This window comes from Falco punctatus, assembly GCF_963210335.1.
Source record: "Falco punctatus genome assembly, chromosome: 11".
Taxonomy (NCBI): Eukaryota; Metazoa; Chordata; class Aves; order Falconiformes; family Falconidae; genus Falco; species Falco punctatus.
This window is the reverse complement of record NC_137591.1, coordinates 25,127,207-25,271,385: the sequence shown is the minus strand read 5'-3', so window position 1 is coordinate 25,271,385 and position 144,179 is coordinate 25,127,207.

Here is a 144,179-nt window from a genome sequence, read left to right as displayed (position 1 = left end):
CACAGCAGGAAAAATGATGGAGAGGCAAAGAAAATTAACTAGCATTAAAGAGAAGTTTCAATTAAGTGAAAGTGAGGTCATTCTCCGTGATGGAAAGGAAACTACTCCTTTGCTAGCATAGTAAGCCACTCCGTGTATGTTTGAGGTTCCATGCTATTGCTTAGAAGAAGCTGCATGGGCTGCCCAAACTGTGAATGACTCAGTTGTGAACTTTGTTCATGCCAGTGAGCAGTCAATGATAGAAGTGGGACCACTGGAGTGAAAACAGCTGCTTAGATATGTCAGTAAAAATTATGCAGTAAATCCTCATCACTGTTAACGCAGTGTTATTGCAATAATTTAATATTGGACACTTCCATGGGAAGCTTTGAAACTGTATATATATATTTATAGGCTTATAATTTTATGTTTCTTATTTTAATTCCATTTTGAGATATACAACCTGAACAGAGGATTCAGCTAAACAAAAGGGTTCATTCTGACAGCTTTCTTTAAAAACATGCAGTATTGCATCCTTATATATAGCATACATAACCCTGCTCATGAGAAAGGGGGAGACGGAAAATTAGAGGTGGGAAAAGGGAAAAGAAGGAATGAGGAGAAGGAGCAAAAGAAAGATGGTGTGCCAAATTATTTTCACTGTGCATCTAAGAGGATTTTTTTGGAGATTTGCATAGTGGAAAATAAAATAAAATAAAGGCACTAAAACTTAGATTGTAATAGGTACAAATGTGTCAGTGAGAGAGAAAGAGAGAGAGGACGGTAGCAGGGAAGCTGGACTCACATATGCTTAGTTTCAAGCTCCTGTTCTTTTCGGGTCTTTCCCCCCGCTATATATTCTGTGCAAAAGCAGTCAGCAGCACAGCTTTTGCTGAGCAGCTCATAATTTAGAAGATAAACTTGGAAAACCTCCAGTATATCTGCCACTCTAATTTATACCTGTGAGGATTAAGATGTCCAGAAAAGCCATGAAAATGACTAAGTATATTCCCACTTGATCAATTACATTGTCTCCTAAGAAAATGTAAGGGTAATATCTACACATCTATATTTAATAGATGTCATATACAACCTGGGAAATATACATCAGCAAGGCGTATATTAATTTAATAAGTTAGTTAACATTTTCATTAAATGTAACTCAAAATTATTCTTTAAAATGTTATGTCAGGCAAAGCAATAAACACAAGCTAATTCACTGGTGGGTCAGGCCCTGACTTTTTGATATAGCTGAGGTTTCTGTAGACCGTGTCACTTGTCAGTTCCTTGACCTAAGGTGAGACGAGGGGAAAGACTCTAGTGAAAAGAGAGAGCTAGAGCCTTTGGTAAAGTCAGCTCCAGTAATTTCATTGACTTCACTGCAGTGGGAATAATTTATATAGGTGAAGATGTGGTCCAGAATCTCCTGCAAAGCATTTTTGTTTTCATGCAATTTTCATTTCTCATCTGCATGTCTTTTTTTTTAGTTCCCTTCTGCTTCTTGGAGGAAAGAAAGTTTTTGTGGATTTTTACATTTCTATTTTTTTAAACCATGTCTAAGAAAACTAAATGATTATGCTTCAAACTAAATGGAGATGGTGGGTGGTTTTTATTCCTTGCATTTTCTTCTTCTTCCACTCTTTAAGAAAGAGGAAGAAACTTTAAAATTGTACTATACCTGCAGCAGAAGAAGTATTAAATCCTGTTGTAGCTGTTGCTTCCTTCCATATGCCAATGAGAGCTGCATAATTCATGTGTAGCAATTTAGGCAAGAAAAAAGTAGGCTACAGAAGAAAAAGTCAAAACTTCTAAAAATGATTTTATAAGTTGGTATTATTACATTGGAGCTAAACTGCCTCCAATTCCAATTCAGCAGCCTGGAAAATGACAATAAAAGTAGTAGATTTCAGTAGTCAGATTTAACCATTTTGTTATGTTTTAAGTCAATGCTAAATATGAGCTGCTAATACTGTAATGTTTATAAATCATGGTTCCCTATGCTTTAGAGATACTAACTTGTGGTTTCAGAAAGCTTAGGTATTCAATATAACTTTCTGCGATTTAGGGCTTACTGTCTTCTCTGCCTAGAATACCAAAAGACACACAGTGCTGTAACTCTGTTAAGGATCCCTTAGTGTCAGGAAATGCTATCTGAGAAACAGAAAGGAGACATTATTATTCCAGCTCCTGCATAGTGGGAAATACTATAGCAGAAAGCCACTGAAAAGAGCTAGTCAGAGAAGTTTCTAATTTCAAATGTGTCCCCATACTCATGCCAAGACTCCAGAGTGAGATGCAGTTCCTATAAATTACTTGAAATGTGTCAGATTCAGAACTAACAAATGCAACATGTTCATTCTTTTTGTATAAATTATTCTCTGTTCATAACCTTAATACCATTAGCTCTATTTCTGACACAAACAGTGCTCAATGGTAAAACTGAGGGGACATCAAATTTGAGTGAAATGTAGTAAATTTGAAAGCCAGACACAGAATCCCCAGCCAGGAAGAGACCTCCAGAGGTTACCTCATCCAACCTCCCACTCAAAGCAGGGGTAATAGAGTACGGTTGCTCAGTGCCTTGTCTAGTCAAAATTTTAGTATCTCCAAGGGTAGAGTTGCCAAGGTCTCTGGGTGACCTGTTCCAGTTTTGAACACTCATAGATTTTAAAAAAAAAATAAAAAAATTCTTGTATTGCATTAGAATTTCCCATGTGTACCAACTTGTGTTCATTTTCTCTTGCCTTTCCACTCTGAGAAGCATCTCTGTGCACATCTGAGAAGCATCTGGCTCCATTTTCTCTGTGCCCTGCCAGTAGGTAGATGTAGAGAGCAACAGGTACCCTTGAAGTCTTCTCTTTTTAAGATGAACAAACCCAGCTGTCTCAACCTTTCATCATGTGTCCCATATTCCAGCTCCTGACCATCTTGGCATTTGCCAGATCTCAAAGCTAGGACCGTACTAAGGTGAGTACCCTGTGTTGCTTGTGTCTAATTCTCCTTTATCTGCAATTACCAACTATTAACAACTTAGCTTTTTCAAACCCCTGGATCCTGAAATGTGTAACTATGGCACTATTTTCAGCAGAGAACAGTCCTAAGTATGTCTCTAAAAGCTGTACCCAAACTTTTACATGTATTTATGTATTAATTCATTCTATGAGGCTAAATATATGTGAGAGAAGCCCTCTCCCTGGTAAAAGCATTTAAGATGTCCTGCCAAATTCCCCCTGTGGACACAGCTGAAGAGAGGCCTAATGGTATGGCTACAAGATGATCAATTCCAACATTTAAAGCACATTAATTCAATGTAAAATGAAATGGAGATTTAAATTAATTTGCTACTTCTAAGGCAGAGCGTTGCTGAAGTTTAGGTTTTTTCCAATAATCTTTCTGAAGTAGGAAAAAAAGAACACAAGACTAGCAGCTCTTCTAACACTGACTGATTCAGTAGCAATATCTGATATGAAAGAGGTGTTTCGCCATGGTCTATTGGACAGAATGAAGAACAATGTCCTCCCAGATGTCATTGTTCATTGATGTATTCAGTGATTGCTACGTTTTGATCAGGAATGTGTTCAATCATGTAGTAGGCAGAATTTAATCTTTGAATGAGCTGTTGAAATGGAGGTTTTCCATTTAGCTAGATTCAAGAGCAAGTCTCAGGTGCTTTCAGAGAATGATTAAAGTAGATACAAAAAAATCTGTTTACTGGAGAGTGATCCTTCTGCCCTTTTATGAAGTATTGGAAGAACAGTCTCTAGGAAGCAGACAAACTGAGGTGAAAATTGTATTGCCAGTCCTAGAAATTGCATACTGAAAACCCTAAACTGCTATAGGGAAAGCTGATGTTGTGGAATCACTAGTCTAATTTTTGGACACCCAGAGATGTGCATTGGTTAGGTAAATCTTCAAAAGTTTAAAGTGTTTGTCAACCAAAACCTTATGAATTACTAGTATCACATTTTGGAAGTATATGTGTGTGTTAGATAATTTTTCATGTACCTATCTGTTGCACATGCTAATTGCAGGACAGTTCTTCATTAAAGAAAACATGAAAACATCTTTTCCTTCCTCAAACTTTCCTATTGTCAAGTAAAACCTACCTGCTTTGCTTTCAGTTCCAGGGTTTTATTTGTCTTTCTGAATAGAAATGTTAAATTTTTTCTGGAGCCACTCATAAAACAAATGATACTTTGGATTTAATTATACATTTGTATATAAAATGATAAATCTATACACAGAAATTTGACATTCACTTTTTTGATACATATGCATTATATATATGTCTATGTCATCATTCAAATGCCCTAACTGGATAACTTGTGCATATACTGTTATTCATACTTGGTTTCTGTGATTACTGCTAGAAGAATTAGCTTTTACAAATGATTATGTCTGAAAACAAAAAAACCCTAGAAGTACAGCACGGATATTAAAAAAAAGGAACTAGATTTTTGATCTTCTCAAGAGATTTGGTCTGTATCCATTGTGAAGAATTAGTGAAGACTGCTGCAGCTTCTTCTTTTATCTTCTGTAGTTTTCTCATCCGTAATTAACTGAGCATTCAATTGGACACTCTGAGTGGAAATTTGGACAAAAAAGATATTAGAAATAATCATTAACTCAGACTTTTTTTCTCTCCCCCCCCCCTTTGGTTATTTTTGTCCTACATTGAAAGAAAAGGTTACGAAGCTGATAGTGCTGCGTGTAATCAACTGCACTTAACTGACATGTAGGAAGGATTATGAGAAGAAAAATAAGAATTGTATTCCTAAAATGAGCTCTAATATTTATGATTTTTCTGGTGAAACGAGAGAAAGAAAGGGAGGTGTTTATGACTCATTCACCTTGTCCGTCCCTCATTCAAGTTTCATGCTTGTGTTTCTAAAAATGGCAAAAGAAAAGTCTTCACTTGTAATTTTGTGAATATCTTATTTGAAGTAAACACTGGTATATGAGCTTTACGTGAGGTTTATAATATCTAGAAATAATGTACACCATGTACTACTGGAATCTGCACAGAGATACAGTAACTGCAGACTGTAGGCTGGGCTAATTATGCTGCTGGTGATACCTATCTATGCCACTATCTGCAATTTACCTGTTTTTCGGCCTGAAGGCTTCTTTTCCATTTGAAATAATGAAAAAAACAGCACATAACACTATACTGAAGTACTCCCGTTAACCCCTAAACAAAGCTGCTGTATTATTTCTGTAAAAAATTAATTTGAAAAGTGAAAGTAGAATTCATAAAAGTAGGGTGCACTATCCCTTACAACTTGCGTAGGGAACAGAGAGTTTCAGCCTTTAGGAGTGCTTTTCTTATTTTCACACATATTCATTTATTTAAATTAGTAGGCAAAAAAACCTTGGGACAATACTAGGGCTTTCATCTACTCAAATTTCTTCCTCTTGTGTCCCCAGAAATGTTTCTGACAAATCAGAAACACAAAGTGGCACTCTCTTCCACAGATACCCTGAGGGCATATTTGGAGGTGGCTATGCTGCCTGACTGGGAGACAGTGATAGCTGGCTCAGAAATAAGATGTTGTAGCCTTCCAGTCAAGAAAAGTTGCCACAACAATGATGATGCTGTGAATAGAATTTATGGGCTATTGCGTATTTATCCACTGTCATTGCTAAGCAGTGCAAGCAAACTAGAAAAACTCCCATCAGCCATAGCATCTGCTAAGCTTTAAAGCATAACTACAAAATTAAACCCAGTGTTTGCAAATCCAGTGCCATGCAAGAAGTGCCATCTGGCCTAGATCTGTTTGAGAGTAAATCAGTTTATTTTGTGAAACTGAGGAGAGACAGATCCAAAAAACCACAAGGCATTTGCATCGAGAAATTACAGGAGTTGACATAGACACAAGAATCAACCATTTCTGTGCGATGGGGTAGTGCAAAACAATGCACTTGATCACACTACAACTCCAGAATAATCTCAGCAAGAGGGAAGAAGAGGAATCCCTGTTGGGCTTTTCTAAACTCTTAACAAGATACAAGGATGCTTGAAAAGGAGACGGATTCTTGTAGGGCATAATAAAACAAGACATGAGTTCTAATGTATCTTAAAAACAGGATTAAACCATGTGCCAGAACAAATAAAGATAGGATATCTCTGGAAAGAAATGCCCTCATTTTACCTTCTGTAACAACTGCAAGCTGGATCGATGGCTTTGCGGTGGGAAAAGAATTTTCAGGCAGTGCAAAAGTAATCTCTGATCCAAAAGCACCTAGCAGTATCAAAAAGATGCCACAGTTGGTCAGTGATTAGTTCGTGACGATAGGAACAGCTTCTGGAATACTGAACGGGTAACCTTTATTTGACAGTTTTTGAGGGATGTCAGATATATGTCAAGAGCCTGAAAAATAATAATTATTCTAAACTACAGTTATGAAAAAAGGTCAGAAATTTAAACTGCTGGTCAACTATTTTCCTGTGTTCTGCATGCACAAGTGAGAAACCCTGGAGACGGTATTCAAAGATACAGACCCAAGGACTGACATTAAAGGAGAGAATAAATAATATACAAGTTATTAGTTGTAGAGGAATGAAGCTGGGTTAATTAACATTGATAGTATACAGCTGTGGGCTGGCTGATGTGGATAAGGTGCAGCTGTGGCTGGTTCCGGCTAAGTAGTTAAATAGCTCTAAGGACCGTATGGAAGAGGAGCACTGGATGGAGACCTGGAGGAAGCAGAGGGAGGGGAGAGAGAGTGTTCTGGAGGTAGGAGAGACAAAGAGAAGGATGCAGCAGAGGTGAGAAGCCGAGGGACTGGCTCAAAGAGTGTGAAGAAACAGCATGGCCAGTAGATAAACTGTTGAAACCTTGTGGGGGACTGGTGGCTGTGCTGGGGCAAGGCGCAGAAACTACTTATTGAAGTTAACCTGGTACGGAGTGGTAAAAGCCTTGTTGCAGCCAGCTAGTTTTGAGAGTGCTGCAACAGTTAGTCACAAAACATTTCAAACTTGCAGAGTTTTTAACTGATAGGAGAGCAATAGTTAGCAACAGCACTGATGCAAAATCGGCATTTTTCAAGTGAAGCTGTGGGGGATACCGAATGCAGCTGTGCTGAAAGGAAAGGTTGTGCCTGGCCATGCTCTTTGGAATGGCACAAGCGGAGTCATTCCGAGGGCACGGTGGCTGCACAGCCTTACCCAAAGTTAACAAGATGCGCCTTGAAGAAGCCTCTACTGAGCAAATCCAACTGACCCCACTGCGTCCTTTGGGGCCTTTGTGTTGTAGTAAGGGGAAAATGGCACGCAAACGGAAGGCATGTTCCGCTTCCACCTTCCCGAAGGAAAGCATCCAACTAGTCGCTTCTGGATATCTGAGTAGTCGTTTCAGGCACTCAAGTCTATCTTCCAGGCAAACAGACAAAACCTCTGCTAACAACATGTGGTGAGGTGGGTGCTAAATTAATTCATATTTCAAAAGGCAGCACGATCAGATTTGTGAGATAAGAGGATTTCTTTAAAGCAGGCCAGGCAGTAACCCCAGCAAAAATCATGAAGTAGAAGTGTGCCCCACAGCTGGGAGCAGAGCATTCTGGAATGAAACTGGGACTGTATTTACAAGTCAGATAAAGCACCTGAGAACAGGCATTAATCAGAGGAATTTGTGTACAGCGGTTGATAACGGGAAGAAACTCTTTCCTCAGCAGCTCTCCTTAATGTCAGGATTTTTTAAGTCATGTGAAATTGTTTCTCACAACTAGTTTCCGTGTTGCAACCGTGAGACACTGCACTACTGCATGGCTTCTCTGGCGCGCAGGTAAAGTGAATGGGAAGGCGGTCTTGGCAGCGTAGGGAATCTAGCAACTGATGGGAAGGGCAAAAATAACAGGAAGGCAGCCAGAGCTTGGAAAGTTTATCCGCTATCAAATATACAGATTGACTAGTCAGAAATCAAATGACAGATTAGTGGGGAAAGAAACTGCTGAAGAAGAGCAAGGAGATGAAAATCAGATGACTGAGAACCTGCAGTTCTTTTCTGAGATGGTTCTTCTGATTTTGGAAATTTTCTCTCTTTGTGTTTGTGAAGCACCATCTCTGTTCAGGTTAAGATTGACGCTGTCGCAAGACAGGCCTTCTTTATTCATTGTTAGTGTTGTATGCTACGAAAGAAGCCTCTCAGCAGCAGCATCAGAGACAAAGGTAGGGTCACAGCACAGTATGTGTTGATACTACGTAGTGGGATCAGGAAGCCAGTAGATTCCTGGAGAATTCCCAGGTGAATGTCACTTCTGCTCATACCTTGCGGGTCTGATGTTGATGACCAGTGAGCTCACTCCTCTGAGTCCTGCTACTTACCTATAGTAGAACATATTTATATGTAACAAAGGTAGCAATTTTTTAAATGTTAGCACCAAAGGAATTTCTTTAAGGTGGGAATTGGGATGGCACCCATTTTAGATGTCAAGAAGTTGCTAATAAAAAGTTTGTAGTACTCTGCTGTATTTATGGAGATTCTTCAGACGTGTGTGTACATTTATTCTGGGTTAAGGTTGTGAAGGATTTTGGATCTTATTTTTCAATACTATAGGTCTTGCTTATGGCAGTATTATAAAATTTAAATAAGATATTAATTGTGCTATGTTAAAAATTACAATTTGGTGTATTATAAATTAAAATTTCAAGTTGCAGTAGCAATTTTTTTTCACGTTATTTTTATAAAGCTCAGACCTAACATAATTTTAAATCAAGCAATTTAAAATCATTGATTCAAATCGCTCCCCTACTGTTTTGGTTCTTTCAGGAGAGACAGGATTAAAGAGTAGAGTTTTTTATGAGAGAAATGTTTAAAAATGTATATATGTGGCTGCTTGGTGAGGAACTCATGATTTATAGCATTAAAAAAAGAGGAAAAAAACCCCAACCTTGCAGCAGTGTTGTGGCAAAGCTTTTAAAAACAGAACAGTCAGGGCATGTAAAACTGCAGTTACTATAGTAACAGGATCTTAGTCCTTTGTAAATGAATGTGGAGAATTTGGGGGTGTACAATCTGACATAGTAGCACCGTGAAACTAGTCGCATTCATCACTCTTACCACAAATTTGTGTTACAGTAGAATGAAAAAAAAACACCCGTATGCAGTGGAGCATATAGAGGGGGAACAAAAGATTCTAGCTGGGATTACGCGTGTGTATGAGATGTACATTGTTTCAGAGAGTGTATAACACAAATAGTCAATGCCTTGGTGGGATTTCCTCAAATGAGACTCCTAGAATAACTGATGGGATCAACAGACTCATAGATAGGTTTCTTAAGAGATCCTTTATAGAAAGAAGAGGACTCAGATACTCAAGTAATACCTGCAATTAGACACATGGAAAAACACTCCTGTTCTGCAGCTTACACTTAGACGCATTTTGGATCTACATTTATCATCACTAGGTTCATTTTAAAATAAGGAATGTGCCCTTCTCTTCTGAACCATTATTAGCATAGGCTAGGTGAATAGGGGTTTGGTTTGGTTCGGTTTTTGAAAGAGTAGCATTTGTTATGTTGCTCATTTTTTCTCATATTTTCTTCCGGGAGCATAAGGGGAATAAAACTGGTGGGATTTTTATGGGCTGTCAGGTGTTCTGTTTAGAAGATGTGTTTAATGAATGTTAGATAATAACAGTAACTTGTAAACTACATAATTAAGTTAGAAGCCTGAAGGTATGATTTTATAATAAAATATTTATGATAAATGATTGTTAGTTATGAAGTCTGCTATAACTGGAGTCTGCTATAACTTTCTAAAGTAGGTTTGAGAAATGAAATCTGTTCTGCTCCAGATTTCCTTATGCTGCATGAACTTGAATTTACAACAGCTCCTCTGTGTAAAAGGGAGAAAGTAGTTACCCTAAAACACAGGGTGCTAAGAATATAAATGTATTATAGAATCTGAAGCAGTTCAATAACATATTCACATAACACGCTTAGAGTAGTTTACATGAGCTTAGGGATACCCTAAAATAAATATAGTTCAAGTTTTTTCTGTCTTGGAAGTGTTTCCTGTTAATGGAAACATAGCCGTACATACCATAACAGTACAGCACTGCGTGATGTTATGGAAGGAGGGAGAGAAAATTAAATTCACTTTCCTATTCGGTGAGTTCCGCGAGGCAGGAAGTGAGATGAAAGAGAAGAAAAATACTACTTTTTGCTTTCTTCATACTCTCTTCGTTCTTTCAAGTTACTGAGTCCTTGCATTTAACAGGAGTATACTGTAAAGGAGGATGAAGGAGATTCACATCAGGGAAAGCATGACTATGTGGATTTAAAGGGCATTATCTATTTTATAGTCAATCTGTTGAACCAAATAGAAGAGATTTGACTAAGTAGATTTTTATTTATAGTTTTACCCAATTAACAAGTAGTCTTGTGAAAGTATAACTTTCAGAAAGTTATAACATTTCCTGCTTATTTTTCCTTCTATCATTTTCACAGTATGACGGAAGTGTATAAACTTTTCACAATAAAGTACTACTTGAGAGCTCAGGGGGAGTCCCTTGTTCAGATTGGCCACTGGGAGTCTTCATAAAGAACCAGTCAGGAGATTAATATTAATTATAAGCTTAAAAACAACAGCAATATCACAGTGATATGTCTCAGAGGCAGACATGAGCTAGGCTATTGTGATGACTTGCCGTAGATGAATAATTAAATGCACAAGTGAATTATTTTGGATGTCTTGGCAATGAAGTATGGAGCCCGTTGGCTTTCCTTTCTCAACTCCAGCTCCTGGTTTTTCTCTGGCTATAGCCTGCAGCCTGCCATTGGTGTTCCAGTGCTCATTGTGGACTGTGGAACTTTGAGCTACATTAAAATTTTGACTGAGTAGATGGAATATTTTAGTTTTGCATTTACTAGAAGAAATTTGACGATTCACAAATCTTCAACAAATAGTTAATATAAAAAAGAAGAGGAAAAAAAAAAAGAATTAAAAAAATTCCTTTGCTACACATTTAGAAAAGATTGGTGAAGGTTTAAAGTAGTAATAAAAAACATTATGAGCTGTTGTATTCTGACAACATAGTCACTTAAACTTCAATATGACGGTAATGAAAAGCTTAAGATAATAAGGATGGTATCTGTCACCATAAAGCAGGAATGTGCTGACAATTTTATAGAATTCAAGTTGGCCACCTATCAGCTGATGAATGCAATGGGTATTTTAAACCAGCATTACATTTATATACATTAGTCAATTGAAGCTACTGTTACTGCTCATTAAAAATAACATAGAGACTGTGGCCTCTAAGTATTTTGGGATGGATCTTTCCAGTTCTTCCTGTTCAAGCTGTTTCCCTGTGTACAAATAAAGCACATAGAGAACAATTACAACTTACACCAAGTGGTTCCATTTTCAGGTATCTGGAAATCTCAGCTTTACTATGGAAAGAAAGATACATAAAGGTGATATAGGTGTGAGGCGTAGAAGACATAAGTAAGTATTTTTAAAATAAAATAAAATCTAAATTAAAACTCAGAATGAAAAAAAACAATATTTTTGAGAGTTTGAGGAGGAATCAGGCAATAACTGACCTAAGAGGCAGTAACTTCTGTCTTATCTTTCTAAATTCCCTAGAAATTAATTCTTTTTATGGATTTATTAATATTTCAAATAATAATGAATACAAGAATTCCAAGAACTGCAACATTTAGTCATCCTGACAAAAATAAAACAATGTCTCATAAGAAATATTAGAAAGCAGACAGGTGATAGGCTAACACATATGTAAAATCACTACTAGAAGTACTGTTGGAGATTACAGCGTCTACAGACCAGTTCATAATATCACAACAGAGCTGGCAAAAATCTTTCTGGGAATCATTTGTTCATTAAAAGATTGAATTTCAGTGCAGTACAAACTGTTTGCCATGTTGACCCAACTTCAAGGAACAAATTTAGGCAAAGGATAGTGATACATCTAGGAAATGTTGAAACGGCGTTACTCAAACTGAATTTGTTTGATTTTTTTGGGAGGGCTGTTTGTTCAAGAGCCTTGGGCACAATTCCTAGAACTACAGTAGAGATACTGGTGTTTCTTCTGCTTACACACCTTTACAGCATGTGTTAAATATGGATTCAGCTCTGCTCTCTGCCAAATTCAGAAGAGGGACAGGAACTTAGGTATATTGCTTTTCTAAGTCAAGTGATATAGAGTATTTGAAGATGGCTTCCTCTTAATCTTTCCTATTTAAAGTCTTCCACTTTGCAAAAATAATGAATTATTCATTGGACAAGAAAAATAGAGAAAGTAAGAACTCTGAACTGAAGCATCAATTATTCATACAACTTTAGATCCCATGACTTTGAGTGGAGAGGTGAATAGTAGTCAAAAGTTTTTGATAAAAATCTTCTCAAGGATTATCTTTTTCATATCATTGTCCTAATTGCATATATTATGTGTGAATATTATCTCATTATTAGTGTGAAAAAGGCAAGATCATATAGAAAAAATATACTTTGGTATATTGTCAGTTTCTCCATTCTTTCTATATATGTGTTTTCTACTCTTTCAATAATATTGAATCTTTCTGTGCTGTCTGTTCTTGTTTCCCAGATTTCTGTAGATCATTCAGTAATTGCTTTTTGTCCCCAGTTATGGACGTTTCAAGTTTAGCTGTATGCCTGATTTAAAACAAAGCTTTGAATCTGAACTAAATCAAGCTTACAAAAAGTTTCTTTAACAGAAGAGTGAAAATCACACACAGGTGATCATTTGATTTGATTCTCACAAGCTTACTGTAGTTTCACAGCCTGCCAGAGCCCCACGGAGTATATTAGCCAGGATATTACACAATATAGTCACTCTTTCCAGTGTCTCATTGTATAAATTTACCATTCCCCTATGCTGTGACTTCATTATCAAGGAAAACCTGGTATGCATGGGAGTTCCAAATGACTAATGCCTTTGTGATGTCATCATTGGAACATGCACCAACTTTTTGAATACTTTTTTTATACTTGTACAATGATGTATGACTTACAAAGGATTAAAAATGTATATAAATATATATTAGTAGTAGCACAACATCTGTAAAATGTTAATACATATTTTATAGTGCATTCACAGTACATTATGAATGATAAATAGGTGACAATAACCTTTATAAAATATTTATCATGCACTCTGGCTTTAGTTATGCTATAAGCTGCTCAAGAGCCATCAACAGAAAGTGACTATCAAGGTTACAGTAAGCTATTTATAATGAAATTTGCAAGCTTAAAATTAAGTACTGCAAATGATGACAAAAAGTTGGCAAGCTACAATTATACAATAAACTGTAGTCTGATACAGAATAGCCCCCTGAGGTATTCCATCTTTCTTTGAAACATGGCATAAGGAGCACTTCTATCAAATTTTCAGCCTTTAGAGTATGGAAAAATGAAATTATATCCATCACAAATCCCCTAAAGAGTCTTTAAAGAACTGTATGTAGTAAGTTTGAAAACATAATTTTGGAAAATCAAGAACTATTTCTGTTGTTAAATGGCTGATCGATGTCCTACATGTAATTGTGATACTGACAAAACAATTAAAAATACAGATTTTTCCAAATACAGATTAATTTATTTTCTTTATCCAAGATTGAAGAATATGTTTCAGGTATCAATTTTCTAACTCTATATAGCCTTATTCTTTTTTTGCTTCTCCAAACAAGCAATAGAAATTACAGTATAATTTGCTATTCTTAAATCTTTCAGATTTCCTTACTCCAAAGTGATAGGCTTTAAAGGAATTTCATGCATAAATATTAGAACAGCAGTGTTAAGATGAAAAGAAGTTGTAATATTAGTTCATAGTTAATTAAGAGACAAAACTAGCTTTTATTGCACATGCACACACACACATATATATGCCTTTTTTTGAACAATAACTATTAAAATATTCCTTGAGAGATAAGACTGTAGTCTACAAAAAGTCTATCTAGGCTTTAGTGAACTTTAATCTACAGATATTAGGCTAAAAATAGCCTCTGTTTACATCACAGTTAAAGAATACTTACAAAAGAATTTTACCTTGCAATAATATTTCCTACTGTATTGCTTTGGCTTCTGTACTGTAGATTCTGTGGTCTCCAGGGAACCTAAAAGTTATTTCTAAAAGAAGAAAAAAATTAGTTTCTTGATAAGACAAGTGATGGCTTGATAATATCAGAAACTGAATTTTTGCTTAAGAATTCTAGAATGGTCACTGTAGTGAAAACTTACTTATGTTATCCCACTAATGAGCTCCAAACTAAAATAGGAAGAACCACTAAGAAAGGTTGTCCACTTTTCCATGTCCATTTAACTTTTGACATGTCTACAGAGACTTTCATTATGCCTGCAAAGTAATTCAGAAATCATCAGCGGTCTCTGATGTGTATATTCTTGTCCTGAAGAAACATCAGAAGTGTCTGAAATACCATTTAAAAACATTCAAAGGAGGCAGTTGTCCTAAATCTCTCAAAAATCTGGAATGATCTGGACATATAATTTTCTTGGACTCTTGTAAAACCTTAGTGTCACTTCATATATAGTATCTTAGTATCTTAGATAAGTTTTTCTTATTTCCTGCTGTTACAGAGATAAAGTCAGCGTTACAGCACTGTTAGGATTCTCCTATTTTTGAATCTGTATTGTTCTGTAAGGCTGGATGGCTACACAGTCCTAAAGTATTTACTGTCTTGTCTTCTTTCTACAGATACAATGGAAAACTGGTAAAGTTTGTAGAAGAGCTGGGCAGCCCAGCTCTTCTACAATAGTCACATTAGGAAGTCCTTGAGCTGAAAATTGTTGGAGGTTGGAGAGTATGCATGTATCAAATGTACTTCTCCCATTCTTTTATCTTGTGTATAATTTTCCTGTAATTGTAAGGAGATGGTGTTTGAGGTTGATTGGACCTTTGTTTTGGACCAGCAGGATTATTCTTGTCTTCTTCCATCATGTTCTCCTTGCATCTACAAATACAAGTAATTTTTTAAAAAGAATATTTCTTTCTGGCTATTTAATCCACCATCCTTATAACCGACACTGTAGGGCTACAGTGGTACCTAAAGTACTAAAAGAAGGAATTCACTGTGACTTTAAGATTTCCTGTCATGATTTAATATTTCTTTTTCAGTAGCAATGTTTTTTTTCACCAAAAATTATACAGCTGGCAATAACCAAAATGACAATAAATTGTTGAGGCTCTGGATCAGGATCTGGCTTTATATCTGCTGACGTAAATTGTTACAGCTCCATAGCCTTCAACTGACATGCACCAGTGGTCCTGACAGGGAGATTCTATTTATGTTTGCTTAATGAGATGTACAATTTCACAAAAGAAGAGTCTCCTCTTCTGAGTGCCATGTTTGTTTCTAGCTTGTTGAAATGTTCATGAATGATATCAAACTAAAATTACTGTCTTAAAATGTACTCCTGTTAGTAATTGCCTGACACAGAAAAGACATCATAGAATTGCTTCCAGGTACTGTATTTCCAGGACTATTTTAATATTCATATTCATTAGTAGAGACTTTCTTTAAAATATAATATATATTTTAAAGTGCCTTGGCTTGTAGTAAATGTAGGCAAGTAGTCTGCCAGACCTGAAAGGTAAATACAGTGAGGTGAATTCACATCCTATTAAACTCACACAGACATATCCTTAGCTGGTGCAACACAATCATATCAATTTTCTGCTTATTTGTTCCAAAATGACCTTCAATAAGCACTGCTTTCCTTCCCATCTCCACAAACAGAAAGAGGTCAGTAAAAACATGGCTGTCAAATATCTGTCAGAACAGATTTATTGTATGTACTGCTTAAACCTGTTGAAGCAGATTTTTTCCCTCCTTTTCTCCTATAATCTGACCCATGGGTTAAACTCAAGTATATTTTTTTATTTATTTTTTTCTCTTCTTGACAGCCTAAATGAAACACAACAGGTGTGAGTCAAATCTTTGGAGCATGGAGTGTTTGAGTGAGTATGAAGCTTCTTACTGCTGGGAAAAATGGCTTTAAAAAAATTACCTGCCTCCAGGTATTTTCATCAGTTGACTAAAAAAAAAGAAATCCTGTTTTATCTTGTAATTCAATTCTGGTATAAAACTGATGCTTCACACAAAATCCACTGAAGTCGCAACATACACGTTGAGCTGAATTTGCCATCCAGCCCAAGTGGGGTAAACTTTGGGAGGTTTTTCTGCCCTTCCATCCCCTCCTCCCTCAAGGAGACCTGGTGCAGAACCATGTCTCTGCCAGGTTAGCACTGGAAAAATCTAAGGTCCCTACACTTGTATATAATTTTTTCTTCTATAAAACTAGGATAACACAGTGAAAGGTCAACAAAATCCTGTTGAAACAACATGGTTATGTTTACCAGTAACTGATATCTGCCATTATTTCTTGTTAAGCTATTACAATAATGAACAAGTGCTTATAAAATGCCACTTATAAAATTACTGGCGCAGGTTGCCCAGAGCAGCTGTGGATGCCCCATCCCTGGCAGTGTTCAAAGCCAGGTTGGACAGGCCTCGGAGCAACCTGGTCTAGCAGAAGGTGTCCCTGCCCTGGGCAGGGGTTTTGGAACAAGATGATCTTTAAAAGGTCCCTTCCAACCCAAACTATTCTGTGATTCTATGTTCTCAACTGCCATGCTGCTGGCAATATGTAGAGATTGTTTTGCAACGTCTGAACCTAGTCAAAGTATTCATTAATATGATGTTGAGAAGACTTGTAATTGCAAGCAGAAAAGTCTGAATTTGTGTTTGCACTTTTAATATTCTTTGGAATGGTTCTGAAATGCAAGGGCTAGATGGTGGGCTACTGTCAATGAGAACAGCTTGATTTTCTTCACTGGTTTACTGCTCTTTGTTACCAGCTAGTAACAATCTGGCTCATTCTAATTTCTCTGAGACCAATGGTTGTTTTTCTAATGGAACCATTCCCAGTAAGTATGAAGAGGGCAGTAACAGCAGATGGTCAGGTGCTGGCCACCATATGATTGGACTTCTGTGAACAGCATCACTTTTTTCAACAAGAGTTTGGAAGAAGGAAAATCTGACCATTTGTCCAGGATATTGAGTGCCTGAAAGATATATGGAAATTTAACAAACCGGTGACAATGCACTCCACAGTGCACATGCAACACATCCAGTGTGCTGTAGTGTGCATTTTGAATGAAAGGTAGCTTACAAAACATAGTTACAGAACATAAAAGAAAAGGGGAAAACAGCAACGTAGATAGGAAATCAAACACTGACCTTTTAAAATAACAAGGATTAGGAATGCTTCATCCTGTTCCCAGAATGGGCAGAGACTACAAGCAGAAGAGGATGCTTCAGCATTGTGTTTAGGTGGGCCAGCGAGTACTTAGAAGAATAATAAGCTATACCCATTTCAATGCTTTTAAAATGGACTTTGTGTTTTTAAGAAATTAATCTTTTTGTGTTTCAGAGGAGCTGGTTTATATCACATGAAAACACAATTAATCTATTACGGGGCTTACCCTCAGCTGGGCTTTCTGAAGCAGGCTTTACATACCCTCGCTATCCTGGCATGAGGTGCAGTCTAGCTGCAGGAGCTCTGCAGATGCCGATTTATCCTACTGGGAAGCAACAGGGTTAATTAGCTCATGCATTTCTCAATGCTGAAGCAGTTACACTATTTCTGTTACCTGAACTACTTCGGTTGCTGTCCTGAGTCTTGTGTGCTTCCCTGTGGTATACAGTTTAGGCATGTTGCGCTGTTACACTTTGCAGGGAATAAACTCACAAGGAGTGAATAACTAAATTTTCACACCAGGTGGAGGAGGTCTTGAGACCTGACATGACAATGCACTGCAGGACCTTGTGAGAAGACAGCAATGCAATTGGCCTGGTAACTGTGACAGCCCCTGTACTAAGGGGCTCTCCTGCCGCTGGGATTGGATTCTCTTTAGCTGTGCACGTACGCGCTGCTGTTTGCTCTCCCACCCTTCTGTCTCCCGCCCCATTTTCTCATTCCTGCTGTAGCCATGTTGCGCTGTTGTTGCCTATTAGAACAGTTAGTCCTGCTTTTTATCTAAAAGCTTCTGAGCCACTGAACCTAATGATGTAAACATCAGTGGGACTTAAAATTAAATTTGTTAATCCCATTAGGACCATAACTCAACTACTCCTTAGCCACATGTTATACATAACTTGTATAAAATAGCTTCTTAAAAATACTATCTGTCCTTATAAAAGGTACAATTAAGACAAGGATCATTACGGTGCTTTTTATAGTAATTTGGTTTAGTGTTTTACTTACCTGACAAAATTTGATGTCACATGTGGAAAATCTTAGTCTGTTTGCCTGTAATTGTATTTTGTACATTAGGAAAGATGCAGAGGAAATATTTCAAATCAACCAAACTTTACAGTTACCACCTTACCCCAAAATAATGTGATAAATAGATGTAGAAAACATATTGGCTTACATGAAGAAAACTACAAGTACAAGAGAGATTAAGATGCAAACCGACACAGCGTCTAAAGATTGCTCTGCTGCCTTCTGTTGTGAACCGCTTGTGTGCCATGCCTTTAATGCAGTGTTCCCTTGTTGATTATTCCCAGTACTACTTCAGTACAGGACCAATACTGACACCACCTTTTATTTGTTTATTATTTTTCTTCTCAGGCTAAAAATTTAATTGCAACAATCTCATTCGTAGGGATCAATGTTCACATGTTGAAGAACAAAATTTGTTTTGTATAAACTGTGGCATATTTGATAGTGTTGTCAGAATAGCATTTTATGGAGTGTCCTTCATGAAGAAACTTGCCACACTATGCAGCACATGAAAATTTAGTGGATATTTTTATAGTACATAGGACTGAAGTAAGAAAGGAGTCAGAGATTGTAAGATAGATGGAGCTGCACAAGTAAAAAGAATTACTATGAACTCTGGAAAAACAGGGTCAAGGGACAAACAAGGTCAGGTTTAGAGCAGAATTAATGGGCAAGAAAGTAGATAGATCTGAGATCTGACTTATAGTGAAAAGTATAACCAGCTGGACGAATTGAAAAATTTTGCAGTGTCTCGTGTGTCAGCAACATCCTTTTTCAAATCTAAAGGCCATTCTGAGGCTTAAGAAACTCAGGTTAAATCCTCTGCTAGGCTAAACAGTGCAGTGCAGTTCCATTGATCGAAATGGGACTATTCCAATGTACCCAGTAAATGATCTGACTTGCAGCTTTTCCTGGTAAAGGGGATCACAGACCCTTTTATTCTACTGAAAGCACCAGCAACTAGTCTCCCTCTCTTTCTTTCTTTCCCTGTCTCACACGCTCTCACATGCACAAACAATGATAGAGAAGGCTGTTCTACTGAACATTTTTCTATCATCTAATTTACTCCTAAAGATCAACTGTCAGAGACAATTGTCATAAATCTGAAGTGTGAGAAAGAACGAACTAGATAGCTTCTGGCTGAGTATGGCCTGTGGCTCCTGGAAGAATTTCTATCTGGAAACAAGGGTAGAGTCAGACGAAGGTCAGTCTAGTCCAGCGTCTTGTGGCTGTGATGGTGGCCATCAGGCTATGAAGAAGTTATGGGTAGACTAGGGGCCTGGCAAATACATAGCAGTATGCTCTCTCAGTATTCTTCTAGCTTTCAGTGATTTCTGAGTCCAACATGTCCTGAAGCAGAGATCTTTGTTTTTAATGAGACTCATGGAATTTCTTCAGTAATTTTGTTCGTTTCTTTCAACCCGCGTAGTCTTTTAGCATCTGCTGAGTTCTCTGGAAAGTAATTTGTTACTTAACTACTACGTAACTTAAGAAATATCTCACCATTCTATATTGTGCAAAGAAGTTTGGTCTGATCCTAGTCTTGCAATTTGATTTGATTTCTTCCTTTCTCTTACTCCCTTCCCCCTTTGTAATGGAAGAAGCAGTGAACAATCAATCTCTATTCACTGTCTGCTTTCCACTCACAATATTATAGACCATTCTCTATTCAGCCTTCAGTTGTTTCTTCTTCAAACAGAAAAATAGTAATCTACTCAGTTGCTCCTTTTACAAAAGCTGTTCCACACATTTGATCATTCCTGTAGCCTTTCCCTATACCTTTTCCACCTCCACAGTATGCTTTTTGAAAGGAAGCAGACTCCAGTTTATGCAATGGCATAATAACATTGTCTGTGCTAGTCTTTATTACTTTTCAATCATTTCTAACACTGTTTGCTTTCTAACGACTACTGAGCATTGAGATGATGTTTTCATAGAGATATTTATTATAATACGAAAATCTCATTCCTACATGACTGCCAGTAGAAACACCATCTTTGCATTAATAATGTTGGGATAGTTTTTCTCCCAGCTGCATCACCTTCACTTACTTGCATTTAATTTTATCCATAAGTTCCTCACTAAGCAGCTTTACTGCCCAAGGTCCTTTGCAGTTCTTCAGAAACATTGGCTTGACATCCATCCTTAATGCAGGATAACTAAATCACTGTAATAGTGCACTTGCCATCCTTTTGGGATAACAGTAGTTTAATGGCAGCTCCATTAATAGAAACAAATGCTATCTGCTGAATACTCATTCCATGGGAATTCTTTTTATTTGACTGGAAAACATTAATTTTAAATGAAATGAATGCTTACCTGGACACTATGATGTGGAAGTATGACATTTGTTCCAAAGATCATAAAGGAAACATACAGTGTCTCTATGGACCATGACCCCTCCCCAGTGATACAGTAGTCTAGTAGCTAAAGCAAGAGATGAGGAATTACAAAATCCGGATTTGAATTCTGTTGTTGTCCAAAGTTTGGATAAATAGTTCTCTTATCCTCTGCTTTCTTCCTATTTGTGGACATATGGTCATTTATCTGTGAATTAATCTGAGGTCTTTAGAAAAGCAAGCATGTATTTATATTTTTTATTTACTTCACTATATAACTAATGCATTTGTATTAGTCCATAAATAATAGAGAGATGCTGCTGGAGGAAAAAGGCAGGTTAAATTGTTAAGATAAAAATTTTGTTTTAGGGTTGTGCTCTCAACACCATTAAGACACAAAATGATGGAACAAGCAAAATGCATGGTCAGGTTCTAGATCCTGTTGAAATAATACTGAGGTATCTGAAAAGTCTCCCTGTCCAAAACTTGGATTTTTTATCCCAAGGTAAATTACAAATTGCAGTTAAAATTCTGAATTTATTTGAAACCAAATTAAAAAAAAAAATCCGTTTTTTTAAAAAAATGAAGATATTTAATTAGGATGTCACTAACTGTCCTGTTGCAGCATCACTGGAAATACTGATTTTTCTGCAATGATTTTGATGTAACTTTTTAACTTGGCTTCCTCAGCCTGTAAATTACTTTTGAACTTATTGGTGACTTTAAGCCATATTTTAAATAGATCATATTTAAAATATTAAATTCCCACAAATTTTGTGAAATAGATTGGCAAGCAACCTCTTTAAAGGAAAGTATGAAGTCTGAACTCATTGTATGTTACACATTACAGAATCCACATTAAAGAAAAATTTAGGGATGCCCAAATCTTATATACATCTTAGTTCATGTTGTTATTTTTTTTTAATTTTAATTTCATTCCCAGTATTAATTTTCCAATACTTTCTTAAAAAAACCCCAGAGAATCCAGTAAATCTGATAATTTTTCTCTCACCTTAGGATTCCTTATTTGTTAATGATATCGTCACAATGCTTTTCTTAGTTACAGTCTCACATGAAGCATAAATGTTCTGAAAAATCTTTCTCCTTGAAACTTCATTACATTGCATTTTGCAATACAAAGTATGTAAAAGATGGAATGATTAAGTAAAAATGAAGCATCTCTTCAAGGTGTTTCTGTAGTTAGTCATGAAAATTTCAAACGAACTGCTACTTTGTTGAAAAGCACTGCAATAAAGTCTCTCCACCAGAAAATTTCCGGCCACATTCTGCAATAACTTTGGCAATACTGGCCTTCTCTGCCCAAACAGTGCAACTCTGAGAAAGTGCAAATATTTCCCTTAAGTGTCATTGGTGTCTGGCTTCATAAATATGGAGTATAGAGATAGAAAACATAAATTCTTTTTTGGCTCAGGAAGAAAGAAGACTGCACAAAATTGAAGACATGGAGGATATTTTTATTAAATGCCCACCCCCAAAACCAATTTCCCTTGGAAGTATCAAGGGCTTCTATATGATACATGTTCCAATGCAATGGCTCAGACACTATGCTGTCTATGAGAAAGGAAAAAGAGTAAGCATGGAACTATGAAAGTCTTACAGAGAAGATACCATTTTGATTTTCTTATTCAAGTTTGAATAGTTACAATGTACAGAGACTATGTGACACATCAAGGTAATGTAACTAGTCAAATGACACAGGCAGAATTAGAGATCAAGTTCTCTAGATCTTTAGATATCTGGAGTATTAAAATTTTTGTCATAACCAAACCATTTCATAACCAATGGTGTAACTTTATACTGTATTTTCATATACTACGTTGACCATTTGTGTTAAGTTTTATGCTTTTACTTTTTTAGTAGCTAAAAATGAGACCAGTTCAGCCTGAGCAATTTGAATGAGGTTGCATGATAAATATGGTTCCCGGCTTTGGGATGCACAGTTGATATCAACCATCAGTGACGGGAAAATACCTTACAGATTTAACAATCAAAGCTAAACAAAGCAAGCTTTCATAAAAGGTATGTCATTTCTCTTTTTTCCAGCTCTTTGCTTTGTTTACCACCCAGTCACTAAAAGCTTGTAGTCCTGTTCATTAAGAAAAGATCATGATAATCCTCCCTAGTTTCCTCTCACCATGCACAAGTGCTGTGCTGCAGTATGAGTGGTAGAAATATTCAGCTTGCCTCACCAGGCTCTTATTTGGCTTTCAAACTCCTAATCAAAACTGGCATTTTATTGCCCCTAGTGATTATCTCTGTTAAAACCAATGCACTCCTGTCTTGTATCATTCAAATGTTTACAACACCTACCCCATCTCCTGCACTAGCACTCTATACCAGTTACTAGAAGGATCAAAAAACAGTAATGAGCTACATAGTTATATTAATTCATTATTTCAGAACCACATATACCTATAAATGTGTGCATTTTGTGAAACACATGAAAAAGAAAGAAGTTGGAGAACTTGATGGAGATACATCCCATTAAAACCAGCTTAGAGCATTTAAAAAATGAGAATTGTATACAGCCAAAGAAGTTTCTAACCTCCAGCCCCCATGGGGATCTCATCGTCCACTCTGCTTTCATTCTAGCCTAGTGGAAGTGTCTTTGTCAGCTTCAATGAAAGTTAGAACATTCCTTTACTTCTTGTTGCTAGATTTTGTTTTCTTTTAAATAAACATCAACAATAATTAAATTCCAGTAAAATTAGAGTGGCTGCTCTTAAAAGGACTTCGACAAGTGTGTTAACGTCAAGGTGGAAGATAGCCGAGAAAATACTGGAGCATTTAGATGCATTATCAAAGATTTTCACTGAACAATGTAGGCTGTCTAATTTGGATGATTTTTTTTCCCCCATATAGCAAAAGATTCCTTTCAAGGCTTTGGCAACAAAATACATCAGCTATAAACAGCTCTTCTATCTTCTCATTTCCCATTAGGTAACTTTAAGCCAGGAGCTCTGAAGTTGGCAAAACCTGATTGAAAAAATATAACCTAAGAAAATCAGAGTTACGGTCAAGCTGAAAAGGACTTATATTTTCTGAAATCATGGGCATTCACAGGAAGGACATCTAAAGGACTTTAAAACTTAGAGATTTTACAGTTTCTACATCATTTGACTAGAGAAAAAAAATGATGTGCACCACAAGAGAATTATATAATTTCCTTTAAACAAACACTTATCCATGATCAAATATGATGCATTGACATGGGTTTTCTCTCTCCAAAAACTACAGATATTTTCATGTGGTATAGGACTGCTTTGTACTTGGAAGTCTACAGATTCTGTGTAGAATGATCACCTGGATGCACTTGGGCATGCTTCTTTAAGGTTCTGAGCCTAGGCAGATGAGCCTGAGAAAGATTGAGAAAATGGTTATTGTTACTATATTATTTAGAAATCAGGAGTTGTGGATTATTATAGGTTTTCTTGTGCATGGTTAAAGAAAACATAAATTGATGTAAACAGATGTGGTAAATACACTCTTATTGTACTGTCAAGGCACAGGTGATTTATGTACCCTGACAAGTTGGATGGATGATGTGTTTTCTGATTTTTTGTGGGTGTTTTTGTATATGCTGTGAATTTGATTACTTGCCTATGTCCTTCTATAATCCAAGATGAAGTGAATCACAGGAAGAGCTGATGGTGGTTTTAAGTCACAGCCTGCTTCAGAATTCTTTCTTTTTTTCTTTTCTTATATGAGACTTTCCTTTGCACTGATTCACTGGTCCCTTCATTCCTTGAGCCTTCTGAATCCAGTGTGCAGCAATATTCTTTCAGTGTTCTCATGGCTAGATGATGTATGATCTGTTTGTGTGTCTGTCATGTTAATCATAAATAGTATGATTAAAATGGATTACTACCTCAGAATATCACACAGATTATTTTTAAAATACATGTCAGGATTTAAAGTTCTGACTGACAGCTTTGTGCACATTTGGATTGTTGTTCAGTTAATTTTGAAAGAGAAGAGCTCCATCAGTTCTAATGGAAATTACATTTCTTGTGTTTCCTGATATTGTTGTTATAGAGTTGCAGGCCTGAATTTCTGACTATTGGTGGATTAAGAAATTGGTAGGCTGTTTATCTGTTGGATCTGAACAAGAACTAGCACCACACTCAGGTGTCTTACCCCTGACTGAGAGGAATACCGCTGGGGTGAAATAATCCATCTACTCATTCAGGTTTTGGAACTTCTTTTGAAACAGCAGAAAAAGCTGCTAATTAGCACTAACAACGATGGTGCTTTTTTTGTCCTTGAATCCTCTCCTAATGAGATTTCTTTTCAACTTGCTACAGTGCAGTGCCTGCATTAAATTGCTCAGTGTATGCAGCAGCTTTGAACCTTCATTTTGAAAAAAATCTTCATTGAAGTGGCAGCCCCCCCTCCCAACCACAAAAATTGAAATTTTGAACACTAAGTGAAATATTAATAGGATTTAATGCAAATTAATTGATACAGAGAGATGAAGAGCTTAAAAAACCACTTTGGTGACTGTTTTACTAGTTTATTGGAGGGAGGAGGGGTTGCCCTATTCCTTTCAAAAGAAAATCTCTGGGATTTCTCCTTCATGTTTCACATACATGCTGTTTCCTGTAATATCAATTATACAATAGTGGGTGTATGTGCAAAACAATTATCTGCAAAGGAAAATATGTCATAAAGGAATCTGCTGATTTTTAATTTGATGACCAATATGCTGCAGTGCAAATCCAACAGTTAAAGCTGGGCTAGAAGGAAAGGCAGAAAAGCAGAAAGTGCGGCAGGTTTGCATAAAGCCTGCCAGGATTTCCACAGCTTTGCAGCAGGATGACCTGTGCGTGGAAGGGACTGTGTGGCATCTGTGTATGTTGCTTTCTTGATAAAGTTGATGATGCTGTGAATGAGGAAACCATGGAGGTTTTGTTTTGTAGTTAAGTGTCTCTGAGGTCTGCACACTTGGAGCTTTTGACTACCTAGTAGAGTCGGAAATGAAAGCAGGGCTGGAGTTTGTTAAAACCAGTATGAACATGGGAAGATTGATATGATACTTGCTTTCTAACTTCTACTTTTTGAGGCTTAGGAGCAGACCATGTCCTATGTCAGTTTTCTTCAGCATCACACAGATTTTGTCTCAGTACATAAATAGGCAAATCTCGCCATTTAGTTCTTTTAATGGAATAAAATTCTTTACATGCTTACACTGATATGTTCAAGATCTAAAAGCTGAGTGCTCTTATCCAACCATTACAGTCTTCATCAGTGATAAAATAATTATAATAGCGTTTCACCATATTGAAGTCAGAGTTATTAACTGACGGTAGAACAGAATCTGAACTAGTGAACAGAACAAAAACTTCTTTAAAAGTTAAGCTCAAAATATGCATGTACTTTAATAAATATATTAATATATGTTCAAAGATAGAAAGAAGAAATGCCTCCTTTTTCAACAAGTATCCAAAAACATTGTGAAAATTTATATATACCATTATGGAAGTAGCACTGTGTTAGAACTATGAACAAATTAAGAAAACTCTTGATTAATTCATACTTTAAATAATCTTCTTATGGGTTTGGTGAAATTTCCATGTTTGGGTCTTTAAGCCTCCTTTTCAATTGTTTAAAATAAAGTTTAACCATGAAAAGAGGCACAAAAGGGCAGGACATATTGACACAGAAAGATGTGGCTCACTGAGTCTCATGCATTTCCACACCTTATGTCAGCAAGCTGCTCTTGAAAACTGTTTTTTCCCCAACTGCCACCACTTCATACTCAGCTTAAAGCCTACCAGTCATACTGGCTTCTTTCCATCATGCACATGCTCACCACAAACAAATACTCTGCGGGCTAAATTATGCTCTCAGCTACACTTGCACAACTTCACTTATTAGAGATTATGTCTGTGGCGACACCTGTGCAATTCCATTAGCCTTTCAGTGCTATAGGTCACTGTCACCAGGACCAGCATCTGAAGCTAATGGGATTTCTCTGATGCACTGTAGAATGAAAGTTGCATGGCAACATTTCTGTAGCTGGTAATTATGCATTAGATGATAAGAACTCATTTCTGTTGTCAGAGTCTAGTTATTTTTGTGGTGCTCATAGCTAAAGGAAAATATTGTTTATAAATGGCCAGATTCTGAAACACTCATTCAAGCTGGGCAGTATCTTGCCTACCTTCATGAGTAAGGTACTGCTTAATGCAAATAAGGTTTTAGAATGTGGCCCAAAGCAGATGAAAGTGATAGAGAAATCAGAGAGAGCATTACATGTGTAATCTCACATGTATTCATTTTCAACTTCACTTTTTCCAACAGATTACGTTTGAAAGAATGTAAACACAAACTCAATTTAAAGACATGAAGTTAAGGTCCTGTTAAAGTAATTTATCTGTGTTGCTGTAGCATACCTCTTTTGGGCACTTCCAGCACTGGAAAGTAAAAGATCGATAACAGAATGATTTATTTTGTGGCAGGCATGAACATAGTTGAGAACAGTGTGTTGCTTGTTTTCATAACAAAGGAAACAAAAGTCAAAAGTATTACAAGGAACAACACACCTTCAGATTTAATACCTGCAGACTTTCTGTTTCAGCAGCCTAAGTGAACTTAGGTAAGATGCTACAGTGAACAGAATTATAAGAATTTTCTTCTACACTGGTAAGGGACCCTAAGAGATGCTGCTGTCAGGATACCCCTAAAAAAGTGGGCCTGTTTTGGAGTCTGGTTTCCATATACTCCTTTGCTTCACCCTAGTAACATTCTGCTTCCCCAGCCAGTGCTGCTGACCATCATGCCTTCAGGTTGTCCAGTAACAGGCCTTTCTTGTGCAGGGAGAAGGAGGAATTACAGAAGCTATGTTCTCAAATAGCAATTTCTCTGAAAGTCAGGGTGGGGAGAGGATGCTTTCTGCCGAGAAAATCAGGCCTTAACTGTAAAATTCGGAAAGCTATGAGTGATGAAAGGGAGGTCTGAAGCTTATTTTAGCGCTGCTTCCATTACGCTATGGCTGCATTTTCTGGATAAGCTTCTGGTAATGACGAGTAGACAATTTAGCATTCACTGGCAGAGCCCTAAAGGCTGTCATTGTTTTGACCCTCTTCAACGCCCTGAATCTGACATGTATGCACCAGGCAATCATTTAAAAAGCCAAGAGAGAGGTAAATCAAGCACAATTTTGAGTTATTGCACAAGGGATAATAATACATGCTATAAGTAAATGTTAAATAGAAAAGGATATGCAATTCCCAAAATAAAGCAAATCTCTTGAAGGACAGAAATTGGAGCTATCACAGTGAGATAAACATCAAAATGAAATGATGCTTTGTGAAAACAGGCTAATTTTTGTGGTGAGGCACAGTGATGGGAACTCCTGGCTGCTGGGATGAGCAAGCTTAACTACACTAGTCAGTTAAATTGCTTTATGATTAAATAATTGTACAGAGAGCCACCATCTTAATTAAATTATAGATCTTGAGAAATGTATACACTGTGAGATGTTTCAGTATACATGTACTCTATCCAAAAAAGTTGAGTTATGTATTAGGTGTCAGTGATCTGCCTAGAAATTATGATTCAAAAGATATGTATGTATCCTATATGTGGTAGTAAAATGAACAACTACTCCTTTATTAACTCTTTTACTGATAAAAAGTACACTTTGTGAAGCAAAAACAAGCCAAGACAACAAGTGGAAAAAGCTGTGAATAGACAGATTCATTTGTACCCTGACCGTTTTGGACTGAATAATCGTAGCCTGGGCTCCAGAATAGCTTTGTCTTCCCAGCTTCTTAATGTCGTAGTATTTGATATGCTTTGCAGAAAATTGACCTTCTGGCAGAATCTTTCAGGAAAACGTGTATCAGGGAAAAAGACACTAGTCTTCTGATCATTTATACTGCAATAATTTCAGTTATAAAACATGAACAAAATCTATGCTAGACAACACAGTGTGTAAAACAGAAGATTATCTCACCTGATTGACAGATTGTCCCAAACTGAGGAAATAATCCTTCAAACCCTGAGCTTAGACTCTGGAATTTTTTGCCTCTGCTGTCAGCCTTTGGGATAAATCACATCTCTTCACTGTGCCTCTCTTTTTGCCCTGAAAAGTAAAGATAATTACACTGATTCATCAATGAGAAATTCTACAAAACCATAGTTATTTTAGCCAACAGTGTTTTCATTCATTCATTGTACTGGGATTTGGTTCACATTTTTGCCAGAAGGAACAAAATATTAGCATCAGAGTTAAGCCAGAGTCAAAAAGAAACCAGTTCAACAAATACAGGCAGAATATTGCTGCAGGATAAGCTTCTGGTACTTCCTGTATTATGTGATATATCTTATTTTCCAGCTGAGAGGGTCTTATCCAAAACCATGGAAGCACAGATAATTCTTTCCTTTGTTTCCACCATGCACTGGATCCAAAGTCACATTAAATAAGTTGAAGGGAAGGTTTCTGTTAGTGATGACTACTGGGGACTGATAATGGGAAATATAGACAACTGTATGGTCCTTGTGTGACAAGGAAAAGACAGAGACCAGCAATTTATTTATGGACGCTGTTTCATTGCATATATTATTCTTTATAACATGCAGTCCTGAGGCTGCCTATGATGGACAGAGGGTATCTTTTGCATTATGCTTACACTTCATGAACTTTATATGTACACCCCGGTGATAGAGGGAAATCCCTTTAGGGATTCTAACCTACTCTTCATTGCTGCCAGTTTTTTCCTAGGCTAGGGTCACTCCACTGATCTGGTTCACAGCACATTTACAGTTATTGCAGAGAGTAAACTGCAAAGCAGAAGTAGAAGCAGAGAAGAGTTCAAAACTCTTAAAGGGCTGAAAAATGAACATTAAGGCATACCTTTGGAGGAATCACAAGTCACTGAAGGACTAACTTTACACCTATTTGCAACTTAAGTGGATAATTCTATTTGTGTAAATTAGGTAGAAAATGGTTGTCAAAAGCTGTCAGTCTGACTTATAACCTTTCATGCCAACAAATTAAAGAGCATAAAAAGGAAGTCAAATCCAACAGTATTAATAGAACACCCTGAAAAAAAAAACAAGGAAACAATTTCACCAAAAGAATTCATCAAACTATTATAAAACTAAATTAATTGATAGCCAAGGCAATTTTGTTACACTCTTTATCAATTTGTGTGCTGATTTTAAACTAAGTTAAAAAGAAAATTGAACTCCTTCAGCTCTCAATATTATCAAAATCATGTAAGGAGGGACATAGAAAACTTCCCTGCTGTCCCCCATCGTTGAGCTGTGGCATTGGGAATACAGCTGAAACCTTAAACCTCCAAGGAGAAACACCTGGAATATAAATCACACAGTTTTCTTTGCACGTGTGGGGCTCAGTAAAAGTAAGTAAGATTTTAATGCTTTCATATATATTATTTCTCATTATATATGCTTAGCTATATATTTGTTCCTCCAGTTTTCATCATTTGCCCTGTACTCACTGCTGCGATCTAGCGGTAACAGTTAAGATCAATCTCTTTATTTATCTATCTATCTATTTATTTATTTATTTATTAATGTAGCAAATGAAGGCATTTATGGCTGGCAGGAACAATATTCTATAATCCTGCTTCTTTAAACAGGTATCTTTCTCTCCCCCATTCTATCTGAAGTAGTTTAGAACAGCTTACGAACAGCTGATTCACAAAATCAGGGAGAATTAAGTGCTTAGCAAGCTTTAATCTTTGGAAAATATCCAATAAAGTGCATTTGTTTGCTAATTTGCTCATTTCTGCCAGCTTCACATGTTGTTCTTGTTATCCCTGGAGTGTGCCCAGTTGCCAGTCAGTACAAAAAAGGCTTTCTCCATTTCTGCAGATTGGTTTTGGTAACTGATACTGCCCCAACGTTTCCACTGTCTTCTGAAGGCTTGGCTAATAAGAAGGAGAGAAGTAAATGTGATCACAATGAACTTTCTTAAAAGATTTACAGTTTGTGGCAAAAAAATATGGTGACGTTGCTTTCCAGCTTCCAACAGAAAAGAAGTGGAGTAAGCACAACGTTCTGCTTGGGTAAGTGAGCATATATCAAGAAACAGAGCTCATTACTTACACTCATACAGATCATTTACATAATGTGTGATCTAACTCTACCTGAGTAAGCACATTCGCACCCCCACCCCCACCTTTACCTATAATTTTTTTTCTTCAAAAAATCAAGGACTCTGGCTGACATGACATCTTTAAGGGCATAAACGTTTTGGGGTTTTTTTTGGTTGTATCTTTTGATTGCTGTATTGCTTTGATATACATCTAAGGAAAAAAATATTGTCACTGCTTTTTAATTCAAGTAGTGGAAGAGAGGAACTGAAAAACTCTGGTTTTACTCTTGGGTTTTTCAGTACTTTGAAGATACTGGATTCTCCTCTACAATACTAGCAAGGTTAAAAAAAAAGTTTGGAAAACGTTATGATTCTCTTGGGTATGTACTATGTAGATACTGATTCAAGAATTTCTGAAGTGGAATTAGAGGACAATCTTTAAGTTCTGTATTTAAACAGAAAGAGGTAAACTATTTTAAAAGAACAGAGCAAGTTTTCAAGTAAACGATCAAAAGAAGAAAATGCACACGGCATTAATACTGGGTCTGGCGCTGTCAGATTGCTCATGCAGTGTTCATATTCTTTCATCACTTTTTCCAATTGCTTTCAAAAACCCAAGGAAAGAAAAAGGATCTCTCTGAATAATTTAAGGTACTTCTCTCTTTCCAGTCATCAGTCCTTTTGTTCTTGTGTATATCTATAACCTCACACAAGTAATTTTAATTTATCTGTTGTGATATAACCATCTAAACATCTAAAGCAGTGAGAGAGCAAAATAGAAAATAAAGATTTATAATGTTTTAAGGACAAAGGGAAAAGAAGGCAAAAAATCTTTTAATCTGACCAAAGATTTACAAAGAATTGAGTGATGCAAAGATTTCCTTTGCAAGAGATCCATTAGTTTGCCAGTCATTACCAACTAAAGGGGGCATCTAGAGAAGAATATAAAGTGAATAGCTTTTTATTTAAGACACCATGCTTACAAGGTTGTTTTTTCCCCCTCCTTTGATTTATACCAGACTTCTGAAATGCTCTGTTTCTGGAGACTCACCCAATATGATTAGCATCATCATTTGTATTACAATAGTACCTCAGAAGCCAGAAGTTAAATCAGGAGCCTTTTGTACCAGACATTGTATGAACAGTCCTTGCCTTAAAGAGCTTACCAAATAAAAAAGAAAATCCTAAAGACAGGAGAAAGGAAGTATTACTCTTCTGTAATAGGAACAGTGACAGAAAGAGTAACCTAAAATGCCCAGGGAAAAAACCCTAAATGCATGGAGAAATTGAACCAACTTCTTTTGAACACAACTCTTTGGTTTGACCAGAAGATTCTTGTTTCTCTGAGGTACTTTATCACCCAATTTACAACTTGCAGTAATTTCAAAAGAAACATTCCTCATTTTAGAACCAGACTGGCCTCCATCCCGTAGTCATCACTTTTGTAAATTCACAACAAAAAAATGTGTCAGGGAAGTGAGAAGTTATAGGCAGTATTAGTAGAAGAAAACATATTCTGAGACAGGTAATATAATAACCAAAGAAAGGCTGTCTGCATGTCTGCTGGATTCTAATTCTGAGCACAAATACAGTAAGTGAAAGGAAATCTTTTGTGGAAAATACTCTGTCCATATGGTTTGTTTTCTTAATTCCATATGAATTATATACAGCAGCACTACTTAGGTTCACAAACAGCAACTGAGGCACAAAGCAACCTACCTCTCTCCTTGCAGCCTCGACTCCAAAAGCCAGGTACTGTGAGGAGATAAGCAGAAACCCTCATGCATTGCGGCTTGGCACATGTTGAATTATACAAGAAAATAAAAGACAATGATTGTGAATTTAGTCAAGTTAGGCTGAGACTTCAGAACAGGCATGAAAAATGAAGATCAAGGGAAGTGGTGGTAAGAAAGAAAAAGAATTTTAATAAAAACAGGTCACTATGTCTAGGAGGCTGCTTAGGCTTCTTTCACAGGAAGGTCAGGAAGTTGCCTGACCTTATCTGCTTTGCTTGGAAAGTATCTTGATTTTTATTTTTTGGTATCATGAAAGTATTTTAAACACTGTTTACACATCTTTGATTTTATGTACTGCAGCTTCAGACATGGGTAGGGCCAGGAGATATATTCTGCTTTTTGCAAGGTAATTGCGATGCTTGAATGGCCAAATTGAGTTCTCATCTCTGGGGAGAAAGGATCAAAGGAAGGGATGAAGGGGCCAGTTCTGCATATATGTGTATCTTGATAGAGGAACTTATTCTTTTAAGCAAATGAAAGAGGATCTATTTTACTTTTTTTGGAAGCTTACTAATGAACTAAAGATGTATCTGGGAGGCTGTCATCAACCCCCTGAGTAGCAATGATTTGAAACAGTTTGTCATATGTACTTGATCCTGATTAAAATAAGACAAATTAACAAGTTTCACTTCTCTTGATGGAGAACAGATACCTGTCATTCAGTGGTTTTTCCATCATGGACTAATTCTTTCGGGGCGGGGGGGTTGGTGGTTGGTTTTTTTTTTTTAACTCCCAAATAGATAATTTAAAAAGTATTAATATTCAGCAGTAGGGTAAATGCAACCCATTGCTTTGGCACTGTAATGCTGCTCCCAGGCTGTGGGAAGCCACCAGCCCCAAGGGCATGGACAGGCCTCGTTGCCCTCAGCTGTCCACCTGCCGCCGAGGCCCAGTTCCACCCCAGCTCAGGCATGAGAGCTTCCTGCTCCTGCCACTCTGTCTGCCACTTCTCATCTTCTTCCATGCTGCGTATGGCGCGGCTCAGCCTGGGTGCCGACTCACGGCCATGCTTTTGCCCGCAGCTGCAGGGCCGCGGCCAGAGCCTGCTGTGCCGGGGCCTCGCTGCAGTGCTGGGCTGGGGGTCCCCAGGCTGCACCCACCGGTGAGAGCCCCTTGCCCGGCAGCGCCGCGGGCTACTGCTCCTCAGGGACATGGCCCAGAGGGTTGCACTAAGGCAGAGCTCTTATTTATTTTCTAAGAAAACCTGCCTCCTTTGCTTCAGATAAAATAGAAATGAAGAACTTCAGGGCAATATATTTCTAAAACACTTGTATGGGAAGAAAGGGAGATTCTTAGGTGATTTGTTGACCAGGTAACAACATGAAACATTTTCATTGTTGATAGCTGGAGCCCACATAGGTCCATTATTTTTTGGGTGGATTGTTCTGTTCAGATTGGGGCAAGGCGGTGTTGTGGCGAGGGCAGGGGAGAGCCAGCCCCACAGCAATGGGAGGAATGTCCCCAGCGACCTGGGCCTGAGCGGCGCTTCCTGCCGCAACCGCTAACTCACCAAGTCAGGCTCTGCTCATCTGTCAGGCTCAAATATCTATGGCAGTACTCATCTGCCTGTTTGGTATTCAATTACTGGATGTTGTGAAATGGGAAACTCTCTTTTTAAACATTGATACTATTAAATAATTGCAGCAAGGAGGCATAAATGTTTCTTTCTCAGCCACCCACAAGGTGGCTGACACTCTATGCGAAGCCTGAAAGAGACTGAATAGGAATAGACATTTAATTTTTAATTTTTTTTGAGGAACATAAAATTACATGTTTGCTAGAAGTAAAAGATTATTCTCCATACATTCCCTCTAGCAGTAGTAGATGCTAGGCAGAAAAAAAGTGACTTGCTAACGTCTGGTAGGAAATCTAGTTCTTGATCTGTGCCATGCCAGACTAGGTTTCAGCTCAAACTATTTTGCATTGCAAAATATAGATAGCCAACTCTATGAGTTATGTTAAAATAAGTGAGTCTTTCAACTGTGGCAATATGAGTTGAGTAAGTGAACCTGATGAAAATAAGATTGTTGTTATTTTATTACCCAAGTCATCTTATCTAAAGTATCTTATTTTTAGATTTTGTCACAGATGTCTCTTGGTGGATGAGAAAAGGACATTTCTGGAGTTCAGAAGATGAGAATATCCCAGGACTTTCCAAATCATTTCTTTATAAGCAAATGTTACTGCAAACAGAAAAATTCAGGACTCAGTAGCTTATCTTATAACTAGCTTTTATGATTCATTGACATTTCTAGGTTTCTTACCATCATCTAAACATGGTATCAGTAAGCATAAAATCTCTTTTGCTGTCTTGGCATCCTGGGCCCAATATTTCTAGTATAACTCTAATTTTCCTCTAAGGTTAGTAAAAGTGTTTACTGATCCTTACAATTCCATTCATGTAAAGGACAGCTGTTTTGTAAGCAATGGATTTTTGGTGAATCCTGTGGCACTCACTCAAACAAAAATACCCAAAACCAAATAAATCAGTCTTGTGATGATTTCAATGACAAGCATTGTAAGATTTCTTTTAAATGGAGAGAAGGTTGCTGCCACAAAGATTAATTTTTAGTATCTACCTCTTAGGGTTCTGTGTGTGCTAAAAAATATTTTGAATAATTGATAGAGATGTGGTTGATAGGCTTAACCTAAAGCAACAATTGTGAAGTAATGTTAATGAAATGTAATAGCTGAGGGGGAAAAAGTTATTTCTTTGTTGAAGTATATAATTTTGAATTAGCTTTTCACTGTGAATTTGCTTTTGTTAAATGCAAATCCCCCTACTTTCAGAAAAGTGTAAGCTATTGCATCTTTGCCACAGCATAAAAGCATCCCTAAGGGTACATACTGTAGAATAGCTTAAAGACAGTGAATCCATAATCTAGATGACCTCCTCTTAACTTGTTCATGTAATAATATCCCAAAAGGTTTGTCTGCCTAGCTGCAAAAGCAAGAAGATCACCTTTTCCTTGCTTTGTCTTTTTGAGGCTGAAAATGCTTAAAGCCCTTTAAGGAGATAAAAAGAAAAAAGTAGCTATTTGTTTATTTTGATGTTAAAGTGTTGCATTTTCATAACAGCTACCTTTAGGTTGACACTGCTACAAATAATCTCTTTATCTGTGTATAATCATTCCATATTTGGGACAATATTTACCAGCTTTTAGGAATGAATCACACTTAAGCAACAACAAACCTATTGCAAAAATAAATTTGTGTCTCCCACTTACCACAGACTCAGGAATCACCATCATTCTGTGGACCACAATGTGGTAACCATCAGTTTAGGCATTGTCTCAAAAAGATATTTCCATGTGTACTTTCCTGAATCCTATTCAGGAAATCATGTAAAGAATTTTTAATGGCTTTTATTTTATCACAAAATATGAAAGTCCATAGTGTTTAAAAATGGGACCAACCTTTCCCCATCTCTCTCCCCAAATTTATCTCATTTGATTTTCTTTATATGTGCATGTATAGTTTCATATTTAGAGGTACAACAGCTCTGTTGTGAGTGTTTGTGCCATTAGATTTTTCATAAATTCAAAATCTGGATCTCTGGTTATATCGCTTGATATCCCAGACATGATGCAGGTGTAGTAGCTTCCACTGCTCTTATTCAAAACATATGGAAGACAGCAGTTCTACTTGATGAGTCAAACATGGGCAGCATAGCTCTGAGGAGACAGAAGTAGCAGTAAAGTTTGTTTTAAAAAGCAAACGAACCAGCTAAGGAACCAGATGTGAACCTGGCATGTTGTTCTGTCTCTGAACTCTGCAGGTTCCCCGTTTTGCCTTACAACTCTTCTTTCTAACCTCTTGAGTCCAGGTTTTCATTTCTGGATCAATTAAACAACTTTGGGTTTTGGCAACCTGGTTTAAGTTTTATTCATAAACTAGTAAAGCGTAATGACTGTTAATCTTCAACCTTCTTTAGAAGGACTAAGTCAAATAAATAGTAAGTTTTTATTTGTTCAAAGGAGGGGGTTTGTGACATATGAAGTGAACAAATATCCTGTTTTTATATATGTAGAATAAATTTAGGATTAGTATATAATTTACCTTGCATTTTTGGGATCAATTACTGAGGCATTTGGTGCTTTAATTGCAACTACCGTCTTATTTCTGAGTAACTGTATAAAAAGCTTTTGTTTGCCTTGTAGCAATCTAATCCCAGGATGATGTGCATTAAGTTGTTTTTTTTTTTTAGCTTAGAAATAAAATTTTGAGATATAGTTCCTCTTGGGTGGCATTTATAATGCAGTCTGATCTGCCTTCTATGTGCATGTCAATGCATGTTTTATGGAGTCTTGTCTTAAAACTAGAGCCACTGCTACTGTGAAGTGGATATCACCCTCTTTAGCTATGGATAGTTAAACATATTAAAAACATTCCTTTTTTTCTGCACTAGTAATTGAGGTTTTTAGATTATTTGTATGTTATTTATAACATAAATCCCTAATATTATTAAACCCACACACTAAGATGTTAAACAAAAAGTAGCAACTTCCATAAGAAACCTGATCTTCAACCAGGAATCTCATTAGTAGTACAAAGCAGGATTACTGTTTACTCACTGATAGATGCATCTTTTTAATACACTTATTGGAAAAATTTAACTCTTCTGTAGCATCCAAGACTTGAATTGATTTTGAAGACTTTTTTCCCTAAGCATTTTCTATTACTTTGTAAGGTTTTGTAGTACTGGTAAGAAATATGAGATGTAAAACCCATAAATCACAGGTTTAGATTGAATTATGTCTGAGATTCTCAGAGCGGAAAAAGCAATTGAAAAATGAGTATGTTTTTTCTTCCCTATTTCTTTCTTTCTGTAATCTAACAGCTTACATTAGCCAGGGCTCTCTACTATGAATGCACATTTAAGAAACCTATCTATGACAGGATACTAGTCAGGCAATGGGAGAGCAAGACAAATGACTGAATTGCAATGCTGGACTTTAGGAGAGCACACTTTTGTGTTATTTGGGGATGCTCTTAGCAGGATCTCATGTGGAATAGGACCAGAGGGCTTAAGGGGGTCCACAAGAGCTCAGTAATCTTCAAGAACAGCATCCTTGGAGCACAAGAACTGTCCATTGCAATGTGCAGAAGGTCAATCAAGTGCGGCAGAGAGACAGCATGGATGAGCAGGGCACCCCTGATTCAGCTCAAATGCAAAAAGGAAGTGCACAGGAGAAGGAAGCAGGGATGGGATTCTTGGGAGGAATATGGAGACATTTCCTGAGTGTACAGAGATGGATTTGCAAAAGTCAAAGCTTATCTTGAGCTGAAACTAGCAAGGGATAGGAAGATCTGAAAAAAAGGCTCCTCTTACATATGTTGACAGCCAAGAAAAAATTGGGACCCTCAGCTTCACAGTGCAGTAAACCCAGGGAAAAAAGACATACATGGAGTGGCAAATTGAAAAAAAAAACAACCCTGGCTTAGGTAAAAAGAACAAACTTTCAGTTTTGTTGTTTTCAGAACTTAATTTTGCTGATTGTCAAACTGGAAAAGGAGTATTTAATTTCAGATTGTCACAGCCCATCAAGCTTTTTTAACTGATTCAAAACATACATTCAAGTCTATTCAAAATTACGTTATTGTTCTCTTGGTTGGCTTGCTGCACTTGTTGCCCACTTATTTGAACTCTTGACTGCCTCCTATGAATCAGTGACAATCTTTTAGCAGAATTACTTTCACCTGTGTGCATCAGCTGGTAGCAAGGAGTGCTGTCCAGTGAGTCCTACTAAAATTCTAAAATACTACTGTTTCTTTTTGCCTCAAGACATGTTTAAGCCTTCATGCAAACTGTGAATATAGCTGCACGGATTCAAGTGCCCATTGCCATTAATAGTATTCCAATGTCAACAGTGGCTCCTACTAAAAATTAATTCCTCGTCCCTCCTTTATTTTTTTCCCAAACCCAAAGAGTTCTGGAAAAATACTGTTATTCAAGAAGTTGTTGCACTGGTAAATTTATGATGATACCATGTGTCGCATTTTCAATCACTTTGTTGAACTCAGCATCTTACCAGCAATTCTGAATTTTGAGTAGTGATGTTCTCTCGATTAACAAATATCTAATGTACAAAGGAAGTTCATTCTGCTTTCTCTTTAGGGAGTCTCACAGAAGAATAAGGACTTTTGCCTCCATTTTCAGTGAAGTCAGGTTTTATTACATTCCTTTTCATCATTCAAGGAACTGCTGTGTCAAATGTTTTAAGACAACACTGTGGGAATTAATGCAGTAGGATGACCTGAGTAAAATTATAGTTTTCAGTAACTGCTTTCTGCACTGAATAAAGAAGTAAATTAATCCTCTGTGCTCTCATTTTGTAGCATAAAGTAAGGTGCATGGATTAAATTACACTTGGGTGAGCTGCTTTGTTTAATTTGTGCCCTAGAAAAAAGCAGCTTTTTTTGTTTTGATGAGCCTAACTCGGGGGAGCTGCAAGCAGCATTGGAGTTTTACCTCAGCAATGTAGTCTTGTTCCAGCAGAGTTGGTGTTTAGCTTGTGGACTTTAGTGGGAGGCATTTTTCCAGTTGATCTCTATCTTATATAAGTGATGCAAAAGGACTAAATCAGGTGTGCTTTGCAGTGTATGATACTCAGTGTTCAAATACTTCCTGGACGCAGCACAAAGCTGAAGGTTTAGTGTACTGCTCGCTGTCCCAAAAGCATGGGTATTACAAAGATGGACTATAGCTTATAGTGGCCAGATCCTACGTATCCAGTTTAACACCTTTGTCTGTTTGTGTAACACTGCAGAGTCAGGTAAAGCAAACTGGAGTTGAGCCAATGGGAAGCTTTACCCGATACAGCAGTTTCTCTGCCTTCCTATGGTAATTTAGAGCAGGCTTCAGGGACTTTTTTTAATTATGCAAAGTATCTATATGGTGTTTGGCTGTCTAGGCTGGAGGGGATTGAATTATGGCATAGGCTGCCTTTCCTACTTGCTCAAGAGTTGTAGTATGGATACAGACTCATAATGGCTGAGATTCTGACCCCACAATCATTTTTTATTTTTTTATCAAGCTAGCGTGAAATTCAAAGTTAGTCTCAAATATGTATTTACAGGGCATAAGGTTAGGGAATAGAGAGATAATTTTGCATAGTGACTTCTTCAATATAGTCTCTGAAGGAGTTAGAATGGGAGATAGGCTAAATGAGTCGAATGGTTTTATATTTGATAGGGGTAAGGTAAGTTTTTACCACTTTTTGCCCAAGATTTTAAAGATAGATAGATTATAATTTAAATGTAGTATTTTTATTTAATTTATTTAATTTAAATGTTAGTAGAAAACCTGTAAATTCCTCTACTTTAAAAAGGTGCAACTGTATGGTTGAAAAATAAAAAAAAAAGGCTTCAAATTCTTGAACAAGCCATCTTCAAATAAAAGCACTACAGAGTAGGAGGTAGGAGCTCGGTATATGGCAAATAGTAAGGAAAAAAAGTCCTCTTGAATTCCATCCACTTATCACTCCTTGCAGCTGTTGCTGTAATTTCCTACAGTGAAGTGACATTTTAAAAATGCTCTTTGTCTTCATGATTTGGAGCAAATTACAAAATGCATTAAGTACTACAGGAAAAAAAAAAAAAGGTACTTTCTGAGCACTGGATCAGCAACATCATGTCCAGTGAGATACTGCCAGTCTGGAATGTTTAAAAGCTGCTTAAAGAGGTATATTGAGGCAAAGACTACACGTAGCTTACTAGGAGACTTCCCAGCTGTTGCAGTACATCTCACTACCCCTTTTGTGTGTCCACACACATGCAAATATGAACTTGCACATTTTCAGATCTTTGCTTATGAATTCCCAGTTGTGGGTGCAGGAACCAATGGTTTGACTGTATGCTAAGTGCATCAAATCTCCTACTTCACTGCTGCAGTCTTCTAATGGGAGGTGCTATTGAGTTGGGAGAAGAGAGCTGGAAGGACTAGCTGGACCTCTCATAGAACAAGAGATGAGAGTAATATACAGCCTTTCTGAGCATGACTGCATTTTTACAACTCTTTCATTTTGTATGGTACAGATAAGTCACATGGTATTGTACAGTCAACAGATGATTTCAGATTGATTGCCAGAACTGAAGAAAATATGAATATTTAATAACTTTTCTTTGGGATCTAGACAGAAATCCTGGAGGAACCTAAATAGAGAATTGTATCCCTGTTACCAATGTTTGCAAATGCTAGAAGAGATACTTGTCTTTATTGAATGTTGCTCTATAACTCAGAGAGACCCTTCTCTTGAAGCTTGAAATGAAAAGCTTTTAAAGTTTATTATTAAATATTCAGTTATTTAAAAGAACATTTTAAATATTTTTTCCAAGGGAGTTGGGTGGATATTGGCTAACTGCCAAAACAGAAGGTACAAAATGCAGAGATGCCTGCTCTGTCTGGAAGGCTTCAAAACGTATGTAATTTTGTGTGAACTTTTTAGTTTTCCTAACTCACTAGACAACATTGCTCTCAAGAATGTCATTGTGAAAACTTTTAGAGCTGTGAGGTGAGAACATTTTAATGTGTATTGTCTTTTTATGAGATACATTTGAAGAATACAGTTAGTGAAGTAGTGCAATGTAGCTGGTAGATAGATCCATGCTGGAAAGCTGTCATGTTGAAATTCTGGAAGAGAATGAGGAAGAAGAGCATGCCCTTTAAAGAGCGATGAGCACAAATCAGATTTGAATCAACAAATATTTGACAAGGGATGAAATTTAACTTTTTATTATGAGGAAAAATAACAAAGTTGTTGTCTTAAATTTTGTTGTTTAAGTTTCAAAGTCCTAATGGTGATAGGAATGAATAAGGGAACAAACTTTTTTACATACATGTAGATTTTTTCATTTTTCATGATCTCTTCATAATCACTGTATGTGAAGATGTTCAGGCCCAAAAATATTGACATCTTTTGAGAACATGTTCCCCTCTCTGTGATTTCACCCTATTTGAATGTGAATTTATGTAAGGGTTCTAACTCCAACTGTATCTTTAGACCTTGCTCCATATAATGAAAAAATTACAGCTATCCTTTCAAGTCCATGGAACTTTCTTGTGGATCCTTAACTCCACAAAGCAAATTTGTTTGCTTCCTCAGTCCTCTCACTTGAATTATCTCCCCAGATTGCTTCTTTCCAAATTGTCCCAGATGCATTCTACATAGAAATAAATACTTATATCATCCTTAGGAAATTAATTTAAAACACTCAAAAACGATTTTCTATGGCTGCTATATATTATTCTAGCTATATTGGTTTTAATTGTACCATTAAAATAGACATGTATGAATTTTGTACTGCCTCATATAACCCAGAAATTACAAAACAAGAACACATTTTGTACTGCAGTTGGTAAATGTCTTGGCCATGCTTTTGGCTGCTTTACATTCAGTGTTCTAGTGGGAAATTCTCTGCAAATAATTTGAAATTTAGTATCCCTTTGCCATGTGTCTGGCTTGCAATTAGAGAATTTTTTGAAAAGTAAGAGCAGAGGAAGCACTGGCAAAAGTAATCCTGGTTAAGCAACTCTTTCTCAGTATAATAATCAATTTAAAAGTTCATTGTAGAAATGGAATATTGCACGAAAGCCTGATGGGTAAGATATTGAGAAGTAGTTAATGATTCAATTAAAAAAAATCCATTATTTTGTGCCTTCTGTTAGAATATAAAAAATAATGCTAAATAACAAAGGATGGCAAGTCAAAATAGAAAATAATATAATGTATTCTTATAATAGAACTGTATTATATGCTACCCAATGATTTTTTTTCAAAGTTTGTTCTGTGGATATAGTAGACAAGAAACAATAAAGAATGGAAATTTTCAAGTAGCATAAAACTGTTTATGTTATGAACCACTTAGTGATATGCTGTTATTGTACATCCTTAGTTCTGGTGTTTCATAACATTGCTATTATGTTAATGGAAGGAACATTCCCAGTATATGGAGTTAAAATATGTTTTCTTTATGATGTGTTCAGTGATACCAGATGATATTTTTTTTCTACTCTTGCTTAGCACATTTTGCTAAGTGATGGAAAAAATTAAAGCTTTTGTTGTTACTGCTTTCCATGTTAACAACCAGCTCACAGAACCACATGTCCTTACTGGAGAGTCTTCAATTCTCTTAGGTTATCTCTACTGTTTGTCTAAAGTTTTGTTGGCACTGAGGTTAGTTTCTTTTGTGGTTTGGTGGGTTCTACACCTACTGTCAATCTCTTCAGCAGAAATTTTGCTAATGTAATTGGTTTTTACTTTACTTTCATAGTTTACATATACCTAGATGCATCTTAAATCCTCATTACATACATTTCATACTCTGGAAAAAGTTAAGGTTTTTTCAAACCATTGCATTATTTGTTACTAGATAGACACTAGCACAACATTGCACACTCTGTGCTTCCAATTTCTTTGTTAATTATTGTTAAAAGAAGCTCGGAAGATAGAAAGCTTTGGGAATTTGTTTTTCTTGCTTTCATTTTATTTTTAATGCAGTTTGTGTGATCCATGTTATTTGGTTGGTTCAGAATGCATTTATGTCATTATGTTTCTTAGAGATTCACTGGTTACCATGGTGCTCTGAGGTTAATTGAGTAATCATTAGTTGCCTGTATTGTCTGGTAAAAATGAGTTAAAATTGATTGTCATCCAAATGAAACACACATTCTGTTTTTATCATATGAAAGGGTGCAGTGCGGTTCTACTAATATAGACATCTATCAAGTGGCCATCTGGTTAGCTTATAACATTTAGTGTACAGCAATATTTCTTTTCATTTTGAAAAATAAGCCACGTGTTGGAACTAACTAGAATTTGTTTGAACCTTTGATCTGTAGAGCTAACTTAGATTTATGGCTGTTTGATCTCCATTTGAAGTCACTTAGTCCTAATTATCCTGACAATCAGTTTTTACATGATCTCTGAAGATTTCAGATTTCACTAGAAATAATGCAAAACCTTAATCCCTGTAAAGCAGGTGGTAACATTTTTATTTCATTTTGTCCAACTTTACCTTCATAATGCCATTTGGTTTTCTTTTTACAACTATTTAGTGTATGTTAATTGCAATGAAAACCACAGTTAGAAAACAGTGAAACTTCATCAGAACAAGCAAATATTTATTGTATAGAAGGCTTACAGTAGTATTCCATGAGATTATAATTGCAATTTGTAAAATTTTGTAGGTCTGAGCTGCTAAATGTTATCACTTCAGGACACAATCAGAAATATTTTTTTAATTAGAATGGAACAAACAATTAGGCCATTGATCTAGCTCTGAAGGAGAATTAAAGCAAGTCACCCTGGATACTTGTATAATACCAGTTCTTAGCATAATTCTAACAAATGTGAAAATCCTTGTAATATGGAGATAGAAAAGAGGTGGAGTGTACTGTCTGTCAATCATAACCATAAAAGTAGATGCAGAAAACTCACTGCTTGGACACATAATCCTTGAAGGAGAAGCTTGTTGTTAGCTGTTAGCTCCTTCTGCTCTGTTTTCCCTGCCAGTTTTAATAGCTAAAATTTTAAGGCAGTCAGTCATATTTATATGTTCTCATTGTAGTTGATTAACTAACCAACAGCCTTATACCCTCATAGCTGTTAGTGAGAAAAAAACCTATTTTTGCAACTTAATATATGGCAAGAATGGAGAGAAGCTGTTCTTTTCCACAAAAAGAGAGCATTCCATCATATCACAAGAAGTTATTTAAACCAGAATATACTTTTATCTTCTAATGTTTTGTATTTATTGCAATACATATTTGTTAGTCATCATTTTCTGGTCTTTTGTGTAAACATACTTAAATAATATATGTATCTACACATACATGCAAATATATTATTCCATATATATATGTATACTGTCAGCTATTATTGGTGGGGTTTTTTCCTTTGATTTTTAATAATGAAGAAGATTTATTTTACTTTTAAACCACTGGATTAGGTAGATGTCCGATGGGTTGTAAGGCTAATCTAAATTCAAGGATATTCAATGAAATAAGTTTTTTGCTGTTGAAAAGTATTACTTAGGGGAGAAAATGTAAACTATGAGTAGCTCTTGATGAAGCAGGTATGGTTGTATGAGAACAGATAAAAAGGCATGGAATGGCTGCTTTAGCTTGGAATGGTAGAAATAATGCAAATCCTACTGTAGTGTGCAAGTTGTTGATTTAAGGCTGGAAGACAGCTTGATTTACTCTTGCCTGTGGGCTCGGAATAGCAGTAAGCTTATTTTGACTATAAATGGAAAAAGTATGACATAAGTCACACAGTAAAACATTTTGCTTGTATCCATTGGAACTTGTTTAGCTGCATAACTCTGGCAGTTTCTTTGAATATATCTTTCCATGTGTATGCCATCTCTGCCTGTGTTCTGTGCTGCTACATTTCATCTGCACAGTTCTCTCATTTATCTTTTTCTTGTTCCCCTGCCTAAACCAGAGCTTTCAATCTATTTTGACAGTGTGTGGATGTAAGAATTACAAGAAATGACCCACACTAGACAAGTTTATCACAGCTCTTTCTGACTGAGTCACAAGGAAGGTTCTTATTTTGATTCACCTGCTAGACTTTCTGTCTATGCATTTGTGTAAAACTCACATTGATTTCTTTGTAGCAGGGAAAGTTAGGTTTTCCAAAATGAAGTATCTGATCCTTAAAACTAAGTAAGGGAAAGAAGGAATGCATTTTCCCATTCTCTAGCTATAAGTTGGTGTACTACTTCATTCCAGAGCTCTAAGATGCTTATTACAATTTTATGCTTTAGCAAACCTTGAGTTACTTCACTATGTAAACCAACTTGTAAGATCCTGAGTGACGGGAAGATCTCAAAACTGAACAGTCAGAAACAAATCAGTTAAAGGTTGGGATAAAAGATTAAATGACCATCTTGCAGTTGTACTTAGCTAGTGACAAAATATGGGAAATTAAGGCACACTTCTTAAGATGTGGCCAGGTTAGCTAATCACAGAGCAATTCCTCCTCTCTCCCTTTTTTATGATTACAAAAGAGTAATTGTTGATACATTGGCAAAGACATCAACGAAAACGGTCACTGACCTGAAGTCTGTCTTGTTTGCTACAGCCACTAGTCAGTCATTTGTTCACTAGCTTGCTGTAATGTTACCTAAACTAGCTAAATGGTTCTGGTTGGTGCAGTTTAACTAAAATATTTTGAGTCTGCATTTTTCAGCTCCTCTAGACACAGTGTTTTTAGAAATGCACTGCTGGTTGCATCTACCTTTTATATGAAGAATCCATTAGGATTCAGTTTTCTTCACATTTATTCAGAAACTACAGCTAATATAAGAGCTTCAGAGGACAAAGTATGTCTTCATAACACATGGTGCAGAGATCTCCAAACTAGCCCAAACTGTAGGAATGCTCTTCCTGAGACCTGACCTAGTAACTGTACAGTTACAGCGTACATAACACTACGCTGTGCCACACTGATGTAGCAGATAACATGAATCTATGTCAAGTATCTTAAATGTAGCACCAAATTAAGCCATGTGGGTGTGCTCCTATTCTCTAAAGCATTAATTCATGTATAGAATTTGGCATGGCTCCCTCCTTCCTGGAAAGTGGTGGATTTCACGATGAGCAACAAAAAACTCCGTGAAGAATTTTTGTCTTCAGGGTTTAGAGACTTGAAAGCAGCTTGAGTTCACAAGACAACACACTTAAAGAAATGCGTGTTTTACACAAATGCCTCTTTATGGAGGCAGCTCTCTTGGTCCACTTTCTCTGTTTCTGTAGTTTATATTTATGCAGACAGTCTGAATTATAATACTGCAACAACTTGTTATCCAGCATGCTATGTTGGATTACTTTGTGGATCCCAAGATTAGGCCTTCAGTGCTACAAGTCTTGATCCCCTTAATTAAGATGATGGAGATGAAAAAGAGGAGAAAATTTTAGACATGTCTTTTAACATTAAAACCTCATGTTTGCTGTGCCTTTGGTATCTGGGACACATAGCAGCCCTGCAATAACTCTCAGGAGGTTATAAAAAAGATGAAGCCTGGTACTGTACAGTGGACTTATGGTAGGAGGTTCAGATACAATGGGCATTGTTTGAAAAAAAAGAGGTTCAGGCTGGATGTAAGGAAAAACTGGCTTCATGAGGAAAGTCAAGCATTTGAATAAGTTGTCAAGAGAGGTTGCACAGCTTCTATTCTTGGAGGTTTTCCAAACCCATGTGGATGAAGCCCTAAGCAACATGGTCTGACGCCACTTTGCAAGAGCAGGGACTAGCAGCCTTCTGAGGTTCCTCCCAACCTGAGCTATCCCATGACCTCACAATCACAGGATGTGCATATATTCAAAATGAATGTGTGACTGCAGCGCAAACTGGCATACCCATGGTAACTTTAAGGCGGATATTGTAGGTAGAAATAGCAGTGATGGGCTTTAATAGGCAATGAGGCAGTCTTGAAATATCTGAATATGATGAAGCCTTTTGTCAGGGCTAAAGTTTTATTCCTTCTGTGTGCTACAGTTTCATTTCCATGTCCAGAAGACAGACACTTCTCAGGTTTTGAAAGCCCTGGCTTAATTTCTTGACAGTACTTGCGTGAAAAAAAGATGTGATGTAAGTTCTTCCAGGCTACGATCAGCATAGACAAATGAGTTTTAAACCACCACTCATTTTCCTAATGTAGTCTAGTACCCTGGGACAGCATTGGTCATGGTTGCTCAATTGAAATAATTTCTGTGATTATGCATGGGTATGAAGTTAACATCACATTAAGATTAATAGTCTTTCAGGGGAATGACAATCCATTCAGACGGATGGTGCAGCATCAGTGACAATTTTATACATTTCTGCTTTTGTTGCTTACCTGGAGACATACTTTTCAAGGCTGAAGATATTGGTAAGAACAATGGCACAAAAATAATATAGAAACATAGACTCTTAAGGACTGAGCCTGTAAGCGCTTACAGCTAAGAGCAGCACTTACTGCTGGAAGTGGTCCAACTGATTTCTGTGAAATAGTAAAAATCAATGTAACTACTCCCAGCAGTAAGGACTACAGGCCAGATTTTCAGCTACCTAAAACTGAAGACACCAGCTGAGAATTTTATCCAAGCCTCAGTAATGAATGTTACTTTGCATTGTTTGGTCTTTAATCTACATTTTTGAAAGACTGATTTATTTTTTTTTCATTTTGTTAAAGCATATCTATCTTTTTTTGGGTTTTTTTTTTTGCACTTGCATTTTGGCCCATGGGTTTGCCAAGACAGGCTGGAACACATCATTGCGATGTCCTAAATATTGGGGGATTAATTAAAAACGGCTAAAATTTTAGGAGATGCTTCTGAGCATGCAGAGATGTTGTTCAAATTGTTTGTAAACTTTTATTTTTATTTTTTTTGCCTGAAGCCCATCAAAAGTCTTCTGAGAAATAACTAAGCAGCATTTCACAGCAGCTTTCCAAACAAGTTAACCTTTGAGTTGAGACCAGGCATGGAAATACCCACTCACGGAGGAGAATTTTTCTGAAAGTAATTAAACACTGGATATGCTGCAATACTGAACAGTAATCTTAACCAATGTATAAAAGCAGATATAATAGCACTCTAAATCTTTTAATCTATACCTGTCTACAAAAAGCAGAGGAATTGTTTTGCATGAGACAACTGATATGTAGACATATACAGGACCATGTTAGCACTTTCTCAATTTCAGACACTTTGACAGAAGCACAATTACAGTTATGCTTATCTCTTGAAAACCCCAAAGTTTTAGCAATTGCAATGTGTTTCTCTAACATCCAAATACTGAGGCTTTCAAGTTGGAGAGCACTTAATAAATTTGACTTCAATGAATGAGATAGTGATATATGTAGGAATATATCAGATATGAGAGAGGCCTATGGTTCTGTACAGCCAGTCCTAGACTCTGTCTGACTCCTGGAACGTACTCTCCTAGCATGATATCTATATAGTGGCTGCTGAAAGTTCGTAACATCCAAACTGAAAATGCAACAACTATAGCTGTAACATGCTTTTACAGATTTTATTTTTCATTTTTGTGCAAGGAATGGTGAAAGTGCAGACTGGAGATTTGCAACTGCACTTAGTATTAAAAAAAAATTAGTTTGTACTGAAGCGTGAGGTTATTGATCATAGAGCTAAAGGTTAAACCTGTAGTAATGACATGCTTGAATTAATGACAGATTCAAGAATGCTGATGCTAAAATAAGGACATTCCATATCTTTCCAACAAGAATTGTAATAAGGACACACAGAAGACCAGTGGCAGGATTCATATTATCTTTTGATATTTCATGTTGGACTAAGAGACATTATGCTAACTGCAAACCAAATACCAGGCTGCTGTTATATTCCAACTGGCAGGCTTAATGTGGAAGCTAATGTTATTAGCAATAATTCTGAATATCTTCAGATATGAGGACCAATGACAGCATTTAATTTGGACAGCAAGATGAGATAATTAAAAAAAAAATAAATCGAAGACTAGCGTAAAAGTTGCATTTCTAATATCTGTAAATTTTACATTCAAGTTGTAACACATGAAATCATTGTTTCTAGAGCAAAATCTAAGCAGATGAAAATTAAAGAGGAATTGTGAGGTCTTACAGTATTATCGTAAGCTGTCTTTGGTTTGGTTTTACTTAACAGCAAGAACTCTCTTGATATATGTGTGTATGAGAGTTAGTAGATACAAACATGTACTCAGTTTTAGCAGCCTGAAGCTAATTGCCTCCTACTGATACCAGCTTTTTAGAGAGGTTTTGGCACATGTTTGCGAGTTTCTGTGAATAGGGATACTTTTAAACCTGGAAGTGTAATGTTTTTCATGGACACTGGCCATAAATAGCTGTGATATTACTATTGTGCTTAGCTTGTTTCACAATGCCTTATTGAAAGGTGATAAATAATACAAATGAAGCATGAGAGGTTCTACCCTTGACTAGCATGATCATTTGTTATCTACAATGGGGTTGAAATATCAGGTTTACCTTTTACTTCAAGTAACTAATTTGTCTGCTTTTGCTGTGAGTTGACAAATACTCCTGACAGCTTGAATTCCAGCCCAAGGATATTGGGACCAAAGGAAAGAACACAGTAAGCCCTAGTTCCCTGTGATATGTCAACAACCCAAGAACAACAGATTGGCAACAGATCTTCACAAGTACTAGAGAGGTAAGTACGTTGCTAAAGGTCATATTTTTCTCTTTGTGTCAAGGGCTCCTCAAGCACATTTCCCTGTTTGAGGGATCTGGCTGCCTGGGCCCAGGGCCAAGGCTATGCAGCTGGTGGCAGGAGAGAGAACTCCTCCAGACAGCCCAGTGGGGCTGCCCCACTCACCTCGCTTGAGGGTGGTAGTATGGGCACTGGCTGGCAAGACCACTGCACTGCTCACTCTGTTATCTCTCTCATCCTGTGCCCCGACACCTGGCTGTGCCCAATAGTAAGCCAATTGCTTTGACCAAGGCAGGGCAGACTAGCACATTTCAGACACACACAGAAAACGTAAAAAGCAAGTATTCTTTAAAACATAAACATGCATATATTTCCAGAAATACCCCCTGCAATTTGAGGGGGAAAAAACCCACACAGAAACTTAATACACCGATCTCTACATCATTACTGATACCAAAAGTGATTACATGAAAGCCAGAGTAAGGACTTTAAGTTTTGTGAGAAATGTTTCCTATTGAAAGAATACAGTGGGCTGTTGAAAAAGCAAATGCAGAAATATTGTATATGGTGAACATGTTACTGGAAAGACTTTCATGTATGCTTTGTCTAGACAGACATGCATTTATTGAAGGAAAAATAATGATACACTTGTCACATTTCTCATATGGAAAATAGTGGCCTATATCATTAGTTAGAATGCAGTGTAAACTTCTAGAAGAATAGCTTTTATTTAAAAACCAAATCCTTGTAAAATTTGCATGAATTCAAGCAAGACTGAGTCACAGTTGCTGTGGGAATTCATTGCTTGCTCTACTACAGCAGAGTTGTAAGGAACTTGGGGGACTTGTGGAAATACATTTATCAGGAAAGTTTTATGATAGATCCAGCCATGACCTATCATCTGTCATGTAATCATTGGAAGAAACTAATCCAAAATGACAGGAATCTGAAATTTCCCATAGGGACTGAAATGTTGAGTGAAGGACTTCAAACAAAGAGTTTATTTAAAATGGAACATCTCAGTGCCAGTGGCTGATTTAAGTGAGTTTGGCTGGTTACTCAGATGAAGCAAAGAGTACTGGAGGAAAATTGCCATATAGAAATAATGACAAGAATAAGAAATATCTATCTTGTATGGAATTATAAACTTTACCAAGAAAAGTAAAAGGATGTCAGGAAAGTAGAGAGTTCTAAGCACGTAGTGGCTTTATGCTGCTAGCTTATATTTTATGTTTTCAACACCACCACCAAAAGTATAGACTATTGAGATGAACAGAAGTGTTTGTATTTTTGTTTAGTGTTTTCTCAAGTACTTTGCACATCTTGCAACACTATTGATTAAATTCGTCAGACAACAGATAGGTGTGAGAGGAATGTAACTGATTGGTTATTTTGTAGGAAAATGTAAAACGAAAGCAGTAAATATTGTTGAATATAGCTTAGGTAAGGTTTGAGGTAAGAAGTGAAGTTTTACTTGGATTTAAGGAATAAATGCTGTTGAAGTGGTTGATGCAGCAACAGAATTTCAGAACTCTTAAGATCTGTTAACTACAGAGAACTAACTGCTAGAGGGAAAAAGTAAACAGACCTCAAAGAAAACATGTTTTATCCATCATGAAGGTAATCTTGCACTGAGCTCCCTCCAAATTTGGTGTGTTCTGTTTACAGCCGGTGAAATAGCACTCCTGTCAAGCTAGTATTTGCTTCCCTAATAAAAAATACACCCAAATTAAGCTCATCACAAAATGACAGGTGAAAGCATTGTCTGGAGGCTTTTGAATATTAGTAGACAATTTACATATTAGTTTTCTATGCTGATGAAATTCTGACTTTGGGAGAACTTCTACCATAAAATATGAAATCACCTTGAAATGACAGTGCAGAAATTACCCTTCTATGTCAAAGACATTGATGTGAAGTAGGGCATAGGTTTAAGTCCTTTTGCTAGAGAATACTGCCTTGAGAAAACCCTCTCAACAGAAATTCAGAAGCATATTTGTGCATGTTTGCTGGACACTTGATTTAGTACACGTCGTGCAATCTATATATTTCTCATTTCATTTACGCAGCAGTTACTGGTTTTAAAGTTCTATGCTGTTGGAGCAAATTGTTTTCATTTCACAGCTAAATTTAAATCTTTTGCAAAGTAAATCAGCTCTGTTTTCATGTTTTTGAGGGGTGTAATAGTATAAAGGATTTGTGTATTTTCCTAACAGTCGTACTAATATGATGATGATCTTGCCTGAAAATCAGCATGGTGCCCAACAACAGAAGTCTTGTAGCTTTTCTCAAGACAAATAGAATCAGCTGATGGTCTAAATAAGTGATTAAGTGCCATTACTAATGAAATTAAGATTAGAAGCAAAGGAAAAACTATGCAAACCTTGTTTCGTATTCTCTGTTTTGAAAGAGTGCATGCTTTTAACACATTCTGCACATTTTGTATGATACCTCAAGCAAAGCATATAAGAAAACTTGTATACAATTTGTTCTTAGTCACTACAATGTACAGTTTCTGGAATTTTAAAACTTTGGTCTATATCTCCAGGTGTTCTGTGTAGCTTTTGTATTACAAGTTTTCGGACTAACTTGGTTTTTGACATGACAATTAGAATTCTAGTTTCATATACTTAGTGTCCTTAGTAGTTTGTAACTTCATGAAGGACTGAAATTAAACCAAAGCTTCTTCCCATCAGTATTTCTGTTGGGCTCAACATCTAAAGTCTTTTTTGGATCAGAAGAAATCTGTAAACCCTGTTTCTAAGCTTCAAACAAATGTTTCTTTCCTCTGGAAGTTCTCATTTTGTTTCCAAATACTAGATATTCCATAGGCTGTTTCAGACAGCAGAAGTAATTTCATTACCTAATTCACTTCTAGAGTCTTTATGTGTGAATCTAATGCAAATACAGTATTTTTCCCTGGGCTGCGAACTTTGGGCAATAGTGAGCGCACCTGTCATTTCTACCAACCAGCTGCCCAGCACCAACTTTTAATGATATAATCCGCACAGGTAATTTTTTGCTTCCTTTATTGCTTCTGATGCATTGCTTTTGGATTGTTGACTTTTAGACATGTTCAAAAATTCTAGAGGATTCTTTTGCATCTCTCTTATTTGATTAATTTTTTTCCTATTAGATTAATCTATATTTCAATGGCCAGTTTATTCATAGTAATAATAATGGAATTGGGAAATATTTTAATCATTTTAATACATTTAGGAGTTATTTATTAGATAACTCACTATGTGTTTCCATACATTAGAATTCAGCTTTAGGTAACAACAACAAAATAAAAATCAGTAACTCTGCTATATAACAAGTATGCTTTGTGACTGTAGTTTAGAGATTGTTTAAACCAGGAGAATAACCATTCTGACAGTACTTGACTCTAAAGAGATTTTGAAGGAGATTTTGAAGGAAAAATAAGAAAATTATAGGAACTGAATGAAATCCTGAAGGCAAACTTTGAAGATATAACCTTCTGACTAGTACAAAGAATACAACCAGCTGTGTCTAGTTTTGGGTGTTTTAGTCTTATTGCTAAGAATGTGACCATAAACCAATGTATTTTAAAGCATTTTTAAAAAGTGTTTTCATCTTTTAACATTTCTGTGTCTGCACATAGTAACAATGTCCGACAGCAACGTTTGTGCTTGATGTTCCGTTGTGCCAGATTTTTAGAATACATTTGTGAACTCATAATCTATTGCATAGAGTGCATATTTCATAAATGAGTGGGCAGCTGTGAAAATATCCATGGAGCCTAAATAGAGGCGGCCTACGTTGTACTTGGTGAAAGGGTAAATGCTGAGATTTAAATCAATTTGTGAAGTTGTTTCAGATGTAAGCAGAATCCATGGGTAAACAAGAACTTAGAGCTTTGAAAATTAGTTTGACATATTTTTTCTTATTTCTTTCCTAGCTTTACAAGAAATTTTCTTTTCTTGGAATGACTAGGGATACTGAAAAGATCCAAAACAACATTAAAAGTTCCATTCCTTGCTTTCTTTCATAACATTGTCATGCAAAGAAAATGCAGGTCACTGCACTCAGCTTGGGGAAGGTAAGAAGTCATTGTGTCCTATACACAAATATAGAAAGAACAGACTTCTCACCCCAACTAGATTTTAGTTCAGATTAATAACAGTCAAGAAATAACACTGTAAATCAAAAGCTGAATCTTTTCAGGAGAAGCCCATTTGCTTCCCCTCTGCTACGGTCTAAGGAAAATGGCTGCTATCCCTAAGCTCATAGGGAAAATTGTTAGACACATAACTTCGTACAATATGGAAAACGCAAAAATATTATAGGATGCTTTAAGCTTAGCAGTGAATGATGACCTGAATTTCTTAAGAAATACTTGAAAAGTATTAAAATAATTAATAAAATTCTCAGATAATCTCAACTGTAAGTAAAACATCTTAAATGTTTGAAAAGGTTTGTGTCATGTATTTGCTATGGTTAGTGGTTTAAAAAAGTTGCACGAAATTTTCATTCTGACAGCTAGACTTTATGGTATGTTTTAATTGGATTGAGGTGCCAAGTAATTAAAATGAGCCTTCCATAGCCTCTGGGCTGCCTGCTGCCTGCTGTACAAAAATGGCATCACCTGAAGCACCTGCTCCTGTTTCAAAATTAAGAGAAAATACTGTTTCTGAAAGAATCTGTTAACTGAGCAGAACACAAGTAACATGGAACAGGTAAAAGGTCGTGTTTAAAATGAAGAGGTTTTGCTCTCATATTTTACCCAAAACGTAGACTGTTGGACCTTAAGTACCACTAGGATAAAATTTTGGAAATAACTTGAGATTAATTGAAATAAAGTAATATCCCTAGACTAATTTGGGACTGTTTTCTCAAAAGTGATACACACATGTGAAACCAGTTTTCCTAAATCATCTAGCTCACATTCAATAATCTGGAAATCTTTTCTGGTGCTGAACTGTAAATGCTTGACAGTTAGGGGCAAATATTGCATGCCTTTTGTATTCTGACTTCTGGCAGAAATGACAGAAATTGCTTTTAGGCCTTAGTTTAGGATCCAAATCTCACAAGTGCTTGTCTCCAGTGAACCAGAGTTGTCCCTTGTTTTATATAGCTTTTTCACCTAACATTTACCTACATGATAAGCAGCTTTTCCTTCTCTGTGTTTATTTTGCTAACCTAAATAAGCAAAACCCTCTGTCTCTGTTTGTATCTATTCCTCTGATCATGTTCATCTGAATTCATAATATTTGAGTACAATGATCAAAAAGATGTGTGGTAGCTCAGATGAGGTCTCACTAGCATATTAAAAAAAGTATTTTTATTTATTCAACTCTGTATTCTTTGCCTGAAAGACTAACATGATCAGGATAGCACTTTTTTTTTAATGGACCCATTATTTTGGGACTTTCATCTTGTAGCTAATATGGCTTTGTCTTTCTTTTCCTCAGCAAATCCTACTCAAGCTGCTAACTTACTGCAGGTATTCTGGTTATTAGTCCTCAAGGCTATGCACTTGCACTTTGATTTACTTCCATTTTTAACATTACTTTCCTTGAAGTCATCCAAATTGTCTGTGATACTGTGATCCTTCTCTTCATTAATCCCTCCCTAGTCTGAGACATCAACAAATCTTAGAAGCACTTTTTTTTGTTACTTTCATAATTGAAAAAAGAAAATAGTAAATTATTACTGAGTAATTAAATTGGGAATGTCCCTCCAGTCAATCCCCTTGCCATGTCCCCTTTAGGCGATTCCTTAATTAGGTCTTCTCCACTATATGATTTATGCTGATTTGCAAAGCCAAAGTAGACTTGATCTACAACAATTCATTTGTCTTGACTGCCGGGCTGGGCATAAGTGTATTCAGCCAAACTAATATAGTATCTCTCTTTGCTAAATGATTTTCAGTTTATTTCATTATCCATTCAGTTCTATGACTAATTACCCTTCTTTTTTTTTTTCTTTTTACTTGTTATTGAGGATCTATTTGACTTAAAGATCAATTACTTCACCCATTCTTAAAATGTTATGTTTGTTGGTTTTCACCAATAAGGCATCACTGTTGACATTACAGATTTGTTAAAAAGAATTTGATACCATTCTCACATAGTGTGTGACAAAGTACGCGAAATTATTGTACTATAGTTGCCATTTTATCTGTATTTTGTTAACTTTTACTTTTTTTTTCTTTCTTTTTGTCTTATACTTAACCTCTCTATTGTAAATTGCGATCCATATTATTTGGCTTCTGGTCAAACCTAGATTACCTTTCATCTGCAGTCCATCCACACTCTTTTCTTAACAGCAATCTGCTTCTTTCTCTGTTCTCAATTTCTCTATGAAATGGAAGATGGTTTTTCTAGTTGTTTTACCTTTTTTTACAGGATATGACTCATCTAGAATTTTGTAGTTCTCACTTTATCCCTACATTTTCTGACTTTAATACAGATTTATTTTTTTTATAAGTACTTTTCCAGCATTCTTTCAAAGCTTTTATTATTTTTGTTTATACTGCTTATTTGTCATCCACTTAAGTCTCACTTTCATATTTGCTTGGTGTTCCCGGCTCTTAAATTATCCTTCCTAGATTACATGATTGATAGAATATTTTTCTATAATATATCACTAGACAGAAAAATTAATTATTTTTTTGTTTACTATTCATAGCTGTTTTCCCACAGAGGACATCTGCTACATTGCCATACAAATGACACTAAATCTTTTTTAAACCATTGATGAGGTTTCTTCCTGTGCTTTAGTCTATCATACAATGGCAAAGGTAAAATTTCTCATTTAATCTTATTACTGGTGCCAAGGGATTAATGTCAGGTGGCACTTGTGGTGACAGTGAAAAGATTAAAAAAAAATTCCATTAAACCTGTCTACTGCATTTGATATTTGAACCGTTAATAAGAGGGATTACCTTCTTTGTAGGCCATGGTAAAAATGAGCTCAGCATAATTGTCTTATGAACTAAAGGCTGCCTCCTAATACATGAAAGATTCTATTTCATAAAGATCTCTGATTAAGACATTCATTGAGACTGTAGTCATATTAGGATAATGGGAAAGATCAACATAATAGTTCCCTCATTTTCTGATGATGAATGTTACAGGTTTTCTCAAAGTATATAAACATAGTTAAAACACATTCCCTCTTAAATTTCCACATTTCCATACAGTTTGTGCTATGTTCTTTCTTCAGCTCAATTTATCAGAAGGGAGAAGTAAAAAATAGAAATAGAAACAATTAAAGGAGCCAAAATTATTTACCAGAAGGTTCCTATTATATTTTCTCTTTTTCAGCAATTTGCCAATTCATTTTCCCATAGCAAGAAACAGTAGAGGTTTAAGGGTCCTCTAGGAGCTCTCAGACATTATATGCAGGTTTACAGCTGGGAGTAATTTATTATCATTTCTATATCTGGAAAACTAAAAAAAGGTACTAGATTGCTGCAATGAAGTAGGCCCTAGATTCAGTTTAATTCTTTTCCTCATGTTCATGCTTTGAAAAGACGAGTAGAAAGACCTCCTTTTTTTAAAGGTGTAACCACAGTAGTGGCTCTGGATATAATTTAGTTTTGGAGGCTTTGAATTCTTCATAAATGCTGTGAAATCATCTTTGCACAAATAGACCCTTTTCAGTAAAGCTATCTGGGTCTTGGGTTATGTTGTTCCTTAGAACATATGTTTATTTTATAGTCTGTAAATGTTTTAAAGCAGTTTAAAAAATGTTTTTAAATGGATTACTATATACTGCATATACAATGCATCTGAGAATCCTTTGAAATGTCAAAGATTTTGAACTATGGTGTAATCAAATAGAAAACATAAAATATTACAAAATTTTAGAAAAGTTAATTGATTAAATTTCCATTTATGTCAAGGTGGCTTTTCAGTTTATTAAAAACCAGGAAAAGGTTGGACACAGAAGGGTGTAGCAAAAGTGGCATGTGTTACTGTAGATTTCTGATTTACAGATGACTAAAACTTCAGTGGGGGCTAAGCCCTTAAATATCGAGCATCTGTGCAGCATAATGGGTGGATAGAACAGTGTGCCCAACCTCCTAGTTGAGTTTGGCCTGAATAACAGAGGGATGGAATGTGGAAATTTCAACGCCAAGATCTTAAGACCTATAATGAAAATATGGAAACTATAAATTACTGTGTTTGACTTTCATACCAAGTACATTTGTATGATAAAAAATAGCATTACTCGATACAGGGACATAAATTCTTACAAAACAGAAAAAACTAAAACTTCTTTAGAACTTATAAATGTAAGGTATTTTAAAAAAAAAACCAAACCAAAACAAACAACCAACCAAAACCACAACAAACAAACAACTTTTTTAAAAGAAAGGAAAGAAACACATGGTTAACAATGACCTCAATGAATCTGGGTTTACAAAGTGCTTTTTATAAGGTCTTTACCAAATTTTCTTATGGACAATAAACTGTCATGAAATAGGAGGGAAAAACACCTTGTAAATTAATTCGTTAGGAGTGAGAAAGGAAAGAAATTGTCAGTGTTTTACAGTAGAGGGAGAATACCAGTGGGGATCTGTAATTAAGTCTATGCTGGTTATAAATTATCTGGGTGAGTAGAGCAGTAAGACAATTTGCCTATATAAGAAAGTCAAAACCGATATGGCTACAAAAAGCTGCAAAGTGAACTTGAGCACGGAGAAACTGAGCCAATAATATGGCAGGTGAAAATCACTGTCAGAGTTAATAAATGCCAAGTCCTACACATGGAAAAAAACCCAACCCATAGTATAGTTGCACTGTCCTTTTAACTACTGGCACAACAATGGGTTCTAAATTGATTATTAACACTCAGAAAAAGATATTTGATAGAAAATATCATTTCAGTCCCTAGTGGTAATGAAAAGGCAGTTGGAATATTAGAATTATTGGGAAAGGAATGGAAAGTAAAGCAAAAAACATTTTTATGGTATGATGCATGCACACTTGCTATTCTGTGCTATCCTAGCTGCATAGTTTTTAAGAGAATACAGCAGAAACAGAAAAAGTACATGACAAGAAAGAAGAATCAGAAGACTAAGATGGCCTTTCATGTAGGGAAAGGTTGAACAGAGTAGACTTTTCAGCTTAGGAAAGTGAGGAAGAGAAAGCTGAGTGACATGGCATTAGAAAAAAGAATAATTAGTAAATGCTCAGTTTCTAGAAAGAAAAGGAATTGAGGGATTTGAGGTGAAAGTCTCAGAGAATAGATGTAAAAGAAAAAAAAAGTACATAAAATGTACCTTCAGCACTGGAAGTCATTATCATAGGACGCTTTGTGTGACAAAAATACAAATACATTCAAAGCAATTGATTAATTCAAAGAAAATGTATCAGGAAATATCAAGCACAATGCGAAAAACACAGCCTGTGGTTTAGGAAAAGTTTCCACAAACTCTTGGAAACTTGTATATATGACAATAATGTTCTTTATGCACCCTATTTTCATATACTTTACCTCAGATTTTGCTACATATCCCTATCAGACTTGTTTTGTTGGATTTCCTTCAGTTGGTCCCAAACTCTAATTCACTGAGTCCTCAAGCAGAAGCCCAAGTGAGTAGATGAGTTCTCCTTTTTCTATATTCTTTTATGTTACAATTAGTCATAATCTGTCTATTCAAGAATGAAGGTATTTTATGCTAATATAGTAATGACCAGTGAAATAAAGTAAATACTATTTATGGAAGCATCTATGCTTCTAAAAACTCCTGAGAATGTTCAACAATAATGAACTGCAATTCTAAATATTTAGCAGTATATTGTGCTTCGTCCTGAATAAAAGCCAACCCATAACATATTTTATGACCTATCATTGGAAGTTTCTTGGGAGTCCTCACTTCTGTAAAAGGAAGACTTAAATTACATAAAAGTGTTAGTCCAGGGTTAACTGCCAGTCTTCCTCCTTTCTTGCTGCAATGAAAACAATATTATTTCATCACTACTTAGGAGAGACTAATGAACTGGCACAGAGGTTAGTGTTATATCTTTTTATACTTTTGTTGAAGAAAGCGTAAAATAGAAAATAGATTTCTTCATGCAGTATAACACAGCAAACTTCAGCAAGAAGTAACATTGCTTTTAAAAAAAAAAAATCTATCAGATTCTAGGCAGAGCTTCCAGATAAGCATTTCAGCTACATTTTATCTCTCTTTTACTAGAACATCTGCTTCTCAGTTCTCAGTAGGTGTTTTTGTTTACCATGCATTCTGCCCTGATTGCCTAGTCAAGAGTATGCTTCCCAATGATTTACGTGACTGACTGTAGTAATGAGGACAAATATCACAGACCTTTTACTGTTGGAGACTATTTGTTCATGTTTTTAAACAAATGTGGTTAATTTGCATTTGCTGCTTCTTATGTGGCTGTTTTCTTGAAATATGCAGTATCTGAGTTTATTGGCAGGAATAATTGAAGAAATGCCAGGGCTGGTGCGGGGGGGAGCCTGCAACAAAACAAAACAGTAAAAGAAGGGGGGGAAATGTAAAAGGAAGGCAACAGGAGCATCAACTTCTAGAATAGGGCAATTGATCCATGAGGGAGGCTGGGAAAAAGCATACAGAGCTGGAAAGCAGCATTCAGGATAGAAGAGCCAAAATGTCTTGCTATGACTCTGTTGGATAATAGCTTACATCAGTAAATGCAACTATATCAACTGGAAATACAATTCTAAAATATTTGCTGCCTCTGTGAGGAAAAATATACCATATAGCTATTATGTTCAAACCCATTTTACAATTGCAGATTTCAAGGACTTTCTGTAAAACTAACAGCTTGTGTTTTTAGAAATATGGTTAGGGGAAAAAGCATAATGAATAAATTACTGACTAATTCTGACTAGTGGAAATTTGAGGGAATTGTATTGTGTTATACCTTGCTGCATGTTTGTGTTAATTAATAGCACTATGTGAAATTGAATGCAGGCCCACATTGTATGTGCTTGGTTGAAACCAATCCGAATATTTTTTTTTAAAAAAAAAAAAGGTCATTCTCAGTTTTCCTAATTGTAAAGCTTGTCTTTGAAGAAGGATGCTGATGCTGTTTCTGTCAATTGTTTATATAAACCTATTCAGAAATTTAAAAAGCTCTTATTTAGCTTTTAATTAACAACATTAGGAAGCTGTTTCAGAATTTTATACCTCTAGTAATTAGATACTCCTTTAATTTTCAGTCTCAGTATTTCAGTGGCTCATTTCTTATAATTTTGTAATAATGTGGACGCTGGCATTTACTTTTTCTAGCTGTTCTTTCTTCTTCATGTTTACCCTTCTCTCTCACTTCTTCTATGGGAAATAATTTATTATCATGACATCAGTCTTAGTTTTGCTTGGCTCTACAAACCATACTATTTTGTTATAATTTGTGAAGTAGATAATGCAGTCCTATGCTTACAGCAACTGCTTTTCTCTATGTATTCCAACTTGAAGCCATATTTTTGAGCACAGGAGACCCAAATAATATTTCTGACATCAAGATGTGATGTTTGGACGATATCTCACCTGTGACTTATACAACAGTATTGATCTTCCTTACCTTTTATAGAAATATTTTATCTGATAAATTCAATATCCTTTTCCAAAACAGACTTACACTGATGATTCATAGTCACATATACAGAGTAATATCAGTGATTTGCTGCAGATGAGCATTGGCTTTTTGCAGAAATTTTATCAGTCCTGAAACGCATGATATTGCACTCTAGATTAATGGTATTTTCTTCCATTTTCTGTTCACTAAATCAAGTTATTCAATACCTCTTGATTCTCTGATCTTCTATATTGGTAATACTTTATCAAAACTATTCTTATTAGCACCCTTCTCTTTGAGGTATTATTAGCGTAAATATTTAACAAAATTGGGTCCCTGAATAATCTGTTTAACAACAATCCTTCCGGCTCAGTAGTCGACCTTTCATTACAACCTGTTTCCTTTTTCCATTTATCCAGAAATGTCTGTTCTGTTAGGTAACATATGTGCTTAGTTTTATGCACCAAGATACATGACTAATGTCAAATTAATCTGCGGTATGCACTTAAGAGTTTTAATAGAACTGAACATCTACTTTAGGTATGTTTCCAGTGTAAAACAATATTATCAATGAAACTGAATTTACTTCTAGTATTAGCGTTTGGTGGAATAAGAAAGTAAGCGAAATTATGACAAAAGTATGGAACTATAGGTGGTAGTGATCACATGAGTATGAATTTCATGCTCAGACAGCTGCAACTCTGAATGATCTGTGGATACTCCAGATCTAAGAAGCATGCTCCACTTGCATGCCTATGACAAGATGACCCACTTAGTGGATGAGGGAAAGGCTGTGGATGTTGACTACCTAGACTTTAGTAAAGCCTTTGACACTGTCTCCCACAGCATTCTCCTGCGGAAACGGGCTACTCATGGCTTGGATGGATGTGCTCTGCGGTGGGTTAAAAGCTGGCTGGGTGGCTGGGCTCAAAGAGTGGTGGTGGATGGAGTTACATCCTGCTGGCTAGATGTACAATGCATACTTACACCCTCAGTAAATCTGCAGATGACACTAAGTTGTCGGGGAGTGCTGATCTGCTGGAGGGCAGGAAGGCTCTGCAGAGGGGTCTGGGGACAGACATGACTGATGGGCTGAGGACAACTCTATGAGGCTGTACAAGACTCAGTGCCGGGTCCCGCACATGGGTCACAACAGCCCCACACAGCACTGCAGGCTGGGACAGAGTGGATGGAAAGCTGCTGGATGGAAAAGGACCTGAGGCTGTTAGTCAACAGCCAGCTGAATATGAGCCAGCAGTGTGCCCAGGTGGCCAAGAAGGCCAACAGCATCCTGGCTTGTATCCAAAACAGGGTGACCAGCAGGATTACGGAAGTGATTGTCCCCTCATACTTGGCACTGGCGAGGCCACACCTTGAGCACTGTTTGGTTCTGGGCCACTCACTTCAAGAGGGATATAGAGGTGTTGGAGCATGTCCAGAGACAAGCAGCAGGGCTGGGGAAGGGTCTGGAGCACAAGTCTGATGAGGAGCAGTTGAGGGAACTGGGGGTGTTTAGCCTGGAGAAAGGGAGTCTCAAGGGGGGACCTTATTGCTCCCTACAACGACCTGGAAGGAGGTTGCAGTGAGGTGTGTGTTGGCCTCTTCTCCCAAGTAATAAGCTATAAGACGAGAAGAAATGGTCTCAAGTTGTTCCAGTGGAGGTTTAGATTAAATATTAGGAAAAATTTCTTCACTGAAAAACGTGGTCAAGCACTGGGCCAGGCTGCCCAGGGGAGTGGTTGAGTCACCATCTCTGGAGGTTTTTTAAAAGACATGTAGATGTGGCACTTGGGGACATGGTTTAGTGGTCGAGTTGGCAGTGCTATATTAACAATTGGAGTTGATGATCTTAAAGGTCTTTTCCGACCTAAATTATTCCATTCTTTTTTATTTTTGTCATATTTACAGAAAATTCATTTCTGAGCTTTGTCAGCCAGGTTATTTAAAGGTCCATATCTCTACAACACTAATAAAAGTTTATTTTATTTTGCAGAGTATGGATTAGTCTGAAAGAGCAGCATTTTTTTTCATTAGCTAGAACAGGAGGAAGCAATGTATGAAATACTCACTAAGACTAGTCTTGTGAGCTTAATATTGTTTTTCACAGCTGATCTTTTCTTTGATTTTAAGTCTATTGAGCTTGATCGGTCTTACTTTCCTTCTCCATTAATGTTTGACTATGGTGTTTTGTTCTATTTCCTGTAAATAATGATAGCTAATATAAGTCACTGTAATTACTTACACAGCATAATAAAGAGGGAAGAAGACAGTCAGCAGGTAGTAAGCCTTTCATAAGATGTAGTAACAAAAGGTTATCTAATTCTAGCCAGAAGTGTGTGTATGTGGAGTCACAACAAACCTGTATTTGATTTGCTTGTATAAAGGTTAACTAAGCTTATGCTGTGCTATTGGTCACAGTAGGCATTTAGAAATACCCAAAAAAAGTGCATTCATTGCAACAGGAGATGTGGGAAAGAATGTAAAAATGAAAAGAGCACCCATAGTAAGCCAGCTTCATCTTGTCCAACATTCCACACCTGGCTGTAGCCAAAAAGGAGTTGTAAAGGGAAGAGTACAAAAAGTAAGGGACTATTATGATGCTTTCCCCATATATTCTGTCATCAGACTATAGTTTTGTGGACCGTTTTTCTTAATCCAGCAGTGATCAATTTATAGTCTTTCATTTGTTATATGGAGGCTGTAGGCTTACTTGAAACATTCTGGCAGCATGAGATGCTCTAAAGTTCTCTTACACAGTTCCCTGTGACAACTTTTCTTGAAACTCAGGAACTGACATTCCAAAACAAGCTCATCTGCAAGGTACGACAAGGCTAAAAATAACTGTAGGAGAAATGCAGTGTTGGCTCTCATAATCCTCTTTGTGTGGAGCTTCTTCAAGGTCTAATGTTGATCACCACTGAGTATTTTGTTAAGGGAATATTTTGTATAGGGAAAAAAAACCCAAGGGAAAGCATGAATGAAAATCTCACACAGTGCAGGAGAACAACTTTACAATGCTATTCATAAATTCTAGTAGTTTCATGTTGTGAAGTTGAAACTAAGTAAAGGTGGGAGCCAAGGTCTTATGGATAGCCTTGATTCAGGCTCTCAGATCTTCTAACAGCAATCCATTCCCACTATTCCTGCCAAGAGTCTAAACCAGATTAATCTCCTTTTAATGTAAATAAATGGTTTCCTTTTCAGTAACAAAGATCTACAAGGCTGAAATTCTAAAAAATACTCCTGATGTTAACTTAGGAAACTAACTTCCTAGTGATGCAGATGAAGTGTTTTGATTTTTGAAAGAGCTGGCTCCTTATTTACAGTCCCGCTTTATTTGATATTATTTCTTTAAGGCTATCTGTATCTATATATTTTTGTAATAATTATTGTAAACTAATATGTCATATTTTTAATATTTTTTTTGAATTTTTGATCCATTCTTTTTAAAGCTGTAACAGTGAGAGAGATTTTTTTTTTGTTTTGGTGCCTATTCAACTTTTCCAGAATCATTCTACAGTTTTCCTGATGTGAGGAAATGAAAAGAACAGTGGCACCAGAAATGAACTTTAGGCAGTCTCTTCAATTCATCATTACTGTCACTTCCTGTCCTTACCGAAGCTTTCCTGAGGCCAGCTTGATTCTGCTCTGAAAAAAGGGTAATTACCACTCTCTTAATCAGGCTTTTTTAAAAAATTGGGAAATCATTCTTAATTTGTCTCAGAGTATGCCTCACTTTTCTCAGGTTGGATAGGCTAGCAGTTCCCAGATTTTCAGGAGCAACTGAAGATAAAGTACTTTTTTATACATACCTAGATTTTAGGGTGTTTTCTCCCTTATCGGTATGAAAAAGCCTGTTGGTTTAACACCAGTAGCCAGAATCAAAGCTACTCCTGTTTCAAGACCATGTATTTATTTAAATGTTGATGTATTTGTGCTGCTTGCACATGTCAGTGCAATTATCATCAGAGGGCTACCAAAAAGAACATAAATATGCTTCCAATTCTTTGAGATGGAAAAAATAAAGTTTTGAGAAATTATCACAAAGTGATAGATGCTGGGACAGGACCAAGTACAGCATTCAAATGTGCTTATTTCCAGTCTTCCACTGTAGGGTTAGGGAAAAGAGTATATAAGCCCCATGCTTTTGTCTGCTAAGAATGGTTTCAGATCTGTGTTGTTGCTGTGTATTTCTTTACTTGCATTTTCTCATATATGAGCTTTAACGTCTTGATTGGCGTAAAGTGTCTAAGTTAAGAAACTTAAAAGCTAAGTAAGAAAGATTACGCTGTCTCATGAATAACAAATGAAGTGTGACAGGGAAGCACATTATCTTTTAAATTGCATGTAACTAATTTGTTAATTACAGTAAGAAATAATGTTAGTTCCTTAGTTTAAAATCCCCAAATAAATCTGGGATTTGCAGCCAAAGTTTAATATGTGACACTGGTAAATATCCCACCGAGAAGAAAAATCCGCAGGATTTGGCCCAGAATTTAAGTAGGACTTCCTTGTTTCCCAGCCTGTTTGGAATAGTTGTTAGCCATTATAGTTACGCTAACACCTAAGTCTGTCCCAGAACAGTTTAGCATTGTTCTAGGTGAGGTAAGAAGAAGAAATGGCCTTTCCACACACAGTTTGGAATCTGATACAGGTAAAAACTGACATAGGTATAATCTGAAATAGTTTTTAAATAAATAAGATGGAAATAGCAGGGAAAGAAATAATGGGATTGTCCCTGGACAGAAAAGAAGCAAAATGCTTTTGAACTTAAAATTATACTGTGCAAGGCATGTCAATCTCAGTTTTATATCAGCCTCAGAGTTGGTGAACAGAAGGGCACCTGACCTTTCTCAACTTTCTCCTAGCTTATTAAAGTGTATGGAGGGTCAGGTTTGTAGCCAGCATTACATTGTTGTAATGAATTTAACCTGATGAATACAAATAAAGATACCTAAAGACCTCCTTATGTCTCTAAAGTTCTATTTATTTCTGTATTGATACAATACTGCAGAGTCCACTGAGAAACTTTTGGCTATTTTTTTACACTGCTTTTACAGTAACTTTGTTCTTAGCCATCCTAAGTTAAGGAATACTCACTCTTATAGTGACCTGAGTCCTCAGGTAAGTCAACCCTGACTTTTCCAGGTAATTTCTAAAGGAAATACTGAGGTTTTCTTGCTTTCTGATTGTTAAAATACATTTTTCTTTGAGAGAATTCTCTGCTGGAGGTCAAACTGTGAAAGAATAATACAAACCCAGCAGCAGTATAGGTACAGTATTACATTTTGTTATGTGGTAATTTGGGAGGGGAATTGTGACCACTGTTGTTTGAGATTCCTATTGTTTTACTTTTTCAATTTTGAACCCTAATGAAACAACCTTTCTGTTGCATTTTCATACAGAATAATCAGCTCCTCTGGTCCTTTCATACTTTCCCTCCCACTGTCCTCCTTTGCCATGGGAAAAACTTCCAGAAAGTGTCTGCGAAGTCATATTTACCATTTAAAATTGTTGTGTCAAGATGTCTTAAATGCTTTGACCTTTGCTAGTAAATTGGTGCACAGTGACTACAGCTTAATACTTTAATAGCTGTCCTACTGTTCTAGACCCTGCTTTATATAGATATAAAAAAATATTATTTGTATTGTTTTTTTAATAATGAATTCAGTGGGATTAGTTATGTTGCCTAAATTTTAATCCATTATTGTTTTTCATATTAGAATATGGCTGCATATAAGTGTAGCCTACAGCTCTATTTATTAAAATACTGTAACATAATTGAAAGGGTATGATAATAATTAAATAGAAAGGGGAAATGAAATAAGTAGTCCAAAATTTTGAAATACAGAAATCTCAAATGAATGAAGTTATGTGCACATCATTACATTGTATATCTGTATAATAAGTCTACATGAAGTATAGCAAGACCTGTACCATGAAGGTACACTTGGATATGACTTTATTTTGAACAGTGTTGTGATAGGATGGATATTTACTCTTTCTGCTAGATAGTATCATATAGGTTGGAATCAGATGGTTATTGCATTCCCAAATAATGAGGGGAGAGTAGTGTTCCTTTTAATACCAGGAAAATGTGTAAATAATTTCCTTGGTAGTGGAGACAGCAAAATCTCCATGGACTGTCTCATACAGCAACATTTCCTTGGCAAGTGGTTTTTCGGGGGGGGGGGAAGGTTCAAAAAGAGTCCTGTCTGTAAGAGATGGGGACAGTTCATCTGTGAGGGTGAGCTTTCAGAAGCATCTAGTAATTATTCTTGACTCAAGAGTATTTTGAAAGTTGGAAAACTTGCTTTATATGATAGATCTGTTAACTATAAAAGGGTTTTTGTCATTGCAGGTCATTCTCAGGTAAGCTAAGACCTCTTTGAGCTTAATTTGTTTGCTTAAGCCAAGAAGCAAAATATGTACTGATACCTATAGGACTTTAAAGAATTTAATTTTGGAGTAGAGAGTGAGTAAAGTTAAGGTTGTTTCATCAAGGAGATGATAGGATGGTGCAAGGAGATGATAGGGTGATAATGGAACCAGGCAGCTCATCCTAAGAGTCCTAGAAACAGAAAATGTAGTAATGTAATAATAAAGCTGTAATGGTAGAGACCATAGGTGCAAGAATACTGTTCCAGCACCCAGTGATCTCTAGGTCAGGCACTTGCCAAATTAAGAGGGATGCTATGGCATTAGGAGTGATGCTATGGCATTAAATAACCTCATATGGATCTATATATATATCATCAGTTTGTTCATGTAAACTTTCGGGTATCTGAAAGATCCTGCTGGAAGTTGTTCCAAAACATTTTTTAAACTGTCTTAGATAGAGAATGCCCATTTATGTATCTTGAACCTGCCTTCTGCCACTTTCCTTTAATGCCTCTGTTCTCTTTGGAACATTGGAAGAAACAGTGAATGGCTGTTTTGTCTGGGTTTGACAGACTGCTATACATACTTTTTTCTCTCGATGATTTTCCAGGACCAAAAGTTATATTCACTTGAGCTGTCTCTCTTAAGGAAACTGTTCCATACATGCCTTTGACTATTCATTTCATCTTTCCCTGATTCTTTACCAGCTGTTTATCCTTCTTGAGATGGGTAGTTCTTGCTTTAGGTGAGTACAGATATTACTTTGATAAACCTATTAGCCCAGTTTGGTAGTATGAAGTTTAATAATTTTTACCCTGTTTTGATCCTTCTTGGTTAGTATTCTCACCTTTGAGACTACAGACCAATGCTTTTATGATATACCTATAAAAGAATCATGTTGAAAAAAGGAGGCTGGGCAAGAAAACCTTATTTTGACCCTTCCCTATAGATTTATTTCTTTCGCACATACGGCATGTACACACACACAAATATACACAACCAGCAATGATCATCATTATTCAGTCTTATGCCTTCATAAAGTAACAAGTCTGATGTTTTGCAATTCCAGTGTTCAGTAAACTGAAAAAAAGGGGGTTGGATTAAGAAAAAACATCAGAAAGACTAAATTTGTTCATTACAGGAGCTATTTGTCACAAAAAATCCCACACATTCTAAACATGTTTAGAATTTTTCTTAAAACAAGTTGTTTTCTGTCATGGAATGAATAAATGTAAATGTATGTTTAATTGTGCTTACTAATTATAATTGAAAAGTGAAAATAAATTCATTTGGACTGCTAGCCCCTACAAGTGAACTAATGAAAGCATGATTCTACTTCATATTAAATCATCATTAGTAAAGGAAAAGCTGTTATGAGAACATTCAGAGTACAGCTACTTTGAGATACACAGAGAACAATCTTTTAGGCAGAGGTTTCTGATGTATTGGAGACCATGACCAAGATAAATGTGACTTTTCTGCGTAAGACTGATCTAAATTTATTGCCTTTCTATTCAGGGATTATAAAAGGTGTTCTGCCTTGAAGTTTACTGATATTTCAAAATGAGAGAAATGTTCATACCATATGAATTCCAACCTCCTGTCGACAATTGAAGAGATACACGACTTCGGCCAACCAAAACCAGCTTCTTATCCAAATCCAGATCCTAGGCAAAGATGAACATATTTTCTGGAACAGACTGAATAAATGATGTCACATTTGGTTAACATGAGTAAAATAGTCTTGCTTACCTTAAATTTCCTAATGACTTGCTTTTGACTTGAGCAAAAAAAATCCCAAAATATGCTGATTCAGACTGTGAAAACTGGTGTGTTGTTACAGCTCAAATGCAGATGCTGTCACCATCTCCTCAGTAAAAGTCAGGCTTTCAAACCTTAATTTAAAATATTTAAATGGCCAATAGTTAAAAATTACCTATTTCTGAGGGATTTGGGGGGACTTTTGTATTTATTAGTTTATTAGCTTTTAAGGTGATCTGATGAACACAGTGAAGAAATTAAAGAACATGCTGAAATTAAACCTATACAGAGAACAATTACTTCTTTGTTTTGACAAGGACAAAATGAATTTTCAAACTAACCAAGACTATGTGATCTGGGACTATGGAAACAAGGGAAGGGATTTTCTTAAGCAGTAGATTTAACAAAAGGTTAGAGATGAACTACTAGTAGGAAGGAATTCTAGAGCTGAACCAGAATGACTTTTATGGTAGAACAACAAAAATTATTGCTCATTAGGAAGAAAAGAATTCCATGAAATCATCATCACTTTAATCTGTTTTCATATTTAGACTTATGTTAGTGTATTATAGTAAATTTTCATTAAAGTTTATTGTTTTGCCTTCATATATTTTCATTATTCCTGTACTTCAGTTATCATTCCTTGCTACTACTTAAGACTCTTAGCTGCTTTTATTCTGAAATTACCTTCTTAGGTTAACAATAGTGACTAAAGCAATCAAGATAAAACTTTAAAGACTTACGTGCCAGCTGGAGTTTCTGAACCCTGCAATTCAATTTAAAAATCAGATTCTGTTCATCATTCAGATCATAAATATACAACCCAATTCTAGTTATGCAAACAACACATAAGCAGTAACAATAAGAAAAAAAATCCCTTAATACAAGCGTGACTTAATATTTCCTACATAAGCTTCCCATTGTTTTCATTTAAGCCTGGTTTATGGAGATGAAGCATTTGGGATACAACAGCACAGCTCATCTAGCAGATCTGAGAATGCTGAATATATTTTTACTGCTAGCAGAACTTGAAACATTTTGCCTTACATGCTGCTAACAGTGTCTGTATCCTAGGTTTTTTGTATTTAAAGTTGAGAAACCACAAAAGGCAAAATGGGTATTTCAGGATTTGAACAGAAGAGGCCATAACATTTGGCCATAAGATTTTTTTTTTTTTTTCTTTTTTCTTTCAAAAGGCATGGATGCTGTAGAAGACACGGCATTTGTGGTGCACTCTTTGGCTGTCCTCTTCACTGGGAATGTGAGAAATGACCCCTCTGAATTTTTAGAGTAGCCTTTTGTGGATTCAGATGTGGATGCATAGAGTTTTGTTGTACAATTTACCAAATGGTATCATGGCTACAGCTGCAGATCTTGTTGGATGACTCCCTTGGAGATTAGCATTAATCACCTGAGACAGGCAGGGGAGAAGGGAAAGAAAAGGGTGTACAAAAGCTCACCAGGTTATTATTTTATTTTATTATTATTATTATTGCTTAGAGCCAAATAGGAGGCAAATCAACAAAGAAATAAAGCTAAACGGTTAAGCAAAGTAAGTATTATTTTTGGAGTAAAGGAAGGGGAAGCAGAAAAGAAGGCTGTAGGCCCTACGCCCAGCTTCTCTCTGTGGCTCTGCGTGAGCACCTCTGGCTGCAGCTGGCCTGCCTCCCTCAGGGCCCGCCTCTGACATGGCGCCGCCTCCCTCAGGGCCCGCCTCTGACATGGCGCCGCCTCCCTCAGGGCCCGCCTCTGACATGGCGCCGCCTCCCTCAGGGCCCGCCTCTGACATGGCGCAGTGGCTTTGCACAGCCCAGCTCTCCCACAGGTGAGTGAGGCCTTGCAGCCACTTTCCTGACAGTTTTTATCTGGCCGCAGGAGGTTGAGAAAATGTTTTCAACACTGTGCTGAAATGACTGGGAGGCTGCTGGTGCACTGGAAATCACCACTTGTTCATCTCAATACAATGTTAGAAGCTGAAGTGATCACTGAGAAGCAGATATGTGGTGCGTGGAATTTCAATGTTTCTCTCAAGAAATTGAAGTACCAATCTCACATATGAGGTCCCTTTATATCACTTTGGTAGGTTACATTTGGTCATGACTGAAACTGCGGTATGGACGCAGAACAGAGATAGACACGCTGTTTTTAGTTATATGAATTATTTAGCCTATCTTTTCAAGTGATGTAGAGATTCTTGTACTATGCATTTTGAAGAAAGGACTAAGTCTTCATCTGCAAAAATTTACCACCTATTTTTCTGTTTACTTGGTGAGGTTTAAGCTCCCTTTTATTGCCCATCCTGATGTGACTTGCCTTGGAAAACCTTGAGCAGAGCAGTGGCCATCAGTCCTGTCATGTTGGTAGCATTTGTCTACCAAGGCTCCCAGGCAGACCCATTTTTCTACAAAACAATCAAGAAGTGTTTTCTGGATAAAGAACACAGCTCATCTGTGTAGGAGTTGTGAGATTGTTTGGATTTGCATTTCATAGACTAATGGTACCACTTTAAAGGCTTGTGCTTTAGGAAGAAATTGCATATAAAACTACAAAAAATCCGTGTCCTTCGGAAACATCAAATGAATTAGGAAAGAGTCCAACTGTATTATCACCATTTGCTGTACAGATAGATATTCATTCCTAGTTATAAAACATTAACTTAATCCTGTGCAGATCAGATTCGGCAGTCAATTTCCATAGTACATGACTAGAAAAAATTCAGCAAAGCCATGTAAATCAGCTTTATTTTAAGGTAAGTATTTTTCTGCTACTTTAAGGTAGGAAAATTTAGTTTTATTAAATTCACTCTGGATTTTTAAGTACCAGTGTGGCTAATAGATATTCACCAGCAAGTTTGACAAGGCTTGGTATAAAATTTGTCCTTAATCTGTACCATGTAGGTACACAGTGAAGTTCCTCTGCCATAGGACCATAGGCAGCAAAGATGGTCTCTTCCCCAACCCGATACCTAGTGTTCTTTCAGTAATTTGGCACTAAATATAGTGGGGTTATAGACACTTCAAATGATCAGTCAATAGTTGCAGTGCAGAATTATTTGGAGAAGGCAGCGCAGAACCTAAACTCCATTGTTTCTATCATTTGTTTTCCTTGGTCTAGAGTGACAACTGAAGATAACACGACTTTATACTAATACAGAAAGTAATCAAATATATATTTCACAGAATAATCCATGTCATCCATGTCTGCTTTTTTTTTTTTCCCAAATGAAAAAGCAAGACTCTGTAGAGGTTTCCTTCCTGAAAAACACTGACAGATTCTATAATACAGATAAAATGTTTACACAATATGACTTGCTTATCAAAAGTAGAGACATTTATGAGAAGTCAGAATCCTAAGATCTGTGTTGCCCCTGGTTCTAAACCTTCTCAATAATTTTCTTCAACTTTTTCACTTTTAGAAGCCCACCCAATGGCTACAAGGAGCTATTTTCTTTCCTTGATTCTTAAGGAAAACGTATCATGCCTTGCGTATTTCTGTTTATTGCCATAGCAGGAATATTTCTCTTTTAGAGGAAACCCATATGTTCCTTGTTTGTTTAGCTCTTACGTAAGTATTGGAAAAATAGTTAGTGTTGTCTTCCATATTCTTACACTCTTGAATTAAGGTTTATGTTAGATTACTAAATAATAATGTGTTTAAGATAAAAATTTCCTCCATAGATTCATCCCAGAATTATTTTATGTTGAATAGTCTGTCATGCAGGCTCAGTTTTGGCTGAGATCAGGTTCCTGGGAAAACCTGGACATCAGGACATTCTTCATGTTTTGTCTATGGTTTTATTTAGCTAGTAGAATGCTTAGAGTGAAACTCCCACTGAGACCAGTATTCAGTCATGGAATAATCTACTACTCCTTTTATAAAGTGGTCAGAACCTGTCCTTTACTAGGAAGGTATGAAAAGAGACACCTTTCCTCAGCTAATCCCTGGTTGTAGAAGCCTTAGATTTATCAAGTGACTTCTGCATCACCTGGTACCATAAAAAAATAATGGGAATTATGTCTTCACTGTAAAAGGTCTATTAGATTCTTCCTGTGGATGTCATGTGGAAGCACTGTTACTTTGGAAGAAATTTCATATTTTTTTTAAATAGACTTTGAACCATATTTTCTATATGATATACAGTTTTCAATAGAATTTTATAGAAATTACTGTAGATTTACTTATCTTTAAGATCGTTCCAAAAAATTCCTCCCCAGTGCTTCCCTGGCCAATGGGAACAAAAAATATACTTGCATTCAAATGAAAAGGCTACTGCTTATTTTATTAAAAGTGTTTTAATCTATAGTCTGCTGTTCTCAAATAGCTGACAAAGGCCATTCTTTACAGGCTAAAAGGCTTTCCTTAGACTTTCTAAAGTGGCTACTGTAGTAGTAGATATTGCAGTGTGAGGATCGTTTACTGAAGAAGCCAAAAGTGAACTGGTCTATACAGGAGACAGAATTCCCATTCTGCCACACAGTTGATGTTAGAATCAATAACATTGGTTCTACAATAAAGAACAAATAGCTAGTTCATGCATTATTACTGTCAAGGTTGCCATTCTGTGGAAAACTATAGGCTTTTTAGCATTAAACTACATATATATCGGTCCTCTCTATTCAGTTTTTATCTTCATTACAAGTATCCAAACTGTTTTGCCGGTCAGCCTTTTTTCAGAAGAGTAGAGAGGCATAAAGTGCTTGCTTTACATTCTTTCATACTTCCTTCTTTCCTGCCCCTCAACCTTAGATCTGTTCCCAGGAGTAGGGAAACAAACATCCAAAATAGAAGTTAGAACTCCCCGCAACAAGGTAGGCTGAAATTCATGACTATCAGACAAGGTCTTAAAAAGGAACCCTCTAATGTGGAATGAAAAAAGTGCTTTCATACTTGCATTTCTATTCTGTGTTGTTCGTGTAACTGCACAAAGAAACAATCTCAAAAAATAATGGTCCAATGCATGGGAACAGTGCATTCCCAGTACCCATTGAATTAAAAAATGGAAAAGGTGAGAGGGCTTATTTCCATGTGATTTTCAGTACTATTCGATGAACAGGACTTTATAGTGCATAGAGAGCAACATGGTCCCCCAATTTAAATTTGACAGAAATAACTTATGAGACTTCAGTCTTCATCCATGATAACAGTAACAGAAAGAGCAGCCAGAATTACATGCATGGAAGATTTAAGTATGTTTTATATAACTTTTTATAGGGAGAAATATGAGCTCTTTCTATGATTAATATTTTTCCTAATTTTTGTAAGTTCTTTTAAAGTTTTTTTTTATATATATTGAAGGGAATTACATATTCAGGTCATGACAACCTAATTTACTCTGCACCAAAAGACTTCTGCAACTATGGGAACCCAGCTGGGCACTATGTGGGTGTAGTGATCTGTCAAATTGCTATCAAGTGTTGCTTTTATGAGACTCAACCTCATCTGGAGGTGTTTTGTTTTGCTTTTTTAAAGATGGTTGATTTTGTAGTGTAATAAATAATATATTATTATATGAATGAAAAATAATTCTTTTGAATATTACAGGATTTTTACAGTAATAATTATTGAAGGAATTGAGTCCTGAGAGCTTCTTCCCACAAAAATTGGATACTGAAGTCATTACAATGCAGCTGACTGAGGTAATGCAATTATTTTGATTTTGAAATTAGTAGTAAACAAGGAAGGTAAAGCTAAAAGGTACCAGCCAAAAAAACACTTTAATGAATAGGGCCTGAAGTTCAGCTGTGTTGCATTTTTTTTCTTCATTGCATCAGTATGTAACTGCTTTTTATTTAGCAGATAAATATGCAGGAGAATAAACACTTCGGAATGTAGCTCACAGTAGAGCATTTTTGTTCTTCCTATACTATACTGTTGTACCTTCCAATATTTGTCTCATTTCAGCAGTCATCAGAAAGTCCACACCGTCTAAAGTCAGTAGATAAAATTGTTACAACTTTTTTGTTGGTCATTAAAAGTTTCCTCTAGTACAAAAAGTATGTTGTTGGGTTTTTTTTGGAGATGTCCTTTTCTCTCTTGCTTGCATGGTAGTTAGTTATCAGAAATTGTAGCCAGAAACATTTTCACTAGCACTATACCAGCTAATACAAGTGCCACCTTGTGTCTATGGAGCAATTATTGGATGTTTTTCCCCCTTACAGGTCAGAGTTCTAGGTAGCAATGTAAATAAAAAATATCTGTTTGCATAAAGTATTCATAGCATTAGTCAGATTTTCAGTAAGTGTTTCCTAGTTAGGCAAAGGGTTTGATTGTTAGCAAATAACATGAAAAAAGTGTGGCTTTGCAACAACTATACAGAAACACAACAGTGAACCCTTTTGTTTCATTTCATAGTAGCTGCTTGGGTTGTTCCTTAAAATGCCATGTAGACAGTAGTTGCATGTTTTTTTTAGCTTAAGTAACTAAGTGTACTTAATGGATTCAAAATGATCAGTGTTCAGTGTTCTTGCTTATTGGTGATGTCAGGATTTTTAACACCTAAATAGGTAGCAGATTTTGCTTGTTTATTGAATCATAAATATACTGCTTTCAGTTATTCTCTTTGCATTGTTCTATTAATTTAGGTGCTTGCTTATTTTGATATATGTCTGTCCCTCTTCTAACCTCATATGCTATTTTTATATGAGATTGAGACCTGCAGTGTATTACTTCTTTTGACTCTCACTGTAGATATCATTTATATTACTTTGTCAACCAGAGATGGAATAATTTCACAGATGTCCTCTAAAAAGTTTTAATTGGTGGAAATGTCTGTTAAAATAAGTGATTAGCACTAGAACGTCCCCTGATAGGTGACTGTAAGACAGCAAGAGTAGCAGGAGGTATTTTTGTGACAATGCTATACTTGCTGTCAACTCTTCATACATTTATCTGCAGAATGCTTTCAGCAGGTGATGTAATTTATCTGGTGCAACCGATTATACCTTGAAAAATAATGAAAAAATAAAAATTTCACTGGTTGTCAGTGAAAGCACTTACAGCCAACTCCTGTGAGGTTTTGCATCTCCTACTGACGTAAAGGGGTATTGTAGAAGTTATTCCCTGCAGAGAGATTTGGTCATATTTTATAAATGTGCTACTGATTTGTGATTTAGGTGAAAAAACTAGTCCTTGAGGTATCTCTGTATCAGCCTTCTGCTCTGACAAACATGTATTTGCAGTCCAGTTTTCTGACTTCACAAGAGTCCCAGTGTTCATTTCTGTGTTATTGTTAATGAGCAATTATTGTTCATGAAATAAGAAATAAAATGTGAAAGAACATTACATCCCTTTATGCTGCTCAAGATGCTGATTTTGAAAAATTTGTACCCCTCAGAAAAAGAACATCAACCCTAGATTATAAGGAAAGTACAGGAGGAAAAAAACACCTTTATGCATAATTTTATATTAAAGTTCCCTATGCTTGTTTTGAATGTATTTTTGCTTTGTACTAGCTAGTTCTTTCCTTGTCTCGCTCCATCTGCCTACTGCTGTTATGGTAAATAATGTAGTCATTTGCTAGCTACACCTCAGACGAGCAGGAGCCAAATTTTTCAGGTTTGGTATTTATTTGTTTTGGAATAAGTTATACTAAGTATAGACAGAAGGAGGAGTACATTTTACCAGAGATTATAAAAGGAATGGAATATTGTACAGAAGGTATAATATAACAAATATTAAAATTTTATGTAAATAAAAATTTTGATTGTAGGAACTGTCTAAAAGTAATGTTTTAGTGAGTACTTTCTTGTCAAGATAGTGTAGCAAAAATTAAAAATTGACTGCTCAAAAAAAAAAAAATAGTGGGCTTTTTAAAAACAAAAAAAAAGTCCCCTACATAATTTACACAAATCCTTCAGATAAAAAAATCAGGAGTTTCCTTTCTGTAAGAATAGTTTTGTCAAAATGTCTTTCAGAAACCTATCCATTTTGTGATTATTTTTAAACTATTCAAATACAAATTACTTTCCTTAAATCCACCTTTAAAATTAGGTCTTGTGTTAAACTGAACTTTTACTTCATAATATCACTTCTAGAAATTTTTATGCTGTAATAAACTTCAATATGTCAACTTCCTATTTTCCTGAAATCAACTTTGAAGTGTTAGAATTTCCATAAGGACAGAAGTACTGGGGTTTTAAAAGATGTTTTCATATCCCTATGTGCATTTTTTTCATGCATGGGATATTATATGATGAAATAAAGGTTTGTGGAAAATTTGACTTTTGAGAAGTACCATTCTATAAGTAAGGTGTGAACATCAGCATTTTGACTACTCTGTATAATTCTACATTTCCTATTCAAATAGAGGTTATGCATTCCTGTAAGCCCATCTGCAGCTGCTTATGACACGTTTGACTTTTTAAACTTCAAATATAGTGTTGCTCAAAGTGTTTCATTCCAACGTTTCACTCTTAAAATTTATTAAATTTATAATACTCATATATGAGAAATCAAATGCCCAAGGTAACTTTTAAATGTATTAAGAAAACCCTTAATAAAATAAAATGTTGTAATGTAGTTCTAGAAAATTACACTACTGTCGTTGTGATAACATAACATAATAAGCCGTTGAAAACAATCTGAGTTCTGTGGCTGGGGGGTGGGGGTGGGTGCTGGAAATCTTGCAAATGTGAACTGTTTTGAAGACAGCGGTCTTTTGATAGAAAATTCTGGTGAGTACAGAATGATAAATGATTTCAGTCTGACTCCTGATATGTGCATATCTCCAGTTCTACAGAAAAATCTTGACTCTCGGAACACGCAGGAAAAACTCAGTATTTGAAGTACAGGGAAGCAAGAGGAATAGCTGAGTGTTGATTTATAATGCTTGTTATGCACTCCTGATATGCTTGTCCTAAAGCTAAAGCAAACTTGCATTGACACTAATAGTATTTGGCCAGTAATAATCTACAAGATAAAGGATGCTGAGTACAAGACATTTTTGCTTACAGTTCTTAAATTGGTTCATAGTGTTATGCACACCTCACACTTTTTACAGGACTGTTGTGTAAATAGCATAGTTAAAGCCATTAACATTTTTCAGAGATGTAACTAGCTAATTTTTCAGGAAATGCCAAATTGTCATGAACATATTTCATGACAAATGTGTCCTTTTTCTAAACTGGATCTACAGTTTACCAGAAAGTGAGATGAACTTTCCAGGAATATATTAAAAAAAAAAAAAAAAAAAAAAAGTCTCTTCGACAGGAATGAGTTTACCCATAATGTGGATTTTTACAAATTGATATCCTTGCATGCTCAGTATTCAGTGTGTTTTGACCCTTAATGAATAACAGATATAATTAATGTATTTTATTGGGGAAGAATGTAAAAGAAATTTTTCTTAGACTTGGTGCCATCCAGTTGAAGAGTTTGTGTCAGTGACATCTAGTTGTTTTGCTCTTCTTGACCTATTTTGCTTTTTTAATGAACCAATTTAATATAATCAGATGTCTTAAAATGTAATTGACAGTACTTCAAGAACACACCCTTGTTACTTTATGTCATAAACTTGGCTGGATCAAAAACTATCATTTGGGATTAGTTGACTATGAAACAACACGGAAATATGAATAGCAGAATGATTAAGGCATCTCCTGTGCCAGGCAACAATATTGTTGTTGTTGTTTTTCTGATATGTATACAGCTCCTGCAGCATTTTGTTCTGTCAAGGTTTCTGAGAAGTACAACATTTTGAAAATACTTGTACCCCAACAAATGAAAAGATTCAAGTATATTTGTTTATATAAGCTCTAGAGGCAATGTTTGTTCCAAAGCAGCCCTCCTCCTCCTTGTTCTCTTCTGTGAAAAGAGCTGTGATATCTCTAAGTTTTCTCTCTGGGAAACCATAATCATCTTTTAAAAGCCACACATGTATAGTTGATATGCTTGGATAAATAACTACGAATGTCCTTTTCAATATCAAATTGACAAAATGGTCAATTGTTTTCAATTTGAAGTAACAATAGCAGCCAAGGGAGGTGTCCAAGGGACTTTCAGAATTGCCTGTGACATGGGAGAGAACCTGAGTTAAAAACACTCTTGTGAACCAAGAGTCTGCTACCTGCTCAAATTTTTAGAAAGACTTTTGAAGCATTGCTAACATATTCAGATTTCCTTGACATACCTGCAGAGAATGACAGGTTTGATTTGTATTCTTTTGTTTTAATATTGCATGTAACTGCGCCCTGAACAATTACCTGTTAGGTGTTTAAAGTGAAAAAAAAGGCAGCTGCAGCTCTATCCCCAAGCCACTCAGCTATGGGAGGAAGGAACGTTGAGAAGGTGAACCTCAGTACATCAAAAGCACCCTCTTAGAGGAAATGAATTTGTTTAAAACAGAAACCTCTGATTTTTTTTTCCCTTGTTCTTGGAGGTACTGCTTTGGTATGGAGTCAAGTGCAACTAAACCTAACATCCATTGCACAGCATGTTGCATCATCTTGGTCTGTTATCTCTCCAGTTTTTACCTAGCAGATCACAGGAAAAGGCAATGGTTTGGAAAGGGTAGAGCTGTCGGTCAAAATCCTTTTCTTGGGTCCATTCCATGGTTAGGAACTGGGCATGGGCTGAAGTGTAGTCAATAGAAAAGGCCTTACGGTGATTTTCTTGCTCTGTATAGGCCATGTATTAAGCTCTGAGGACAGTATCCTCCTGCTGCTAGGGCAGCCCCTTGCCACAAACTTTGGAAGCCCAGAACGCACAGTAGCCTGTGAAGTGATACTGCAAAAATCAAACCAGGTTACCAAAGACCTCTGCTTGGGCTTTAACTGGAGCCTACACAAAACATTTTGGTTTTGGTAGAACAGCTTTCCCTGAAGAAGTCAACATTATTGATCCTGCACATGGTCTCAAGATCCTCATGCAATGTTACAGGCTTAAGGAAGGGTGGATGGAAAGCTGCTGGGTGGAAAAGGACCTGGGGCTGTTAGTCAACAGCCAGCTGAATATGAGCCAGCAGTGTGCCCAGGTGGCCAAGAAGGCCAACAGCATCCTGGCTTGTATCCAAAACAGGGTGACCAGCAGGATTATGGAAGTGATTGTCCCCTCATACTTGGCACTGGCGAGGCCGCACCTCGAGCACTGTGTTTGGTTCTGGGCCACTCACTTCAAGAGGGATGTAGAGGTGTTGGAGCATGTCCAGAGACAAGCAGCAGGGCTGGGGAAGGGTCTGGAGCACAAGTCTGATGAGGAGCAGTTGAAGGAACTGGGGGTGTTTAGCCTGGAGAAAGGGAGTCTCAAGAGGGGACCTTATTGCTCCCTACAACGACCTGGAAGGAGGTTGCAGTGAGGTGTGTGTTGGCCTCTTCTCCCAAGTAATAAGCTATAAGACGAGAAGAAATGGTCTCAAGTTGTTCCAGTGGAGGTTTAGATTAAATATTAGGAAAAATTTCTTCACTGAAAAGCGTGGTCAAGCACTGGGCCAGGCTGCCCAGGGGAGTGGTTGAGTCACCATCTCTGGAGGTTTTTTAAAAGACGTGTAGATGTGGCACTTGGGGACATGGTTTAGTGGTCGAGTTGGCAGTGCTATATTAACAATTGGAGTTGATGATCTTAAAGGTCTTTTCCGACCTAAGCAGTTCTATGATTATTGCAGAGTTCTGCACCCATATTATACAGGAGGTCAGATGAGGACATATTTTGGGTCTTCCCAGTCCAGAAGCTGTTTTCATGAAATCTTTTTTTTTCGGTTAGTTGGTTTTTTTGGAATGTACAGAAGAAACCTTCAGGAAACATGTGGGGAAGAATTTTGCCATAACTGTTTAGCAGCATCTCGACACAGTAGTTGCCAGCTACAAAATCTGTTATTTTCTGTTCGTCAATTACATTCTGTTCTTCTCTTCTGTCTTCTTCCTGTACACAGGTTGTTCTTCCCTTTCCTTTTGCTCACTCTTTATTTCAGCTTTTCTCCTTCCCTGCCCTTTTCATAGCAGGCTAACATTTTGTACTGCTTCTGCTTATGCCTAGTGGAGGAATTCCCAAGGTGCTTCTATGACATGAGGTAATTCTGTCAATGAGTCTCTGGATCTAAAATGATTGTGTTTACAGCACAGTAATGCTGCAGAGTATTTCTAGGCCAAAACTGTGCATACACAACCATTCTTCAACTCACCTGTGGTAGGACAGGCACTCCAAATCAACTGCTATTTCCCCAACAACAAAATAGTTAGATAAAATCAGTTCAGCAAGGCAGCTCACTGAGGACCCATGGACTCCTCAGACCTCTGAATGGTGCACACTCCAGCTCTCCAGTGTGACAGTGGACAGTGTATTGATACATCATTCTGCTTTAGTTTTTTACTAACCAGGCCAGTTCCTTTTTTCCCCCAAAGAAATTTCAAGAAAAAAAGTCTGTCAAAGAGAGATGTGCCTTTCCTCCCCCTTCATATCTACTTCTCCGGTCATGGCCACTCCCCAGTTCCATTGTGCAGTTCTGTCCCTGTGAGTGTCTACTTAAACACTAACAAACTTGTCCTCTCTTATCTTTTGGAACATCTTTAGAGTTGCTCTCTGTCAAAGCTTACCTTACTTCAATTAAAGATCATCCTTTTTCTTCCTTCCACAATGTTTTATTACCTCACTGGTTTTCAGGAGCACTTACTATGGGATCGCTACTGCTTTTAAGTGGTGCCTTTTTGATTTTGTTGTTTTCCCTCTCTGAGTGTTCTTGTGCTGTTTTTTTCATCCTTCATGCTGAAGTGCTGTGTGATGACTGTCTGAGTCAAGATACATAAAAACATATTCTTCAATGTAAAAAACACATTCTGTCCAGTGCACTCAACTGGAATTACTGGACATGTCACTTGTCTGCTAAGTAGATGCTGGTGCCAGTTTCTGTCTGGATAGTTGTATGCTTTCATAGTTGAAACAAAGTATGAATATTTCTGCCTTAATATGGCTGCTGCAACTTTCAGTAAAATATCTCAGAAAGTCACTGGAACTTCTCAATTAACTTAGCAATCGAAATTTGGTTTCAGAAAAGAGATCGTGTTTCCTTGCTCTGCTGAGGGTAATGCCAAGTATATGGTATTAAGGCAACTTTCTGGTAATTAAAGTATCTGGTAATAAAAGTAAGTATGAAAAAAAGGATTTCCATTACTGCTGTTTCTGCAGATTGAGAAAAGTCCATATCAGTACTCTTCAAAATTCTGCTTGATGAAGATGAGGCTGTGTAGTAGATAGTTACTTACTAGTTGCCATTCAGATTTGAAACCTTTATAGCTGAGGTTGTTGTCCATGGTAGTATTGTAAATAGTTTCTGTTGCTCAATTCATGGGAGACTTCTTTTTCTTTTGAAAGTAAAGGTAAATGTTTTCTCCCAACACCAAAAGGTCAGAGCTAGCTGTAAACTTACTGTCCCTGTTTGATTGGCTTGACTGTGGGCCAAATTTCTCAGTATTCTTTTTCATCAGTAATAATAGTTCCTAGCCATAAAGCACTGAGGGTTAGAATTGCTAATAATAATAATATTTAATATTAAAGATATATAGTTCATTAAAAATATACTATGAACTAAATCAGAAGTATTACTACTTCCGGGAAGTACATTATTTCTGTAAAATTTGTCCTGTGCTTCTTGGCGGTAACTGAAGTGACCCACTGAGACTATATAAATTAACGTGCCTTAGGTTAAGTTGGTCCTGATCTGTGGACAACACATACCCACAGCCTCCTGCTGTTTACTGCTTCTAACTCAGAAGCTGTTGCTCCAGCAGTTAACCCTTTGCCTCCAAAATGTGGCTGAGTCTGAAACCCAAAATGAGTTCAGGCATTCATTTCTTAAATTATTTTTAAAAGGAATAAAAATTACTGCAAATAATTTTGGATTTATAGTGAAGATGAAATTAAACTATATTGTTTTGTGTATTTAAAGAATGATAATTACTGTTCCATAAAGCCCAAAATGCTTACATAAAGTATGAAGATTTTTACTCTTGATTGAACTCTTTTTTTTTTTTTTTTTTTTTTTACCTTAAGATTGAACTCTTAAAGATTATGCTGTTCTCCTCTTCCCACAAAAATAACCCAAGCTCCCTCCAGGTTTGTATGTTTCTAGTTCTGAGGGTTGGAGTTGAGGAAAATTCTATGAAAACCAGTAGGAATCTTTATTTTTTTCTAACAGGCATTGACTGTGGCTCCTCATAGCTTAGATGAATGTTTTATTCCTGCTGTTCTTAAATAGTCGGTTTTGCTGGGCAAGACCTCAGAGCTGGTTTCTAAATTCTGCAATATGATATGAACTAGACAGGCAGTGTGTAGGCAATGAAAGAGGAATCTATTTCTGGTATTAAAAAAGTTGTCAACAGAAAAAATATATTCATGTGGACTACTAGATTGTGTTCAGTGACATAGCCATCTAGTTTGTTCGGCAATCTCACTTACGTGCAGGAGGACAGGTATCACCTTAATCAAATGCCTGCAGGATTCTATCTTCTGTAAAGGGAAAGCCTACAGAGTTTCCTCCTTCATCGGTTTTAAAGCCCAGGGAAAAAGAAAACACAAAAGAGAAAAACCCAAGAAAGCTCTTCAGCTGTATGTTTTCTAGCAGAAAAAACCTGCAGCTCTGCCAGAGGAGAAATGATTTTCACTTCAGCAGACTACAATATTCGAGTGGAGAAAGAGAAGACATCAAAGTTGCATGTAGCTGGCTGTTTCACATGCTACTTTCTCAGTACTTCTCAAATTAATAAAGTGTGGTGTGGTTTAGACAGAAGATCTGTAAAAGCAGCAAGTTTTGAGGGCTTCATGTTGTCAAATGTGCATTTCAGGTTATTAATTGGAGAAAAATATTCTTTTAGCTAACCATGTATTAATTAGTTTCTTAATCTGTAGGAATGTTGAAGTGTTTTTCTACATTCCTTGCTACCTTCCTCTGAGAACCTGGTTTAACATTGCAAAAATCAAAGTAGATTTTAGATAATCTCTTTATTTCTTAGTTGTTTTATACTAACAAAACCCCAATGCTTTAATCTGCTGGAAACTGGGGGGGTGGGGGGGTGGGAAGAGGGTTTCTTCTTTCTTCAACTCTTCAAAGCATTTGGGCAAAGACTTCTGCTGCCCTGGAGGTAGTTTCCATCAGAAGGATCAGGAGGCCACCTATGTGGCCGGAGGAATGCCCAAGGCTGGTCAATGCAGCATGTGTTACCCTCTTCCTTTCTTTCTTTCTCCCAGTAAATTTACATTTAGACACTGATGGATATAAGCCTTAGTGAGAGAGAGCATGTGGAAGAAAGGTTGTCCACTAAACCAGAAATGGAAACGGGAGAAAAAGGCAGCAGAGTCCATCTTTCCCATTCAGGGAAAGAGATTTCTGGGTCTCAGAAGAGAAGGTAGAGTTCCTTGCTAAGGTGAAAACAGGACATGCAGCTTCTGCATGAGAGTAGTAATAGCAAAGGAAAGGTGCCTTGCAGGCAGTTTTTAGTATGTAGGTCATGAACCATCTGTGTTTTAAGTAACTAATTCACCAAAATGAATTATGATCCCCCCTTCTGTTCCTCACTTTGCTGCACCAGTTATATTTCTTTGTGATCCTTTATTTTTCTTGTCTAACTGCATGAACAATAGGGGGGAAAGAAAGATCCTTCCATCTCCAATATCTGGACCCCCCCCTACTTTGAATAAAAAGAACAGATGACAGTGTTCTAGGGAATTAATCGCACCAGCAAAAGTACTGCTAGACATTTTATCTGTGTAAGCACAACCTGTAGCATCCACAGATTCAGACTTCCTCTCTTGCATTAATCTGTGGTGTCCTATGGCCTCTTGGTGTAGCTTATCTAATCTGCTTTTAAAAGCTTTTGCATTTTTGAGACACTTTTGGTCTCTTTATTCCACTGTTCATCAATATGAATTAAAAAAAACACAACACCCTAGTATTACTGATTGTGTTGATTTAAGCTGGCAACCTGGGTAGTAAGGCTCTGTTTGGTTTCTTGATAATAAACATGAAATGCAGTCCTAAATAATGCTGAAATTATTTCCTCTGACTTCTATAGAAAATGGGGACATGCAGAGAATATAAAAAAAACCCAAAAACTTTCTGGATTAGCCCCATTCTGAATTATACTTAATTACAGGGTAGTCTTCATTTATAGGTATCAATGAAATATATACCAAATACAAAATATATCCTTGTTTTCACTTTAATGATGGAGCTGAAACACAAAATAAATAATGCCTTCTTTTAACCAGAGACCATAGTTAAAAGAAATACAGCTAAATACAGAAAAAATATGGGGTCAGTGAAAGAAAAATTTAGTAGAAGAAATCATTATCAAACTTGTGAGATTGCCTGGTTGAAAAAAGAGGCAAAGTTATTAGTGAGATTAATATACTTAATATAAGTAATGCTTTTGCAATTGAAGCCTAAATTGTACTATTGATACCACACAAGCAGTATTGAAGTTGCAATACTTAAACATAAAATAAATTCTGAATTAATTTTATTTGCACTTTTAACTTACGTAAATATTAAAGAGGTGTGGAAATAACTTGGGCAGTTGTTAAACTGACATAGACCAAGTTAGTAGAATTTTCATGCAGTATTAATAGAGGCAAAAATTGTAATAGGATTCTGCTTTTTCTTGTGCAGTATTTTTTCCTCTGTAAAATGACATGACTGTTCAAAATTCTGAACTGTGCCTCTCAGAAGGAATGCTGCTGTCACTTGAGGAAAAATGTATATTGAAAAGTGACAGATGGCAGATGGTAATAATTACGGCAGCTTAAATATTTATAAATTTGTATGTTACTGTAAAAATGTATTGCTTCATCTTAGAGATTCTGTGATGTTAGAAATTATATTCCAGAATTTTTTATTTTATTTTTTTAAAAATTGCCCACGGCTGTGTGTTATAATTTATAGTACTGGATTCAGAAAAATTGTGTTTTCAATATCTTGAGTCAATTAGACTATTACAAGACTAAAATAGGTTAAAAACCTATTTGAGATTTAGGAAGGTGTGTCAAATAGCTCATCTAAAAAGGGGGGTGTGTGTAGTTTTTGTATTTCTTATTTCACAAATCTTTTTACGATAACTGTGCTTTTCAACTTTAGTATTGTCATTTGTAACTTTTCAGTGAGCAACAACTATAGTTGTCATTCCATTATTTGTTGGGTTCCTTGATTTTATTTTTTATATTCAATTGCACTTCAGTACTTTGAGTGTATAAGAAAGCAGCAGTCCTGATAAAAATACTCAGAAAGCTAACAACAGATGCCTGATACCAAGGCCATGCATGTGCGATACAATGCAGGGTGTAGTTTGCCTTGTGTTCTTGTATTTAGATACAATCTTGCCTTTAGTAAAGCCAGAGAAAATCCGGTATGCAAAAAACTGTGCAGCCTTCAGTGAAAGACCAGCAGGATGCTGACTGCTCCTACTTATCTCTCTTAAGGTACAATGAGTACTAAATAATTCAGTGTTATTTCAACAGCATTTCCAGTGTCACATGCCTCTGCAAAGTGCTGAATGTGGTAGCTTCTGAAGACAATTTGGTCAGTGTCATTGAGATGCCACAATTCCAAGTATAGGGTGAAGATTTAAAGGGGTTTTTTTACATTCATTTGAATGATATGGAGTGGCTTGCATTGAAAGTTTATTTAGGTAAATCCTCCATTAATATGAATAGGGACATATCTGTTTAAATTTGGTAGAGACTTGCACAAATAAATCATTTGGGAACCCACTGGTAATAGAAAAATTGGTTCAAACCCATTGGTTACATTTTCTTCTCACAAGTAAACTTCAAAATCCTGAATTCAAAACACTAGACCTTTTTTACTGTCTCCTTCAATTCTGATGTTGGGTTATTAATTTTAGGTAGCTGAAATAACCATATGATTCTGTGTACTCTGTCAGACACAAGAATCAATTAAAGATTGAATCTTAGCAAAAGAGAAGACCAAACTAGGTATATTATTTCTGTTTAAAATTTTATGAAGTTGTTTAAAATGTGAAAGAGAGGAGGTAATGGAAAATGAAAATGTGTAAATAGTTTGTGAAGAGCATACTGTTACGGGGCCTCTAGATTAAAAAAGGTCGCGCACCAATTATTTTCAGCTCTTGTTGGAACGAACTATTTTCAGGGGTCAGTGCATTTGACAGCTTGGTTTGTACTTGGTCTTTCCAAGAACCTGAGGGATAACTACTGAGGCAAATCTGCATTTAGAGTCTTACTTCAAATGCAGAATCTCTTTCATAATTTAAAGATGGTAGATAACATTTTTCAACTATTGTTCACTTGTAACAAACTTTTCCTGACCAGTATTCAAGTAAGTAAATTATTTATGTGACCTCTTTAGATGGTCTGTCTGCACACAGGTGTAGTGTCTGTAAAGTATGTGCACTAATTGCCAGGTTTATTTTTATTACATGGGCAAGGATGAATGAGCTTGGAACAGTTTCCCCACTGGGAACTGACTTTTTCTACATATCATGTAGAATAACAAATGCTCTTATAGCTCATACAAGATCAAGAAGATTAATATTGTGTGTGTTTGTCTTAAACATTATATTAGTAGGTCTCTACAGAGATTTTGTCAAAATAAGGGAATTTTATCAAAGTTTTTGTTTGAAATATGATAACTGGGTTATGGTTTGCTAGACACATTCAGAGAAATGTTTCAATCCCCAAACTTCAGTTGTTGGTCCTATAGAATCGGGTTTTTCTTCTGGACTTCTGTAGCTGAGTAGACAAGATCATTTTTATGTTGATGTGATACGTAATGCCTGCATCTGCTTTGTAATTTATTTCTAGGATTTACCTGTGTCAAAGAATAAAGCTTGAGAATTTCAATGATAATGCTTCTGTTATTGGAATTAAAAGTTTTGCCACAGCCACAAATAGGAATATACAGTCTTCCATAAATTATGGTGATAGTTATTCACCACTCGTATGCTGGTAATATGGATGGCAGCATTGTAGCACAAATAGTTTAATCTAAACCAGTTTGTCATTTACATCATGTTATACTATGGCAAAAAAGCTATTGCTTGCCTTAAGAGCTACATGCTTGTAACTCATTGTGGTCTGCTTGGGAGCACATAGGAAAAAATGAATACTAAACCAGAAATTTTCCTAAGTTGAATTTCTTTCATGGCTCTGCTAGCATGCCTTCATTGGTAGTCATAAAAGCAGATTTCCTTACCTTCTCCTACCATCTGATTCTTGGGGCTTACAAGCTGGAACACTGTTTTGTCACCTGGAGAACATTTTGAAAGACAGGTAGTATGAACCATTGGCCTCCAGGGTGCCACAAGATAGTAGGTACAGGTAAGGGTACCTTGGCTTGGTTAGAGTACTTTTTGAGTTTTTGACCCTTGGGTGCTCTCAAGTGTGGAAAGGACAGTACTGAATCATCTTGCATCTCTATATATATATTCTTATGCCTTTTATCTTCACAGAGATAATGGGTACAAAAGGCTCATGCTGTAAGTCAGCATCACTACAATCAAAAGAGCTCCTTGCTCTTCCTATGCAGACCATGATGGTCCTGCCACCTTTTTCATTACCTGTGATAAAGATCAACAGCTCGGGTTCTTAGTGTTGGTGGGTAGAAGGGGGTACATGCTGAGTGAAGTAAACCACATTGCCAAAACACGTAGATCCCGTGCTTTTGATAGTCTGGCTGAAACTGTACGCATGGCAATCTGGAAGGCCTGCAGTGCAATGGATTAGAATAACTGTTTGACCCTTCCAAAAGACACTGAAGCGAATGTGTTCCCTTGGTAGCCCTGATACTGTTGGCTATGACATGCCTCTGAATGTTTTAGAGATTCCTGACTTGTGATCTGATGCATGTCCTCACATATTTCAGTAATGCTGATGTTAAAAAGGATTACAGTCACCATCTGTACAAAGTCTATATAAATCTATAGGAGCTCAATGTGTTCAGGCTCCATAGAGAAATGACTGTCTTTTTCTGAATTGCCATCAACATCACTTCAAAGTAATTGTGTTTCTTCTCAAGAGTCCAGTGCCTGTCATGAAGGCTTTTATTATCTAGCAATTGACAGCTTACTGCTGGTCATCCAGTATCTCAGTGCGCTTGGTGTGCATACAGAATCATTGAGCATTGCAAGCTCAAGCTTGGCAATGCAAAATGTAGAAAACTGGACATATTCTGATTGAACTGAGTTTTTTGGCTGACCTGAGGCCAGTGACAAACTTCAGCAAAAGAAGGATGGTCCTAAAGGGAAAATTGGTGCCCAAAACAATAGCTTAGTGGGAGTGACTCTCCCCTACCTGGAGCTTTTTGGAGTCTCCTTGTTTCTCCTTTGTTCTTTCTTAGCTCTTGGGATTTTGAGCCTGTCAACATGCTAGCACTGAAGGGCTATAGCAGTTGGTATTGCCTGTAGGTTTGAATTTAGGAGGTGTTGGTTGGTCATGGTGCCACACATGTTAAGAAGGCTTCACTGGGTTGCAAACGGCCGGTGTGTACCCTATATGCAGCTGGTACATTGTGGGTATCCCAAAGTCTGAGAAGGATATATTGTAGCCTAGGTGGTTGTCAGGTATTACAAACCTTCCTAATAAATACAAGACCATAGCTTTTCTTGTTCTTGAGTGGAGAATGTAAATGTAAATTAAATGTGATTCAACCAGTTAATATTTATTAGCTGTGAATAATTATATCTGTCTCTAACAGTGAATGTTTGAGACAGCAGGGTTCCAGATTTGGCTAGCATACTTGCTGAAGTCAGGTATTTAAAGATACCGGAATGAATTATCTATCACCTGACAGGATTGCTCTGTTGCTTTATTACTGTCTGAAATGCAATTGGGAGCAGCAGCTAAAAAAGTCAAGGAGAGAATATAAGCTAGATATTTATTGGTATGAATCAGTATAGATTTTTTACTCCAACAAACTTGCATAGTTTTCCACAAGCTGAGTATATTAATTAATGAATATCAAGGGATACGTGGGTCTACAGTAGGCTTCTTCCTCTTTAATAGTCATCTCACTCCTTTAATAATTAAGAAGTGATAATTGTGATTAACACTAGGTTCCAATTGACTGAAGTGGCATTGATGCCTAGAACCTTTGGGATGTGGGCTGTGTCTCTGCTAACCACTTGTCAGAGAACTGTTTTCTGAAATGTGGTAGTTGGCAACCCAAATCTGACACTTCTGGAGATTGGCAGGTTATAGTCTGCCCTCTATGCTTCCTACTTCTGTTGCTGGATGATATGGCTCTGCATATTCTGATCTAATGCCTCCATGTAAGGAGTATTCCTTGGCTCATGATACTTCCAAATTATTTCTCCTATGATGCTAGCCTTTGTTTCTTAGCAGAATGAAGTAGAGTTTTTCTTTATCAGAATTTAAGAACAGCAAAAATTTCAAATATAGTGATGTGTACTTGGCAATAAGGTGCATTCTTAGTTGTAGTTTATCTTACCAGTGGTCTTTAAGGCACTAGCAACTTGCTTTACATACTATGTAACTTTGAAAATCATCTTGATTACAAATATTGTGCAAAGTGTAATTCTTTATAAAAGAAAATTTATCGAAGGAATTTTTTATACCTTGAAACTCAAATGTATTTGCAGCTTTTGACAGTCCACATGTGTTATGTCTTTGGAGCATAAGAAAGGTTTTGATTACAGGAACACTTGTTTCTGAGGACAAGCCCCTCCTCACTTCTCTCTCTCCACCCATTTTTTGGCATACCTTGGTCATGAGTTAGTCTGTGCTTGCATTTGTAATGTACACAAGTTGCTTCTGTGTATGAACTAAAAGAACATGGGAGAAGAACTCGAATGAAACTTGTATTTATCACTTCAGACCAATTTTAGCTGAAGCAAAAATCTTAGTGACTCCCAATCATAAATGTTCCTGTAATATGGGAAGTAACAGAATTATAAACTATGGAATTTTTATCTTTTAATAAAACATGTAGCTTTAAATACTTTAACACATGCTGTTTTGTTCAGGTGACAACATGAGTATATACATACAGTTATCAGAAGTCTGTTTAGAAAAAAAAAAAAAAAAAAAAGATTTGGTAATATTCCATGACTGTTTTATTCTTTACTAAGAGTCTTCTATGTTTTTTAATGGGTATTTCTTTTTTTCTACTTTCTTTTTTTTTAGTAAGATTGTTGGTATGCACAGCCATTTAAATGTCCTATCCTAATTTCTAGGCCTGAGAGTGAGAATTTTTTTGCCACCTCGCAGCATTTTATTCAGTAAAATTATAGTGTATGAAAACAACTCCTTTAAATAAGTTGGTAGAAAGATAAATGAAACACAAATCATCTGATCCAGCTTAGTAATAGCTAGGATAATGGCTATCTTGATGTAAAGTAGCAGAATGCTGAATCATTTAATAAAATTAAGTTTGTAATTTAGTTAGAGTTATACTAAAGTTGCTATAGAAATATTAAACTTATTTCATCTCAGCTTTCTTTAGTGATATCTCAGCAAAAATTATTGCTGCTGCCTGGATGTATGTGTAAGTGTAGTTCCTCTTCCTTTTGATTTGATCATAATTTCCTTTGGGTACTTAATAATGTTAAATATTGGCCTGAATTTTTATGTAAGAGGATGTATGGATTTCTTGAAGTGCAGTAGGCACAGCCTGCAACATTGTTCCCTAACGCAGTCTCCTCTGAAGAAACTGCAGTAAGAGGAGCTTCTCTGGGTATTTCCTATAGAAAGGAAATGTATTGTTTGACCTTCAGAAACTGTACTAGAAAAAATTTCCAGTGTTCCTCAAATACTGTCAAATGTATTTGTAAAAAAATGATTATTTTTTTTTCTTGTTTTAAGTTTGCTTCTGCTTAGGTCAAACTACCTACAACTGTTGTTTTAGCAAAAGTATTGAATCAATGTATGTCTACACTTTCATCGACATCAGTGTAAATACTGGTATGTTTGTTTTCTTTCACTGTGAACTGCTTTGAGAATTCAATGTGATGTGTTGAGCAAAACTTAAAATACTATTATATTACCAGACAGTTTCTTAAATGAAAGTTGTGCACAATTTTTTTTCTGGAAAGGCTTGTATAGGTGCTTATTGAACTGTACACTGAGCTCTGTAGATTGTCACGTGATGTAACCACATGATAAAGTATGTCTGCTTGTATGTTTGACCTAGTAATGTACTCCATTTGGTAACATACCATCTGGTAATGTAAAGGAAGGCAGATTTTTCCCTCTGTTACATGTGCAGCCATCTTGGGGGGTGAACATTGGACTTCTCTGTGCGAACCAAAAAGCCCTTGATTTTGTTACTAGTGCATGTATCCACTGTTACTGTCCACTGTCTACACCAAGAAGCATTAATGTTTCACACCAAGCACTAATGTGTCACGTGCTTTAATGAAGATTAGCCACTTCATGAGCATCTCTCCTGTGATTGGACAAGGGACCACAAATCCCAGGGTAGATCCTGAGTCACAAGTTGTTCTCTTAGGCAGAATCCATCTTGCAGGGTGTACATTTATTTATGGTTTAAATCAAACTTGTCTAAAAACTAAAATAGGAAACTTGACTCAACCCACTGAAAGGCTTTTAACACAAGTGATTTGACTAGGAGTTAAGAAAAATCTAAATTGGCAGCAGTCATTTTAAGTTGTTTTTCTGTTGCCACAGTCATCTTCAGCACTACGTAAGGATGATGAGCTTCTACACGGATGAATTTGTTTCTTGTGCTCAAATCTTACATTTTAAGATGTCCATCCAATATAACCAGTTACTTATTTTGGATATACTTCTTTTCTGTCAATTTTGAACAGTACTTGATAAAAGGGAAGAATGATAAAAGGGAAGAATGAGGCTTATTTGTGTGCATACACATATGGATCCTAATGTTTTTCATAAAAGTTAATTTTTGTACAAAATCACTCAGCTTGAAGGAAAAGGCATTAGAAAAGATAAGACCAAATTTGTATTCCTGAACATCCTCTATCAATAATGCCATTCATGCCTATAGATGTCCTCTTAGCATATGTGTTTCTTGAAGCAGACATTTAGACCCCGGTTTTAAGCGACACCAAATGATTTAACACAGTAACTGGATGTAGGAAAGCTGTTGTTTGGAGAATTGCCTGCTCTGAGAAAGCAACAGCATATTGCTACTGTGCCCATGAAACTGGCAGAATTACAAGGTACAGGCTTGATAACCAGAACTTTGCTACAGGTAGCTTATTTCCTTTTATGTCCATGATTATTGGCAGAATGCAGGCTTCATTTAGTCCTGTAAGTGTGTTACAATATGGCCAAATAGGCTAAAAGAGGTTCTGGCTCATCAGATAATCATCAAAGTGTTAGAACATTGTTGTGCATATATTTGCACTTGCTGTTTGTGAACTATTATGTTTGTGTATAACCAAACTACGAGGGTATAAAATGTTATCATTTCACATCTTGATTAGGCACCAGGTTGTTGTCAACAGCTAATATATAAAATGTATTAGATTCAGAGGAACCTGATGTTGTGGTTGTCATTTATTAATTACTTGACTCAATCTCTTTAGTCTGTCCAAATAAAAGCTTTTCTTCAACTGAGTCTGTGGAATGCAGATTTTGATTTCATTGTTGATGCTCAGTTATGAGAGTTTTCTCATACATTTGTCCTTATGTTTTTTGCGGTATATATGAGGAGATGGCATATTCTCTAACAAAGTCTTATGCCAAGTCTTTATGAAGACTCACATTTTTAATGTGAAGAATAGCTCTGTATAAAAATCTGTTGTTCATTTATTCCCTTGTCTTGTTTCTGGCTTCTATGTCTGGCTAGAGCAATAACCTTGTTCAGTACTATTTTGTTCTCTATTTTTAAACTACAGACAAGTGGTGCTGATATTCTCTAATTCTTCTTTTACTTTATAAGTTTGAATCGATTACGACCGATATGTAAAATTCATCCTGACTCAATTTAGCTTTCAACTGAAAAAAAATTGTTAAACCAATGAAAAGAGATCACAATAACAGAATTTCAGGCTCGGTGGGTAGTTTAATTATCTTTGTCTTTTTCAGTAATTTATTCAGCAGTTGGAGTCTTTTTTTTAAAGAATCCTGATTGAAATACTGCCTAATTTCTTAGCTGGAATTCAGAAAGTGAAATATATAGCAGGAACAACAAAAGAGATTGATTTTTAGGAAAACACTTGGTAAGAAAAGTGATCAAAGGACACATATTGGAATTGTGATTCTTCCATAAACCTGAGGTTTATTCTTGGTGATACAGACAGGAATGACAGGATGAACTGTGATTTACAAATTTTCTGAAAATATTTAACCAAATTCTCTTATTTATTTTATTCCATAGGTGTCATCTGCAGACTTCGGAAGTGTGCCATCTCATAGCCTTAAGTCCTTCTCCAGCTTATGTTGTAAGAGATAAAGGTATTAAGCAGGAAAGATCTGTGTATGGACCCCTGCAGTACTGCACTTGTTATCAGCATCCAGGTGGAGTATGAGCCACTAATCACTACTTTTCGAACCTCATCGTCCAGCCAACTTTTCATCCATTTGGCTGTCCACACAGGTAAACCAAACGTCCTAACTTAAACACAGGAATTGCTAAACTTAGGATAAGTGGCATTTACTACTCTCTCCATCTACACAAATTCAATTATTTCATCATAAATGGCAATCAGATTGGTCAAGCATGACTTAACACTTTACAAATCCATTCTGGTTGTTCCCAATCACTGTACCAGTTGTGTGCCCAGAAATGTGTTCCTAGGGACTGAAATCAGGCTGACTTGCTTATAATTTTCTGGGTAGATCTTCTATAAATTTTCCTGAAATCTCAGATATTTCAGTCCTCAAGAACTGATAGTGAAATATATCAAGGAATACACTTACTGATGTTTTTTTTTTCATAAAGGAAAATTAAAATCCATTCTTGATGCAGCTTTTCACAACGTGTATCAGAGAATGATTTAGCTCTTAAATGCTGTCCAAGATAACGTATGAAAATCTTGGCTGATTTCATCAACCTGTGGAGAGAATACTCCCTTCGTTACCTTTACCTATGGGATATACAATCACCTGCTTTTATTTGACCAGACATTCCTTAGAAGCACCATGTAATACTTTTACATTTATTCATTCTACTGTGTTTTGCCTTCATTCATTAGTGTGGCAAAGGACTTCAAAGTAATATCATGATCTCAAAGGAAGATATTTGACTCTGTAATAGCTGTTCCTCAAGCACCTGGATTTGGTAGAATTTTCATAAACATATACTTTTAATGAGAAAAGTGAATTAATCTTTTATCCTGTTGCTGATCTACATGGTTTCTTAACTTGCATTGCTACAGTGATAGCTGACAAATGGAATTTTCACTGAAAATATTACTAGTCCATGCTTGGACCAAGGTCTTTAAAAGGTGATCTAGAGAAGGTTTATTTTATTTCTCTGTTGTTTTAATGAATTTATGCAAATAAGAATCATAACAAATAGTTATTACATGTCACTGCGTTCATGTGAGGGCACAGAAAGTTTCCTCCTAGTATTTCAAATGCAATGAATTTCTCAGTACTGATTGAAGTTCACAATCTTTGTATTAAGGGGATGGCAAGTGGAGCAATACATATTCTTAGTTACATTCATTTGTGGTGCATTGGTCAAGCTGTGAGTCAGTTTGCGAAGCTAAAGGATGTCTTAGCATTTTGTATTTCAAATATCTGATTTTCTGTATCCGTGCAATGCGTTCATGGTTTGAGAGATGATGGAAAAAGTGACAAACTCTAAAACTAAATAAGTATCTTTAGTATCTCATTTTGGAGGTTGCTTTGGTTCTACTGATTAAGTGTGTTCTAAACGAGAGTACAGGTTCTTTTGTCTTGGCTGTATTATCTTGTTGTCCCTAACAGGAGTCAACCTTAGGTTGTAAAATGCATGCCAGGAGATCAACTCAGTAGAGTATTCTAAGTAAACGCTGATGGTATTCTGAGTAGTTATTTCTCACTATCACAAACTATACTTTGCGATAATGTGAATCTCTAGTAACTGTTTCAGAAGAGGAACAAGTTTGCACACTGCATCTAAGATTGAAAATAACTTTATTTCAAGTCTTCTACTTCAAGTCTAGTGAGCCTGAAGACCTGCTTATTTTAAAATTATACCTGAGCTTTCATTGCCATATGGTGCTGTAATAGCTTTTAACATGAAGTGACCTTACCAGAAATCATACCAAATATGACAGTGATTATGAACAAGAAATTCAGGAAAAAGAATGCTAGGGTTTAATTGCTTCTCATTTTTATTGGCATGAACTTCTGCTTAAGGATAATTTAAGTAATTCATGCATAATAAATTGGAACTGTTATTTCTGATATATCTTAAAGAATAAATCTCTGAAACAGCAAAGTAAAATGATTGCTATTTGGGTGGCTGGTGTGGGACACAAGAAATGTTCCAGACCACAACATTAAGGTAAAACACAGTGTGTCATGATAACAGATTTATAGGAATTGTGTGTCAGAACTCTGGGTTCTGTCTCCAAAACTGCCACAGGCAAGGATGATCAAATTGCAGTTAAGTAATATTGATATAAACTAGGATTAATCCTTTAATACAACCCACATACAAATTTTCAGCTAGAATGCTACTTAAGGCAGAGAAGTCAATGCTTTGTCCTTGATATTATTCTCATATTTGAATAAGGGAGAAATTTAAGAAAACATTTCTGTAGGTCACAGTTTTGATTTCAGTTGTTTTGGTGTAAAACCGGAATAAGTCTTTTTTTGTATAAATGGAATTACTGAAATTTTATGTTACTGTGAGTTGAATTTTACCCTGTCTCTAAACCATTCTTGCTAAAGATTGGAAATTATTAAATAGAATAAGTAGGTCACACAAGTGGGATGATACTGCTCCTTATCTTTAAACAGTATTCTAATTTGACTCTAGCACAACGAAAAGAAATAAATAGTGTGTATGTTCCCATGTGAGCTGTCTGAAAGATAAAACTGAATATTCTCTAAATCAGCTTTTCCGTGGACAACTGCTTCATCATCATTAGTATGTATATCCTTACTAATATCTGGGCCACCCAGTTATGAGATCCTAGACTGCAGCTTTTCATAATTTACAACTACTCCCATCATTTTCAACAGGATTGTATGCATGACCTATCACAGAATGAACACAATATATTTCTCTGAGTTTTCTCAAAGTGTTCTTTTGAAATAAAGGCTTATAATACATGTATCCAGCTGTTTAGAAAGTTGCATTTATGCAGAGTGTGGTGATCCTTGCCAGCTGTTTTACTTAGCCTAGCTGTGTGGGAAAGGATCGGTCACTGTAAGTTGTCTGGGAATTTGGAACTGAGACGGTTTGGCAGATGAGGACAGACACATAAACCTTCTAAAGTGATATCTAAGACTTAAGATCAGGTTATAAATAAATGCTTCTAAAGTCTGTAATTGAGCAGTTTATAAATGTATTCCACTTTCAGTCTTTGACCAAGTATGAAAAAAATTAAAGCTGTTTTACAGACCACTGACAATCTCTTCATTTGGTTGAAAAATTTAGCTCAGGACCAGATGTTCACTCATAAATAGGAAGTAGTATAAATGAGAGTGGAATAGAGATTAATGCAGACAGGTTTGCGAGGTAAGACTAGGGGAAACCAATATAGATGTGATGATTGTAAGCACTGGTTACCTGTGCAAAGAATAACATGATACAGTGTAGACTGTACTAATCTGAGTGATGGATTGCAGTGACAGCAACTATAAATGGAGGATTCAGCCCACTGTTCAATGTCAGGTGGAATTCGAGATATACACTCCTGGGATGGGATTACCTTATGAGGTGTGATGTTTTGAATATGTAAAAAATCCCAAGTGATTTCTTTTATTCCACAGAATTCTAGGATGCTATATCCAGAGTAATAAGTATTGCTATTCCTGGATCTAACCACAACAACATCAAAGAAAGCCAGGGTCGGAGGGAAGTACATGAAAATCAGCCAAGAATTAAACAGTGGTTATTAAGAAACAGCTTCTCTATAGGCATCTCTGTAGAGATCTTGCTGAAGATGTTATTTTGAGTCTTTTGTGGTGAAGCAACTCTTCCATAAGTGAAACAAAATCAAATTATGCTGTTCCTCAACCCAGCAGCACATCCCAGTGCTGTGTAACTAGACTTGTTAACTGATAGAGCAGCGTAACTTACTCAAGAAATGGTGGAACCTGTTTTCATTACCCTGGCTGACACAAAACATATGTTAATAGATGCAAGTAGATGATCCTAATCAGGTCTTTTGGAACAAAGGAAGGTCTTCAGTTTTTTCTAGTGAGTAAAGACGCTAGTCCTGAGACAAGCGTGTTGGTTAATCTTAAAGAATTCAAAATTGAAATTAAATCTGGCAGTTCTCTGTTTATCTGCATTGGTCAATGTGGACTTTGTAGGCATGCATATTGTAAGCACTCTAGCTCATGATGAAATTATTTTTAGAAAATAATTGATTTGTACAAGGATTTAAAAAAAAAGTGAGGTTTCATATAGATTATTGCAAACTCTTATCTTCCTAAAATTTCTTGGTACAGAATGCTTGAAGCTTTTTTTGTGCCTTTTCTGGTTAGGTGCCATCATCCTATGTCAAGCAGCTTGTCCCAAAACACAACTACTCTTAGTAAACATATTGTACTTCATGTGATGAGTCAAATACATTCATGAGACAGAACGTTCCGTTATTGAGTCACAGCTGAATAAAATATGCAGATGATTAATACAAAAATCTTACTTGTTAGAATACAGCAAAACATGAAAAAAGGGGATGTAACATTGGTTTGAGAAATAATTGTTTTCAGCACAGTTTCAACTGTAACTGCTTTTCAAGTTATGGGATGGTACATTCATTTGTAGAAAGCACATTTCATTTAAGACACAAAAATCACTGTTTTATTCCAAAACTGACCAAGATTTGTCAGTTCTCTTATTTTTAAGGTGTTTTCTCTGTATTTTGAATTATTTGTGTTCACTGTATAGATATGTATAAGTAATCATACTATAAATCTTGAGCCTCAGTATCCCATCCACATGCACTTTTCCAGTGATTTCTCTCTCCTTGGTTTGCTTTTAGTGTTTATTTTACTGTGTTTTTTTACAAAAGTGCCTCCATTTTTTTTTTCTCTTTTTCTGTGGTGGCTGCCTTTTATTATGGTGGTGGTTGCACTGTTCCCACAATTCAAGAATCACACTCTTGTGGTGTGTTAAGGTGAGGATATACCATTTGGAAATGAAGCATCAAATAAAATTGTATCAGTTTAAGACATGTGTCTTTCACAACTAAGCAATTTTCTTAGGAGCACAGGCTGCAGTGTCTCAGAGCTGGGGCTAGGACTCTTGGTACATTGGCAGCTGAACTCAGGAAGGTCATGAAGAGGGCTGTGGAGGAACAGTTACAGGAAGGATGATTACCTATATGGTTCCTAGAAAGCTCTTCCACCTTTCTTATCATCCTGAGCGATTTCCAAAACATTGCTCTCTATTGAAAATCCCTGTGTAAACATTTAACTAGTAGGACTGACAAAGATTATTTTTAAAGATATTATCATGTTTTTCATTAGGTATATTGTAACTTAGGATATTCAGTTATTACAGCCTTTGAATTTTCAGTGTATTTACAAACTCTTATTTTGTGTGGCATTTTTGCTCCTGCCTGACTTGCCTGTTGAAGTGAATTTTCTCCTAATCATTGTCTACAGTATTTTCATAAAGAACAACCGTAGAATGTGTCAGAAAGAAAATAATGAGGAAAATTATGTTATAGAAATATCTACCAAGTAAGCCAAGCTCAAATATGTGTTGAATCAGGAGTAATATCACAGGGACAAAATAGTTACTAGACATGGAACTAATATAGTTATTGGCTCTGTATCTTAATTATGTGTGTTAACAAAAAGCAAGCCGCCTGATTTAAAATGTTTTTCCATAAAATATATATTTGCTGAGGAGTCTGTGAGGTAAATCAATGTTCATTATGGGTTAGTATTAAACTACATAAGCATTGTTAGTTGTTTTCCTAACACTAAAGAGCCAGTTCTTGCGCCAGGAGGCTATTCCATATATTCATAACCACTACCTGCTTGCTATCCCAAAAATTATATCCAGAAGATGTTTTACGAATGTCCTGAGGGATGAAAGTGTTCATAAAAAGTGTGTGATTCCTCAGCCAGTATGTATAGAGGTATCAGAAGATGGACAAGATCAAGGGGAAAATAGCCTTTACATGAAGATAACTGAAGGAGGGAATATGTGGGTATACAGAAAGTGGTTTTGTCCTCACAATTTTACTCCCTTTCACTTTTCCCTTTATCTCTTTCCATTAGTATGGAAGACTATGTTCACCATGCATGTTCATTTTGCACAGAGTGAATTTATACTGTTCAGGTGAAGTGATTGCCATGATACATTTTTGAAAGGCTGATGCCTTTAGATTAGACCGAAACTGAAAACTGACTCTATTCAATTATCCCCTTGAGGCAGCTGAGGGCTGAATCTCCATCAAATTACTTCCTTCTTCAACCAACAAGCCCCTTCTTATTCTGAGTAGCTGCTCTGTCTTCAGAGAAGTTGTTGATGTAAAAAGATTTATTGTATTTTCCATGAACTTTACATCACAATGAAAGATTTGTTAGGAACAGAGCTGTAGAAACTAGTGTCAAATGTAGGTATTTGTTTTGTGAATGCTTTGCCCAGTGACATCCGAAAGCCTTGGAACTGTTACTTTCACTCAAATTTTCCTCTTCTTAAGTAGTTCATTTGGTGATAGATGCAGTGAGCGTAAAGCTTTCATATATAATTATTATTTTTTGAGTTATGAAGCTTACACCCACTATATTTTCAAGGCATATTTTACAATGTAATATTCTGTAGCTTTTACAGAGGTTAACAAAAGAAAAGTGAGTTCTTACAAAACTAATAATCACCTACTTCCTCAATTCTGCATTTGTTTGAGAATACAAATGTTGTAGGTTTTTTTATTTAAAGGAAACGGACATGGATTTCACACCTGGTTGTTCCTTTTTTATATTTAAAGTTTTTTTTTACCAGATCTGTACAGCAAAGTTAACCTAGCTACATCACTGTGCAAATCAGCAACATAAACCTTTTGCAGTGAAACAACAGTTACATTTTGCTGCTGAAAGGTTGTGACTTGTAATTTGCATTTGCAGATTCATTTACACTAGTAAATGGTATCACTGCTGTCTCTGCATTGTCAACATGAGGTTGCAGAGTACCACACAGATACACTGGTGTGTTTTTGAAGTTCCCAGTGATGACAGCACAGGATTCCTTTGGGTGCATATAAACCTTGTAACCTGAGTTTCTTAGTTGTTGGTGTTGATTAAATCTTAACTGCCACTCAACAACCTTTTAAATTACCATTAGATAGACTTTAAATGCCTGTAACTCGTAGGGCTTAAAAATCACAATAATCTTAGAATCAGGTGGGAAAGAAGGAATAAATCTTGACTGAGCAAACTTGAAAGATCTCCACAGAAACCACAATACCAACATAAATATATGCAGCTTTACTAAAGCTATTTCTGTACTAGCAGACTGTGCCCCCCCTCTTCTGTTCTAATGATTTCCCTGCATACAGATTCTGTTCTGCAAAACTCCAGAACTTAAACATGAAGGTACTTTTATGTAACCAGCAAGTAAGTGTGACTATTTATATTTCCCCCCCCACCCCTCAAGGAACACATGATTAAGTTTCTTGTGAAAAACCTTAAGGTCTTGTACATGCTCATCTAGCTAGGGCACATGCAGTGCATGTGAGAACAGAGAAATGCTGTCATGAGGTGTATTTATTTGCCATTTCTGCATCTCACTGAACTTCCTAGCAGAATATATATGGATTAGTATTTTCAGGATATGTGGATATATGCATGAATACCTAAATCAGTTGCAGCCATTTAAAATTATGACTCGGACTCAAGACTAAGTACTATGTCCAATACTGACACCAGCATTTAAACAGATATAAAAATCTTAGGGAGTCATGCATGGAGATGGTTTTCCCAGTTGGTACCAGGAAGAACATATTAGTTTAAAAGAAAAATGTAATACAAAACTGCCAGTTAAATGAAAATCAAATAATGTGCAGTGGTGACTGCGTTCAATAATATTCTAGGGTATTAAGCTTTTACCTTGTAGCAGAAAAGATACTGAAAGAACTTCATAAAACAAACCAAAAATCCACCAAGCTTGATGCTTGAGGCCTGAGTTTTGAAGTGTTATGAGCAGCTGAGAGACAACTTCCCATGGTACTAATGAAAAGAATAAGTTTGGAAGTTTATTAGAAGAATTGTGATGATGAATTGCTTCAAAGATGTGAAAGATGCAATTGTATTCAAAGTGAGAAACAAGTTTTAGGAAGGCAGCACACTAATATTACCATTTCAATATCAGCTGTTCAAACTTATTAGTAATATTTAATGGACTTCAACACCCTCCTGTAAGTAGATCTGTATTTTGAGCCCATGCAGGTCTTTGCTAAGTAAGTGCAGTTGTTTTATAGATCTTATTGTTTATTTCATGGAACCTTGATAGTATTCAAATAATAACATCCAAGTCAAATAAGCACATCCAGCAAAATCAGGCCACTGTTTTGTACTCTACTTAGTGCAGCTATAATTAGAATATAATGTTTAACTAGATTAATGACATGACCACAATAAACATGAACGAGCTATGGCAAATTCTGCTACTCTGTCAAGACCTCCTTTAGTGGAGAAGTTGGTGGTTCAATATGCTGATTCCCAGACAGTTTCATTAATTGAGAAAGGCTCTCTGAAAATGTCTAAAGAATAAAGTATACAGGGGATTATTAATAAAATCAATTTAGTTTTAATCAAGGTAATTTCCTGTTTTGGAGGTTTCTCTCTCTTTTATTAATATAAATCCCATTTAAATCTTAGCCCAAAGCTGACAGAAGTCAAAGGGAATTTTATGAATCCAGAGTTTTAGTTGATTTCTGTGACACCAAGATTTTTCACAAATAGCTTCTCCCCTTCAGAGGGAACTCTGCCCCAGTCCAAGAATTGTAAATGAGCTCTGGTATCTACTAGACTTTGTGTATTTTAGTTCTGTACCTTCTGTAAGTAATTGTCATCCTGTGTAAAGGGGATCCATAGAATAAACATTAAGTCTTTCTGGAATTAATGATAAGCTTGTTCTGCTTGCAACTTCAGTAGATCACTAAATATTTGCAGCAAAAATACTTAAAGACTTATTTGATCAAAAGTATTAAACTTTTTATGCAGTATTTAATATTGTAAGATGGTGCAAGAAATGCTTAGCTGTGCATTTTGAATATTTCTATAATCCTGGACTGTCTGGAATTGCTGTGACCATACAGAATTGTAGTAGAAAAGTGTGGCAATGGAAATACGATGGGACTATTGTGATGTTAGTCAGCTTTCTTCCCAAGATGAAAAATCTCTAGGAGGAGAAAAAGTAGACTTTGGAGAGACTGAGTAAGTGAAAACTCTTCATTTTTTTCTTTGCATAAAATTACTAGACTATTTCTTAATGCATGAAATTAGAGAAAGGCAGACTTCAAGGGAATGATTCACACAGTGCTGGTAACAAACACATTTCAGTGTAATTTTTTCAGCAAATGCATAAATCCATGCTTCACTGAATTCAGACTATTCCCAGAGTACACATATTTGTCTCTGGCCAATTTTTCTGATTCCATCGATCCCTTTTATAATATTGACTGCTGCATAAAGGTACCTTAACATAACCAAAATAGTTGAAAACTAGTTTTCTTAAAATACTTAAATTCTCAGAAATAAACAGAAGTAATTGTTCTGAACTGCCTGCTGCATATTTCAGTGTCTTAAATAGATTGAGGAGAATGAAGATGATAGAAATGTATCCTTAGTTGTATTCATGTTTTAAACTTAAAAACTTGATTTTTTTTTCAGTAGGATTCGTAAACATACCAGAAAATAATTTCATAAACGCTTAATGATGTTTCTACACTATCTGAGGCCAGTCTTTTATTTCATGCCTTATTCTTCCTCTGCTGCTAGGTTTTTTTCCTCTTCCTGCATTTACATAACACATAACGAACAGTGAAGAATTCTACTTACAGAGTGCTTTCAGAAGTACAGTTTCCTTTGTACGTTTTTTATAATGCCAAATGGCCTCTTAAAACTGTCATTTGGCTGTTCTTGGCCACCTGTAGATGGACAACCAATCTGATTATATGTCCTAGCTGAAAGTAAAATGGATTCCATTTGAAAACGTGATAAACCACCACTCTCTTAAACCTGCCACAAGGTAAAATTTGTTACTGTTGCTTTGGTTAATTTAATACTTTTGTTTAAATTATCACCACTCTTTAAATTAGCCACCACCTTTTGAAAAAGCAGTTGGGATTTCCTTTTGAATAGTTTGAAAATATCTTACTTTGATCCAAAATAGGGATAATAGAAGCCATCAAATTAATTAAACAAAACCAGTTCCTACTGAATTTACATGAGAATGTAAATAAATCTTCATTTTCCTGCGTAATAATCTGATTGTTAAGTGAATAATTATTTGCCCTTTGTCCTAGCCATTTAGCACTGGAATATTGATGAGGAGAGATAAGGTAATGTAATTGCCCTTAAAACACAAGTGAAATTCTTTAGGACATAATCAGTAAGTGAGATTATATAATGAATGGTTTGGGGGAATGAAAGTTGATGCTTTTTGCATTAAACTCATCATTTAACAACACTTTTTGTGTGGTAGATCATATTATCAACAAAACCTGTTAGATAGACTGAATTTAACAATTTTATTAGTAGTATTATGTATTCTGAATGGCTTAGGGTAAGTTCTTTACAATGAGCAGTGATGATTAGAATGTATTTTGCATAATTTTGCGTTAGTCCTTAATGGTTTCGCTTTTACAGCCAAAAAATTAAACTCATTTGGCTGAACAAATGTCCAGTTAGTTTTATAGACTCACAAAGACTTATGGAGAAGCTTATACAACAGGTGTTGAAGTGTTAATTGCCAATAAGCCTTGAACAATAGGTGATACTTAGCTCTGAATAGTATATTTTTTTTAATAAAATGATACTGAGGGAAGCAAATTGTCTAGATTTCTTATAGAAGGAATACAGAGTTAACTTCGATTGGCTATTGCAATAGCACAGTACTCTGTAGGACAGAGTTAGCTTACTAGTTAGACTACAAGACTGCTATATTGGTCATATAAAAACTACCTTGTACTATTAAACTTCCATCCCTTCACAACCTCCTCAGAAATCAAAGGCAATCAGCAATTATATAAATGCTAATAGACCAGTTACACGTTCAGTAAGATTGGAGCATCCTTGTCTTAGCAGTCAGTATCTATAGAGAGCAAAGCTGGGCAAATAATTTACCAAAAACAGTATCTCCTCTTGATGTCACAAGGTGCATATGTATAACTTGTTTTGCAGACACCTATGTTTGAGAGAATCAAAATGAATTGATTAGTAAGAACCATGCATCTCTCATTGATCCTTATGATGTAAAGCAAGTCCCTTAAGTCAGATAAATCAGTGGAATGAGTTGGAAAGAGAAATGGTAGAGATATTTCAGCTCCTGTGAGAAATTTAAAGGCTTGTTTTTCTTTGTCTTTCTCCCCTGTGAGCTCTCATTTCATATTTTCTGTTCATAATGATTCTTCTAAAGTTTTGTACATTTATGGCAGAGGTTGATTCATCCTGTGTGAAACTATCATTAGCAGATAATGTTTATTTTACTATCAAGCAGCTGTAATTCCCACTGAATTATGCTTTGTTGTCTGATGACTGCCATATTCTACTGCCGATTTGTGGACACAAGGTATATCTTGGTAATTTTTTAATTTACATGAGTTTATGATACTGGTTTTAGCCTTTTTTTCTTTACAACCTGTAATTTGAAATGATGGAACTGCATTTTTTCCACTTTTTTAAACACACATTGTAGTTTTCCCCAAATGGTAAAATATTAATAAAAATAAAACAATTTTATATAATGTTCCGCAGAAAATGAGGCTTCCCCCATGTACAGAATTCAGGTACATTTTGTTTTTCCAAGGCAAAAAAAAGTAAATGAGAACTTTACATGAAAGTAAATTGATGCATCAGACCTGTTAAGTTACTGCTGATTTCACACTGGAAAAAAACTAGTAATTAAGTGTTCTTTTTCAGAAATGTAAGGTTTGGATTTTTCTTTAAATGGGTACTGCGAAATCTCTAAACAACTATTGTGGAATGACAAGAGAATATCAGAAGAGTAGATTTGCTGCAAAATAAAAGACAAAACCTCCATTTACCTTGCAAAATGTTATAACTCATTACGTTTTGGGATTCAGCCTAATGTTTTTACAAATTAAAATTATGAACTCGTATCAAAGTAAAGGGAAATAAAAAGGTTAATTGTAATGTGTGGTCCTGTTTCTTCTTTTATAACCAATTTATTACAGTGCTACTTCTGTGTCAAAAATGAATCTTGAATGTCTAGATATTAGCCTCTGAAAAACTGCAATCATTGATAAGTCATACTGTTCATTATAAAAATGAAGAGTTTTTAATTTGAAAAATTGCAAAGAGACTTCCTAGTAGTTATGAAATGAATCTTAATGTTCTTATTGTGGGAATCGGCAGCATTGCTTTTGATGCATATCATTAATAACAAAAAGCCTCATTCCAGTTATTAAAATACTCTTGCATATTCCATACTGATCATTTTTGAGTTTTTACGGTTTGTTGCTTGCATTACTCCCCAGCGACATTATATGTGTAGATTGGTCTCCAAGTTTGTACAACTGGATAATCATATTAAAAACTAGTAACTTCCTTTAAGTACACTGTAGAATTAAAAAAGGAAAACAGTTTTAAACCTTTAATATAATGAAAAATTATATTGGGGTTTTAATATTGTTTTGCTTATGCTTCAGTTATTGCTTTCATTAAAGTTTTAATTTCCAGAGATATTACTTTGATAAAATTAAGTAAATTAATCTGGTTAGTATCTGTGTACACACGGAAAATTATGTGCCTTTCCTCCCTCATTTATTGCCGTCTACTTTACATATAATTTCTTTCCCTAATACACACATATAATGCAGCAAGATTGAATTAAAATAATTAATCTATATAATCAATGAAAAATGTGTGAGGGGGTGTAGTTTATCATCTTCAAAAGCAAGCACTACAGTAAAGAACAGCAGGTTAGATCTTTATTTTGTTCATAGTAATTCTCTGTTTGTTCCATTGATATAGTAAGTACACATATTAAAATACATTTGATGGGGAGAATACTTACCTGTTAGATTTTTTCTGTATTTTTAAAAGATTTAAATTTAAATAAAGTATTTAAAAAGTATTAGTATTTTCTGTATTTTTAAATTGTAATTTACCAATTACAATTAATTTGTAAGATAACTGTGAATTATTAGCCTAAGTGATGCAGGTGGGATCACTGAAATCAGAAGAGTTGTATCAAAACCTCACGAAGTCAGTGGGGTGTTACCTCCACTGATGTAAGATCCCACTGACTAGCAGAAACACGGAGCACTTGGAAAGGAAAGGCTGCCTCCCTAATGTGTTTTTAAATAGTAACGTCAGCCACAGGAGTTAGCTGTGGATTATCTGTTTGCATCCAGGTGTTATAATTTCAATTAGCTCTAAACCAACTAGTTAGTGTTACCTGCATTTTGGTATGTGTATGGATAGCTAGCTAGATAAAAACACAGAGACTCATGATAAAAATGTTCATTCTCAAATTGCCAGATACAGGACAGGAGAAGGGACATACAGATGAATACACGTACTAATATCAGGCCTTCGAAACCTTGGTTGCCAGAAAAGGATGAGGGAGGCATTGGTGGTCGTGAGCGAAAGCCTTTTACTGTGTCACTGAGAACTAAAGCCCTGGAAGGCTGAATCCTGTGGACTTCTACCTAATATATATATATATATATATATATATATTTTTTTTTTTTTTAATTCCTTTACTGTTGAGGCACTTCAGCAGTTGTCTATGAGTTCTAGATTGAATCTTTTGACTTTGATAAATTGGGGTTTTTTCCACCTTTAGCTACAGTGGCACCCTTTTACACCTTCTTCTGAAGCAGCTGCAGCTCTGTGTTGGCCTTTGGGTCAGCAAGGTTGAATTACTCTCTACAATTTTATTATTTGCAGCTAAATGTTAGGAAGCATAAAATTAACTAAAATATGAGGGTCAATACAAAGTAAAGCCTCTTCCTAACTGTAGCTGTTTCTATGAAGATAGGAAATTATGAAAAAAATGTCCTCTTTCTTGAAGAACCCACGTTACACAACAAATTAAACTTCTAGCTTTTTATTCTTTCCTATTACTTTGATACCAGCAGTTGTAGAAGTCTCAATATTCTGACCAAAAAATATGTTCTAGCCATCAGTTGTAATTAACGCACCTTTAACTTTCCACGGCTTTATTGGTCTTCTGTAATTTTTCAATTTCAGTGGTGTTCAATGGCGTGGATGACATCCAACTCACTACAAAATCAGCCAAATTCTTTTTGTGTCTGACTACTTTGATAAACTGCTGAAGTCTTTACTTTCTGTGTGAATGCAGCTAAATGCAGCTACATCTACCTCATGGTTTGCAAGGGCTTGCAGAGAAATTGGAACTTTGATGCTTCAGTTCACATCTTCATTTTGTATAGGAAATTCTGCTGATTCCCTGTAAGAATCATGACAAGCTGCGTGGTAGTTGTGTGAAAACCTGTGGTTGATTGACATGGTCAGCCCAGATGGTCATTTATTTTGTCTGAGTTCAAATCTACTTATTTCAGTGAAGCATGTGACTGAGAATTAATATATTTGAGTGTAGTTACTCCTTTGCCATTCACTTTCTGTATGGTTGTGGGGTGGTAATGCATTTCACCGAGTCTCAATTTTCTGGTTAATAATTAGTGGTTTTTTACAAAAATAACATTTAAATTCCATTTTCATCAACATTCATCAATCTATGAAACATGCACTGAATTTTTGTATGGCATATTGTGCATAAGTTTATTGATAAAACTAAACACTCCAGAGATGCTTCCTATCAGCGTCAGTTGACTCAGTTATGGGTTGAGGCCAGGTCCTGTCGTGATCTCACTCTTGGCTTACTTTCTTCAATTGGACTGTGTGACTGCAGCAGCCTGGCACATCTGTGGAAGAAAAGCTAGCTGTTCCTGACGTGGTGCGAAGGCTGGAGCCATTGCTGCATTCTGTGCAAGGAATACCATGGGCAGGAAAATAATATATATGGTAAACCTTTTCATTGAACTAAAGAAATAAGTTATGGTTTGCTTTCATTGGAATTATGTGATATACAGGTGCATGTGCTTGAAAAGTAGTAATTTTTTTTTAAAGGAGACATGTTTTAACTGTGTCATATTGTGGGTGTTGAAGTAAATGCTGAACAGTGCTTTCCAAAAGCAGAAGTGATTCATATGTGATCAGCTTAACTGTGGAAAGCTAGTAACCAATGTATGTGGCATGAGTGTGGTGGAAAGAGGTCAGATAATCCCAAATAATAGTTTTAGTCCCCAGCAAAAGATTTCTTTGTATTATATGGTGCTACTTATAAAGACTAAAGCAATGGATATATTATTTACAAAGATATAATGATGTAGCATATGAGGAAAAAAGTAGTCAACTCTGGTCAATTGTTTCATGCATGATTGATTTAGTCATTCCTTTTTTGCCATAAAATTCCTGTTATTGGAATAGCTGTGATTGTGATATTGTGATAATTAACTGTGATATTGTGATGGGAAATGATAAAACAGCATTCCTGCAAGCACCCATATGAGCTGATTCTCAGGGCACGTTGACTTGCAGGTATATTCAGTGCCGTGCTATTTCTATGCTTATCTTTACATGAATGTAGTTACAGCATTGGCCCAATACCACATTTTAATGGTACAAACTGGCTGGTTTTCAGAACAAAACATGTGTGTACCGTAATGACATCTTAAGATCCTTTCATTCCTCCTTAATGAAGATTAAGACGGTATCAGGTATGTGGAAACGCAGCTGCAGCAGTGAAAGAGACAAGGAACTTAGTATTTGTGAAGAAATGTGTTGATAAGATTTAATCCGGTAAGCTCCTTGCAAAACAGATATGATTTAATTTTTTTACCAATTGTGTTCACAGTGAAGAACTATAATAATTATGGTGCAATAAAGCTTAACATTTACCCTAGTTTCATTTTTTAAAACTTCACTTTAAATTTTATAGTCACACCTGTTCTTTTTTGCAGAAAGAAAGGCTGGCTTTCTCAGGCATGGGCTTACACGAGCTAAAGAAATCCATTTAATTCTGGGAAGCAAAGAAACAGAAACAGTGAATTGAACCTTGTTTTTTGGTGGCTTAAGACTAGGTTTTCATTGCAGTCACAAAAGTGAGGGGTAAACCATCTTGTCTGGAAATCCATGCTACATGACTAGTGATATGGGTAGCTATGTTAAACCGAAACATCCTGATTTAAACTGGTTATCATATACTAAGTGGATAGTCAGAGTGTTTGTGAGAGCAGTGCCATGGGAATTCCCTTATCAATGGAGATGAATATGGCCATGACACTGAAAATTACAGTTCTCTCTGTTATGCACCACTTATTCCCTGATGTCTGTTTGCAAAAATAGCTTGGAAGAAAATGTCATTCCAAAAGCAATGGTTATTATGAACAGAAGGGTAAAATTGTACTACTTTCTTGGTACTAAGGGTGGTTCCCATATGCAGGTTGACACATGATCTTGGAGACTATGTTTTTTTATGGTAAATGATCTCCATGTGTCACAGATTTTAGCTTTATGGAATAGCTTCACATGGAGACCTAGTCAGGCAGATGAACATGAGGCCAACAGATGGACTGGAAAAGGATATTCTCAGTTACGCTGTAACTTCTGACTATTGCATAAATCAGTCATCTTCACAGATTACTTTTTCTATTTGAGAGGCACTTCAAAAAGTAATTAATATTTTTAGAGTTATTTTAAAATACTGTAAGGTTTCGATATAATTGCTCCAGTACTCTATTTTTTTAAAAGTATGTCATTTTCTTTACCTATGTAGTGGCAGAATTCTGTACTTAGTAAACATGCATAATTAGCTGAACAATTCAAGATCTGATAGATGAAATCTTGGTTTCATTACCTTCTGTTTTGTATAGGGCAAATGGGCTTTTGCATGTAAGGGAAAAAGTTTAAAAGCATAGGAAATGAAAATTTTATAAGAGTTTCTGCCCACCAGGGTTGATGAATCAGACTGACTTCAAAGAGAAATGAGGTTTTCATGTCATCTTCTGTTTTCAGTTTTTCTTATGTTTAAAGGGGTGGGAGCTTTCATGTATCTTTCTCTCTCATATGCTTCATCTGATCCAAAGCTGATCAAAGTCTTCTAGTTAATTTCAATAGATCTTCAGTAGGTGTTAAAATCAGTTTTACTAATTGCTGGAAGGGAAAGACAGGATTTTTAGCCACCTGAAAAGTGCATAACTTTCATCAAGGTCTTATGGAAATCAACACTGAAATATGTACTTGTGCATCCATTCTATTAATAGCCAGCAGAGTGAATTAGTTCTGAAGGACTATAGCTACAATATGACTAAATTAATTTTGTGCCTTTTTCATTTGTGTCATCCAAGGCCACGTTATATCTGAATAGTTAGCCGTACAAGTGAAGTGTCTTCAGCAAATGCACAAACTTTCTGCAAAAGAAAAATCAAGTTTTTAAACTTTTAACAATGTATAAACTCTTTTTCCTGCACTAAGTATGCCATTTTGTTTCTTTGCTGACTGAGTCCACATACAACATGATTTTTAGGTTAGCTTATGACAAATGACTGTATGAACCACAGAAAGTAGAGAGGGCAAGATATAAAGCTCAGGTTTATAAAAGCTTGTCATCATGGTAGAAATGAAGTCTTGCAGTTGAAAAGCCAGCTATGACTCCCTCCAGCACAAGTGACCCCTCCAGCCTGTCTATACTTGTAAGATTAGTCTTTATTTTGCCCAGGGGACAGACACGATGTGTGTGTTCTGATAGCTGCTCCTATAAGCAGTGCAAAACATTACAAGAAGAGGAAAGAAGAAAGTTTTTTCTTTGTAGTAAATGTAGTAAAAACTTGAGCTAGAAAAAGAAAATTGGTTATTAAAACAGAATTTGATGAACTTTGGCATTGAGGGAAAAAGCATACACCCGTATACCATGTTTTCAACCACTTTGAGATACATGTGGCTATTGCTTTCTGCTACAACTGAATTTACTACATAACTCATTACTGTCCTTTAACTGTGACTAATAGGGAATCATGTTTATTCAGGACCTCTATGGCCTCTATCCAAAGTGATAATAAGTATGCCATCTGTGATAGTAATTTGTGTGATGTGTACATATATGACCAGAGAACTGGAAGGATAATAAAAAGTGTTGCTTTTGCATAGATTCAAGGATATGTATTTGATGGCAGGGTGACTTTCTGCTGCTGTCAAGTTGAAATGAAGTCAAGCCTGATGTCTGAATGACTCTCTGCTCTGTTAACACTTCCCTGAGGTACTGCGACCTGTTCTGGGTTGAAATTTGGATTGGTTCACAGATGGCTCTACTAGCTTCATGTTAGTAACTCCTGGACCTAGGTCTGAATAGGGATGTTTAGATAGAATAGAGATTTTGATTTGAAATAGGTAGATGGAAGGGCTCTCGAATGACACCTACAGAATGTTTTTCGTGGATTTGAATTACTTATGTCTGTTTCTCAGGACACTAAATTTGTTCTCTCATAAAAGATAAGTGAATTTCCATCCACCAAAAAATATCAAACTGTCACAACATTTTTAAAATTATGTGTAAATATGCTGTACATCAGAATGTTTCAGAGTACAGGTGAAAAATCAAAGTAAAATACAAAAGAAAGTTGTACAGTCAGTAGGGACATAGAAGTAGAAGATACAAAATATTTAGGGAAATAGATTTTTTTTTTGGCTTTTTTTTTTTAATAAAAGGACTGTTGCAGTTAGTCACACAGTTAAAGTGAAAGCCTGTGGAGTAATAAGGCCATGTAACCTGAATTTTCTTTTGCTTTTAGATCGGGAAAACTCATTGTGTATGTGAAAAAATTAGTCAGAAATTATCAGAGTAATGCTGATATAATCATACTGTTTATAAAATCAGGCTGTTTTCGTTATTGTTCACAACAGAACAAGACTGTGGATGGAGAAGTTTGGGCTTTTTTAACAGCTTGAAATGTAATTTTGGATTCTTTTGCTTGATGGCAAATCAGAAACTTCTGATACATTACCTCCACTGGCAATCTGCTTCCTTCAAGTAGTTGCAGACCAGGTACTGTTAGCTCAGTTTTACTCTTTTGATACAGCTAAATTAAGCAAGCATATATTACTATTCCAGTTCCTACCCTAAGGCAGACTTATGATCTAGGTACAGGGAAAACAGGCAGTGTTTCACAAATGGGTCTTCAGGCTACGGTGTTAGCCTTTAACCATAATGACATGTGCAAAACCTGTATCAAAAGTAAACAAAAGTAGGGATTGATGTAGCTCTCTCTACAGTCCTGAAGTCTGTGCAGGATTACAAAATATATATATATATATATATATAATTTTTCTCCTCCTTGAATTCTTAGCTTTTTCAAAATAAGACATACCCATAAAATTAGACATAAGCAGGTAAATGACATCTACTAAGCTTTCCAAAGGTGACCCAAATGATGGTGACTACCTTCTGTGAATAGTACTCAAAAATAAGCACTAATCTCTTTCAGGTTCATTAAATTGTTTCCCATCTTTCTGGGGCTCAGATGGAATATGAATCATGCACATGAGCTTAGTCCTGACTGTCTCCTATCAGCTACACCGCGGAGGGATGGTACCCTCACTCTAAAACACAGCTCTTAATATCTACCTGGAGCAGAGATATTTGCATTGTTGTGCGCTGCCTCTCTGCTTCTGCAGCCTCTTATCTTTCCAGCCAGCCACAGCCTCATACTTGATCAACTGGATAATTTCCACACTGATAACTTCCACATCTTCTGGGTTTATACTTCAGCAAGTATTTCCATAGCACTGTTCCCCATTTCTCCTCCTCTTTGAGGATACAGATACTATTGAGTTATATTCTAACCAGATTAAAGCTGCTCTCGTTAGTCTACATGTTTTCCACATCTGGAAGTATTTCCCTTTCTGGTCTAACAGTGCAATAGGCTGTTAGTGAAAGTTACTGCAGCCTTTTTTTTTTTTTTTTTTTTTCTCCTTATATTTAGCAGATCTAGTTCTTGAAGATAATCACACTAGAAATCAGTTCTTTCACTGTTTATCCCTGATGCAGTGCCTACTCCTACCTTCTTGGAGAACTGCAATTCATTTGAAGGTGGTAACAGTTCTGTTGGCTTTCTCTTAAGTGGCTAATACATCATCTGTAGAATCACTGAACAGGTCTAAGAATATCCATATCTTTCCAGATGGACTCCTGCCACTACCTAACACTGCACATCTTTGTCAGAAGAACTTGAAACTCAGCAGAATTCCTGTGTACTTACTACCAACTGACCGGTTCCAAGAGCAGCCTAAAGCAATGGGAGCCGCTACTTCCAACTCTTAAACTAGCATACGTAGGCGCACACATAGCCCACCTCTACAGCCCTCCCTGCACTGTTGTTTAGATGTTTTGGTTGTTTTTCTGCTTCATTTATGCATGGTCAGTGTGATTCTTGTAACTGTTCCTTGTGCTAGGACTAGTGGACAAAAGCCTTTGTATAATCCTGGTTTATAAAAACAATCCCATCAAAAAAGCCTTATTTATCCAGCTCATAGAACTGAAGTACATGGGACTGACTACCAAGTACCATCTGTTGGTGGCCTTGTTTCACCCCTGTAGAAGCTAGTAGAAAAGTGCTATGGATGCCTGGAAGTTTCAGGCCTTGCCCTGTTGGTAAAACTTTCCTTTTTCAGAGAAAACTATTGTTTAACTATACCATTTCAGTGGTTGATTTTCTAGCAGCAAAAATTGCATTAGGTATTTTTATCATATGAGTTGACAAAATTTGGATTAGGCTGGAAACATTTACAACCAACATTATTGACACTAATAAAAAAATGCAGCTGCTCAGTACCTGAAAATCCTGGATTATGTTATGTAGTGGCTAAGTTTTATTGCCTGGCTCTGGAAACAGGACGTTATAAGATCACAATCCATGAAACTTTATCAAGTTATAGAAAGAATCAGGGGAAGTCCTAGAGTCTTCAAAGTCATTTGTCTAGTTTACGAACTCCTGCTTTTCACATGACTGAGTTGCCCACTTGTGGCTGGGTGTCTGAATGTTACAGAGCAGCTGAGGACTCTAGCTGGAAGCAGTGTGGGTGCCACCTATGACATCCTAGAGGAGGCTGTGTCTCCCCCTTCCCAACCCCATCCCAAAGCTGAACCCAGTAGCCCTTCCAAAAATTACTAGTTATGGTGATAATTTTTACACTTTTTACTGAGACTGAAATTGTTATCTGATCTTCAAAAAGTGACAGGCTTATCTGTTCTCTAAAAGAGATGAAAAAAATGACATTGAAAACATTTTTCTAGTGAAAAACTCAGCTTTCTTTTCAGGCAAAATAGGAATCTTTTGCCTGTGATGTTTTGTTGCTTGTTGAGCAAACAGCATTTGATTATATTGTCTAACCAGACAGCAACAAAACATTTCTAGACATTTGCTAGCCTCAAGAAGAAAAATAATCGGTCTTTAAAATCTTCCTTTAGGCTAATGCTGCTTCTCTCACACTCGGAATTCCTAATCTTCATCGTTGTAATTAGGGAGAAAATTGTTTTGATGAGAATGAGATAGCACAGAAGGCTCAAGTGTCTGTGCACACAGTACCTGCTACATGGCACACTGTGTTGCATGGTGGAGCAATAAGATTAAAGTGGATCCTTGGTGACATTTTGGAAGTACCATATGATTTTTCATATATGCACCCCAAGGTTAGTTCTTCTAAGCCCATTTGTGGTCCCTCATTATCTGACAATATTGGTCTTGTGTTTCAAAAATGAATCAAGAGGTGAAAACCTGAGAGGAATGCTTTTGTGTCTTCTGCTTAATGGAAAGCAAATCACTGAATAGAGATCAGAGTTCTGTTACAGTCATACCACAGGACTGTTCTGTGTACCGCAGCCAACGTGGCATTTGTGTTTACTTTTTCCCAGGGCTCCCATACTTGGCCTTAGCCTGGTATTCCACCTGTGCTAATTAGCTAGAGGGTGAACTTGGCAGTGTTGATTGCTGGACTTAGTGATCTTAAGGTGCTTTCCAACCTAAACAATTCTATGATTCTAAGAAGCTAGCTGATGTCATCTTCCACACTTCCTATCCTGAACAGCACTTTTACATGTATGTAAGTCTTTTATGGTTTCTTAGATAATTCCATGACATACTAAAGCAGGAATGAGTATCTTGCCTTAGGAAAGGTAACAGCAATAATGATAACATACTTTTTGTGACAACCTATGATAAAAGTAACCAATTATTTTTCCAGTGTTCCGGTTTTATTCACAAACAATGTACTTTTAAACCTTGTAAAGAAGACTTGAGGATAATTTAAAACTTGTGGATTTGTGACAGTGCTGACCCACACACAATGATAGCTGAGATTCCCTAAGCACTATTTGTTTCAAATTCAGTAAATGATGTCTTTGAAATGCACAATCAAGGCCAGTATTGCCTTCTGTCTTTTTAGACTGAAATGGTATAAGAATACCTAGGGTAAGAAATAATTTAGAAACAGTATTTTCTGTGTTTCACATTGAATAGGCATCTTTAGTGATCTGTATCAAAACAGCTGATAGCAACTTTAGAACAAACTGAAATTAAGGTCTTTTTAATAACTTTTCTCTAATAATGTATGAATGCATTATGATGTATCATCCACATGACATTCTTACTTGATCATCACAAAGTTTTATCTGTGTCTAATTAGCTTTAAAATCTGTGCTTCTAGTCCTAAAAGGATATTTTAAGTGCTAAAACTACTTCATCTGAAGCTATCAGGATTACTTCTTTACATCTGTGATCTTGTCCTCTTGAGAATTTTCTTAATTGTTTTTCTCTTCCGTCACGCAGTCAAATATCTAGGTATATGGGTTTGTATATTTTGTCAATATGTCATTCTCCTGAGTGATTGTTAGCTTTCAGAATAGATGGAAAAATACTAAAAGTTGAACACTCAGAGACAGGCAGTGTTCATTCTTTGCAACATCCTTTCCTCAAACGCTTTAGTGGTTCTGTTGAGAACACTTTTCATTTGCTCTTTGTGTGAACTGAATCTTGGGAATTTTGCTACATTTAAATTTAAGTGATGTTAGAACATTTTGTTAGCAGTATTGTAGTTACAGATGAGTTTTATTTAAATTTTCTGAGTTTGTTTCCAGCTGTTTTCCAGAAAATTTATCTTGTAGATGGAATTTCTTTTGGTTCATTTTCAGGGCAGAAGAAGAATATTTTTATTTGTGTTTCTTTTTATTTATTGTGCTGTCCTTCAGAAGAAAAGCTGTGTACACAACAGACCTGACCTTGTCTTTGTACCTTGATAATTAGGAAACCTTATTTAAAACTGGTCATGATCTTTGTTCTCTGGAGATTAAAATCTTTCAGATGCATGAAGTTAATTTTGGAGTAATTAAATTCATAAGGACTTTTCTGAACATATGGTGGAATTGCATTTTTTTTATTTCAGTTATGCTCTTGAATGTGAACCCTTCCTGGCTCCAGATGTACAGCAGGGAGAGGAATGGTATCACAGCACCTGACTCTGTTGTAATTGAGTCCTGCAGACAGGTGGTTAAGGGGTCCTTGCATGAGAGAAGGTGTGATTTGATGGCAAAAAAGAGAAGAAACAAAACAGTGAAAAGACTTGCTTGAGAATTATGCTCCTAGGGATTGAGGCCACCTTTGATACGACACAGGTCTGCAGCCTTGAGGATCCTCAGCAGAGACCTGCCCCCTTTGTTGCCAGAGGTTGCTTTTAAGCTCTGGTTCTTGCTCTTGGTCTCTGCCTGAGCTATGCTGCAGGTATGTCTGTGCCCAGTCTTGTACCTCCCTGATTCTGTTGCTAGTTCTGACCCAGACCTGCCCCACCTCTGCAGATGTGCCTGACAGTCTGGACAGTTGGCTGGACCTGGTCACCATCACTGGACCTGCCCTGTATGCCTTGCTTGGGCCCTGCGGGACTGCACCTGTGCCGCCGAGGGCACAGCCCTGCCTGCATTGCTGTGGCTTTGGGCCCCCACCTCACTTTCCCTCACAAAACAGCCTGCCCCTGCTGCTCCTTGAAATTGTCTTCCTTTTTGTAGATGGTTGTATATAAGGGGCAAACCAGCAGAACAAAAATCTCCTGCGGGAAGCAACTTTGCATGCATGTACTGCAAAGTGTATTTTTCTTTCTCTGTTTTGATATTAGCTTATGTTGTGATGCAGAAAAAACATTTCAATCATCTTCATCTATAGACTTTTTGCATCTTTTTTACTTGTCCTACTTGCTCTTATAAGGTAGATGCTGTCTCTGTGTCTGTCTCTTCGTGGCCAGCCTCATCACTGCTTCAGGCTGGGCAGCATTTGGTCAGAATGAACAAACAGAATGAGATTTGAAAGGGAAATTGTGGGTTTATCCCTTAACAGATCACTTGTTGGTATTGCTAATTTAACAGCATTGTGCAATGTAATTGACAGTTCAGAAACAGATTGTTAAACCAGATCAGATTTTGGTCAGATTGCATTTGTACACCTGTGGTTCATGCTCCCTGTGCTACAAAGCAGAAGCAGTCATATGGTTCAGAGCGAAAAGGAAGTATTCATACTTCCATAAAAATGTGCGTAATTTTGAAATATCAGGTGAGCGTAGTATGCTTATATTTAGCTGTTAAAGTAAATCCTTTTAAAATCTTGCTTGAATTGAGGGGTTTGTGCTAGTGAAAAAAGCAGCATCTAATTTGGAAAAAGAAAAGGTGGTTGAAGAGAGCTTCCTCTGCAAAGAAACTGAGGCACTCTAATCTGCATGCACTAGTTTTTCTACATGACAAATGTATAAAGGATTTTCCACTTTCTCAACTGTCAGTTAGATCCACACTGAAACATTTTGGCAGTTGCTTCCTGTGTGGTTCGTCATATGTCTCCTTGATGATTTCTCACTCTATGGAGGAAGGGGTGAGTGAGGAGGAACTAACAAATGTTAATCTGAAAAAAGAAAATTCTCAGTGTATGTCATTTAGAAATGTCATGCACACCTTGCGAAGAGTATGTTATTTTTTTAAGTAAGGATCCTGCAAGGCAGTGTGGGTGGCAGTGGAGATTCTACCACTGCTACGTAAGTGCACTTCCAAGGCAGACTCATTATTGATTGTAATCACTCTCATAAAAAAAAAAAAAAAAAATAAAAATAAGCTTTTCAGACTGAGTGCGATTATCAGGAATGCCAGTTTGTTGATGCTTCTGAGCAGATTTCCCTGGTGGATAAAATACATGGGTGGAAAGCTGCCAGGAAAGGAAATCACTGAAGTGGTTAAAGTTGGCAAAGCTGTTCTTACCCCACCTACCCCTCTGTGAAACCCTGTCAGGGCAGTCACAGTGCATCTGCAGAGAGGTTTCTGTTAGCATAGACTTATTTAATGCTCTAAATAGTGTTGGTTAGCGGTGTAGTTTCTGAAAGACCAGCTAGGATTGACTAATTTATAGAGGAAGCTAAGGTTTCCTATAGGATCTCATCTTTATTTCCATTTAATTAAAGGATCATTTCCATTTTTTACAGACTAATGCAGTTATGAAGTGATGCTCAGATAATGGGTCAGAACGACTAAAAACTTCTTGCTTCCGCTTTGTGTGCTGCTGTTAGGCATTAGAAGAGCCCTGAATCCCTCTGCAAGGTGCTAAATTGTTGTTTAGGACATATATATATATATAACAATTCTCAATTATGGTAGTTCCAATCCATAGTGGTACAACCAGTTGAAAAACTATTTTAAAAATAACCGTATTATAATACAAAAGGCTAAGCACTGGAATTATCTCACCAGGCATGCAGGAGTAGACTTGAGTTGACTTCTATGGGCTTCATACAGAATGCTCAGGTTCCTTTTGTTTACAACTATCGATAGTTTTGGTTACCTGAATACAGGTTTCTAAACTTCATGATCTCTTTTTTATAAAAACATCTGAAAACAATGAGGCCTTGAATATTGCTTTTATTTTGTAAAGTAAGCAAACACTAATGTAGGAAATCAGAGTTTTTTTGACAAGCCTGTAAAAACCTTTAACTAAAAGTGAGCCATAATTCTCTGACACTTTTTCTGATAACATTTTACCAGAAATATTTATTTCACAGTTGGTAGAGGAGGACTGCGAGTTCACTTTTAACTGTTCCTATTTTAACTTTCTGGTGACCTACGCAGATTTACGCAGATTCCTCCACGTAATTTCCTTTTTTAATTTTTTTTCCAAATATTGTGCAGTCTTCAAAAACTTGAGATTTCTTCAAAAATACAGTCCCTTAACATTCAAGTTAAATGAGCTTCTCTGCAGAATCACTAGGATTGAAGCACTGAGTCCTTATGGAATAGTGCCATATTACAAATACAAGAGTGTCTTCCCCCTGCCCCCCTCCACCCCCACTCCCCCCCAGTGCTCATATGATTTGCAATTTGAGGTACCCTCTTCTTTTCACTTTTTTTTCTGTATTGTATATTTGTATGATAATTTAATACATTAATGAGTTACAGATAGGGGAATAAATCCCAAAATAAGAAACAGTTGGCCTCCTGTCCTAGCCTTTAAATAGATTGTCCAGAAAATACCAATAGTATCATAAAATCTTATCTCAGTGGTTATGAACTCTTACTTTTTCATTGACTGCAGTTACGGTTTTCATCAGCCTGAGACTTTTTCTGAAGTGTTCAGGATAATCTAGATTCCTTTTAAAGAGATAAATAGGAATCTAACAGAAAGAAAACTGATTCATGAGCTCAGATTATTTTTGTTTATATTTCTGCAGAGAATTTTCAACCAGTATGAAACTGAGACAGGAAATAGCTAGTTCAAGATGCATCAATATTTTTTATAGGTGTGTATGCTGGAAAAAAATAAATAGATGCAGCAGCACAATTGAAAGGCTCCCCTGTCTCCAGAACCTCTTCAAACATCGTCTACAGATCTCTTCTTTTCAAAATTAAGAATATCTAGATTTATTTAATAGTAATGTTTTCAGTCTGCTCATGCTAAAAAGCTTTACTTTTTATTTTTTTTTTCCCCCTGAAAGGATACCACAGAGGTCAAATTAACTTTTCAAACTTTATGGAGAGCCAGAGATAGAAGTGGAAACAGAAGCTTCTGTGATCCAGTCTTATGCTTTCTCAAAAGATGCTATCCTATTAGATAAAAGCAGAGCATTGTTTTTTCTGCACTGGCTGAGCTTGTGCTATTTTATAGTCCAAAGTCTGTGTAACACCTTTTAAGAGACTCTACAGCTTCTCTGGGTCTGTATTGCAATATCTTTCCAGCATATCTGTTCTGAAATCATACCAATATTCAGCCCCCTGAACTCCAAGGAGGTTATATGACAGCAGAAACCCCCACTTCTGAAATGGAATCAAATTAGTTCCATAAAATGGTGTTGACTTAGGATTCTGCCAAGAAACTTGTTTTGAAGTAACTTCAGTTTTACTGAAACAATATCTCATTTTCCTAGCAATGCCTGTATCTTGTCTCCTCTATCTCACAGTGGCCTTGGGAGCCGTTTCTTGGAAGTGTTGTCATTACTCCAATGAACAAGATTGTATTGTACTTAGACTGAGATACTGGAAAGACAGAGTCCAATAATAAGTTGCAAGAACCAGTATGAAAGTCTTAGATAACAAAATGAGGAGAGCGTAGCTCCAGTCCTAACCACCTAACTGGTGGTTAGACCAAAGCATAAATTTGAGCTGCAGTCTTACAATATGTCACTGGTTTAACGAATGCCTCCCTTTGTCACGCATCCTGTCAAGATAATAAAGATTTAAGCTCCAAGAATGCTCTCTCTGTGTATGAGAAACAAATTTAACAGGTCTGCGATTTCCATTCTTTCAAGACATTCTGCCTAGCAGTTCAGTATGGATCTTTAGGGATTATATTATTTCAAATGTAGTTTTACTCAGCACCTCTGCGACCAACTGCTGTGAAATCAAGTACCTGTATAAAGAAATCCATCTCCTAATGACATTTTTCTTGTCTCTGTTAACTTTACAGTTCTTTCATTGAAGAAAAATCTTCATCCACTGTGAAGCCATATTGTGCAGCTCACAGAGATTAGCCCTGCCTGTTGAGCTGTGTTATTTTAGCAATGCCATGGTATCTCTGAAGGCCCATTAAAATATATTGCCTGTTAGGCTGCAGTCTTCAGGAAGGCTACAAATATGAAGGGAAGGGGGCTTTGAAGTCTACAGAAGATTGTGGGAAGAGTCATTTAGGAGGGACCAGGAACTGCACTACCTTCCGATGAGTGTATATGCAGCAGAAAGTGAAGGAAGACAGAAAGCTTATACTGATCTACTGTGTGCTTTAATGAATATATATCTGGAACATAACATAAGGTAATTTAGATATTTGCTTTCCAGCAGCAGGTTATTCATGTAAAAAACAATGCAACCAACTTGAAATATCCTCACAAGTGATCAGTTCTCAACTTCTCTATGGAGATGACATCCTAATTGTCAAATAGTGCTATTAAGACTTCCTTGGAATAGATTCTTGAAGAGGAAGCTACCCGATAAAGTGTATATACAGGTTATACAACACATATCTGTTGTTAATTCCAACTTGTGTATTGTGTAATACTCAGTTTTCTTTTCAAAAGTGTAATGTTTTTAGTTCCAGGGTGTATAGTCAGTCTTTTTTCTTTTTTTTTTTTCTAAGTATGATAACATATATGAAAGGGCAATATAGGCAATGTCAGCAAGTGAATTTGGTGCACAGTCCTGAAGCATCTCATATTCTTGTCCTGAGAACAATGTCATTGTTCTGAAGAGAGGGTTCAATTATGAAAAAAGATTTCTCTCCAAGAAATATCTACTTTGATCTGAAGATGAGAATTTTAAATTTGTATTTGGCATATTTTCTGGTCTTACTAGGCTTCTGCTTGCATTATTAGCAAAATTGAAAAGTTCTGACATAATTTCAGGGTTTTTTTATGTTAGAAGATGGTAATGGTCACAAAGATTGAAGGGAGCATTAATATTCCAACAGACACCTTGATTTGGTCTAAAAGTACTTGTGAATTTTCTAAAACAATGTTTTCTTCTACCATCAAAGAAAAGTAATTTTATTCATGTTTTGCAAATTGGGCTAGTTGCATTGACTTTTCTGGTGAGAATCTAGGGACCTTTTGAACTGGATTTTAGGGGATTCCAAACTTTATAATTCTCAGCAGAATGTGTCAAAACTAATTAATGTTCTGGTATTTTTCTCTCTCTTCTTAAATGGACCGTTTGGAATTGTCTGTTTTGAGACAAATTTTGGAGTAATGTTTTTGGTAACGAGAACTTAATTCTGACTTAATTTCCTTCTGAACTTCCAGAATTTGTCACATGAATTTTCACAAAAAAAAGGTTCTGATTTATAACCTGCCATCTTAATTGTGCCTTTCTTCTTTTTTTCTTTACTTTTAACTGTCTTCTGGACATTACCTTTCAAGTGAATATGTTTCAATTGCAGAGAGAACAAATAAAAGTAGTGCTTTAGGAGGAAAATGCATATACTAATGTTTCTGTTCTGTCAGGCAGAATTGAAATAGTGTTTTTAGAGATTACTCTTCCCTGCCCCCTTCCCACCACCACCCCTCTTTTTTTTTTTTTTTTTTTTTTTCTTCCAGGCACTATAACACTGGGCTTAAGCCTTCAGAGCACAACAAAATTGATAGTGTGCTTTATCCAAGTGCTTTTTACTGAGTATGGTAGAACTAGGTCTATGATTCTGTTTCATACAGTATTTTTAGGCATTTAGAAATAAGCATGAGACCTATTAAAATACATTAGAAAATTTCCAGCTCCCCCTACAATAAATAAAAAATGTGTCTGGGTATTTATGAAACTTTTACCACAGCCTTCATCTGCAGGTATATTTCAAAGTCTGTGTCTAGATCCTAACTCTGTCATAGTAGTACTGAGGTTATTTAAGCACTGTATAGACTTTTCTAATACTCAGGATTCTGAATAAAGTGTTGTGTTTGAGAATGTATACTGCTTGTTAACACAATAATAAGTCCTGAAAATGCAAGCAGCTTGTTAAAGAACTGTAAAGCTTGACTAGCACTGTTCATGGAGGACTGACACTGAAATTTGTTTGAGTATCGCTGTCACTGTGCTAGGAGGGAACTGCAGTGAGCAGGGACTTCTGAGAGTTGCTTCGTTGTATTTGTGGAGATACTGATTTAAATGCTTGTGTGAAATTAAGTATTGCCAGCTGAGCTCTCCAGGCAGTGGGAAGCAAGGTCAGGGAGCAGCCATCTGCACATATGCTGTCTGCGGGGCTGCAAGCAGCTTGTCTTGCTTCCCTGGAGAGGATACAGGCATGGCAGAGCAGCGTGGTGATGGAACTTCCCCTGGTGAAGGTTTTTGTACAGTGTTTATTGCTGTTCCGAGGAAGAGACTGTAATACTAGCATAAGTAAATGGCATAACATCTTGCAAAAGACTGTTGGTTTTGTAGTAGGTGTAGTCAAAGGTATCAGCCTTGAATATGTTGAGATAGTTTTCACGTAACTTGAAGTAACCAATTCTTTTTGTGCTTATTTACACCAGACCGAATTACTAAAGACTAACTCATCCTTAACTTATCTGCTATCCTTAGCTTTTGTCTAAACAAGTGTGGGTTTATGCTTACCACATTGCAATGGCAAGCAGAATGGCAATTTATAATTCTGATAAACTCAAATGACAGCTTTTCATGTGATCACTTCAATATTGGACATTTTCTAAGACTTAAAAAGAAAATTATATGGAAAACAGTATTCTGCCAAGGCTTTCAACATGGTTCTGATTCTCAGGATCACCTAAACAAGACATTCTGCATGAAAACTGCAGGAGAAAGTGATTTCAACTGACAAAATTCATGTTGAGGATTTCCTTTTGTGTTTTTAATAGAAACAGCACCATTCAAACATAACAAATGTTCTATGTGTAGCTTGGGTAATTGTGTGAATGTCCATAAGCAGCAGATTAATAGGGGTTATTATAGTAATATAAACTTTCACAGGAATAACTCCGTTAAATGTAGGAAGTAGCTGTAGGAGGAAAACTTACCATCCATGCTAAGGTCCTGGCCTTGCTCTCTTTTGAACCAGCCTGTTGCTTTTTTTTAAACAGAAATGCAGTAACTTCTCCACTATGTAACTTATTCCTGCTCAGCCTTTAGCCTTTTAAAGACCACTCTTGATTTCTTAAAAGGTATGACTACTCTAGTAAAGTCTGAATGCCCAAACTTTTTTTTTTTTTTTTTTTTTTTTGGTGCTTCACTGTTGCAGTAGCGTTAATTAGAAATGAATCAACCGTGGCAGACAGGCAGTCAATACATGATTTAATTATATTATCTTTAAAGAACAGAAGTAGGCAGATGGCGTGCATGATTCTGTGAGCACTCTGTGAGGGACAAACACCCAGAATCCTCAGTATTATTTTCAAGTGATCTTCATAAGTTAGGAGAGCCTTCTGGGGGGTGACAGGGATGGCTTCTTTGCTTTTTTTTTTCCCTCAGTGCTAATTACAAGGAGACTTCTAATGCTGTTAATTTTCATTCATAATTACTTTTTTCCACAGTGAAGTTTGTCCAATGCCTAGGGTGTAACCTACATGAAAGTCAGTTTAATTTCCTGTCCTGCCATGTGTTTCTCATAGGGCGTTTACATTACCTCAGATCCTTCAAGATAAGATGACCTCAGATTCAGCAGGGATGATCCTTTTCATTTTTCCAAGACTGGGAACTCTAATCATATGCATGTTCTGGTTGAAGACTTACATATTAATGTTAATATGATGACACTGAGTATTTAACATTCTGGGCCGTTTATGATCAGTTTTAGGTACCTAACAAATGTGTAGGAATGAAGGCAGTGGGTTGATTATCATTGATAACATGCTGCTGTGGCCTTGCCTCGAAGGCTGTGGGTTGATTGACATGGATGATGTGCAGCTGTAGCTCGTTCCTGCTAAGTAGTTAAATAGCACTGAGGAGTGTGGGGTGGGTGGTTGGACTGGGGAGCAGTGGTGTGGTTTGGTGTCTGGAGGAAGGAGAAACAGTATGGGCAGTAGAATCTGATTGGTGGTAAAAGTCTTTTTTGCAGTCTACTGTTTTGTTTGTGCTGCAACAATTGGTGCCCTGTGTGAGACTGAGTTGGACTCTGACTACAACAACTTGTGCCCAATGTAGCTGAGACAAGCGGGAGAACCCGTGACCCATAACAGATGCTGTGAGAGGTGAGCTGTTGACAACTAATTGATATGGGTGTACTGCAATACTTGTTGTCCATCTTAACTCAAATTGCAACTAACAAAGGTGAGTTTGAAGACCGGGAGTTTAGGACTGTAACTCTTCTCTGTGGCCAGTGAAGTGTCTTCCTGTGGCAGTTCAGACCAGAGAACCTTAGGAGCTGGCAGGAAACTATTATGAATGCCAGCTCTCACACTCCTGCTTTTTACTATCCCAGAAAAAAAAATAATAACTTTCATGTTAGTACTCAGTAAAGGAGTTCAGTGTTTATGTTGAAGGGAATATTGTTTAATAATATGTCATATCCTTCATATATTTAATTCTTACAAAACCAAAATATGTTGATTTATAGTAATGAGGCCTTTTAGGGTTGTGAAGGTTTTCTTTTTGTTGGTAGCTGATACTTCAAGGGGAAATTAATTACTGATGAACCAATAGCTAAATGTGTTGTGTTATCTTGAACATACACAGCAATTAATTGGCACCAGTTGAGGCTCATGTGCCTTATGGCTGCCCAGCTGCTCCATGCAGGGTTAGGTTAGAAAACAGAACTTTGTCTTCTTGGGTTTGAACAAGCACATCTGCCCAAGCAAGCTGCTGAGTTAAACAAAAAGGGAACGTGTTCTAACAAAAACATTTAAAGACAGATTAAGTCTTGCTGTGGTGGCCCAAGCTATCAGGTGTTCCCTTTGTGATGCTGTTTTACTTTCATATTTATTTCTGTGATTCAGGTTTGCATGTGCTCCGTTGTCTGTCAGTCTGGTAGGTAAAGCAATGGAATTTTTAAGTAGACTGCACTTTCATGTCTCAGTGGTAACAGCTGCAGCTTTAAAAAAAAAAAAAAAAAGAGAAAAAAATTCATCCACAAACACAAAACCCCACAAAATAACCCCAACAAAAAAAAAAAAAAACAAAACAAACTGGATAATGCTCAGATTTCATAAATGAACAATGTGGTGTTGCAGATATGGCCAGTGTTTGGCACCTGGACAACTGCTTTTACAGTCAGAATGCAGTTTGTATTTCCAGAATGGACTATTTGAATGGTTTTAATTATGATAAGGGACTTATTTTCAGTAATTAAATTGTGCCGTTATTTTGGTGGCAGAAAGGCAGGCAGGCTCCTTCTACTCTCCAAACCACATTTACATTTTGCAGACATTGAAGTAGGGGGGGAGGATTTTTATTGAACAAGCACTTATTTTCTGTTGATACTTGTCAGCATGTTAGCCATCAGTAGAATAAGCACCTTCTCTAATATTCTTAAGAAAGGTTGATTTTGTTAGTGTTAATAGTGAACGTAGTTATACAGTTCCTTTTTGGTAACAATTTTATACCTAAATATGCTTGACAGCTTTTAAAATGGTAATCTGAGTGCAAGTGCCCTTGAAATAAGGCATTAGTGCATTATCAAGGAAATACTTGCTCTTTTCACTACATAACTTCTTACTGTACTACATAATATTAATACAATTTAGTCATGTATTTTATTTGTCAGGGTTTTCATTATTTCTCCTGCTTTTTGGATAAAGCTGGTATATCTGTGAAAACCCCAGTAGTTCCAAAATATGCATGTATTTGAATTCACCTCAAAGTTTTACTGCAGAAGGCTTTTAGAAGACTTAAATGAATTTACCCAGATGTTTTTCCTGCCTCCAAAGGGATGGTCAGAAAGTTTTAAATCGGCAAGAAAAGTTTGGAAACTTACAGTTTGTGCTTTATCACTTTGTTGTTCAGCAAGATGTTCAGCTCTTTCTGTGTGCTAGTCTTGAAATAGTTGCAAGTAGCATCCCAGAAAAAGAGCATTAAATATATAACCTGGAAATATGATCATATTAAAAACTTAATTTAAATACTCAATTTTAAACAGACCTGATCCGGGTTAATTTGGGATTCCTCCTTATGTTCTAATGTATTCGGTATTGAATCCTTCCATTCCTTGTACCATGTATTTCTGTAAGGTGACTTTTGAGTGCTCGGTTTTTAATGTTCTTGATTGTAGTAAGAAAATGCTGCTGTTGCACGGGCTGGCAGAGCTTACTTGAACTCGGAAAGCTTTAAACTTCAGCCTGGGTCAAGCTACACCCCTAAATGCTGAGCTACTGTCTTTCCAGAAGCAATTCCATAGGCACTCTGAGTGTGTGTGTGTGTGCACATGCATTATGCTTATGTGTGCATTGTGAGACACGTGTGTGTGTGGTTTTATAACAATGTAGAAGGAAAAGAAGTTCCAGAACTTCAGCTGATTTTTGTTTTACTTGATGAAACGTATACTTCAGATTATTTTTTTTTCTGGTTCAGCTTCTTTCTGTGGTCTTCTGTATTTGTTCAGGTTACGTGTTTTGTTATTATTTCTGACTCACATCTTGTCTTTAAGAAAAAAAATCTGCTGGTCTTGGCTTCTGATATATATTTAAGTGCTTTAATATTCTACAAGGTCTTACTTCCGCTCTTAATATTCTGCAAGTGACAGAATAGATGCAGGTTAATTACTTGAATTAACAAACTTGATATTCATTCTTTTCTGCACTTTAAAGTCTAAAATAATGATATGCATATAACAATAATTAAGTAACCTGAGAGTATTTACCAAAGCTCTTGATTATTTTTTTTGAGCATGCTGCCCTTTACCCTGAAGTGTTTTGTGACTAATAAAACCTTAACCCGAACCTCATCACTGAACTGGTTTGGAAAAGCTTCATAAGAATAAGCCAAATAAACCAGAACTGCTGTGTGACTTTGGGAAGACTTTACCTGACATCAACAAGGTTGAAGGCAATTAAAGATATATGAGGGCTTGTATAAAGTAGTAGTCTAAACAGGTACATTAAAAATAGCTTCTGAGAGCAGGCCACCAACCCAGACAAACGTGGTTGACTTGGTAATGGAAGATTATTATTAACTTGCTCAGACTTTTAAGTTCAAATATTTCATGAACAATTAAAGAAACAGAAGCTGGTTTTGAACATGTATAAGTTTGTGTTAATTTGAGTGTTTTCTCACTGAAGAGGGGCGCAGATGTATAGTTTTAAGATACACAGCTGCATTGCAGCCTCTGATGTACTAATTACTGTGTTTAATACTTCCTATTTATGAACTCTTCATTGTTTTCTATTCATCATCATTATAATGTTAAATTTGATTTTTAATTATGTTGAGGTTTGATTTATCCAAGCTGCATACTTCTGCCATATCATGAAAGAAATACAATATATTAGCATATTTTATTTTTTTTCTTTCATGTGCTGCTACTCAGCATATTTGTAACTTTCAGAGAGAGAAAGATAAGTGATAAAAGTTTTCTCTTTGATTTTGAAACTTGTTGCAATACTTGTCACCTAGCAAAAACTGATTTGCCTTCTTTTCAAGTTTGGGTGGATTTCATTTAGGTAGAAATAGAAGTGTAAAGAACTCCTATAAAGAAAATAGTATGAAAGTTTCAGATCGGGCAATGCTTGACATACTAGGCATGATTTCACAAAAGCCTTACCTTTAAGTTTTATTGACCAAATCCAATGCAATCCACTTTCAGACACAATCTAGGCACAGTGGTCATCTTCAAAACTGTGGTTTTAACACTTCCAGGCACTGATGCCAGAACTTGGGAGTGGACTTGTTCTTCCGTTGCCTTCACCTGTTCTGTTTTTCCTCCTATCCTGTATGCCTGGACTGAGTGCATTTCTCCCACAGGGAAAGAGCAAGGAAATTCTTCTCTTGAGTACTTCTGCGTGAGGCTGTACATAGAGAGCTTGGCTAATGTAGCTTGCATTCTATCAAAATCGGCTGTAGAACCCCACTCCTTCACCATTGATAATATACATATATGTGCATACACATACATATATATACCAGGAAAACAAGAAATTTTTTTAGAAAATGCCATTTTTTAATGTATTTAGGAGATATCTTCTCAAACTTATCTGAAGTTTTATTAATATTACCAATCTAATTTACACAATTTAATAAATGCATTCCCCATGGTGATTACATTTATGGAATGTTCTTGTTCATTAATAAGAATAAAGTGATTTGAAATATTGAAATATTCCATGTGAACTGATTTTGCATGAAGGAAAAAAATTGCAATTCAGTTGTCTTGAATAAAAATAGTGAGTGATGGTACTTAAAATTTTGAAGTTTATATCCATCAAATAGAAAACCTGAAGTTTCAAGTGTAGACAGTAACATTTCTTGGGTTTGGTACTTGTATGCAAGACAGTATCTCACATAATTCTACATTTTAACAAACCTTTATGTTGTATGAAGACAGAAAAGTGAAATGTTCCAGTTTATTTTTCAAGTTAAAATAAATTGCAGCCACATAAAGCAGAATCACAGGCACTATCAGAATCAAGGTCAACTTCTGCTGTGTCCTTGATCAGAGCTTGATCCAAATTTTGAGTAAAAATGGGGAAATTCATCACTATGATGATGAAGCAAATAGTTTAAATGAAAATATTTTCCAATTTGTTTTATACCCATCAGATTAAGTTATTAATTGAAAATTAAAAGAATATTACATCATAATAGTACCAAAATCCCCTGGTTTTTTAGTATTGGTGATCTTTCCTAGACAAGCTAAAGCTGCCTTTATGTGGGTCTAGTACCAAAAGAGGATTGGTCGAGAAGGTGGTAGAGTAGAAAGTTTAGAAACAGTAAAATACTGTTTGCGTCCTTTAATGTTACGGAAGCTCTGAAGCTGTATGTTTTTTCTTACGCTTTTCAACAGGCACTTTGGTAGCTCTAATTATGTTGATGATGATAGTTTTTGAAACTGGATATTCAAAATCTTGAATTTTGTGCTTGAATAATTACAGTCTGCATTTGAAAAACTTTAGTTTGATTCTCTTTATGCTGTGGATCCTTCCTTCACTTTTATTGTGAGGTGCCTTTATTTGCACCTAAATACTTGAGCTATAACTTCCAATTGCATTAGAACAGTTTTTGTTAATATAGTGAACGTGTTTCTAGGCACAAATCTAACGGTTGGGTTTTTTTATAAAGCAAGGCACAAAGTATCAGTAAATTGTTTATTGCATGTGGTGTTAATAAAAGTGATGTAAACATACAATAAATGCAATTTTGACAGCCTTAGCTTAATGGAAGTGAGGACTCAAACGGTACTTATTAAAACTTTAATTTATGAGAAGCTAGAAACAATGTCCTTAATAAAACTAGCACTAAAGATTACTGAGCAGCCATATTTATCACATAAATGCATTTGCATGCAGAAATTAATCAGCAGGAATTTCTTTTAAAGGAAGACATTTTATGTCACAGTTCTAAATAACAGACATCTATTTGATAACTAAGCTAGCAGTCTAAAAACTGGCGGGGTTGTCAGGTCTGACTTTTAATACTGATAACCAATTTCTTTTGCTATTATCATTAGATATGGTATTATATTGGAAGACAGCCTCTTGCTCATAAGGATGGGCATTCTTAGGGGGAAAATACTGTTTAATGGGCTTTTATAGTAAATCTACTTTTTTGTACTTAACGTATCTGGCAAAAGAAGTTTAGAAAACTAGATAGGAATTGAATATTTTTCTTCCACAGTTACTTAATAATTTAAAAAGTTCTTAGTATATTGGGTCATTCCACTCACAAAAATTGCACTATACTCTTGCTTTCCCATGTTACAAATTGGTAAATGTAAACATATGAATTATTTCAGTACTCATGTGGTTTAAACTTTATGACTGTTTATCTTTTGGAAAATCAAAGCCCAAACTCATATTAGTGGAATGCAGACTTCTTTTCTTTCTAAAGGTTGTGTTAGCTTGTATATCAGTTTTCATCTCAGTGCAGTTCAGGAAAGATGAGTGACATCTGGGTTAGCTGGAAGTTTGAATCCCTGACACCTTAACAGATTTTCTCATCTTTATCCTGATAGCAGTGATGGAAAAAAAAAAAAAACAAACCACACAAACTTCTCTGCTTAAACCAGCAACCATTATTTTATTTGTGATCTGCTGCAATATCTTTGCACAACAATAATTAAGTAATGGTGATCATGTTTGCAAAGGTAATTAAGCAACCATGTTTTTTAGAAGTGCTTATGCAGCTATAATTCATTACATGGGGTTAGTTTCTAATATTTCATATTCTGAGTATTTGACAATTTTACATCATAATAAAAGAAATTTCACAGCTGGAAATTCAATGTGTGAGCAGAACAAATTAGAATGCACATTGCATATAACTTTCTTTAATTTTTAATGACATCATTGATAAAAGTCTGCATACCTGAAGATTTAAAATTACTGTATTCCTCAACTGTAAAGAGATAGTTGCTCTGATGTGAAGGCTATGGGAATTTGGTCATTTCTTAGTACAACAAAGATCAGAGGTTAGTGTGTAGTATAGTTGATCTGTGTATCGCTTGTTGAGAAAAGCTTACTTTTGGAGCAATGGCTTTGTCATAATAGTGCAAGAGTTTTTTTCACGCTAAAGGTTAGACTACACTTAATTTGCTGCTTATCTTATCTCTAAATAGCACTAGAAACACTTCAGAGGGAAGAGATATTTAGCAACAGATAGAGATCATAGGTGAATAGAATAGCAAAGGCTGCGGATACGTTTGTGCAGCATCTAGACACCAAGAACACAGTCAGACTTCCTTTTCTCCTTAAAAGAGGTCAGAATGATGTAATGGTTTTAATTTTTCTATGTGATATCTAGATTACTTATCAAAACTCTAGTCACTTTTATAATGATTTTCCTTATTTAACAGCTGATCACTGTCATTTTGAAGAAAATTAGGGAGCCTATCCACTCTGCTGAGCAAAACAGTAGTTTAAACTGTAGTCATTTCAGAGACACTGGCTATACCTGTCAGTATGGAAGGTGAATAAAACCAAAAAAGCCTTACCATTCACACAAAACTTTCTGTATTTCTTAAAGCTGTTTGAGACTCATATCCATTACTGGGGCTTTAAAGTAGCAGCAGTATTTAAAACAAAACAAAGAAAAAAACCCATAAAACCCAAAACAAACCCCCAAATCCAACAACCACAATCAAGTTTCAGACTTCAGATGATGAATGTTAAATGCTGATGGTAAAAACACCCTGCAGAATACTTTTATTTGATGCATTTCAGTTCTTTTTATGGCTTCCTAAATGCTGGATTAATACTGTGTGTTTGAAGGGAACACAGAGAGAACACATTTTTTTTAAACTCCCTGGTGTCATTTGCAAGAACAATTACTTTAAAGTGCTTTTTCACTTTCAGAGTGTTGGAATTTTGGATCAAAACTTTCATTTTAAAAGTTCTATTAAGTCTGATACTGCATGATGTTGACACCTACAAAAAGTTTTGCCTGCCCAAACTGGATTTCAACAACAGAAGATAATTCTTCCCTTGTTATTCATTCTTTGACTGTGATTACAGCTTCTCAACACAAAATAAAAGTATGAAATGCTGAAGCGCCCCCCAGCCATAGGTAACTTCCTATTTCAGTTATCCATTCCTTCAAGGACCATCACTCCAAAATTAATTCTGTGTTGAAGGCATGGGCCTTTGCCTTAGGCAAAAGTCTTTCTTGTGGCCATGGTGACTGTCTCTGATCTATGGTAGCTGTAACATAATACTTCTCCATCTACTAACCATTACTTTAATCGCTGCCTGAGGACTTGGGTCATTTTCAGCTAAAACTTGCTAACCTTTTAAAAGGGTAACAAATGGGAAATACCCTCAAATTCACTTGGAGATATAAGGCTTTGATCTGTTTGTAAAAGAATATTCTGTTACTCTGAAATCCCTTGTGAAGGCCACATAGACTTGCAGATCAAGCTAAAATACTTTCCTGGATCTACATCTGTTTGTTCAGCAGGGACACATGTATTCTGAATGAGCTAGAATTGTTTACCCACCAGCTTGGCGTTCACAGTTTTTCCTCTATAACATAAGCTGGTGAAAGTTCAGAAGCCATAAGAGATCATCAGCTTTTAGAGTAAATAATAAAAACTCTTGAGGGTTCACAAAAGATGAAGGAAGGTTTTTTTCTTCCACAAATCTCTCCGCTGATTTGAAATAATGTTGTCTAGTGTATAGACAAACACAAGTGTAGTTGTATTTTATGTAACCCCATAAGTCTCCCATAGGCACTAACTGAAAATTGCAGTGCGCAGCACAGGATTACTGTGCTTTACCAGCATGCCACACTTAAGCAGCTACTAGGCTCACAGTTCTGTAGGACTGGTAGATGTAAAATATCTGAGAAAGGTCATTCAAACAAAGTTTAAAATGTAGGCAGCTATTGGAAATATTCTAGTTACAAGGGTAAAATCATGTGATGGATGAATGAGGGACAACTACTGTGCAAGATGCATCATTTGAAGTGTAACTTGGAGTAAAGAAGGCTGTGCGTTTGCTTAGCAAGATACATTTTTGCCAGGGTTCCATTACAAGTTCTTGAAATTAAAATGTGCTGAGTCTTGTGAAGTAGGGCAGTTCCTGGGAAATTTTTTGAATCATTGACTACTTTTCAGAGTTACTGATTTGCGACAAGTTTTTATAGTGATTGCAATGTACCAAAGCATAGAGTAAAGCAAGTGAAAGAGAAGTTGTGTAACAGGAGAAGGTTGTAAACAAGTTGAATATAGTCATATCTGTATCACGAAGAGATTCTTTTATAGTGCTTGGGAAAATTAGGGTTCTTAAATGGTTAAATGTTTATTAGCTGTAAAGAAAGTATGAAACCTTGATGGGCTTTGAAGCATATGTACAAAGCACACAAAGGATTTACCTATAGAAAGAAAATAGTAATTCCAAGCACAAGCTGCTCTCTGAACTATGCTAACCGAAAACGATTTCCAGCTGTTTCCTTTCACTAGGCACTTGCTGTGCCTTTTTATCTTATTCTTGGGAGTGGTAATTTAAAGAAGGTAGTAAAGATGAAGTCCTCATTTCTTGTCCATGTTCTCTCATAGGAGGTAATGTGAGCCCTTCTGGGGAGTGCAAGAAAGCAGGTCATGTTGTCTATATTTAAAACATCTAACTGGTACCTGGATCAGGATTCTAGTCTCACAGGCTACTTCAGATAGGCAGTGAAGGGACAGAGGAGTACCACCCTCCAGAGGACGTGAGGCTAAACTTCTGTTGGAGGAGTTGTTTTTTTCACTGTGGCAACACAGAGAGAGCCATGGGATGCTAAGCTAGTATTTTAGCTGCCAGAACTGGGAAAGTCTAAATACTGCTTTTGGCACTGATTATCCCAGTAAGCTGAAATTGAAGGTAAAAATAGTTTATGGTAACAGCAGAGGACACATTTACAATTTAGTTTGCAACCTGTTTATAAAGCCAAGGAGTGTGTATAGTATTACTTATTCCTGAGTTAAAATTCTGAGTGTTTAGGCACTGGTGTTCTTGTTTCTCCCAAAAAGCCATTTTTCTTCTTCATTTTAAAACTTTCTTTCTTTTTTTTTAATTATTTTTCACCAATTTTTCTTGTAAACCAATTAATAGCATCTAAGACTGTCTTGTAATATGAATCTGGATAAATAGTAATCACCAAAGATTTTATTTCTGGTGCTTTTCATAAGGAATAAGTAGTAGTAGGTAATGCTCCATTTAGTACAAACCTAACGGAAGGGAACTGAATTGGTTTGGGTTTTTTTTACCTCTGTAAAATATATCAAAGTTATCAGCATGCCAAATTTTTGTGAAAATATAGAACAGAAAGGTCTTATACAAAAGCAAGATCTGAACATTTGTATAAATCAAAAGTGACAAGTCCAAATATCTTATGAAAATTTATTCTGTCATTAATGAAAACAACTCCTAGGCTATTAACTCACAAGCAATACAGAATGTTGTTAAACAGTTTCTAAATTATGTCAGCAAAACCGTGACATCCAGCAGGCTTTCATAAAGATTAATTTTGTTGGCAACAATATTGGAGTGAAAACCAAAGAGATGGCTTTTTTTATAGGAAGACCTTCCTTTTCTTGTGAAAAATAAGTTATATTGATGGTTCCTTTATTTACCTCCTACTTAATAACACAAATGTTTTCAGCCATTCTGAAAGATGCTCTTTAACATACTGCTGTGGGTTAACTCTGGTAAGTGGCCAAGCCCCTTGCAGCCGCTTCCTCGTTCCCCCTCAGTGGGGTGAGAAGGAGAATTGGAAAGCTAAGACTGAGAAAACTCACAGGCTGAGATAAAAACAGTTTAATGGGTAAAATAAAAGCTGTGCATATAAGCAAAGCGAAATAAATAATCCATTCAGTACTTCCTGTCAACAGGCAGATGTTTAGCTATTTCCAGGAAAACAGGGCTTTCTCGTGTGTAATGGTTACTTGGGAAGACAAATACCTTAACTCCAGATGCGCCCCCCCCCCCCCCCCCCCCTTCTTCTTTCTCCAGTTTTTATTGCATCCCGTGATGCCATATGGTATGGGATATCCCTCTGGTCAGCTGGGGTCCTCTGTCCCAGCCATGTTCGTTTCAAACTCCTTGGACACCCCCAGCCTGCTCGCTGGTGTGTGGTGTGAGAAGCAAAAAAGGCCTTGATTGTGTGTCAGCACTGCTCAGCGACAGCCAAAACATCCCTGTGGTACCAGTGCTGTTTCGGTCACAAATCCAAAACACAGCACCACGGGAGCTGCTATGAAGAAAAACAACTCTATCCCAGCCAAAACCACTATACATAAGAAAATGTGATTGAAGTGACAATTCTCAAAAGTCAGTATGAATATATGAAATTCTGTATATGTTCTAAATGTATTCATGTTATTCTAGAATGTATGTATTTTTTTCAAAATTTGAAAATAAAACAGATAAGAATTTTTGGGATCTTACAGCTTATTAAAATAAGGCTATCTTGATTATTGATTTTTTGGGAGTGTTCAAGATGGAAAAAACTGACTACAAGCATGCTTTAGAGTACTTGAGCAAGTACTCTAATATTAATCATGTTGTTCGGTGTTTTTCTTCATTTTTAAATTGATAAGGTATTGATAGTAGACCTTATACTAAAATCACCATGTGGTAGTAGTTTTGATATACACACATACACTCCATGGATATACACATGTTAATAAATTATGATATAAAGACAGAAAGTAATCCTTGTCTTGTATTAATATATCTCTAGAATATGCCAGCTATCACACATACTAGTATTATCAGTAGTGGTATACGTTGGATATGCAGTGGCACTTCTAAAATTCTGCCAGTCGCTTACTTATCAGGGAAATGTTTTTCCAAATGACTCACTCCCTTAGATAATTAAGCTGGGACACATACATCTTGGTTTTTTGAAATCTTAATGGATTTTGGAAACTTAGGAAAAGTTAATCAGCTGTATATCAGCTTTTATCTATTTTTACGTTAAAAGTTTGAATGTAATATAGTTTACTACAGAGAGACCATTTAAACTGTTGAACTTCATTATAATTGTTTGAGCAGTTCATGAACGCTTAGTTGAACTGATGTTACAGAATGTTAAGCTTCAAAATCTGTTCTTAAATTTAGCTTTTGTTTGAGAAAGAAGTGTGGTTGCATATTATTTTACAAAAAGACTAGTTGTTCAACTCTTTGGACCTGTTGTGACAATACTTTGTCTTCAAGTGGCAAGAAAGTTAGTAAAAAATTGAGTTACTGAATTGTTTTAATCTGTTCTTTTTTCACCTCAAGCTCATCTTTGGTTATGCCAGAGTATCAGTGTTCACTGTCATGTTCAAGAATGAACATAAATCGCTGATAATGATATTTTGGGCAGTATTATAGACAGTAATGTCTCTTCAAAAATAAAACTCTCCAGTGTGACACCAGTCACACAAAAAGTCCCAGACACATGCAAATGAATGAAAAAACTCTTGCTAATTTTTGGTAGTAAAACAACTTGGAATAATGTTCTCTGCATGGGAAGATGCCAGTCTGTGAAATACTGTGATATAACTGTTAGATGGAGTTAATTCTGTAAGGAACCCAGCAATGGAGGAAGTTCAATGGAAGATTTGGTAAACTATGTTGATGTTCAATTACTTCTGAGTATGTCACTGTCAGTATTTTCAGGGTGGTATTTATTCTCTTTTAAGCTGAGACCATTAGACGTTTTGAATAGTATATGATATGGCCTGGAAAACAGATGGAACTTATGGGCACAAAGTTAAAAGATTTTCATGTCCTTCCTCATGGTGAAAGGAGGAAAAAAAAAATTACTGCTTTGATGTATGGCAGTATCATCAACAGCTTAATTGCATGGAACTGGCTGTGCTTCTTATTTATAAATTCTGTTTCCAGCTAGCAGTAAGGTAAAGCTTGCTGCATTTTTCATGTAGTTTTTGAGGTTTCAGGTTTATTTCTATTTTCTCCTCTTAAAATATTGATGTTTCACTTACATTGGTCTTATTTTCAGTGGCTTTTAACTAAATTTCGGTGGATCCTATCTGTCACTGCTCTTGAAACTCTAGCTGCCGGTCTTATCAATCCAAAACTAATTCATGGATTAATGGGACTGTGTAATATAACCACCGATATGATCGTGTCTAGACCTCTGAAATAGCGGTGGCTGTGTTTGGAGCCGATATGTTTATTGCTTGACAGCTATAGTTCTCTTGCTGTTTCCCCCTCTTTTGTCTTTAATAGTACATTTAGTGTGGGTAGCAATTTGATTTTTTTTTTTTTTTTTTTTTTTAGTAAGTTCAGGGTTTATTCCTACTCCTTTTTCACTATATTGGATACACCTTACCAAAAATACTGCTTTTGCTGCTGTTTTTTTGCCTGAAAGTATGGTGACAGCATGCCTAATTGGTATCTAAAAAGGAGGGACTATAAGCACCCTTATTCTGTTGAATCATTACCTTCTTTTACTTTCGAGATAACCTGTTACATTGGACTCCTTGTTTGGGGGACTTTCTGATATCAGGCCAGTGACAGCAGTTGAATTGCAAGAAACTGGAAAATTAGTCTGATAATCTGTGTTTTTTCAAATGTCCATAATCAAGAATTCTTAAATTGTTTTTGATACACCCAGAAATATGAAAGGATCTTGGCATCTTTGTAAGGAAACTGTTTTCCCATAGTCCTTAAATAACACAGAACCCTTTTTTTTTTAATTAAAGTAATAAATTCTGAGATGTGAGGAGCTTAGTCAAGCAATGAAAAAATAATAAGGCTTTTTTCCTCTAAATGAGCTAGTGAAATGGAGTTATTAATATTAGTGCTAGAAACATTTTATTCCTAACATCATTAGACTATTGACTAGTTGACACACTGATGATGGGATTGGTTTCAGGGATGGGTTGCCGATTTAACAATTGACATATGTTTTTATGGTCATACTTTCCTTTAAACAACAGATATGCCTTATCTGATGAAGAATATTATTACTGTAGCTTATAAGCTCATAAATAAAATATCATGCAAAATTGATGCTACAGTAATCCTTTATTAACATGATTTCAAAGGAAGATTTTCAGATATTAATTCAATCAGCTTCAGTAATACACAAAAGAATGGCATCTTTTTGTTGCATTGCCATTTTAGTCCAGGCAACTAAAATCTATACACTGTATGTGGACAGGCGGTGATTCTTTGTTTATTAACTAGTTTCTTCATTAAGTTTGGAAAACTGAACTTTTAGTTTTCATTTCTACATATTTTTGTCCATGTTTGGAAGTAGTTGAACATCCTGAGCTTAAAATACTTGCAACTTTGAAACAAAACTGTATGCCGTCTATCTTCACGCAACATTCTGGAGTTTAGCAGAAGTGCACCTTTTGATGTTATCTATTTAGCTGAAAGATAAACTAAAGCCTGTTTCCTCCAGTGGCAGCTTTCCCCACTGAGCAGTTACTGGCAAAATACTTAGTGTCCTAAGAGTGTACAAGGGCATAAGTTTTACGTTTCCTTTCTTCGTTACATAGGAGAGCTAGGAAGAGTTGTGGCCGTGCTTCAGGTGGTCAGCTTTCCCCCTAATTTTACTTTATCTTCACTACAGTACTAAAGGTGATCTTTCCTGAACACAGAATTGTCATCCCTGGGATTACATTGTCATCAGAAATGTATCTAGATGAAATGGTCATTGTTATGTTTCTCAGAATACAGTGTACATAAAAATGGAAGAGGCATTGCTGCTTTTCTAACTTGGAATCTCATACTTAGTTTATTGGGATATTCTGTAGGTGGCAGTGACCTTTGGATCACTGTCTTAACACCTAGGTGTGACAGGGACGCTTTGGTAGGTGTGGTAATTTATTGGTGTTGCTCAGTGGTGTATGCAAAGGAGAATCCTTCACTCTAGTGGTGGGAAGAGTTCCGACCTGTTACCCAACATGTGGCTGGGGATTGTGGGAATAAGTGTTCGTCAAAAAATAGGTTGGAGGTTTTCTGTTATAACATTTCCTCCATTCAGAGACATACCAAGTCATTCTCCTACTTATCAAATATACTAAAAGTTGGAGTCTTTCATTCTAGAACATACTGAGCCTTTTGTATCATGGCCTGTCTGTCTTTAGTAAGTTTCTAAAGCTTCCTGCTAGTGCATATCAGTCTAAGAGAACAGGAGAAAGAATAAATTGCGTTTATCAGGATGTTGAGAGATTTCTGATAGTGTATTGATAAGATAGGATGCCTAAAATGTATATGTTTATGCTAATTGCCTCTGAATATTTGTAGAAATCTGAAAAAGAATGCCCTGCATAGAATGCTTTTATGTTGTTATGCAGAAAAACCACCAGAAAAATATGAAAGTGTATATTCACCCAACAACAGACTTTATCACTTTGTGCCTGTCATTAGAACATGCTATCTAAGGGCAAGTATCTTAATGTGTTTATTAATAGTCATTCCTACAGGTACAGTATGGTATTTTAACATCCAAACCAAGTGGACATACGTTTTTTTTTTATTAGTTTAAATTGTTTAAATTTTTTGCATTTTCATTCTTTGTTGAAGTCATTTTGTATGAGAAGTATGTGACTAAAAAAGCTAAATTAAAACTACTGTTCATGGATTTTTGAGTGGTTCACAAACCTGTCTTTCTCTTTTATCTATTCTAAGAATTAGTAAGTACAGCCCATCTACTGAATGTTTCTATTTCTAAATGATGATGAGTTAATTCATGAGTATATATGGTTATAGTAGTGGACTGAGAAGAGTAAGTCATCATTTCTTGTTATTCAAAAGTTTGTCTCATTCCTTTTTGTATATTTTGCAAACAAAAGTGGCAAGTTGTAACTGTGATGTGCATGGGTTGAATGAATTCAGGCTGCAGGGTTTTTTTGTTTTGGAATGCTGGACACTAGCTGAATTTTGCAAGCGAAATAGTTAATTTTCCACCTTTAAATATGTGTTTATTATATTTGCTGATGTTAGACCTGCTTTATTGTGCTTTTATTTTACTCTGAAGAGATTTGATTTGTGTTTTAAGATCCTTAAATGTACTTTAGAACATATTAAAAGAGCAAAGATTGTTTGTAAGGTTTTGAATTTGCTGAAAATAACATGGGATGGTAACTGAAGTAGTATATTCAGTACACACATGAAGACTAAATTAGACCTCTGTGTATCTCATTTATCCAGAGCCAAATATACTTGAAAATGGTATTTAGCAAAGGATCCAAGCCCCAGATATGTACGACATTTTTTCGATCTGCGTTTCCATAACACAGCTTCAGGTTAGCTAAATTCCCAAGCAGAAAAAGCCAGAATTTTCATGTGGTGGTTCTTGTTTTCTCTTTTCCATTAAAAATCATACACGACTGAAAATGGTATGCTTGCACATACGTACCGTCTCCATTTATAACACAGATGTGATAGACTCCATTAATCTGCTTTACATGGTATTTCAGTGGCAGATATGGTATTCAGCAAATCACCAGATGCCAGAAGAGGAAAGAAAAGCATCAGGTTTCATGCTGCTTGCCTTCTGCACCTGGGAAGGTCCTTGCTCTTCCAGCAGAATTGGAAATAACTGTATTCCTCACCCTGAAAGAGCAAAGCTGAAGCCATCTCAGAATACCTCATGTGGAATATGGTGATGTCTGTCTTCTGTTTTCAGTTAGCCTTAAAGTAACAAGGCATACAGCATAATCCTAAATCTTGTATAGTTTGTCCTTCAGCTATGGTCCTTTGCCAGGCGTTTTGACGCAATATGTGGTCTCACTGAAAGTCATCAGTAGCCTTAGAATTCTTGGAGGATTTGCTTCAAGGATTTCTATGCCATTTCTAGCTCATCTGTACTTTAAGGACTAATTACAAACTTGTAGATTACCTTATGATGGCCATATGTATCTCTCTAAACTGTTAATCATGAACATCTGTATTCAGGTGTTTAGGTAGACAATTTTGGTTGATGAGATCCATTTATTAACCACTATGGGGGTTTTAGCAGTAATTACACTCTCCCCATTAATGTACTCTTCTCCAAGTAAAAATAGAACATTCATGTTTGGTTGATGTTTAAATAATTTCATTATCAAGAAGAATAATAGGATTGACATTGACAACTTCCCTAATTACTGTACTTGACAAAAAGCCAATGCTAATTAGAATTGCAAATTTGTAAAAATTATTACAGTTTGTAATCAGTATAATATGCCTCAGTTGAAACAGTTTGAATAACTACTAGGTTGACCTTTAAATTTTGTGTTTATAAGGGAAGGGAAATTGTCTGTCCTTTTCTAAATTTAGTTAAATATATTATCCTGAAACTGTATTATTCAGACAGGGGCTCTTGTTATGTGTGTAAGAATTTTAAGTGAAGAGAATTCTATCAAAAACACTATTTCATTCCTTTGTTAAGGAATTTACTATTCTATTAACTATCTATTTCTAAATTAAAATTAAGTAGGAGTAGCACAGACTTGCAGCTATATCTTTACTTCCCAGAACTGCCACCTAAAACTTTGGTATTAAGTGCTTAAACAGCTCCTTCAAAATCTCTCCTAGCTAAATTCTATAACTGAGTGCAAAAGAAGATACCACTAATCTTTAGCATGTTCCCTCTAGGGAGCTGTTGGAAATGTTCATAATCTCTCCCTTAATGCCTCTAGTTTTAAAAGGAGCTGAGAAAGGTTGAGGGCCTGAAGCTTCCTCTTCCCACCTGAAGAGGACATCAGAAAATGCAACACTCGGCAAAAAAAAAAAAAAAAAGCGTTCAGCTTGCACACTTGCATCTTTAGGGAACTGTGCCATCACTGTGTTCGGTGGGACTGCTTATATATGTAAGTATTTAGAAATTAGACCAGAAGGACTTATTCTTAAAGACTTCTTAATATTTTCTTCTTGTGGAGGAAGTAAAAGGAAGGTAAAGAAATCCAGACTGGCTCATGTATCAATAAATACTACTCTATTTTTTTTTTTAAATCTGATAAACAGT